The sequence below is a fragment of the Heptranchias perlo genome, chromosome 29 (assembly GCF_035084215.1).
Source record: "Heptranchias perlo isolate sHepPer1 chromosome 29, sHepPer1.hap1, whole genome shotgun sequence".
In the NCBI taxonomy this organism is placed as follows: domain Eukaryota; kingdom Metazoa; phylum Chordata; class Chondrichthyes; order Hexanchiformes; family Hexanchidae; genus Heptranchias; species Heptranchias perlo.
In genome coordinates, this window is record NC_090353.1 from 1,747,862 (window position 1) to 1,892,040 (window position 144,179).

A 144,179-nucleotide genomic window follows, 5' to 3' on the forward strand; every position below is an offset into this window, starting at 1 on the left:
CCAACAAAACCACGAAAAGTTCTTGTATTTGAAGATAAAATCTTTTTGCTTTGAAGAAGAAAGATCGAGCTGACTGAAATAAGTTAATCAGATGAAAACCAACAAAAATTGACAAGAACGACGAAAAGTTCTTGTATTTCAAGATAAAATCTTAAGCTAAGAAAAAACTTCTCGCTCGCTGAAATCAGTTGATTGGATGAAAACCAACAAAAATTGACAAGGACCACGGAAAGTTCTTGTATTTTAAGATAAAATCTTGCGCTATTAAAGAAAAAACTTCGAGCACGCAGAAATATGTTCATTTGCTGAAAACCAAGATAAAATCTGACGCTATCAAAGAAAAAACTTCTCACTCGCTGAAATATGTTCATTTGCTGAAAATCAACAAAACCACGAAATGTTCTTGTATTTGAAGATAAAATCTTTTTGCTTTGAAGAAGAAAGATCTCGCTGACTGAAATAAGTTCATCAGATGAAAACCAACAAAAATTGACAAGAACCACGAAAAGTTCTTGTATTTTAAGATAAAATCTGACGCTATCAAAGAAAAAACTTCCAGCTCGCTGAAATATGTTCATTTGCTGAAAACCAACAAAACCACGAAAAGTTCTTGTATTTGAAGATAAAATCTTTTTGCTTTGAAGAAGACAGATCGAGCTCACTGAAATAAGTTCATTATATGAAAACCAACAAAAATTGACAAGAACCACGAAAAGTTCTTGTATTTTAAGATAAAATCTTGCGCGATTGAAGAAAAAACTTCGAGCACGCTGAAATATGTTCATTTGCTGAAAACCAAGATAAAATCTGACGCTATCAAAGAAAAAACTTCTCACTCGCTGAAATATGTTCATTTGCTGAAAATCAACAAAACCACGAAATGTTCTTGTCTTTGAAGATAAAATCTTTTTGCATTGAAGAAGAAAGATCAAGCTGACTGAAATAAGTTCATTAGATGAAAACCAACAAAAATTGACAAGAACCACGAAAAGTTCTTGTATTTTAAGATAAAATTTTACGCGATTAAAGAAAAAACTTCTCACTCACTGAAATATGTTCATTTCCTGAAAAACAACAAAACCACGAAAAGTTCTTGTATTTGAAGATAAAATCTTTTTGCTTTGAAGAAGAAAGATCTCGCTGACTGTAATAAGTTCATTCGATGAAAACCAACAAAAATGACAAGAACCACGAAAAGTTCTTGTATTTTAAGATAAAATTTTATGCGATTAAAGAAAAAACTTCTCACTCGCAGAAATATGTTCATTTCCTGAAAACCAACAAAACCACGAAAAGTTCTTGTAATTGAAGATAAAATCTTTTTGCTTTGAAGAAAAAAGATCTCGCTGACTGAAATAAGTTCATTGCATGAAAACCAACAAAAATTGACAAGAAGCACGAAATGTTCTTGTATTTTAAGATAAAATCTGACGCTATTAAAGAAAAAACTTCCAGCTCGCTGAAATATGTTCATTTGCTGAAAACCAACAAGACCACGAAAAGTTCTTGTATTTGAAGATAAAATCTTTTTGCTTTGAAGACGAAAGATCTCGCTGACTGAAGTCAGTTCATCAGATATAAACCAACAAAAATTGACAAGAACCACGAAAAGTTCTTGTATTTTAAGATAAAATCTGACGCTATAAAAGAAAATAACTTCTTGCTCGCTGAAATATGTTCATTTGCTGAAAACCAAGAAAATCACGAAAAGTTCTTGCATTTGAAGATGAAATCTTTTGGCATTAAAGAAGAAAGATCTTGCAGACTGAAATAAGTTCATTCGATGAAAATCAACAAAAATTGAGAAGAACGACGAAAAGTTCTTGTATTTTAAGATAAAATCTGATGCTATTAAAGAAAAAACTTCCAGCTCGCTGAAATATGTTCATTTGCTGAAAACCAACAAGACCACGAAAAGTTCTTGTATTTGAAGATAAAATCTTTTTGCTTTGAAGAAGAAAGATCGAGCTGACTGAAATAAGTGAATCAGATGAAAACCAACAAAAATTGACAAGAACGACGAAAAGTTCTTGTCTTTCAAGATAAAATCTTGCGCTATTAAAGAAAAAACTTCGAGCACGCTGAAATATGTTCATTTGCTGAAAAACAACAAAACCACGAAAAGTTCTTGTATTTGAAGATAAAATCTTTTTGCTTTGAAGAAGAAAGATCGAGCTGACTGAAATAAGTTAATCAGATGAAAACCAACAAAAATTGACAAGAACGACGAAAAGTTCTTGTATTTCAAGATAAAATCTTAAGCTAAGAAAAAACTTCTCGCTCGCTGAAATCAGTTGATTGGATGAAAACCAACAAAAATTGACAAGGACCACGGAAAGTTCTTGTATTTTAAGATAAAATCTTGCGCTATTAAAGAAAAAACTTCGAGCACGCAGAAATATGTTCATTTGCTGAAAACCAAGATAAAATCTGACGCTATCAAAGAAAAAACTTCTCACTCGCTGAAATATGTTCATTTGCTGAAAATCAACAAAACAACGAAATGTTCTTGTATTTGAAGATAAAATCTTTTTGCTTTGAAGAAGAAAGATCTCGCTGACTGAAATAAGTTGATCAGATGAAAACCAACAAAAATTGACAAGAACCACGAAAAGTTCTTGTATTTTAAGATAAAATCTGACGCTATCAAAGAAAAAACTTCCAGCTCGCTGAAATATGTTCATTTGCTGAAAACCAACAAAACCACGAAAAGTTCTTGTATTTGAAGATAAAATCTTTTTGCTTTGAAGAAGAAAGATCGAGCTGACTGAAATAAGTTCATTGGATGAAAACCAACAAAAATTGACAAGAACCACGAAAAGTTCTTGTATTTTAAGATAAAATCTGACGCTATTAAAGAAAAAACTTCCAGCTCGCTGAAATATGTTCATTTGCTGAAAACCAACAAGACCACGAAAAGTTCTTGTATTTGAAGATAAAATCTTTTTGCTTTGAAGAAGAAAGATCAAGTTGACTGAAATAAGTTCATTCGATGAAAACCAACAAAAATTGACAAGAACCACGAAAAGTTCTTATATTTTAAGATAAAATCTGACGCTATTAAAGAAAAAACTTCGAGCTCGCTGAAATATGTTCATTTGCTGAAAACCAACAAAACCACGAAAAGTTCTTGGATTGGAAGATAAAATCATTTCGCATTAAAGAAGAAAGATCGAGCTGACTGAAATAAGTTCATTGGATGAAAACCAACAAAAATTGACAAGAGCCACGAAAAGTTCATGTATTTTAAGATAAAATCTGACGCTATCAAAGAAAAAACTTCTCACTCGCTGAAATATGTTCATTTGCTGAAAATCAACAAAACCACGAAAAGTTCTTGTATTTGAAGACAAAATCTTTTTGCTTTGAAGAAGAAAGATCGAGCTGACTGAAATAAGTTCATTGGATTAAAACCAACAAAAATTGACAAGAACCACGAAAAGTTCTTGTATTTTAAGATAAAATTTTGCGCTGTCAAAGAAAAAATCTTCGAGCACGCTGAAATATGTTCATTTGCTGAAAACCAACAAAACCATGAAAAGTTCTTGTATTTGCAGATAAAATCTTTTTGCTTTGAAGAATAAAGATCTAGCTGACTGAAATAAGTTCATTCGATGAAAACCAACAAAAATTGACAAGAACCACGAAATGTTTTTGTATTTTAAGATAAAATCTGACGCTATTAAAGAAAAAACTTCTCGCTCGCTGAAATATGTTCATTTGCTGAAAACCAACAAAACCACGAAAAGTTCTTGTATTTGAAGATAAAATCTTTTTGCTTTGAAGAAGAAAGATCTCGCTGACTGAAATAAGTTCATTAGTTGAAAACCAACAAAAATTGACAAGAACCACGAAAAGTTCTTATATTTTAAGATAAAATCTGACGCTATTAAAGAAAAAACTTCCAGCTCGCTGAAATATGTTCATTTGCTGAAAACCAACAAGACCACGAAAAGTTCTTGTATTTGAAGATAAAATCTTTTTGCTTTGAAGAAGAAAGATCAAGTTGACTGAAATAAGTTCATTCGATGAAAACCAACAAAAATTGACAAGAACCACGAAAAGTTCTTATATTTTAAGATAAAATCTGACGCTATTAAAGAAAAAACTTCGAGCTCGCTGAAATATGTTCAATTGCTGAAAACCAACAAAACCACGAAAAGTTCTTGTATTGGAAGATAAAATCTTTTTGCATCAAAGAAGAAAGATCGAGCTGACTGAAATAAGTTCACCAGATGAAAACCAACAAAAATTAACAAGAACCACGAAAAGTTTTTGTATTTTAAGATAAAATCTGACGCTATTAACGAAAAAACTTCCAGCTCGCTGAAATATGTTCATTTGCTGAAAAGCAACAAAACCACGAAAAGTTCTTGTATTTGAAGATAAAATCTTTTTGCATCAAAGAAGAAAGATCCAGCTGACTGAAATAAGTTAATTGGATGAAAACCAACAAAAATTGGCAAGAACCACGAAAACTTCTTGTACTTCAAGATAAAATCTTGTGCTGTAAAAGAAAAAACTTCTCGCACGCTGAAATATGTTCATTTGCTGAAAACCAACAAAACCACGAAAAGTTCTTGTATTTGAAGATAAAATCTTTTTGCTTTGAAGAAGAAAGATCTAGCTGACTGAAATAAGTTCATCAGATGAAAACCAACAAAAATTAACAAGAACCACGAAAAGTTTTTGTATTTTAAGATAAAATCTGACGCTATTAACGAAAAAACTTCCAGCTCGCTGAAAGATGTTCATTTGCTGAAAACCAACAAAACCACGAAAAGTTCTTGTCTTGGAAGACAAAATCTTTTTGCATTAAAGAAGAAAGATCGAGCTGACTGAAATAAGTTCATCAGATGAAAACCAACAAAAATCAACAAGAACCACGAAAAGTTTTTGCATTTTAAGATAAAATCTGACGCTATTAACGAAAAAACTTCTCGCTCGCTGAAATATGTTCAATTGCTGAAAAGCAACAAAACCACCAAAAGTTCTTGTATTTGAAGATAAAATCTTTTTGCATCAAAGAAGAAAGATGGAGCTGACTGAAATAAGTTCATTTGATGAAAACCAACAAAAATTGAGAAGAACCACGAAAAGTTCTTGTTTTTTAAGATAAAATCTGACGCTATTAAAGAAAAAACTTCGAGCTCGCTGAAATATGTTCATTTGCTGAAAACCAACAAAACCACGAAAAGTTCTTTTATTTGTAGAAAAAATCTTTTTGCATTGAAGAAGGAAAGATCGAGCTGACTGAAATATGTTCATCAGATGAAAACCAACAAAAATTGACAAGAACCACGAAAACTTCTTGTATTTCAAGATAAAATCTTGCGCTGTAAAAGAAAAAACTTCTCGCACGCTGAAATATGTTCATTTGCTGAAAACCAACAAAACCACGAAAAGTTCTTATATTTGAAGATAAAATCTTTTTGCTTTGAAGAAGAAAGCTCGAGCTGACTGAAATAAGTTCATTAGATCAAAACCAACAAAAATTGACAAGAACCACGAAAAGTTCTTGTATTTTAAGATTAAATCTTACGCTATTAAAGAAAAATCTTCTCGCTCGCTGAAATATGTTCATTTGCTGAAAATCAACAAAACCACGAAAAGTTCTTGTATTTGAAGATAAAATCTTTTTGCTTTGAAGAAGAAAGATCCAGCTGACTGAAATAAGTTCATTGGATGAAAAGTAGGAAAAATTGACAAGAACCACGAAAAGTTCTTATATTTTGAGATAAAATCCGACGCTATTAAAGAAAAAACTTCCAGCTCGCTGAAATATGTTCATTTGCTGAAAACCAACAAAACCACGAAAAGTTTATGTATTTAAAGATAAAATCTTTTTGCTTTTAAGAAGAAAGATCTCGCTGACTGAAATAAGTTCATTGGATGAAAACCAACAAAAATTGACAAGAACCACGTAAAGTTCTTGTATTTTAAGATAAAATCTTACGCTATTAAAGAAAAATCTTCTCGCTCGCTGAAACATGTTCATTTGCTGAAAACCAACAAAACCACGAAAAGTTCTTGAATTTGAAGACAAAATCTTTTTGCTTTGAAGAAGAAAGATCTAGCTGAATGAAATAAGTTCATCAGATGAAAACCAACAAAAATTGACAAGAACCACGTAAAGTTCTTGTATTTTAAGATAAAATCTTACGCTATTAATGAAAAAACTTCTCGCACGCTGAAATATGTTCATTTGCTGAAAACCAACAAGACCACCAAAAGTTGTTGTATTTGAAGATAAAATCTTTTTGCATCAAAGAAGAAAGATCCAGCTGACTGAAATAAGTTAATTGGATGAAAACCAACAAAAATTGGCAAGAACCACGAAAAGTTCTTGTATTTTAAGATAAAATCTGACGTGACGAAAGAAAAATCTTCGACCTCGCTGAAATATGTTCATTTGCTGAAAACCAACAAAACCACGAATAGTTCTTGTATTTGAAGATAAAATCTTTTTGCTTTGAAGAAGAAAGATGGAGCTGACTGAAATAAGTTCATTTGATGAAAACCAACAAAAATTGACAAGAACCACGAAAAGTTCTTGTTTTTTAAGATAAAATCTGATGCTATTAAGGAAAAAACTTTGAGATCGCTGAAATATGTTCATTTGCTGAAAACCAACAAAACCACGAAAAGTTCTTGTATTTGTAGAAAAAATCTTTTTGCATTGAAGAAGAAGGATCGAGCTGACTGAAATAAGTTCATCAGATGAAAACCAACAAAAATTGACAAGAACCACGAAAACTTCTTGTATTTCAAGATAAAATCTTGCTCTGTGAAAGAAAAAACTTCTCGCACGCTGAAATATGTTCATTTGCTGAAAACCAACAAAACCACGAAAAGTTCTTGTATTTTAAGATAAAATCTTTTTGCTTTGTAGAAGAAAGCTCGAGCTGACTGAAATAAGTTCATTGGATCAAAACCAACAAAAATTGACAAGAACCACGAAAAGTTCTTATATTTTAAGATAAAATCTTACGCTATTCAAGAAAAATCTTCTCACTCACTGAAATATGTTCATTTGCTGAAAATCAACAAAACCACGAAAAGTTCTTGTATTTGAAGATAAAATCTTTTTGCTTTGAAGAAGAAAGATCCAGCTGACTGAAATAAGTTCATTGGATGAAAAGTAGGAAAAATTGACAAGAACCACGAATAGTTCTTGTATTTTGAGATAAAACCTGAAGCTATTGAAGAAAAAACTTCCAGCTCGCTGAAATATGTTCATTTGCTGAAAACCAACAAAACCACGAAAAGTTCTTGTATTTGAAGATAAAATCTTTTTGCTTTGAAGAAGAAAGATCTAGCTGACTGAAGTAAGTTCATCGGATGAAAACCAACAAAAGTTGACAAGAACCACGAAAAGTTCTTGTATTTTAAGATAAAATCTGACGCTATTGAAGAAAAAACTTCCAGCTCGCTGAAATATGTTCATTTGCTGAAAATCAACAAAACCACGAAAAGTTCTTGTATTTGAAGATAAAATCTTTTTGCTTTGAAGAAGAAAGCTCGAGCTGACTGAAATAAGTTCATTGGATGAAAACAAGGAAAAATTGACAAGAACCACGAAAAGTTCTTGTATTTTAAGATAAAATCTGACGCTATTAATGAAGAAACTTCCAGCTCGCTGAAATATGTTCATTTGCTGAAAACCAACAAAACCACGAAAACTTCTTGTATTTGAAGATAAAATCTGACGCTATTAAAGAAAAATCTTCTCGCTCGCTGAAATATGTTCATTTGCTGAAAATCAACAAAACCACGAAAAGTTCTTGTATTTGAAGATAAAATCTTTTTGCTTTGAAGAAGAAAGATCCAGCTGACTGAAATAAGTTCATTGGATGAAAAGTAGGAAAAATTGACAAGAACCACGAAAAGTTCTTGTATTTTGAGATAAAACCTGACGCAATTAAAGAAAAACCTTCCAGCTCGCTGAAATATGTTCATTTGCTGAAAACCAACAAAACCACGAAAAGTTCTTGTATTTGAAGATAAAATCTTTTTGCTTTGAAGAAGAACGATCTAGCTGACTGAAGTAAGTTCATTGGATGAAAACCAACAAAAATTGACAAGAACCATGAAAAGTTCTTGTATTTTAAGATAAAATCTGACGCTATTGAAGAAAAAACTTCCAGCTCGCTGAAATATGTTCATTTGCTGAAAATCAACAAAACCACGAAAAGTTCTTGTATTTGAAGATAAAATCTTTTTGCTTTGAAGAAGAAAGCTCGAGCTGACTGAAATAAGTTCATTGGATGAAAACAAGGAAAAATTGACAAGAACCACGAAAAGTTCTTGTATTTTAAGATAAAATCTGACGCTATTAAAGAAGAAACTTCCAGCTCGCTGAAATATGTTCATTTGCTGAAAACCAACAAAACCACGAAAACTTCTTGTATTTGAAGATAAAATCTGACGCTATTAAAGAAAAATCTTCTCGCTCGCTGAAATATGTTCATTTGCTGAAAATCAACAAAACCACGAAAAGTTCTTGTATTTGAAGATAAAATCTTTTTGCTTTGAAGAAGAACGATCCAGCTGACTGAAATAAGTTCATTGGATGAAAAGTAGGAAAAATTGACAAGAACCACGAAAAGTTCTTGTATTTTGAGATAAAACCTGACGCAATTAAAGAAAAACCTTCCAGCTCGCTGAAATATGTTCATTTGCTGAAAACCAACAAAACCACGAAAAGTTCTTGTATTTGAAGATAAAATCATTTTGCTTTGAAGAAGAACGATCTAGCTGACTGAAGTAAGTTCATTGGATGAAAACCAACAAAAATTGACAAGAACCATGAAAAGTTCTTGTATTTTAAGATAAAATCTGACGCTATTGAAGAAAAAACTTCCAGCTCGCTGAAATATGTTCATTTGCTGAAAATCAACAAAACCACGAAAAGTTCTTGTATTTGAAGATAAAATGTTTTTGCTTTGAAGAAGAAAGCTCGAGCTGACTGAAATAAGTTCATTGGATGAAAACAAGGAAAAATTGACAAGAACCACGAAAAGTTCTTGTATTTTAAGATAAAATCTGACGCTATTAAAGAAAAAACTTCCAGCTCGCTGAAATATGTTCATTTGCTGAAAATCAACAAAACCACGAAAAGTTCTTGTATTTGAAGATAAAATGTTTTTGCTTTGAAGAAGAAAGCTCGAGCTGACTGAAATAAGTTCATTGGATGAAAACAAGGAAAAATTGACAAGAACCACGAAAAGTTCTTGTATTTTAAGATAAAATCTGACGCTATTAAAGAAGAAACTTCCAGCTCGCTGAAATATGTTCATTTGCTGAAAATCAACAAAACCACGAAAAGTTCTTGTATTTGAAGATAAAATCTTTTTGCTTTTAAGAAGAAAGATCTCGCTGACTGAAATAAGTTCATTGGATGAAAACCAACAAAAATTGACAAGAACCACGTAAAGTTCTTGTATTTTAAGATAAAATCTTACGCTATTAAAGAAAAATCTTCTCGCTCGCTGAAATATGTTCATTTGCTGAAAATCAAGAAAATCACGAAAAGTTCTTGCATTTGAAGATGAAATCTTTTGGCATTAAAGAAGAAAGATCTTGCAGACTGAAATAAGTTCATTGGATGAAAATCAACAAAAATTGAGAAGAACGACGAAAAGTTCTTGTATTTTAAGATAAAATCTGACGCTATTAAAGAAAAAACTTCTCGCTCGCTGAAACATGTTCATTTGCTGAAAACCAACAAAACCACGAAAAGTTCTTGAATTTGAAGACAAAATCTTTTTGCTTTGAAGAAGAAAGATCTAGCTGAATGAAATAAGTTCATCAGATGAAAACCAACAAAAATTGACAAGAACCACGTAAAGTTCTTGTATTTTAAGATAAAATCTTACGCTATTAATGAAAAAACTTCTCGCACGCTGAAATATGTTCATTTGCTGAAAACCAACAAGACCACCAAAAGTTGTTGTATTTGAAGATAAAATCTTTTTGCATCAAAGAAGAAAGATCCAGCTGACTGAAATAAGTTAATTGGATGAAAACCAACAAAAATTGGCAAGAACCACGAAAAGTTCTTGTATTTTAAGATAAAATCTGACGTGACGAAAGAAAAATCTTCGACCTCGCTGAAATATGTTCATTTGCTGAAAACCAACAAAACCACGAATAGTTCTTGTATTTGAAGATAAAATCTTTTTGCTTTGAAGAAGAAAGATGGAGCTGACTGAAATAAGTTCATTTGATGAAAACCAACAAAAATTGACAAGAACCACGAAAAGTTCTTGTTTTTTAAGATAAAATCTGATGCTATTAAGGAAAAAACTTTGAGCTCGCTGAAATATGTTCATTTGCTGAAAACCAACAAAACCACGAAAAGTTCTTGTATTTGTAGAAAAAATCTTTTTGCATTGAAGAAGAAAGATCGAGCTGACTGAAATAAGTTCATCAGATGAAAACCAACAAAAATTGACAAGAACCACGAAAACTTCTTGTATTTCAAGATAAAATCTTGCTCTGTTAAAGAAAAAACTTCTCGCACGCTGAAATATGTTCATTTGCTGAAAACCAACAAAACCACGAAAAGTTCTTGTATTTTAAGATAAAATCTTTTTGCTTTGTAGAAGAAAGCTCGAGCTGACTGAAATAAGTTCATTGGATCAAAACCAACAAAAATTGACAAGAACCACGAAAAGTTCTTATATTTTAAGATAAAATCTTACGCTATTCAAGAAAAATCTTCTCGCTCGCTGAAATATGTTCATTTGCTGAAAATCAACAAAACCACGAAAAGTTCTTGTATTTGAAGATAAAATCTTTTTGCTTTGAAGAAGAAAGATCCAGCTGACTGAAATAAGTTCATTGGATGAAAAGTAGGAAAAATTGACAAGAACCACGAATAGTTCTTGTATTTTGAGATAAAACCTGAAGCTATTGAAGAAAAAACTTCCAGCTCGCTGAAATATGTTCATTTGCTGAAAACCAACAAAACCACGAAAAGTTCTTGTATTTGAAGATAAAATCTTTTTGCTTTGAAGAAGAAAGATCTAGCTGACTGAAGTAAGTTCATTGGATGAAAACCAACAAAAGTTGACAAGAACCACGAAAAGTTCTTGTATTTTAAGATAAAATCTGACGCTATTGAAGAAAAAACTTCCAGCTCGCTGAAATATGTTCATTTGCTGAAAATCAACAAAACCACGAAAAGTTCTTGTATTTGAAGATAAAATCTTTTTGCTTTGAAGAAGAAAGCTCGAGCTGACTGAAATAAGTTCATTGGATGAAAACAAGGAAAAATTGACAAGAACCACGAAAAGTTCTTGTATTTTAAGATAAAATCTGACGCTATTAAAGAAGAAACTTCCAGCTCGCTGAAATATGTTCATTTGCTGAAAACCAACAAAACCACGAAAACTTCTTGTATTTGAAGATAAAATCTGACGCTATTAAAGAAAAATCTTCTCGCTCGCTGAAATATGTTCATTTGCTGAAAATCAACAAAACCACGAAAAGTTCTTGTATTTGAAGATAAAATCTTTTTGCTTTGAAGAAGAAAGATCCAGCTGACTGAAATAAGTTCATTGGATGAAAAGTAGGAAAAATTGACAAGAACCACGAAAAGTTCTTGTATTTTGAGATAAAACCTGACGCAATTAAAGAAAAACCTTCCAGCTCGCTGAAATATGTTCATTTGCTGAAAACCAACAAAACCACGAAAAGTTCTTGTATTTGAAGATAAAATCTTTTTGCTTTGAAGAAGAACGATCTAGCTGACTGAAGTAAGTTCATTGGATGAAAACCAACAAAAATTGACAAGAACCATGAAAAGTTCTTGTATTTTAAGATAAAATCTGACGCTATTGAAGAAAAAACTTCCAGCTCGCTGAAATATGTTCATTTGCTGAAAATCAACAAAACCACGAAAAGTTCTTGTATTTGAAGATAAAATCTTTTTGCTTTGAAGAAGAAAGCTCGAGCTGACTGAAATAAGTTCATTGGATGAAAACAAGGAAAAATTGACAAGAACCACGAAAAGTTCTTGTATTTTAAGATAAAATCTGACGCTATTAAAGAAGAAACTTCCAGCTCGCTGAAATATGTTCATTTGCTGAAAACCAACAAAACCACGAAAACTTCTTGTATTTGAAGATAAAATCTGACGCTATTAAAGAAAAATCTTCTCGCTCGCTGAAATATGTTCATTTGCTGAAAATCAACAAAACCACGAAAAGTTCTTGTATTTGAAGATAAAATCTTTTTGCTTTGAAGAAGAAAGATCCAGCTGACTGAAATAAGTTCATTGGATGAAAAGTAGGAAAAATTGACAAGAACCACGAAAAGTTCTTGTATTTTGAGATAAAACCTGACGCAATTAAAGAAAAACCTTCCAGCTCGCTGAAATATGTTCATTTGCTGAAAACCAACAAAACCACGAAAAGTTCTTGTATTTGAAGATAAAATCTTTTTGCTTTGAAGAAGAACGATCTAGCTGACTGAAGTAAGTTCATTGGATGAAAACCAACAAAAATTGACAAGAACCATGAAAAGTTCTTGTATTTTAAGATAAAATCTGACGCTATTGAAGAAAAAACTTTCAGCTCGCTGAAATATGTTCATTTGCTGAAAATCAACAAAACCACGAAAAGTTCTTGTATTTGAAGATAAAATGTTTTTGCTTTGAAGAAGAAAGCTCGAGCTGACTGAAATAAGTTCATTGGATGAAAACAAGGAAAAATTGACAAGAACCACGAAAAGTTCTTGTATTTTAAGATAAAATCTGACGCTATTAAAGAAGAAACTTCCAGCTCGCTGAAATATGTTCATTTGCTGAAAACCAACAAAACCACGAAAAGTTCTTGTATTTGAAGATAAAATCTTTTTGCTTTGAAGAAGAAAGATCCAGCTGACTGAAATAAGTTCATTGGATGAAAAGTAGGAAAAATTGACAAGAACCACGAAAAGTTCTTGTATTTTGAGATAAAACCTGACGCAATTAAAGAAAAACCTTCCAGCTCGCTGAAATATGTTCATTTGCTGAAAACCAACAAAACCACGAAAAGTTCTTGTATTTGAAGATAAAATCTTTTTGCTTTGAAGAAGAACGATCTAGCTGACTGAAGTAAGTTCATTGGATGAAAACCAACAAAAATTGACAAGAACCATGAAAAGTTCTTGTATTTTAAGATAAAATCTGACGCTATTGAAGAAAAAACTTCCAGCTCGCTGAAATATGTTCATTTGCTGAAAATCAACAAAACCACGAAAAGTTCTTGTATTTGAAGATAAAATCTTTTTGCTTTGAAGAAGAAAGCTCGAGCTGACTGAAATAAGTTCATTGGATGAAAACAAGGAAAAATTGACAAGAACCACGAAAAGTTCTTGTATTTTAAGATAAAATCTGACGCTATTAAAGAAGAAACTTCCAGCTCGCTGAAATATGTTCATTTGCTGAAAACCAACAAAACCACGAAAACTTCTTGTATTTGAAGATAAAATCTGACGCTATTAAAGAAAAATCTTCTCGCTCGCTGAAATATGTTCATTTGCTGAAAATCAACAAAACCACGAAAAGTTCTTGTATTTGAAGATAAAATCTTTTTGCTTTGAAGAAGAAAGATCCAGCTGACTGAAATAAGTTCATTGGATGAAAAGTAGGAAAAATTGACAAGAACCACGAAAAGTTCTTGTATTTTGAGATAAAACCTGACGCAATTAAAGAAAAACCTTCCAGCTCGCTGAAATATGTTCATTTGCTGAAAACCAACAAAACCACGAAAAGTTCTTGTATTTGAAGATAAAATCTTTTTGCTTTGAAGAAGAACGATCTAGCTGACTGAAGTAAGTTCATTGGATGAAAACCAACAAAAATTGACAAGAACCATGAAAAGTTCTTGTATTTTAAGATAAAATCTGACGCTATTGAAGAAAAAACTTCCAGCTCGCTGAAATATGTTCATTTGCTGAAAATCAACAAAACCACGAAAAGTTCTTGTATTTGAAGATAAAATGTTTTTGCTTTGAAGAAGAAAGCTCGAGCTGACTGAAATAAGTTCATTGGATGAAAACAAGGAAAAATTGACAAGAACCACGAAAAGTTCTTGTATTTTAAGATAAAATCTGACGCTATTAAAGAAGAAACTTCCAGCTCGCTGAAATATGTTCATTTGCTGAAAACCAACAAAACCACGAAAACTTCTTGTATTTGAAGATAAAATCTGACACTATTAAAGAAAAATCTTCCCGCTCGCTGAAATATGTTCATTTGCTGAAAATCAACAAAACCACGAAAAGTTCTTGTATTTGAAGATAAAATCTTTTTGCTTTGAAGACGAAAGATCTCGCTGACTGAAGTCAGTTCATTAGATGAAAACCAACAAAAATTGACAAGAACCACGAAAAGTTCTTGTATTTTAAGATAAAATCTGACGCTATAAATGAAATAACTTCTTGCTCGCTGAAATATGTTCATTTGCTGAAAACCAAGAAAATCACGAAAAGTTCTTGCATTTGAAGATGAAATCTTTTGGCATTAAAGAAGAAAGATCTTGCAGACTGAAATAAGTTCATTCGATGAAAATCAACAAAAATTGAGAAGAACGACGAAAAGTTCTTGTATTTTAAGATAAAATCTGACGCTATCAAAGAAAAAACTTCTCGCTCGCTGAAATATGTTCATTTGCTGAAAACCAACAAAACCACGAAAAGTTCTTGTATTTGAAGACAAAATCTTTTTGCTTTGAAGAAGAAAGATCCAGCTGACTGAAATAAGTTCATCAGATGAAAACCAACAAAAATTGACAAGAACCACGAAAAGTTCTTGTGTTTTAAGATGACATCTTCCGCCATTAAAGAAAAAACTTCCAGCTCGCTGAAATATGTTCATTTGCTGAAAACCAACAAAACCACGAAAAGTTCTTGTATTTGAAGATAAAATCTTTTTGCTTTGAAGAAGAAAGATCGAGCTGACTGAAATAAGTTCATTAGTTCAAACCAACAAAAATTGACAAGAACCACGAAAAGTTCATGTATTTTAAGATAAAATTTTACGCTATGAAAGAAAAAACTTCTCGCTCGCTGAAATATGTTCATTTGCTGAAAATCAAAACTGCGGGCAGAGAAAGAGAAACAATGGGGGGAGAGAGAGAGAAATACAAAGGGGCAGGGAGAGAAAGACTGGGCAGAGAGAGAGAGGGAGAGAAACACTGGGGGGGGAGAGAGAGAGAGGAACACTGGGGGGAGACAGAGAGAGAGAAACACTGCGGGGGGAGAGAGAGAGAGCAACACTGGGGGGAGAGAGACAGAGGGAAACACTCGGGGGAGAGAGACAGAGAGAAACACTGGGGGGAGCGAGACAGAGGGAAACACTGGGGGGAGAGAGAACTACTGGGGGAGAGCGAGAGAGAAATACTGGGGGAGAGAGAGAGAGAGAGAGAAACACTGGGGGGAGTGAGAGAGAGAAACAATGGGGGGTGTGAGAGAGAGAAACAATGGGGGGTGTGTGTGAGAGAGAGAGAAACACTGCGGTGAGAGAGAGAGAGAGAAACCCTGGGGGTAGAGAGAGAGAGAGAGAGAGAGAGAAAAACACTGGGGGAAGAGAGAGAGAGAAACACTGGGGAGAGAGAGAGAGAGATAGAAACACTGGGAAGAGAGAGAGAGATAGAAACACTGGGGAGAGAGAGAGAGAGAAACGCTTGGGGGAGAGAGAGAGAAACACTGGGGAGAGAGAGAGAGAGAGAAACACTTGGGGGAGAGAGAGAGAAACACTGGGGGGAGAGAGAGAGAAACACTGGGGGGAGAGAGAGAGAAACACTGGGGGGAGAGAGAGAGAAACACTGGGGGGAGAGAGAGAGAAACACTGAGGGAGAGAGAGATTGAGAGAGAAACACTGTGGCGGGGGGGGGGGGGGTAGAGAGAAAGAGAGAGAAACAATGGGGAGAGAGAGAGAGAGAAACACTTGGGGGAGAGAGAGAGAAACACTGGGGGGAGAGAGAGAGAGAAACACTGGGGGGAGAGAGAGAGAAACGCTGGGGGGAGAGAGAGAGAAACACTGAGGGAGAGAGATATTGAGAGAGAAACACTGTGGGGGGGGGGGGGGTAGAGAGAAAGAGAGAGAAACACTGGGGGGAGAGAGAGAGAGAGAGAGAGAGAAACACTGGGGGGAGAGAGAGAGAATCACTGGGGGGAGAGAGAGAGAAACACTGGCGAGAGAGAGAGAGAGAGACAGTGGGGGGAGAGAGAGAGATACACTGGGGGGAGAGAGATAAACACTGGGGGGAGAGGGCGAGAAACACTGGGGTGTGAGAGAGAGAAACACTGGGGTGAGGGAGGGAGAAACACTGGGGGATCGAGAGAGAAACACTGGGGGGAGAGAGAGAAACACTGGGGGAGAGAGAGAGAAACACTGGGGGAGAGAGGGTGAGGGAGAAACACAGGGGGGAGAGTAAGAGAGAAACACTGGGGGGGGGGTGGAGAGAGAGAAACACTGGGGGGGGGAGAGAGAGAAACACTTGGGGGACAGAGCGAGAATAAAACTGGGGGGAGAGAGATGGAGAGAAACACTGGGGAGAGAGAGAGAGAAAAACTGGGGGAGAGAGAGAGAAACACTGGGGGAGAGAGAGAGAGAAACACTGGCGGAGAGAGAGAGAAACACTAGGGGAGAGAGACAGAAAAACTGGGGGAGAGAGAGAAACAGTGGGGGGGGGGGGGGAGAGAGAAACAGTGGTGGGGGGTGGGAGAGAGAGAAACACTGGGGGAGAGGGAGACAGAGAAAAACTGGGGGAGGGAGAGAGAGAAACACTGGGGGAGAGGGAGAGAAACAGTGGGGGAGAGAGAGAGAAACACTGGGGGGAGAGAGAGAGAAACACCGGGGGGAGAGAGAGAGAAGAACTGGGGGTGGGAGAGAGAGAAATACTGGGGGGTGAGAGAGAGAAACACTGGGGGGAGAGAGAGAGAAACACCGGAAGGAGAGAGAGAGAAACACCGGGGGGAGAGAGAGAGAAACACCGGGGGGAGAGAGAGAGAAGAACTGGGGGGAGGGAGAGAGAGAAACAGTGGGGGGGAGAGAGAGAAATACTTGGGGGTGAGAGAGAAAAACCCCGGGGGGAGCCAGCGAGAGAAACACCGGGGGGAGCGAGCGAGAGAAACACCGGGGGGAGAGAGCGAGAGAAACACCGGGGGGAGAGAGCGAGAGAAACACCGGGGGGAGAGAGAGAGAAACACCGGGGGGAGAGAGAGAGAAACACTGGGGGGAGAGAGAGAGAGAGAAACACTGGGGGGAGAGAGAGAGAGAAAAACTGGGGGGAGAGAGAGAGAGAAACACTGGGGAGAGAGAGAGAGAAACACTGGGGAGAGAGAGAGAGAAACACTGGGGAGAGAGAGAGAGAGAGAGAGAAACACTGGGGAGAGAGAGAGAGAGAGAGAGAAACATTGGGGAGAGAGAGAGAGAGAGAGAGATACACTGGGGAGAGAGAGAGAGAGAGAGAGATACACTGGGGAGAGAGAGAGAGAGAGAGAGAGATACACTGGGGAGAGAGAGAGAGATACACTGGGGAGAGAGAGAGAGAGAGATACACTGGGGAGAGAGAGGGAGAGAGACACTGGGGAGAGAGAGATAAACACTGGCGGGGGCGGGGGGCAGAGAGAGAAGCAGTGTCCCCTTTCGAATCATTGAATCATGGAAGATTGCAACATGGAAACAGGCCCTTCGGCCCAACATGTCCATGTCGCCCAGTTTATACCACGAAGCTGGTCCCAATTGCGTGCGCTTGGCCCATATCCCTCCATACCCATCTTACCCATGTAACTGTCCAAATGCTTTTTAAAAGACAAAATTGTACCCGCCTCTGCTGCTGCCTCTGGCAGCTCGTTCCAGACACTCACCACTCTTTGAGTGAAAAAATTGCCCCTCTGGACCCTTTTGTGTCTCTCCCCTCTCACCTTAAATCTATGCCCCCTCGTTTTCAACTCCCCGACCTTTGGGAAAAGATTTTGACGATCTACCTTCTCTGTGCCCCTCATTATTTTATGGACTTCTATGAGATCACCCCTTAACCTCCGACTCTCCAGGGAAAAAAGTCTCAGTCTGTCCACCCTCTCCCTTTTAGTCAAACCATCAAGTCGCGGTAGCATCCGAGTAAATCTTTTCTGCACTCTTTCTCGTTTAATAATATCCTTTCTGTAATAGGGTGACCAGAACTGTACACAGTATTCCAAGTGTGGCCTCACCAATGCCCTGTCCAACTTCAACAAGACATCCCAACTTCTGCATTCAATGTTCTGACCAATGAAACCAAGCATGCTGAATGCCTTCTTCAGCACCCTATCCACCTGTGACTCCACTTTCAAGGAGCTATGAACCTGTACTCCTCGATCTCTTTGTTCTATAACTCTTCCCAACGCCCTACCATTAACGGAGTAGGTCCTGGCCCGATTCGATCTACCAAAATGCATCACCTCACATTTATCTAAATTAAACTCCATCTGCCATTCATCGGCCCACTGGCCCAATTTATCAAGATCCCGTTGCAATCCTAGATAACCTTCTTTACTGTCCACAATGCCACCAATCTTGGTGTCATCTGAAAACTTACTAACCATGCCTCCTAAATTCTCATCCAAATCATTAATATAAATAACAAATAACAGCGGACCCAGCACCGATCCCTGAGGCACACCGCTGGACACAGGCCTCCAGTTTGAAAAACAACCCTCTACAACCACCCTCTGTCTTCTGTCGTCAAGCCAATTTTGTATCCAATTGGCTACCTCACCTTGGATCCCATGAGATTTAACCTTATGTGACAACCTACCATGCGGTACCTTGTCAAAAGCTTTGCTGAAGTCCATGTAGACCACGTCTGCTGCACAGCCCTCATCTATCTTCTTGGTTCCCCCTTCAAAAAACTCAATCAAATTCGTGAGACATGATTTTCCTCTCACAAAACCATGCTGACTGTTCCTAATTAGTCCCTGCCTCTCCAAATGCCTGTTGATCCTGTCCCTCAGAATACCCCCTAACAACTTACCCACTACAGATGTCAGGCTCACCGTTCTGTCGTTCCCAGGCTTTTCCCTGCCGCCCTTCTGAAACAAAGGCACAACATTTGCTGCCCCCCAATCTTCAGGCACCTCACCTGCAGCGGTGGATGATTCAAATATCTCTGCTGGGGGACATCAACAAGTTCCATCCCACCATCAAGCTCACCATGGACTACTCCTCAGAATCAGTTTCTTTCTTGGACACACGAATCTCCATCAAAGACGGGCACCTCAGCACCTCACTCTACCGCAAGCCCACGGACAACCTCACGATGCTCCACTTTTCCAGCTTCCACCCTAACCACGTCAAAGAGGCCATCCCCTATGGACAGGCCCTGCGAATACACAGGGTCTGCTCAGACGAGGAGGAACGTGATGGACACCTGCAGACGCTGAAAGACGCCCTAGTAAGAACGGGATATGATGCTCGACTCATCGATCGACAGTTTCGACGGGCCACAGCGAAAAATCGCGTAGACCTCCTCATTAGGCTAACACGGGACGCAACCAACACGGGACGCAACCTTCGTCGTCCAGTGCTTCCCCGGAGCGGAGAAACTACGCCATGTTCTGCGCAGCCTTCAACATGTCATCAATGATCATCCCCACACCTCCACTACTCGCCTTTAAACAGCCACCCAACCTCAAACAAACCATCGTTCACAGCAAATTACCCAGCTTTCAGGAGAACAGCGTCCACGACACCACACAACCCTGCCACGGTAACCTCTGCAAGACATGCCAGATCATCGACACAGATACCACCATCACACGAGAGGACACCACCCACCAGGTGCATGGTTCATACTCCTGTGACTCGGCCAACGTTGTATACCTCATACGTTGCAGGAAAGGATGCCCCAGAGCATCGTACATTGGCGAGACCATGCAGACGCTGCGACAACGGATGAACGGACACCGCGCAACAATCGCCAAACAGGAGGGTTCTCTCCCTGTCGGGGAACACTTCAGCAGTCATGGACATTCAGCCACCGACCTTCGGGTAAGCGTTCTCCAAGGTGGCCTTCGAGACACACGACAACGCAAAATCGTCGAGCAGAAATTGATCGCCAAGTTCCGCACCCATGAGGACGGCCTCAACCGGGATCTTGGGTTCATGTCACACTACACGTAACCTCACCAGCGAACAAATGTTATCTGTGTTTAATATAACGTGTCATTGACCATCTTCCTTCTCTCTTTTTTTTGTTGGGGGTTTGAATATTCGGTGGCCTTTTAGATGACACCTCTCTGTCTGCTCACTGTGATTGCCTTGGCAACGGGCAGTAATCACCAGGCATTGTTCTGTGATCTTCAAATGCGAAGGATTCGAAAATTTCATTTCCACACCATTCACCTGAGGAAGGAGGAAGCCTCCGAAAGCTTGTGAATTTAAAATAAATTTGTTGGATGATAACTTGGTGTTGTAAAATTGTTTACAATTGTCAACCCCAGTCCATCACCGGCATCTCCACATCATGACTGAACATCAGAACATGGATCATACAGCAGGTCCCAGTACATCACAGAATGAACATCAGAAGAGGGATCATACGGCAGGTCCCAGTACATCACAGAATGAACATCAGAACAGGGATCATACAGCAGGTCCCAGTGCATCGCAGAGTGAACATCAGAACAGGGATAATACAGCAGGTCCCAGTACATCACAGACTGAACATCAAAACAGAGATCACAGACCAGCTCCCAGCACATCACAGACTGACCATCAGAACAGAAATCATACAGCAGGTCCCAGTACATCACAGAGTGAACATCAGAATAGAGATCATAGAATCATAGAAGTTTACAACATGGAAACAGGCCCTTCGGCCCAACATGTCCATGTCGCCCAGTTTATACCACGAAGCTGGTCCCAATTTCCTGCACTTGGCCCAGATCCCTCTATACCCATCTTACCCATGCTACTGTCCAAATGCTTTTTGAAATACAAAATTGTACCCGCCTCTACTACTGCCTCTGGCAGCTCGTTCCAGACACTCACCACCCTTTGAGTGAAAAAATTGCCCCTCTGGACCCTTTTGTATCTCTCCCCTCTCACCTTAAATTTATGCCCCCTCGTTATAGACACCCCTACCTTTGGGAAAAGATTTTGACTATCTACCTTATCTATGCCCCTCATTATTTTATAGACTTCTATAAGATCCCCCCTAAACCTCCTGCTTTCCAGGGAAAAAAGTCTCAGTCTTTCCAACCTTTCCCTAGAACTCAGACCATCAAGTCCCGGTAGCATCCTAGTAAATCTTTTCTGCACTCTTTCTAGTTTAATAATATCCTTTCTATAATAGGGTGACCAGAACTGTACACAATATTCCAAGTGTGGCCTTACTAATGTCTTGTTCAACTTCAACAAGACATCCCAACTCCTGTATTCCATGTTCTGACCAATGAAACCAAGCATGCTGAATGCCTTCTTCACTACCCTATCCACCTGTGACTCCACTTTCAAGGAGCTATGAACCTGTACTCCTCGATCTCTTTGTTCTATAACTCTCCCCAACGCCCTACCATTAACGGAGTAGGTCCTGGCCCGATTCGATCTACCAAAATGCATCACCTCACATTTATCTAAATTAAACTCCATCTGCCATTCATCGGCCCACTGGCCCAATTTATCAAGATCCCGTTGCAATCCTAGATAACCTTCTTCACTGTCCACAATGCCACCAATCATGGTGTCATCTGCAAACTTACCAACCATGCCTCCTAAATTGTCATCCAAATCATTAATATAAATAACAAATAACAGCGGACCCAGCACCGATCCCTGAGGCACACCGCTGGTCACAGGCATCCAGTTTGAAAAACAACCCTCTACCTTGTGTCGTCAAGCCAATTTTGAATCCAAATTGGCTACCTCACCTTGGATCCCGTGAGATTTAACCTTATGTAACAACCTACCATGCGGTACCTTGTCAAAGGCTTTGCTAAAGTCCATGTAGACCACGTCTACTGCACAGCCCTCATCTATCTTCTTGGTTTCCCCTTCAAAAAACTCAATCAAATTCGTGAGACATGATTTTCCTCTCACAAAACCATGCTGACTGTTCCTAATCAGTCCCTGCCTCTCCAAATGCCTGTTGATCCTGTCTCTCAGAATACCCTCCAACAACTTACCCACTACAGATGTCAGGCTCACCGGTCTGTAGTTCCCATGCTTTTCCCCGCCGCCCTTCTTAAACAAAGGCACAACATTTGCTACCCTCCAATCTTCAGGCACCTCACCTGTCGCTGTTGATGATTCAAATATCTCTGCTAGGGGACCCGCAATTTCCTCCCTCACCTCCCATCACGTCCTGGGATACATTTCATCAGGTCCCGGAGATTTATCTACCTTGATGCGTGTTAAGACCTCCAGCATCTCCCTCTCTGTTATATGTACACTCCTCAAGACATCACTATTTATTTCCCCAAGTTCCCTAACATCCATGCCTTTCTCAACCGTAAATACCGATGCGAAATATTCATTTAGGATCTCACCCATCTCTACTGGTTCCGCACATAGATGACCTTGTTGATCCTGAAGTGGCCCTACTCTCTCCCTAGTTACTCTTTTGCCCTTTATGTATTTGCAGAAGTTCTTTGGATTCTCCTTTGCCTTATCTGCCAAAGCAATTTCATGTCCCCTTTTTGCCTTCCTGATTTCTCTCTTAACTCCACTCCGGCAATCTCTATACTCTTCAAGGGATCCACTTGATCCCAGCTGCCATTGCATGTCATATGCCTCCTTCTTCTTTTTGACCAGGGCCTCAATCTCCCGAGTCATCCAAGGTTCCCTACTTCTACCAGCCTTGCCCTTCACTTTATAAGGAATGTGCTTACCCTGAACCCTGGTTAACACACTCTCCCTTACTGCCTTTTGTTTCTGTCACCACTTAACTTCCCACTGACTTCCTGCATCGGTTCCCATCCCCCTGCCACATTCGTTCAAATCATACAGCTGGTCCCAGAAGATCACAGACTGACCATCAGAACAGGGATCAGACAGCAGGTCCCAGGATATCACAGACTGACCATCGGAAAAGGGATCATACAGCAGGTCCCAGTACATCACACACTGACCATCAGAACAGGGATCATACAGCAGGTCCCAGTACATCACACACTGACCATCAGAACAGGGATCATACAGCAGGTCCCAGTACATCACACACTGAACATCAGAACAGGGATCATACAGCAGGTCCCAGTACATCACAGACTGAACATCAGAACAGGGATCATACAGCAGGTCCCAGTACATCACACACTGAACATCAGAAGAGGGATCATACAGCAGGTCCCAGTACATCACAGAGTGAACATCAGAACAGAGATCATACAGCAGGTCCCAGTACATCACAGAGTGACCATCAGAACAGAGATCATACAGCAGGTCCCAGTACATCACAGAGTGACCATCAGAACAGAGATCATACAGCAGGTCCCAGATCATCACAGACTGACCATCAGAACAGGGACAATTCAGCAGGTCCCAGTACATCACAGACTGACCATCAGAACAGGGACAATTCAGCAGGTCCCAGTACATCACAGACTGACCATCAGAACAGGGAATATTTTGCAGGTCCCAGTACATCACATAATGAACATCAGAAAAGGGATCATACAGCAGGTCCCAGGACATCACACACTGAACATCACAACAGGGATCATACAGCAGGTCCCAGCACATCACAGACTGCACTTCATAACAGAGATCATACAGCAGGTTCCAGTACATGACAGACTGACCATTAGAACAGGGATCATACAGCAGGTCCCAGTGCATCACAGACTGCACTTCAGAACAGAGATCATACAGCAGGTCCCAGTGCATCACAGACTGACCATCAGAACAGAGATTATACAGCAGGTAATAGCACATCACAGACTGACCATCAGAACAGAGATCATACAGCAGGTCCCAGCACATCACAGACTGACCATCAGAACAGGGATCACACAGCAGGTCCCAGTACATCACAGACTGACCATAAGAACAGGGATCACACAGCAGGTCCCAGTACATCACAGACTGAACATCGGAACAGAGGTCAGACAGCAGGTCCCAGTGCATCACAGAGTGAACATCAGAACAGGGATCATACAGCAGGTCCCAACGCATCACAGACTGATCATCAGAACAGGGATCATACAGCAGGTCCCAGTACATCCGAGACTGACCATCAGAACAGGGATCATACAGCAGGTCCCAGTACATCCGAGACTGACCATCAGAACAGGGATCATACAGCAGATCCCAGTACATCACAGACTTGTCAGATTCTCAAAATTCACAGATCCCCCAAAACTCAGAGAAAAACCCCAAAGAAAAGGACTTTGGACTCTTTTCTAACCATTTCAGTGTGATGAAATATTGGGCCTAACAGAGGTGATCCAAGGTCAAAAAACAAGATTTGATATTTTAAAAAGGCATGTTTGGGCTTGTGAAGGAAAAGGCTGCAACAGGAATTGGGATCAAGCTCTGTAATAGACGGTTGGAGTATTGGAGTTCATCAAACTGTCTGGGGAACTGTGTGACCTCACTCAGCCCCTATCAGACATTTACATTCAGACAACAGACCCACGGAAGAGCAGTCCCCACCCAAATGACAGGACCCAGCCAAAACATGCATCAAACAAATCCAATCAGCCCACTCCATAGAAATCTCAGGCCCAGTCAGGAAACTCAAAACCTGAGCACAATGACTACAATCAAACAAGAGCTCAACAACTGATGAAACCATCCCGAAACCACTTCACACATTCATAAACAAGATACTCTTAACCAGCCCGCCAAAATCTTACAATAAACCAGGTCAGATTTGGCGCGCAGATAAGGAGGCTTCAATTCGTAGAATTGAAGGCTGATTTTCTGAAGAAGTTCAGTTTCAGCCAGGAGTTCGACAGCTCGGGAGACAACAGTTCAACAAGGCGAGGGGGCAACAGGAAGAAGTTCAACAGAGAAGGTCAGCAGCTCGAGAAGCAGGTCGACACACAAGAAGAAACCAGAGCAACAGCCCCAGTGACCATCGGACACCTCGTGGCAACAAGGGCCTTACGAAACAACCAACCGAATATTACCACCGACCAACCGGGTAATATTGGGCCACTGCGACCAAAGAAAACCAACTCGGGAGAAAACCGAAGATCCGCAAAGTTTCCACTCGACGATCTATTCCTGACTTACCCCTGGGGAAGTTTCCTACTCAAAAGACTCTAAATCCTATCCCTTTCCAAAGAAAAGTGGGTCCTCACCCGATAGATCCAAGACGCACCCGACCGCATCAGCGGACTCGCCAAGACTGACCAACTACAGTCCTCCACTGTGTCCAGGGTACGGCAGACACCAACCAACACATACAGCGAACCCTGAAATCGCAAACCAGCTCAACTGTCAAGGGTTCGTTTGGTGACATGGAAACGGCCATGGCTTCTTTAGTAAGTCAAAGACGGGACAGTGAGCAGTGCCCGCATTGCTCGCTGGACCCTGCTTCTCTCCCAGATGGACCTAAAGGTGAAAGGTCTCTGCGAGCCGAAGCTCACAGCCAACATGATTTATCCAGGGACTGCCCACCGGTGTTCCATTGAAGGGGTATGGGAAGTCAACATAGGTCTTCAGGCCGGGATACACCCCTCAGACCGCGAAATCTATGTGGACGGTTCGAGCACAGTATCTGCTGGGGAGCGACTTCCCGGGTGTGGAGTTTATGACCCAGTGGCGGACATTGCCCTGGCAATTAAACTCCCCAGCACAATGAGCGGCCAGCAGGCTGAACTGTCCGCGATAGTGTACGTGGTCACACACCCCGAGAAATTCCCTACCCCGTACACGATTTGCTCGGACAGTATGTACACATGCAATTCGTGTACGGAATACCTGGCCATCTGGCCCCGTCGCGGATATACCTCCGCTGACGGGAGACCCCCGGCAATTCAGCCTCTGCTGGAGAAAATCATGGCGGCCGTAGGGGAGGAAGGGAAGGTCGACATCCATAAGGTCAAAGCCCATTCAAAGACAGAGCCCAAGTGGGAGAGCAACCGAAAGGCAGACGAGCTGGCCAAACAGGGGGCCAGGGAAGGGGGATTCTGGGATCCGTACCGAGCAGGTTCGGGAGCTGCAATCCGGGACAAGGGAGGCACACAGGGGGTCGATTTGGCCTCGGACTTAAAGAAGGCCCAAGCCCAGGATACCGTCCTCAAGAACATCCTGAATGCGCTTTCAAAAGGGGAAAAGGTAGAGGGCCCGTACGGCACAGCAGCCATCACCGTTACGGAAGGCATGCTGTTCAGGGGGGAGCAGTGGGTGGAGCCTCAGCAGCACAGGAGGGAATTCCTCCAACTGGCCCATGAGGGTCCAGGAGCGGGGCATCCCGGACCTGAGACCACCTGGCAACAGGTGGAACAGACAGGATGGTGGCCAGGACTCAGGGAAGATGGCCGCAAGTTTTGTGCCGGCTGTCTGGTGTGTGCTGCTAACAACCCAGACCCCCAGAAAAGGAAGGTATCTGTGGGACACATCATGAGGGTAGAGGGACCATGGCAGTCTATCCAGGTCGATTATATCGGGCCCCTATCCACCGCCCAGGGAGGCTACAAGTACTGCCTAGTCCTGGTGGATGTGTTCTCAAAGTGGGTAGAAGCCTTCCCATGCCGAACAGCCACAGCATTGGGGCCGGTTCGGATCCTGGTCAGGGAAGTGTTCTCACGATGGGGACTACCAGGTGGAGTCTGACCAAGGGAGTCACTTTACCGGGCAGGTCATGCAAGAGACCCTCAGGGTACTCGGCATTGAAGGGAAATGGCACGTCGCCCACAACCAGCAGTCATCGGGTCCTGTGGAGCGTTTAAACCGTCTCATGAAAGAAAGGCTGCGGAAGGAGACGGGAGACTCACCCAAGAAGTGGGATGAAGTCTTACCGTTGGTCCTAATGGGGATCCGAGCCAGCCAGTCAAAAGGCACGGGGTATTCCCCACACGAGCTCATGATGCGGACCCCACCCATGTGTTAGCCCCGGTGCTCACGGAGGGTCAGCTCAGGGAGGTGAACCAGGACAGCTTCGTCAGGAATCTGTTTGAACACCTTAAACAGGTTCACTGGCAGGCTGCTAGCAACATGGGAAAACAGCATCGGAGTAACCGACTGCTGCTCGAACCCCTCAAGCACCACCAGTGGGAGAGAGGGGCTCAGGTCATGGTTCAGAATTTTGCCCGGGTGGGGAGTTTTGAACCACTGTACATGGGGCCCTACAACATTGTCGACAAGGCAAGTCCCATGGTCTCTGCCATAAAGATGCCTCGCTGCACGAAATGGTTCCACATTAACCAGTGTAAACTGTACACACCCGAGAAAGGGCAACGGCCAGCAAGGGTGAACCGTCCTAAAGATAGAGATCCTCAGCCAGCAGCTGTGGCAGACTCACAGACTGCACCGGTGGGGGCAGTGGCTTGTGTCACTGGAGGGCCCATCCCACCAATTGTTTGGGACTCGGACGCACCCCCGGCAGCCGGAGGCCGAAGAAGGTCTCCTCGCACACCACAGCCAAAACTACCGTGCTCACCTCAGTTTCAATGGTTCAGCCCCGGAAGGGCCGCAACCCGTAAAAGAATGCCCAAGGTCAGGGATCATTGCAGGAAAAGGGGTCCCCAGCCTGAGGCCTCAGACTGCGAGGAACCCATAGGACAGGACAGGGACTCAGCAGCCAGACCAAAGGGGGTGGTAGTGTGCTGTAGCACAGGAAGGGACACTCCCCAGATCATCTGGAATTCAGGGAAACCCCCAGTTGTTTTAAGAAGGATTGTCCGGGCCCGGCGGGACAGGCCACCTTACGCCCAGGTGTACAGGCTGCCCAGAAGCCGCCCAAGACGGAGGCCAAACAGGAATTAGCCTGGCCGTCCGGAGACGGGCGGGGGATGTACATAGTTTTCTGATGAATGTTAAGTTTTTTTACAGTTTTGGTAGTTTCAGGTTGATTATTATTTAATTATTTTACAATAAGTAAGTTTAAATTTCGAGACTCGATCACCTGTCAAGCCAGAGAACCTTCTCGGGACATGGCTATCTGTTCTGTGTGTCCCTCCAGAGAGGAAATCAGCATGAGGAGGGTTCTGCTCCTGCTCGCCCTGGTAGGGGTGAGCATCGGTGACCGAGGGGACGTGGAGGACTCCCACATTTATGGGTGCTCGGGAGAGAGAGCGCCAATCGTTCCCGCTGGGGATGGTGAACCGGGTGTGGAGGAGCTCGCTATTTACTTCCATGAGGGAAGGTGGCCAGGGTGGCTGGGGTCTAACTCTACACAATACTCCAGCCAGACTGGGTTCACCTACGGGGAGGCCTCCATCCCGTGCCCGAGGGTACAGGTCGTTGCTCCAAGGGTCAGTGTCACTGAGGGGAAACGTGTGTGTCTTACATGCAAGGGACGGATTGTCCTGAATAGGTGGTGGTGGCTCAGGAAGCTGAGCAGGGAAATAGGGGACCGTACAGCCGACTGGGAACGACTGTGGAACGACACCGACCGGACGATCACAGGGAACCGAAGAAAAGTGAGTGTGTGTTGCGATAAGCGGTGGGAGTCGGAACAGGGAATCTATATCTGCATGTGGGGATCAGAGAGAGCCTGCCCCACAGGCATATCCATCATCTTCTCCAGACAATGGCAAGATACCGGGAAGGGGATGGGGTGGGATTCCAGCCTGCATGCGTGCGCGCTCCCACACTCCCCGATCCCAGTCAACGCCACCAAACTAGTCGCACGCACCCGAATGCCTCTGCCCACGACCCCGAAATCACGGACAGTAATAGAGAGGTGTCCTAACACCACCAAGGGACCAGGAAATGGGTTAGTGCTAGTGCCAACCGAAAAGGTACTACACCAGGGGCTACACTACGCAGTAGCTTCAGTTCTCCTAAACCTTACCGAAGTCCACTTACCTGAATGGTGCCCTAAGGAGACAGCACAGCTATACCAGGCCCGACTAAAAGAAATGTTTCGGAAATTCCACAAATTCAACTTTGCCAACATTGACAAAGCAGAGCTGGACACATTACACACTGAGCACACTCTGGGCGCAGGGAGACAAAGAAGGGGAACCTGGAACGATATTTTCACAACCTACAATACAGGATCCTCGGTAATAAATAGCCTGGACGATACAGAACTGCAAACACAAATAAATGGTCTAAAAACCCATCTACGAAAGATCCTAACGGATCAGTGGTCGGCTCAGAGCTACACGAGGACCAAGCTATGATGGTCCATTTAAAGGAGTCATGATGTGGAGATGCCGGTGATGGACTGGGGTGGACAAATGTAAGGAATCTTACAACACCAGGTTATAGTCCAACAATTTTATTTTAAAATCACAAGCTTTTGGAGATTATCCCCTTCGTCAGATTAAATAAGGTTAAATCTCACGGGATCCAAGGTGAGGTAGCCAATTGGATACAACATTGGATTGACGACAGAAGACAGAGGGTGGGTGTAGAGGGTTGTTTTTCAAACTGGAGGCCTGTGACCAGCGGTGTGCCTCAGGGATCGGTGCTGGGTCCGCTGTTATTTGTTATTTATATTAATGATTTGGATGAGAATTTAGGAGGCATGGTTAGTAAGTTTGCAGATGACACCAAGATTGGTGGCATTGTGGACAGTGAAGAAGGTTATCTAGGATTGCAACGGGATCTTGATAAATTGGGCCAGTGGGCCGATGAATGGCAGATGGAGTTTAATTTAGATGAATGTGAGGTGATGCATTTTGGGAGATCGAATCGGGCCAGGACCTTCTCCGTTAATGGTAGGACGTTGGGGAGAGTTATAGAACAAAGAGATCTAGGAGTACAGGTTCATAGCTCCTTGAAAGTGGAGTCACAGGTGGATAGGGTGGTGAAGAAGGCATTCAGCATGCTTGGTTTCATTGGTCAGAACATTGAATACAGGAGTTGGGATGTCTTGTTGAAGTTGTACAAGACATTAGTAAGGCCATACTTGGAATACTGTGTACAGTTCTGGTCACCCTATTATAGAAAGGATATTATTAAACTAGAAAGAGTGCAGAAAAGATTTACTTGGATGCTACCGGGACTTGATGGTTTGACTTATAGGGAGAGGGTGGACAGACTGAGACTTTTTTCCCTGGAGAGTAGGAGGTTTCGGGGTGATCTTTTAGAAGTCCATAAAATAATGAGGGGCATAGATTTAAGGTGAGAGGGGAGAGATACAAAAGGGTCCAGAGGGGCAATTTTTTCACTCAAAGGGTGGTGAGTGTCTGGAACGAGCTGCCAGAGGCAGTAGTGGAGGCGGGTACAATTTTCTCTTTTAAAAAGCATTTGGACAGTGACATGGGTAAGATGGGTATAGAGGGATATGGGCCAAGTGCAGGCAACTGGGACGAGCTTAGTGGTATAAACTGGGCGACATGGACATAGAATCATCGAAGTTACAACATGGAAACAGGCCCATCGGCCCAACATGTCCATGACAAAGGCTTTGCTGAAGTCCATGTTGACCACGTCTGCTGCACAGACCTCATCTATCATGTTGGGCCAAAGGGCCTGTTTCCGTGTTGTAAACTTCTGTGACTCTTTGATCAGCTCAGATTTGTTCAAGTGCTCAGTCATTTTATCTTTGTTTGTTTCTCTCATTGACATTAGTTTTTATTGATTTCATTATTACTCACTTCTCTCAGATTCCCCGCTCTCTGTTCCCGGAAAACTCGAGATTTTCACCTCCACCATCACAACTGGAACATCCACTGAGGGAACTTCTGGGGAGATCACATGACCAGGCACTGGGGAGACCACATGACCAGGCACTGGGGAGACCACATGACCAGGCACTGGGGAGAGCACATGACCAGGCACTGGGGAGACAGAGAGAAAGAGAGAGAGAGAGACCCAGACCCTTTAAAGAGCCTCCCACAAACTTTCTGAAAGAACTGAACCAACACCTGTCCCACTCGAATCGTTCCCCTGTGTGATAGACAGAGTCCGGACTGAGATGGGTTCACCAACTATACACCAGTCCCACTCGAATCGTTCCCCTGTGTGAGAGACATCCACCCGGTGATGGATCACGTAGTCGAATAGCACAGAGAATACTCAAACTCGGTGTTTGAATTGAATTGGAATGTTAGTTTTATTATACCATCGACACGAAGAAAACAATGATGCAACGGTCCTACACAGTACATTGAGTCACACACACCCACAACAGGACTTTATCCTGCTAAACTAAGAGGTTGGTGGGGACCCTGGAGACACCGATCACACACACACACGTCCGGTCGAGGCTCACCAATCCTTTGGACTTGCACGTCTGGCTGACTGGTTCTCTCACGTTGGGTTCATTGCTGGGACAGGTGGGGCAGGTGGAGGAGGAGGTGGGGCAGGTGGAGGTGGAGGAGGAGGAGGTGGGGCCCCAAAATCACCCGCACCCTCACATTCTCGCTCCCCCTCTCTACTCCTTCACTACTCCCCCTCACGCTCCCCCTCTCTCGGGGAAACCCCGGGGGGGGGGGGGGGGTAGCGCGCGAGGGGGAATCCCCGTGGTGGGGGGAGGCAGCGCGCGAGGGGGAAACACCGGCGGGGGGGAGCGCGCGAGGGGCAAACGCCGGGGGGGGGGAGCGCGCGAGGGGCAAACCCCGGGGGGGGAGCGCGCGAGGGGCAAACCCCGGGGGGGGTGGAGCGCGCGAGGGGCAAACCCCGGGGGGGGAGCGCGCGAGGGGCAAACCCCAGGTGGGGGGGGAGCGAGCGAGGGGGAATCCCCGGGGGGGGAGCGCGCGAGGGGGAATCCCCGGGGGGGGGGGGAGGCGAGCGCGCGAGGGGGAAACACCGGGGGGGGGGGGGAGCGCGCGAGGGGGAAATCCCGGGGGGGGAGCGCGCGAGGGGGAAACCCGGGGGGGGGGAGCGCGCGAGGGGGAAACCCCGGGGGGGGAGCGCGCGAGGGGGAAACCCGGGGGGGGGGAGCGCGCGAGGGGGAAACCCGGGGGGAGAGGGAGAGAAGCAGTGCTCCCCCTTCTCAAAAGGAGAATCACTGAAAGGAAACACTGTTTCCTTTAGATTCATTGAATCATAGAAGTTTTCAACATGGAAACAGGCCCTTCGGCCCAACATGTCCATGTAGCCCAGTTTATACCACTAAGCTAGTCCGAATTGCCTGCACTTGGCCCATATCCCTCTATACCCATCTTACCCATGTAACTGTCCAAATGCTTTTTAAAAGACAAAATTGTACCCGCCTCTACTACTGCCTCTGGCAGCTCGTTCCAGACACTCACCACCCTTTGAGTGAAAAAATTGCCCCTCTGGACCCTTTTTTATCTCTCCCATCTCACCTTAAATCTATGCCCCCTCGTTATAGACTCCCCTACCTTTGGGAAAAGATTTTGACTCACTACCTTATCTATGCCCCTCATTATTTTATAGACTTCTATAAGATCACCCCGAAACCTCCGACTCTCCAGGGAAAAAAGTCGCAGTCTATCTAACCTCTCCCTATAAGTCAAACCATCAAGTCCCGGTAACATCCGAGTAAATCTTTTCTGCACTCTTTCTAGTTTAATAATATCCTTTCTGTAATAGGGTGACCAGAACTGGACAGAGTTTTCCAAGTGTGGCCGAACTAATGTCTTGTTCAACTTCAACAAGACATCCCAACTCCTGTATTCGGTGTTCTGACCAATGAAACCAAGCATGCCGAATGCCTTCTTCACCACCCTATCCACCTGTGACTCCACTTTCAAGGAGCTGTGAACCTGTACTCCTAGATCTCTTTGTTCTATAACTCTCCCCAACGCCCTACCATTAACGGAGTCTGTCCTGGCCCGATTCGATCTACCAAAATGCATCACCTCACATTTATCTAAATTAAACTCCATCTGCCATTCATTGGCCCACTGGCCCAATTTATCAAGATCCCGTTGCAATCCTAGATAACCTTCTTCACTGTCCACAATGCCACCAATCTTGGTGTCATCTGCAAACTTACTAACCATGCCTCCTAAATTCTCATCCAAATCATTAATATAAATAACAAATAACAGCGGACCCAGCACCGATCCCTGAGGCACACCGCTGGTCACAGGCCTCCAGTTTGAAAAACAACCCTCTACAACCACCCTCTGTCTTCTGTCGTCAATCCAATGTTGTATCCAATTGGCTACCTCACCTTGGATCCCGTGAGATTTAACCTTATGTAACAACCTACCATGCGGTACCTTGTCAAAGGCTTTGCTGAAGTCCATGTAGACCACGTCTACTGGACAGCCCTCATCTATCTTCTTGGTTTCCCCTTCAAAAAACTCAATCACGGGATAATCTGATCCTGATCGGTTCCTGTGGCCGCTGCTGTCTGTGTGTTTGAAAGGCCGAGGGCGGGACCTCCTTCGGGGTCACGGCTCTCCGGGCCGGGACCCTCCGAGTATCCGCCTCTGCCTCCGCCTCCGCCCCGGGAGCAGGGAGAGGGGAGAGGGGAGAGGGCGGGTCTACCGCGCAGCGCCGTCTGCGCAGTTCGCACGGTCACTGATGTTGAGAGTCCAGACCGCGGGTCAATCCCGTTCACCAGGTGTCTCCCACTCCCCTTTAATACATTGTATCACAATTATTATTCCACTTGTTTCATCTTTGAAGAGAAGTCTCAACAGGAACTTCCACTGAACATTAATTGACCGCAAGTTAAGGCAACAGGTGAATATCCACGAGAAGGCACGGAAAAGATAAGTCAAAAGGTCTCGCTAATTTTGTTTTATTTATTTTTTTTATTTTTTGAAAAGATAAGTCAAAAGGTTTTTTTTTCTTTTTTCTTTCTTTTTTCCTAAATTAGGCCCCCCTTTTATAAGAAGGGGGGGGTGTGGGGTGTGCTTAACAACTAAAAACCAAACAAACCAAAACCAAGTGTTCAAATTAAAATTTTATTATCCTCGTTCAGGATGCACTCCAGCCCCTGTGGTGCCCACTGGTCACGGAAAGCCTCGAGCGCACCGGCAGACACCGCGTGCTCCATCTCCAGGGCCACCCGGGCGCGGAGCATTCCGCGAAAGAGAGGCAGACAGGCCGAGCGCCCGCCCCCACGGACCGCGAGCATCCCGGACCTGTGGATGGCCACCTTGGACAGGCCCAGGAGCAGGCCCACGAGGACGTCCACCGACCTGCCCGTGCCCCTCCTCACCGGACGGCCAAAGATCAGGAGCGTGGGACTGAAGTGCAGCCAGAACTTGAGGAGCAGCCCCTCCAAATAATGGAACAGGGGCTGCAGTCTCGCACACCCAGTGTACAAATGAAAAACGGACTCCTCCAGGCCGCAGAAAATGCAAGCGGCCTGGGTGTCCGTAAAATGGCGTAGCCGCCTGTTGCACGGGACTGCTCCGTGCAACACCCTCCACCCCAGATCCCCAAAGTAACACGGGAGGACCCCCGTATAGAGAGCCTCCCACTGGGGACCCCCGTCTCCGCCGGACGGCAGGATGGCACGCCAGGGCGTGTCCGGGCGAGAGACGAGGGCGAGGAAGTGGATGGTGTGCAGGAGCAGCCCGTACAGGAAATCCCTCCGTGCGGTGTGAAACGGCACGGAGGGAATTTCCGAGAGACGGCTCAAGTTGTGAGGCGCGGCCCTCCGAGGGAGGTTCCGGGGTTTGGCGCCGAGGAGGAATTCCGTCCGAACGGGGGTCAGGTCGGACGGGATGGCTCCGCACGCCTGAGCCGCCTCCACACCCCGAGTGGAGTCAGGGCCGAGCGCCGATTTCAACGCCTGGATGGCGGCGGCCGCGTCCCCGGCACGCCACGAGGACATGCGAGCGGCGAGCGCCCACGGCTCGAGCCAACCCGACCCTCCGCCATCCAGGACGTCCCTGACTCTGGTTACCCGACCGGCCACAGCCCTCCGCTCCGTCAGCCACGAGCGGCTGAAGCCGACATCGCGGAGGAACGGATTCCCGAGCAGCGGCTCCTGCAGGACGGCCGCTACCCCCGACGGGCGAGAGCTCCGGCTGGAGGCGACCATGGTCCAGACCCTGAGCAGATCCTGGTACAAGACAGGCAGCTCCTGCAAAGACGTGCGGCCGCCCAGCAGCGAGACGAACAGGAGCTGCGTGTCGTAGTTCAGGCCGTGCAGCTGGCGGAAAAAATACGTCGCCAGCGCACGCCATCTAAGAGGACGCTCCGCGTACAGGTATCGCTGCAGCATCCGAAGGCGGAAAGTTGCCACCTGGGTGCGGACGCACACCAGCCCCTGACCGCCCTCCCTAAGCGGGAGACTCAGGACCGCGGCAGCGACCCAGTGCATCCCTTTGGCCCAGAAGAAGTCGACGAACTTCCTCTGAATCTTGGCGACAAAATCAGGGGGGGGGGTCAAAGGAACCAACCGGTACCACAACATGGCGGCCACCAGCTGGTTTATGACCAGCACTCGACCCCTGTAGGATAACACTCGGAGTAGTCCTGTCCAGCGCGCCAGGCGAGCGGTGACTTTGGCCTCCAGCTCTACCCAGTTCGCCGGCCAGGCTTCCTCGGCAGGGCCGAGGTAGACTCCCAGGTACCGGAGGTGCGTGGTACTCCAGGCGAAAGCCCTGAGCTCCTCCGGCATGGAGTCCACCCGCCACTGACCCACCAGGAGTCCGGAACATTTCTCCCAGTTGATTCTTGCGGAGGACGCGGCAGAGTAGACCTCTTGGCACTCGCGCATTCTCCGCAAGTCAAGGGGATCGGTGACCATGAGGAGCACGTCGTCGGGGTAAGCCGAAAGGACGACCTCCACGCCCGGCTCGAGCAGAGCCAGTCCCGACAGCCTCTTTCGCAAGAGGCGCAGGAAAGGCTCTACGCAGATGGTATATAATTGGGCGGACATGGGGCACCCCTGACGCACTCCTCTCCCGAAGCGAAGGGGCGCCGTCAAGGATCCGTTAACCTTAATCAGAAACTCCGCGGCAGCGTACAGAAGTCGGATCCGGGCGACGAAATGCGACCCGAACCCGAAAGCGCGCAGAGTCCCGAATAGATACTCGTGATCCACCCTGTCGAACGCCTTCTCCTGATCTAAGGAAAGGAAGGCGACCGACAGACCAGCCCTCTGGGAGTGGTGGATCAGGTCCCGGACCAGATGGATGTTATCGTGGATCGTCCGGCCCGGGACCGTGTAGGACTGGTCGGGGTGGATCATGTGGTCCAGCACGGTGCCGAGGCGAGCAGACATCGCCCTGGCGAAGACCTTATAATCCGTGCTGAGGAGGGAGACTGGGCGCCAAATTTTTAAGGTTGCGGAGATCCCCCTTCTTAGGCAGCAGGACCACGACCGCCCTGCGCCACGAAAGGGGCATCTCCCCGGTCGCCAGACATTCCCCCAGGACCCGCGCGTAGTCGCCCCCCAGGACGTCCCAGAAGGCCCTGAGGAACTCCACGGTCAGCCCGTCCAGCCCCGGGGATTTGCCCCTCGAGAGCTGGTGGAGGGCGCCGGTCAGCTCCGCCAAACTGAGCGGAGCGTCCAGACGCTCAGCGTCCTCCGGGCCGACCTTCGGCAGGTCCTCCCACAAAACTCTGCGCGCCTCCTCGCTGGACGGATCCGGAGAGAACAGAGCCTCGTAGTAAGATCGAGCACGGGCCCTGACTCCCTCCGGGTCCGAGACGAGGGACCCGTCGTCGGCCAACAGCGTAAGGAGCTGCTTACGAGCCCCCCGCCACTTTTCCAGCGAGTAGAAGAAGGGAGAGCCGCGGTCCAGGTCCCGCAGGAGCTGGAGCCGCGACCTCACGTACGCTCCTCGGGACCCGACAAGGTGCAGGTCCCTCAGAGCGTCCTTCTTCTCTTCGTACACCTGCCGCAGGGCCGGATCCTCGGCGGCCTGACCGAGACGGGACTCCAGGCCAAGCACCTCCTGCTCCAACCGCCTGACCTCGGACTCCCGCATCTTAGTCGACCCCCTCGCATACTCTTGACAGAAGAGGCGGACGTGAGCCTTGCCCACGTCCCACCATAGCCTCAAGGAGGAGAAGCCTCCCCGCTTCCCTCTCCAGTCGCTCCAGAACAGACGGAACGAGTCCCGGAACCGCGCGTCCTCCAGCAGCCGGTTGTTAAAGTGCCAGTACGCGGACCCCGACCGGGCACGGAGCAGAGCGAGCTCCATCCATACCAGGTGGTGGTCCGTGCACGACACCGGCCGGATGGAGGCCGACGGGACGCAGGAGGCGTACGCCCGCGAAACGTACAGGCGGTCGATTCTGGTGCACCCTCCTACAGCCCTCACAAAGGTGAACTGGCTGGAGTCGGGATGGAGATTCCGCCAGACGTCCACCAAGTCGAAGGACCCGACCAGGTCCCTCAACTTCTCCGTCGCCGTTCGGCAACGCACGGGACCGGAACGGTCCCTCGCCTCGAGGGTGCGGTTAAAATCCCCCCCGAGGATAATGCACTCGCCGGCGTCGACGGAGTTTAGGTAAGTGGACACTTCCTCAAAGAAGATCACTTGCTCGGCTCCGGACCAGGGGGCGTACACGTTCACCAGGTGAAGCGGCACGTCCCCGTGGCGAAGGGCTACGTGGAGCAAGCGGCCCGGCACCGGCTCCTTGACCCCCAAGATCTCCGGCTGAAAAGTCGGGGCCAACAAGATGGCCACCCCGCTCGAAACGCCGCTGAGGTGACTCAAGTAGACCCCCCCTCCCCATTCCAGGATCCACATGGCCTCGTCTCCCGGAACGGTGTGGGTTTCCTGCAGAAAGCACACCGCATACTTCCCGTCCCGAAGGACCGAGAACTTGTCAAATCTACGGCGGGCGTCTCTGCCGCCGTTGATGTTGAGGCTGGCTATGGTTATCTCCATGGCAAGAGCACAGCGCAACCTACCTAAAAACTAATGCGCGGAGGGAGCGGGGCCGCTAGTCGACCTCCTCTCCCCCCAAGAGCCCGGTGAGGAGGGATCTGAGCCGACGCAGCCCGACCCCGCCGCCGTCCCCTTCCGCAGCCACGGACGCGACGGCGGCCAGGACCGAGCGGATTAACTGCGCCGGCTCCGACCAACGGTCGAGGGCCAGCCGGACGCCATCGCGACGACGGCTCCAACCGGACGCAAAATCCCGGAGTTCCTCAACGGGGATGAGGGGAGACTCGGTGCAGGGCACGAGGGCGTCCACCACCTCACTGGCGGCGAACTCTAAATCCTCCCCAGTGCCCACCACCGAGTCCCCGACCTCCTCCGGGCCATCATCGCCCGCGGCCGACCCACTCCCCGCACAGGGTGCGGAGAACGGGACGGCCGCGCCGGCCGGCCCCACCTGTGTCACGATCCCACCCCCAGGATCGTCGGCAGAGGATTCCTCCCCGGGCTCTACCGGGGGGTCCGGGTCGGAGGGCGGCTCCGGGCGAGGACCCTCCCGAGCCTCCGAGCGGTGGTAAACGGGCACCCGGATATAATGGGAAACCGGGGAAACCGGGGAGAACATATATTCCAGCTCTCCAACCTCCCCCGGCTCCGCGCCCAGAGACTGGGAGAAGGGGGTCTCCCCACCCACACCGCCACCGACCGACCCGGCCCGTGACATTTTCGTGTTAAAACCCGCCACCAGGTCGAGCAGGTCCTGGGAGAGGTCGAGCCGAGGGCAGACGAATCCGGCCTTTTCGGCCTCGCCCGCTCCGGCACCCAGGACCCCCGACCCGGTGAACGGGAAGCTCGCGTCGGCGCACGAATCCGCGGCCCCCCCTTTCGGCAGGGTCTCTCCATCCCCCCCGGGAGGCACGGGCACGATCTCCTCCCCCCGAGAGGTGGATGACCCCCGCTGGCGGTGGGAAATGGAGGGTGGAGTTGCAGGATCCGCCGCCGGCGCCGACGCCGATTCCCTTTTCGCGGGGGGCCGTCCCTTGGCAGGGTTCCCCTCCGCTTCCAGGGAGCGGCGCCTTTTCTGTTTTCCGGAGGGTGGCGGAGGGAGGGCGAGCCCCATGTCTGCTGGGGCCCCCCCCTCCGCTCCCTCCTGAATACCCGCCAGCCCTGGCTCTGCCGCGACCGCGAGTTGTCGTTTGGCCGCGGTCACGACCACGGCCTCGGGCTGGCTGGAAGGATTTCCAACCTGGGGACCAGCCTCCCGATGTCTACTCTTCTTCCGCGCCTTCTTCGGGCGAGGGTTCCCTCCCTCTCCCCCGGCGGAGGCCTCGTCGGCACCCTCCGCCCACGCAGTGGACTCTCCCGACGCGGGGCGGGTTTGGGGGGAGGAGCGGTGGCGGCGCCAGCCTCGGCCGCCGGAGCTGCTTTGGCGGCCTGGGAGGCGGGGCAGTTCTTCCTCAGGTGCCCCACCTCCTTGCAGGCATGGCACCGCCCACCCTCTGCCGTCCAGAAGACACGGTAGGCGGTCCCCTCGTGGAGGGCGTTAAAGCCCCCCTCCGTAACCTCCTCCCGCGCCAGCTTGATAAACGCCTGGCGACGGAAGGAGTAGACATGACGGAGGCTGGTCTCCCCGAGGCCGAGCGACAGCGGCGTTAACCCCGACCTCACCTCCCCCAGTTGACGCAGGTGAGGGAGGAGGAGCTCATCCGGCAGGAAGGGCGGGACGTTTGACAGCACCACCCGCTGCGCGGTGGCCTCCAGCGGGTCCACTGGCAGGAAAGTCCCGCCCACCGTGAGCCCCTTGCTAAGGGCCAGGGACACCGCCCGCTCGGACCTCAGGAAGACTACAGCCTTCCCGTACACTTTCGAGGCCGCGACGATGGCCGAGGGGCCGACAACCTCGGCCATGGCCTTCACGCAGGCCTCAATCGTCATGCCGGGGTGGGCATAGGCTTTGACCCCGTGCTTCCTCGTCACGAGGCGGAATGGCGCCGGGCCAGCAGGAGTAGCACGAGCAGCGGGAGCAGCAGCCGCAGTAACGCCCGCATACGTCCTGCTGGGTCCCGGCACTGGCGAAGATGGTGTTGCCATTCTCTTGTACGCCACGCCCACCCCAAATCTTAGGTCTTCCAGGTATTTTCCTTTTTTTTTTGTTGGACCAAAAGCCCAAGGAAACCTCCTCTCCCCAAAATGGTACTGATCTATTGGGAGAGGGGCTCTTTTTCTGGGGCGTTTTTTCTTTTTGTTTTTAAATGCGGAAACCACAAGAGAGAGAGGGAGGGATGTTCCTTAAAGAGGAAGGAGGGAGTCTGCAGGGGCGGGCCGCTGCAGAAATGTCTCTGGAGGGAAGGAACGTACACGTACACGGGTGGCCGATAACGTGGAGTCTTCCGGTGGGCAGGGGGAGGAGATGTCTTCTCCCAGACAGCCGGAGCTGACTAGGCTCAGTCCTCCACAGATGGCAAAAGTAAGGAACTTCACCCAGGCAGCTCCAGCTGTCCCGGGCCAGACACTTGGGGGCGGAATCCCCTGGTCGAAAAAGATCTTCTTACCTCCCCCTACCTTCAGTCGGCCACCCCGATCGCCGCCGACCTCCTCTTCCTGCTGTTTAAGGCTGACAGCAGCAGCACACCCCTCGCAGCTGCTTGATATTTTTTTTTCGCCTCCTTCCCTCTTTCTCCCTCCTTCCCTCTCGATGGCTCTCCTCTCCTCTGTGCTCTGCACCTGCTTGCAGCACTTCCGCAGGGCCACACTCGATTGGCCGGCAAGTGGCTCGCCAATACCGACCGGCCCCAGCACTCTACTCACAGGCCTCTCTCCGTGGGAGACGTGTGGATGTTGTCAGAGTCCGTGAGCCACGGACTCTGCTTCAGGCTGATTGGGACAGACAATTACTGCCAGTTAACAGCCCGCAGTTCGCACCGTCACTGATGTTGAGAGTCCAGACCGCGGGTCAATCCCGTTCACCAGGTGTCTCCCACTCCCCTTTAATACATTGTATCACAATTATTATTCCACTTGTTTCATCTTTGAAGAGAAGTCTCAACAGGAACTTCCACTGAACATTAATTGACCGCAAGTTAAGGCAACAGGTGAATATCCACGAGAAGGCACGGAAAAGATAATCAAAAGGTCTCGCGAATCCATTGAATTGAAACCGATTAAATTGCAGACCAGCTGCAGCAGAACACACAGCTGGAGACTTGTGTCATCAGATCGAATATTTAAATCTATCGCTGACCATTTAAATCTTAATCTAGAACCAGCCTGAATAATACCTCCACATAAACGCTTTGAACGCTTTCCCCTGTCAGAGAACTAATAGCTGCTCTCTCATTTTATATTTTGACACAAACTTTTGGACTATATTTTGGAACATTAAAATTGCTTGAGTGAAAGGGGTTAATTCAATCTGCTTGTTTTTTTTTTTTTTTTTTTTTTTTTTTTTTCTTCTTTTTTTTTCTTTTTTTTTAAAGATATTGAGTTTTTTTCTGAAAGACATCTTTTTTTTTTTTTTTTTTTTTTTGAAAGACATCTTTTTCTTTTTTTCTTTTTTTCTTTTTTTCTTTTTTTTTTCTTTTTTTTTTTTATTTCGCCTTTTTTCCTAATTTGGCCCCCCTTTTATAAGAAGGGGGGTGTGGGGTGTGCTTAACAACTAAAAACCAAACAAACCAAAACCAAGAGTTCAAATCAAAATTTTATTATCCTCGCTCAGGATGCACTCCAGCCCCTGCGGTGCCCACCGGTCGCGGAAAGCCTCGAGCGTACCGGCAGACACCGCGTGCTCCATCTCCAGGGCCACCCGGGCGCGGAGCAACCCGCGAAAGAGAGGCAGACAGGCCGAGCGCCCACCCCCGCGGACCGCGAGCATCCTGGACCTGTGGATAGCCACCTTGGACAGGCCCAGGAGCAGGCCCACGAGGACGTCCACCGACCTGCCCGCCCCCCTCCTCACCGGGCGGCCAAAGATCAGGAGCGTGGGACTGAAGTGCAGCCAGAACTTGAGGAGCAGCCCCTCCAAATAATGGAACAGGGGCTGCAGTCTCGCACACCCAGTGTACAAATGAAAAACGGACTCCTCCAGGCCGCAGAAAATGCAAGCGGCCTGGGTGTCCGTAAAATGGCGTAAACGCCTGTTGCACGGGACTGCTCCGTGCAACACCCTCCACCCCAGATCGCCAAAGTAACACGGGAGGACCCCCGTATAGAGAGCCTCCCACTGGGGACCCCCGTCTCCGCCGGACGGCAGGATGGCACGCCAGGGCGTGTCCGGGCGAGAGACGAGGGCGAGGAAGTGGATGGTGTGCAGGAGCAGCCCGTACAGGAAATCCCTCCGCGCGGTGTGAAACGGCACGGAGGGAATTTCCGAGAGACGGCTCAAGTTGTGAGGCGCGGCCCTCCGAGGGAGGTTCCGGGGTTTGGCGCCGAGGAGGAATTCCGTCCGAACGGGGGTCAGGTCGGACGGGATGGCTCCGCACGCCTGAGCCGCCTCCACACCCCGAGTGGAGTCAGGGCCGAGCGCCGATTTCAACGCCTGGATGGCGGCGGCCGCGTCCCCGGCACGCCACGAGGACATGCGAGCGGCGAGCGCCCACGGCTCGAGCCAACCCGACCCTCCGCCATCCAGGACGTCCCTGACTCTGGTTACCCGACCGGCCACAGCCCTCCGCTCCGTCAGCCACGAGTGGCTGAAGCCGACATCGCGGAGGAACGGATTCCCGAGCAGCGGCTCCTGCAGGACGGCCGCTACCCCCGACGGGCGAGAGCTCCGGCTGGAGGCGACCATGGTCCAGACCCTGAGCAGATCCTGGTACAAGACAGGCAGCTCCTGCAAAGACGTGCGGCCGCCCAACAGCGAGACGAACAGGAGCTGCGTGTCGTAGTTCAGGCCGTGCAGCTGGCGGAAAAAATACGTCGCCAGCGCACGCCATCTAAGAGGACGCTCCGCGTACAGGTATCGCTGCAGCATCCGAAGGCGGAAAGTTGCCACCTGGGTGCGGACGCACACCAGCCCCTGACCGCCCTCCCTAAGCGGGAGACTCAGGACCGCGGCAGCGACCCAGTGCATCCCTTTGGCCCAGAAGAAGTCGACGAACTTCCTCTGAATCTTGGCGACAAAATCAGGGGGGGGGGTCAAAGGAACCAACCGGTACCACAACATGGCGGCCACCAGCTGGTTTATGACCAGCACTCGACCCCTGTAGGATAACACTCGGAGCAGTCCTGTCCAGCGCGCCAGGCGAGCGGTGACTTTGGCCTCCAGCTCTACCCAGTTCGCCGGCCAGGCTTCCTCGGCAGGGCCGAGGTAGACTCCCAGGTACCGGAGGTGCGTGGTACTCCAGGCGAAAGCCCTGAGCTCCTCCGGCATGGAGTCCACCCGCCACTGACCCACCAGGAGTCCGGAACATTTCTCCCAGTTGATTCTTGCGGAGGACGCGGCAGAGTAGACCTCTTGGCACTCGCGCATTCTCCTCAAGTCAAGGGGATCGGTGACCATGAGGAGCACGTCGTCGGCGTAAGCCGAAAGGACGACCTCCACGCCCGGCTCGAGCAGAGCCAGTCCCGACAGCCTCTTTCGCAAGAGGTGCAGGAAAGGCTCTACACAGATGGTATATAATTGGCCGGACATGGGGCACCCCTGACGCACTCCTCTCCCGAAGCGAAGGGGCGCCGTCAAGGATCCGTTAACCTTAATCAGACACTCCGCGGCGGCGTACAGAAGTCGGATCCGGGCGACGAAATGCGACCCGAACCCGAAAGCGCGCAGAGTCCCGAATAGATACTCGTGATCCACCCTGTCGAACGCTTTCTCCTGATCCAAGGAAAGGAAGGCGACCGACAGACCAGCCCTCTGGGAGTGGTGGATCAGGTCCCGGACCAGGTGGATGTTATCGTGGATCGTCCGGCCCGGGACCGTGTAGGACTGGTCGGGGTGGATCATGTGGTCCAGCACGGTGCCGAGGCGAGCAGACATCGCCCTGGCGAAGACCTTATAATCCGTGCTGAGGAGGGAGACCGGGCGCCAGTTTTTAAGGTTGCGGAGATCCCCCTTCTTAGGCAGCAGGACCACGACCGCCCTGCGCCACGAAAGGGGCATCTCCCCGGTCGCCAGACATTCCCCCAGGACCCGCGCGTAGTCGCCCCCCAGGACGTCCCAGAAGGCCCTGAGGAACTCCACGGTCAGCCCGTCCAGCCCCGGGGATTTGCCCCTAGAGAGCTGGTGGAGGGCGCCGGTCAGCTCCGCCAAACTGAGCGGAGCGTCCAGACGCTCAGCGTCCTCCGGGCCGACCTTCGGCAGGTCCTCCCACAAAACTCTGCGCGCCTCCTCGCTGGACGGATCCGGAGAGAACAGAGCCTCGTAGTAAGATCGAGCACGGGCCCTGACTCCCTCCGGGTCCGAGACGAGGGACCCGTCGTCGGCCAACAGCGTAAGGAGCTGCTTACGAGCCCCCCGCCACTTTTCCAGCGAGTAGAAGAAGGGAGAGCCGCGGTCCAGGTCCCGCAGGAGCTGGAGCCGCGACCTCACGTACGCTCCTCGGGACCCGACAAGGTGCAGGTCCCTCAGAGCGTCCTTCTTCTCTTCGTACACCTGCCGTAGGGCCGGATCCTCGGCGGCCTGACCGAGACGGGACTCCAGGCCAAGCACCTCCTGCTCCAACCGCTTGACCTCGGACTCCCGCCTCTTAGTCGACCCCCTCGCATACTCTTGACAGAAGAGGCGGACGTGAGCCTTGCCCACGTCCCACCATAGCCTCAAGGAGGAGAAGCCTCCCCGCTTCCCTCTCCAGTCGCTCCAGAACAGACGGAACGAGTCCCGGAACCGCGCGTCCTCCAGCAGCCGGTTGTTAAAGTGCCAGTACGCGGACCCCGACCGGGCACGGAGCAGAGCGAGCTCCATCCATACCAGGTGGTGGTCCGTGCACGACACCGGCCGGATGGAGGCCGACGGGACGCAGGAGGCGTACGCCCGCGAAACGTACAGGCGGTCGATTCTGGTGCACCCTCCTACAGCCCTCACAAAGGTGAACTGGCTGGAGTCGGGATGGAGATTCCGCCAGACGTCCACCAAGTCGAAGGACCCGACCAGGTCCCTCAACTTCTCCGTCGCCGTTCGGCAACGCACGGGACCGGAACGGTCCCTCGCCTCGAGGGTGCGGTTAAAATCCCCCCCGAGGATAATGCACTCGCCGGCGTCGACGGAGTTTAGGTAAGTGGACACTTCCTCAAAGAAGCTCACTTGCTCGGCTCCGGACCAGGGGGCGTACACGTTCACCAGGTGAAGCGGCACGTCCCCGTGGCGAAGCGTTACGTGGAGCAAGCGGCCCGGCACCGGCTCCTTGACCCCCAAGATCTCCGGCTGAAAAGTCGGGGCCAACAAGATGGCCACCCCGCTCGAAACGCCGCTGAGGTGACTCAAGTAGACCCCCCCTCCCCATTCCAGGATCCACGTGGCCTCGTCTCCCGGAACGGTGTGGGTTTCCTGCAGAAAGCACACCGCATACTTCCCGTCCCGAAGGACCGAGAACTTGTCAAATCTACGGCGGGCGTCTCTGCCGCCGTTGACGTTGAGGCTGGCTATGGTTATCTCCATGGCAAGAGCACAGCGCAACCTACCTAAAAACTAATGCGCGGAGGGAGCGGGGCCGCTAGTCGACCTCCTCTCCCCCCAAGAGCCCGGTGAGGAGGGATCTGAGCCGGCGCAGACCGACCCCGCCGCCGTCCTCCTCCGCGGCCACGGACACGACGGCGGCCCGGACCGAGCGGATCAGATGCGCCGGCTCCGACCAACGGTCGAGGGCCCGCCGGGCGCCATTGCCATGATGGGTCCAACCGGACAAAAAATCCCGGAGTTCCTCAACGGGGATGAGGGGAGACTCGGTGTCGGGCACGAGGGTGTCCGCCGCCTCACTGGCGGCGAACTCTAAATCCTCCCCAGTGCCCACCACCGAGTCCCCGACCTCCTCCGGGCCATCGTCGCCCGCGGCCGACCCACTCCCCGCACAGGGTGCGGAGAACGGGACAGCCGCGCCGGCCGGCCCCACCTCTGTCACGATCCCACCCCCAGGATCGTCGGCAGAGGATTCCTCCCCGGGCTCTACCGGGGGGTCCGGGTCGGAGGGCGGCTCCGGGCGAGGACCCTCCCCAGCCTCCGAGCGGTGGTAAACGGGCACCCGGATATAATGGGAAACCGGGGAAACCGGGGAGAACATATATTCCAGCTCTCCAACCTCCCCCGGCTCCGCGCCCAGAGACTGGGAGAAGGGGGTCTCCCCACCCACACCGCCACCGACCGACCCGGCCCGTGACATTTTCGTGTTAAAACCCGCCACCAGGTCGAGCAGGTCCTGGGAGAGGTCGAGCCGAGGGCAGACGAATCCGGCCTCTTCGGCCTCGCCCGCTCCGGCACCCAGGACCCCCGACCCGGTGAACGGGAAGCTCGCGTCGGCGCACGAATCCGCGGCCCCCCCTTTCGGCAGGGTCTCTCCATCCCCCCCGGGAGGCACGGGCACGATCTCCTCCCCCCGAGAGGTGGATGACCCCCGCTGGCGGTGGGAAATGGAGGGTGGAGTCGCAGGATCCGCCGCCGGCGCCGACTCCGATTCCCTTTTCGCGGGGGGCCGTCCCTTGGCAGGGTTCCCCTCCGCTTCCAGGGAGCGGCGCCTTTTCTGTTTTCCGGAGGGTGGCGGAGGGAGGGCGAGCCCCATGTCTGCTGGGGCCCCCCCCTCCGCTCCCTCCTGAATACCCGCCAGCCCTGGCTCTGCCGCGACCGCGAGTTGTCGTTTGGCCGCGGTCGCGACCACGGCCTCGGGCTGGCTGGAAGGATTTCCAACCTGGGGACCAGCCTCCCGATGTCTACTCTTCTTCCGCGCCTTCTTCGGGCGAGGGTTCCCTCCCTCTCCCCCGGCGGAGGCCTCGTCGGCACCCTCCGCCCACGCAGTGGACTCTCCCGACGCGGGGGCGGGTTTGGGGGGAGGAGCGGTGGCGGCGCCAGCCTCGGCCGCCGGAGCTGCTTTGGCGGCCTGGGAGGCGGGGCAGTTCTTCCTCAGGTGCCCCACCTCCTTGCAGGCATGGCACCGCCCACCCTCTGCCGTCCAGAAGACACGGTAGGCGGTCCCCTCGTGGAGGGCGTTAAAGCCCCCCTCCGTAACCTCCTCCCGCGCCAGCTTGATAAACGCCTGGCGACGGAAGGAGTAGACATGACGGAGGCTGGTCTCCCTGAGGCCGAGCGACAGCGGCGTTACCCCCGACCTCACCTCCCCCAGTTGACGCAGGTGAGGGAGGAGGAGCTCATCCGGCAGGAAGGGCGGGACGTTTGACAGCACCACCCGCTGCGCGGTGGCCTCCAGCGGGTCCACCGGCAGGAAAGTCCCGCCCACCGTGAGCCCCTTGCTAAGGGCCAGGGACACCGCCCGCTCGGACCTCAGGAAGACTACAGCCTTCCCGTACACTTTCGAGGCCGCGACGATGGCCGAGGGGCCGACAACCTCGGCCATGGCCTTCACGCAGGCCTCAATCGTCATGCCGGGGTGGGCATAGGCTTTGACCCCGTGCTTCCTCGTCACGAGGCGGAATGGCGCCGGGCCAGCAGGAGTAGCACGAGCAGCGGGAGCAGCAGCCGCAGTAACGCCCGCATACGTCCTGCTGGGTCCCGGCACTGGCGATGATGGTGTTGCCATTCTCTTGTACGCCACGCCCACCCCAAATCTTAGGTCTTCCAGGTATTTTCCCTTTTTTTTTGTTGGACCAAAAGCCCAAGGAAACCTCCTCTCCCCAAAATGGTACTGATCTATTGGGAGAGGGGCTCTTTTTCTGGGGCGTTTTTTCTTTTTGTTTTTAAATGCGGAAACCACAAGAGAGAGAGGGAGGGATGTTCCTTAAAGAGGAAGGAGGGAGTCTGCAGGGAGGGGCCGCTGCAGAAATGTCTCTGGAGGGAAGGAACGTACACGGGTGGCCGATAACGTGGAGTCTTCCGGTGGGCAGGGGGAGGAGATGTCTTCTCCCAGACAGCCGGAGCTGACTAGGCTCAGTCCTCCACAGATGACAAAAGTAAGGAACTTCACCCAGGCAGCTCCAGCTGACCCGGGCCAGACACTTGGGGGTGGAATCCCCTGTTGGAAAAGGATCTTCTTACCTCCCCCTACCTTCAGTCGGCCACCCCGATCGCCGCCGACCTCCTCTTCCTGCTGTTTAAGGCTGACAGCAGCAGCACACCCCTCGCAGCTGCTTGATATTTTTTTTCCGCCTCCTTCCCTCTTTCTCCCTCCTTCCCTCTCGATGGCTCTCCTCTCCTCTGTGCTCTGCACCTGCTTGCAGCACTTCCGCAGGGCCACACTCGATTGGCTGGCAAGTGGCTCGCCAATACCGACCGGCCCCAGCACTCTACTCACAGGCCTCTCTCCGTGGGAGACGTGTGGATGTTGTCAGAGTCCGTGGGCCACGGACTCTGCTTCAGGCTGATTGGGACAGACAATTACTGCCAGTTAACAGCCCGCAGTTCGCACCGTCACTGATGTTGAGAGTCCAGACCGCGGGTCAATCCCGTTCACCAGGTGTCTCCCACTCCCCTTTAATACATTGTATCACAATTATTATTCCACTTGTTTCATCTTTGAAGAGAAGTCTCAACAGGAACTTCCACTGAACATTAATTGACCGCAAGTTAAGGCAACAGGTGAATATCCACGAGAAGGCACGGAAAAGATAATCAAAAGGTCTCGCGAATCCATTGAATTGAAACCGATTAAATTGCAGACCAGCTGCAGCAGAACACACAGCTGGAGACTTGTGTCATCAGATCGAATATTTAAATCTATCGCTGACCATTTAAATCTTAATCTAGAACCAGCCTGAATAATACCTCCACATAAACGCTTTGAACGCTTTCCCCTGTCAGAGAACTAATAGCTGCTCTCTCATTTTATATTTTGACACAAACTTTTGGACTATATTTTGGAACATTAAAATTGCTTGAGTGAAAGGGGTTAATTCAATCTGCTTGTTCAGTGACTGTGATTAATGAGGCTTGTTATGTTTGCTAATCATCTGACTGGAGAATTTCCCTCTGATAAATAAGCGCTCCTAACAAGCTGTTACCTCCCACTGTCAGAACACTGTCTCCAGCACTTCCAGGGACTATCGACTCTCACAGAAAGTGAACTGATACACGGGAATGTCCCACTCACCTATCGGAGATTGGAGGCACTTTATCCAAAAGATTCCCTCCTCTCTCTTGGCTCCTGTTGGTGTTCCTAGTAAGTGACAAGAACCACCTGTTAATGCTGAAATCTATGGTTAGTTACCTTACTGTTGTTGGTATTTAAGTCTCTGTTTCCAGTTATTAATTAGATTCTATGTCTGACTGCTCTTTCCCTGATGTGCGTTTTCCAATGGCCGTTCATTCATTGGTCTCGGTTCAATGACTCAAACCTTCCCAATTTTCACTGTGTTTCGTGTGGTTTCATAGAATCTAGATTCAATTGTGTGGCAACAGAAACGACTTTATTACAGAACACAGACTGGGACCCACACGGGTTACACTGCTCCTGTTTAACTCCTGGACTCAGCTCCCCTCCCCCCGGTCCAGACTGGGACCCACACGAGTTCAACTACTTCTACACAAGAACATAAGAAATAGGAGCAGGAGTAGCCCATACGGCCCCTCGAGCCTGCTCCACCATTCAATCAGATCATGGCCGATCTTCAACCTCAATTCCTCTTTCTAGCCCAATCCCCATATCCTTTGATTCTGCTAAAATGAAAATTTCTATCGATCTCAGCCTTGAGTATACTGAACGACTGACCATCCACCGCCCCCTGCGGTGGAGAATTCCGTAGATTCACAACTCAGTGAAGAAATTCTTTCTTAACTCAGTCGTAGATGGCTAACCCCTTATCCTGAGACTATGCCCCCTAGTTTTAGACTCTCCAACGAGGGGAAACAGAATCTGAGCACCTACCCCGTCAAGCCCTCTCAGAATCTTATGTTTCAATGTGATCACCTCTCATTCTTCTTAACTCCAGAGAGATCTATTTGGTTAGAGTTTAAAAAAAAACACTCAAGGTGCCATTACACCAGATTCATAGAATCATAGAAAGGTTACAGCATTGAAGGAGGCCATTCGGCCCATCGAGCCTGTGCCAGCTCTATGCAAGAGCAATCCAGCTAGTCCCACTCCCACACTCTATTCCCGTAGCACTGCAATTTTTTTCTTTCAAGTACCTATCCAGTTCCCTTTTGAAGGCCATGATTGAATCTGCCTCCCTTGGGCATTGCATTCCAAATCCTAACCACTTGCTGTGTTTTTTAAAAACGTTTTTCCTCATGTCACCTTTGGTTCTTTTGCCAAAAACAAATATATGTCCTCTGGTTCTTGATCCTTCCACTTTTTTTTACACCTATCAAATCTCCTCTCAACCTTCTCCGTTCCAACGAGAAAAACCCCAGCTTCTCCAGTCCATCCATGTAACTAAAGTCCCTCACCCCTGGAATCATTCTAGTAAATCTCCTCTGCACCCTCTCCAAGGCATTCACATCTTTCCTAAAGTGCGGTGCCCAGAACTGGACACAATACTCCAGTTGTGGTCGAATCAATCTTTTATAAAGGTTCATCATGACTTCCTTGCACTACTGGGTATATTCTATAGGCCATCAACTAGTGGGGAAGATATAAAGGAGCAAATTTGCAGGGAGATTGGAGGGGTGCAAGAACTATAGAGTAGTGATAATGGGGGACTTCAACTATCCTAATATAGAATGGGATAGTAGTTGTGTAAAGGGCAGAGAGGGGGAGGAATTTCTGAAGTGTGTTCAAGAGAACTTTCTTGATCAGTCTGTTTCCAGCACAAGGAGGAGGGAGGCATTGCTGGATCTGGTTCTTGGGAATGAGGTGGAGTAAGTGTCAGTGGGGGAACATTTAGGGAACAGTGATCATAGTATCATAAGGTTTAGATTAATTATGGAAAAGGACGAGGAACAATCTAGAGTAAAAATAGTTAATTGGAGGACGGCTAATTTCAGTGGGTTGAGAACAGATCTGGCCCGGGTAAATTGGAATCATAGATTGGCAGGTGGAACTGTAATCGAACAATGGGCGGCCTTTAAAGAGGAGATGGTTCGGGTATAGTCTAGGTACATTCCCACGAGGGCGAAAGGTAGGGCAAATAAAGCCAGAGCTCCCTGGATAACGAAATAGAGAGAGAGTAAGATGAAGCAGAAAAAAGGGGGCGTATGACAGATGTCAGGTTCTTAATACAAGTGAGAACCGGGCTGAATATAGAAAGTTCACTGGGGATGTGAAAAAGAAAATAAGAGGGGCAAAGAGAGAGTATGAGAATGGACTGGCGGCCAACATAAAAGGGAATCCAAAAGTCTTCTCTCGGCATGTAAACAGAGGAGGGGTGGGGCTGATTAGGTACTAAAAATGAGATCTACTCATGGAGGCAGTGGGCATAGCTGAGGTACCAAATGAGTACTTTGCATCTGTCTTTACCAAGGAAGAAGATGCTGCCAAAGTCACAGTAGAAGTGGAGGTATAGAATCATCGAAATTTATGGCACAGGTGGAGGCCATTTGGCCCATTGTGTCCGTGCCGGTCGATAAAGAGCTACCCAGCCTCATCCCACTTTCCCGCACTTGGTCCATCGTCCTGTAGGTTACAGCACTTCAGGTGCACATCCAAGTATTTTTTAAATGAGTTGAGGGCTTCTGCCTCTCAGGCAGTGAATTCCAGACCCCCACCACCCTCTGGGTGAAAAATTTCTCCCAAGCTCCCCTCTAATCCTTCCACCAATTACTTTAAATCAGTGGCCCCTGGTCACCGCCACCGCCCCCCCCACCCCATGCTGAGGGAAATATGTGCTTCCGATCCACTCTATCTCGGCCTCTCGTCATTTTATACACCTCAATTAAATATCCCCTTAGCCTCTTTTTTCCAATGAAAACAACCCCAGCCTATCGAATCTTCCTCATCGCTAAAATTCTCCAGCCCTGGCAACATCCTCATAAATCTCCTCTGTACCCTCTCTCGTGCAATCACATCCTTCCTGTAATGTGGTGACCAGAACTGTACACAGTACAGAAGCTGTGGCCTAACCAGTGTTTTATGCAGTTCTAGCATAACCTCCCTGCTCTTATATTCTATGCCTTGGCTAATAAAGGAAAGTATCCCGTATGCCTTTTTTAACCACCTTATCAACCTGTCCTGCTACCTTCAGGGATCTGTGGACATGAACTCCAAGCTCCGGTTGTTCCTCTACACCTCTCAGTATCCTCCCATTTATTGTGTATTCTCTTGCTTTGTTTGCCCTCCCCAAATGCATTACCTCACACTTCTCCGGATTGAATTCCATTTGCCACTTTTCTGCCCAACTGACCAGTCCATTGATATCTTCCTGCAGTCTACAGCTTTCCTCCTCACTATCAACCACACGGCCAATTTTTGTATCATCTACAACTTTCTTGATCAAGCCCCCACATTCAAGTCCAAATCATTGACGTATACCACAAAAAGCAAGGGACCTAGTACTGAGCCCTGTGGAACCCCATTGAAACAGCCTTCTGGTCACAAAAACACCCATCAACCATAACCCTTTGCTTCCTGCCAATTTTGGATCCAACTAGCCACCTTCCCTTGGATCCCATGGGCTTTTACTTTTTTGGCCAATGTGCCATGTGGGTCCTTGTCAAAAGCCTTGCTAAAATCCACGTAGACTACATCAAATGCATTACCCTCATCGATCCTCCTTGTTACTTCCTCAAAAAAGGAAGTAGTTGAGATGCAGAATGGGTGAAAATTCATCAAGAAGAGGTGCTGGCTGTACTGAAAGTAGATAAGTCACCCAGTCCAGATGGGATGCACCCTCGGTTGCTGAGGGAAGCAAGGGTGAAAATTGCGGAGGTCCCAGCCATTATCTTTCAAACATCCTTAGATGTTGTGCCAGAGGACTGGAGAATGCAAATGTTACGCCCTTCAAAAAAGCGTGTAAGGATAAACCCAACAACTACAGGCCGATCAGTTTCACCTCAGTGTGGGGTGAGAACTTTTAGATACAATAATCCAGGACAGAATTAATCGTCACTTCGACAAGTGTGGATTCATTGAAGAAAGCCAGCACGGATTTGTTGAAGACGAATCGTGTTAAACAAACCTGATAATTTTTTAATGAGGTAACAGGGTTGATGACGGCAATGCAGCTGATGTTGTGTATATGGAGTTTCAAAATTAGTTTGATAAAGTGCCAAATGAAGATAAATTAAACTATTGAATTATTTGTACAATAAATTAGCAGTTGATTTATTTATATAATAAATTAAACACGTGAATTATTTATGTAATCTGTTAAACTATTGAATTTTTAATGTAATGTTTGAAACAATTGAATTATTTGTATAATAAATTACAGTTGAATTATTTATATAATAAATGTAACCTTTGAATTATTTATATGATAAATTAAACACTTGATTATTTACATAATAAATTAATCAATTGAATGATATAATAAATTAAACACCTTTATTTAATAAATTAATTCTTTGAATTATTCATATAATTAAGTAAATTTGAATTATTTTTGTAATAAATTAAACAATTCATTTAAAAATAATCACTTGAATTATTTATATAATAAATTGAACAATTCATTATAAATTAAACTATTGAATTATTTATATAATCAATTAACCTATTGAATTATTTATATAATTTATTAAACTTTGAATTATTTTTATAATAAATTAAACAATTCATTTTATTTTAAAATGAATTGTTTAATTTATTATATAAATAATTCAAGTGATTACTTTAATCACTTGAATTATTTATATAATAACTTAAAGAATTCATTATCAATTAATCTATTGAATTATTTATACAATAAATTAAATTCTGAATTATTTTTATAATAAATTAAACAATTCATTTAAAAATAATCACTTGAATTATTTATATAATAAATTAAACAATTCATTATAAATTAAACGATTGAATTATTCATATAATCAATTAATCTAATGCACCATTTATATAATAAATTAAACTACAGAATTATTTATAAAATAAATTGAACTATTGAATTATTTATATAATAAATTAAACTGTGAATTATTTTTGGAATAAATTAATCAATTTATTTTAAAATAATCACTTGAATTATTTATAAAATAAATTAAACAATTCATTATAAATTAAACGATTGAATTATTTATATAATACATTAAACTATGAATTATTTTTACAATAAATTAAACAATTATTTATAAATTGAACTATTGAATTATTTACATAATAAAATAAACTTTGAATTAATTTTACAATAAATTAAACAATTCATTTTAGAATAATCACTTGAATTATTTATATAATAAATTAAACAATTCATTATCAATTAAACGATTGAATTATTTATAAAAGAAATTAAACAATGCATTATAAATTTAACTACTGAATTATTTATATAATTAATTAAACAATTCATTATAAATTAAACTATTGAATTATTTAAACAATAAACTAAACTATTGATTTAATTATATAATAAATTATACTTTGAATTATTTATATAATAAATTAAACAATTCATTATCAATTAAACTATTGAATTATTTATAAAATAAATTAAACAATGCATTATAAATTAAACTATTGAATTATTTATATAATAAATTAAGCTATTGCACCATTTATATAATAAATTAAACTTTGAATTATTTTTATAATAAATTAAACAATTCATGATAAATTAAACCATGAATGATTTATATAACACATTAACCTATTGAATTATTTATATATTAAATTATACTATTGAATTAATTATATAACAAATTAAACTTTGAATTATTTATATAATAAATTAAACTATTGCGCCATTTATATAATAAATTAAACTTTGAATTATTTTTATAAAAATTGAACAATTCATTTCAAAATAATGACATGAATTCTTTATAAAATAGATTAAACAATTCATTATAAATTAAAATATTGAATTATTTATATAATAAATTGAACAATTCATTATAAATTAAGCTATTGGATTATTTATATAATAAATTAAACTATTGAATTATTTATAAAACAAATTGAACTTTGAATTATTTTTAGAATAAATTAATCAATTCATTTTAAAATAATCACTTGAATTATTTATAAAATAAATTAAACAATTCATTATAAATTAATCTATTGAATTATTTATATAATAACTTAAACAATTCATTATAAATTAAATTATTGAATTATTTACATAATAAATTAAACTAATGAATTATTTATAAAATAAATTAAACAATTCATGATAAATTAAACTATTGAATTATTTAAACAATAAATTAAACTATTGATTTAATTATATAATAAATTATACTTTGAATTATTTATATAATAAATTAAACAATTCATTTAAAAATAATCACTTGAATTATTTATATAATAAATAAACAATTCATTTTGCAATCATCACTTGAATTATTTATAAAATACATTAAACAATTCATTATAAATTGAACTGCTGAATTATTTATATAATCAATTGAACTATTGAATTATTTTATAATAAATTGAACAATTCATTATAAATTAAACTATAGAATGATTTATATAATACATTAAACTATTGAATTACTTATAATTAATTAAACTATTGAATTATTTATGAAATAAATTAAACAATTCATTATAAATTAAACTACTGAATTATTCATACAATAAATTGAACGACTGAATTATTTATATATTAAATTAAACTTTAAATTATATTTGTAATAAATTAAACAATTCATTTTAAAATAATCACATGAATTATTTATAAAATAAATTTAAAAATTCATTATAAATTAAAATATTCAATTATTTGTAATATAAATTAAACAATACATTATAACTTAAACTATGAATTATTGATACAATAAATTGAACATTGAATTATTTGTAGAATAAATTAATCAATTCATTTAAAAATAATCACTTTTGAATTATTTATAAAATAAATTATACATTTCATTATAAATTCAACGATTGAATTATTTATATAATAAATTAAACTATGTATTATTTTAATAATTTGAACAATCAATTTTAAAATAATCACATGAATTATTTATAAAATAAATTAGACAATTCATTATTAATTAAACGATTGAATTATTTATATAATGAATTAAGCAATTCATTATAAATTGAACTATTGAATTATTTATATAATTAATTATAATTGAATTATTTTTATAATAAATTAAATAATTCATTATAAATTAAACTATTGAATTATTTATATAATAAATAGAACTATTGAATTATTTTCATAATAAATTGAACAATGAATTATTTACATAATAAATTAAACTTTGAAATATTTTTATAATAAATTAAACAATTCATTTTACAATAAACACATGAATTATTTATAAAATAAATTAAACAATTCATTATCAATTAAATTATTGAATTATTTATAAAATAAATTAAGCTATTGCACCATTTATATAATAAATTAAACTTTGAATTATTTTTATAATAAATTAAACAATTCATGATAAATTAAACCATGAATGATTTATATAACACATTAAACTATTGAATTATTTATATATTAAATTATACTATTGAATTAATTATATAACAAATTAAACTTTGAATTATTTATATAATAAATTAAACTATTGCTCCATTTATATAATAAATTAAACTTTGAATTATTTTTATAAAAATTGAACAATTCATTTCAAAATAATGACTTGAATTCTTTATAAAATAGATTAAACAATTCATTATAAATTAAAATATTGAATTATTTATATAATAAATTGAACAATTCATTATAAATTAAACTATTGAATTATTTATAAAGCAAATTGAACTTTGAATTATTTTTAGAATAAATTAATCAATTCATTTTAAAATAATCACTTGAATTATTTATAAAATAAATTAAACAATTCATTATAAATTAAACTATAGAATTATTTATATAATAAATTAAACTAATGAATTATTTATAAAATAAATTAAACAATTCATTATAAATTAAACTTCTGAATTATTTATATAATAAATTGAACTATTGAATAAATTATATAATAAATTAAACTTTGAATTATTTTTGTTATAAATTAAACCATTCATTCAAAAATAATCACTTGAATTATTTATATAATAAGTTAAACAATTCATTATGATTTAAACTATTGAATTATATATATAATAAATTAAACTTTGAATTATTTTTATAATACTTTAAAGAATTGCATTATTTATATAATAAATTAAACAATTCATTTTAAAATAATGACTTGAATTATTTATATATAAATTAAACAATTCATTACAAATTAAATTATTGAATTATTTATATAATAAATTAAACTTTGAATTATTTTTATAATAAATTAAACAGTCCATTTTCAAATAAATACATGAATTATTTGTATAATAAATTAAACAATTCATCATAAATTAAAATATTGAATTATTTAGATAATAAATTAAACTTTGAATTATTTATATAATAAATTAAACAATTCATTATAAATTAAACTAATGAATTATTTATGTGATAAATTAAACAATTCATTATAAATTGAACGATTGAATTATTTATATAATAAATTAAACTTTGAATTATTTTTATAACAAATTAAACAATTCATTTTAAAAGAAACACTTGAATTATTTATATGACAAATTAAGCAATTCATTATAAATAGAACTATTGAATTATTTATGTAATAAATAGAACTATTGAATTATTTATATAATAAATTAAACAATTCATTTTAAAATAAACACATGAATTATTTATAAAATAAATTTAAAAATTCATTATAAATTAAAATATTCAATTATTTGTAATATAAATTAAACAATACATTATAAATTAAACTACTGAATTATTGATATGATAAATTGAACATTGAATTATTTGTAGAATAAATTAATCAATTCATTTTAAAATAATCACTTGAATTATTTATAAAATAAATTAAACATTTCATTATAAATTCAACTATTGAATTATTTACATAATAAATTAAACTTTGAAATATTTTTGTAATAAATTGAACAATTCATTTTACAATAAACACATGAATTATTTATAAAATAAATTAAACAATTCATTATCAATTAAACTATTGAATTATTTATAAAATAAATTAAACAATGCATAATAAATTAAACTACTGAATTATTTATACAATAAATTGATCTATTGATTTATTTATATATTAAATTAAACTTTGAATTATATTTGTAATAAATTAAACAAATCATTTAAAAATAATCATTTGAATTATTTATAAAATAAATTAAACAATTCATTATAAATTAAACTATTGAATTATTTATATAATAAATTAAGCTATTGCACCATTTATATAATAAATTAAACTTTGAATTATTTTTACAATAAATTAAACAATTCATTTGAAAATAAACACATGAATTAATTTTAAAAATAAATAAAACAATCATTATAAATTTAAAAATTGAATTATTTATATAATAAATTAAACTATTCATTATAAATTAAACTTTGAATTATTTTTAGAATAAATTCATCCATTCATTTTAAAATAATCACTTCAATTATTTATAAAATAAATTAAACAATTCATTATAAATTAAACTGTTGAATTATTTATACAATAAATTAAACTATTGAATTATTTATATCACAAATGAAACTTTGAATTATTTCATAATAAATTAAACAATTCATTTTTGAATAATCATTGAATTATTTATATAATAAATGAAACTATTGAATTATTTATATAATAAATCAAACAATTCATTATAAATTAAACTATTGAATTATTTATATAATCAAATAAACTATTGAATTATTTATATAATTAATTAAATTTGCATTATTTTTACATCTAATTAAACAATTCATTGTAAATTAAACTATTGAATCATTTATATGATAAATTAAGCTATTGCACCATTTAAATAATAAATTAAACTTTGAATTATTTTTATAATAAATTAAACAATTCATTTTAAAATAAACACATGAATTAATTTTAAAAATAAATAAAACAATTCATTATAAATTTTAAAAATTGAATTATTTATATAATAAATTAAACTTTGAATTATTATTTTTAATAAATTAAACAATTCATTTCAAAATAATAATTGAATTATTTATATCATAAATGAAACTATTGAATTATTTATATAACAAATTAAACTCTCTATTTTTAAAATAAATTATTTTTAAATGAATTTTTAAATTTATTTTAAAAATAATTGATAGTTTAATTTGTTACATAAATAATTCAATAATTATAATTGAATTATTTTTATAATAAATTCATCAATTCATTTTAAAATAATCACTTGAATTATTTATAAAATAAATTAAACAATTCATTATAAATTAAACTATTGAATTATTTATATCATAAATTAAACTATTGCATTATTTATATAATAAATCAAACAATTCATTATAAATTAAACTGTTGAATTATTTATACAATAAATGAAACTATTGAATTATTTATATAATTAATTAAATTTGTATTATTTTTATGTATAATTAAACAATTCATTGTAAATTGAACTATTGAATTATTTATATGATAAATTAAATTTGAATTATTTTAATAATAAATTAAACAATTCATTATAAATTAAACTAGTGAATTATTTATGTAATAAATTGACCTATTGAATTATTTATTTAATTAATTAAACTGTGAATTATTTTTATAATGAATTAAACAATTCATTTTAAAATAAACACATGAATTAATTTAAAAAATAAATTAAGCAATTCATTATAAATTAAACCATTGAAATATTTATACAATAAATTATACGTTGAATTATTTTTATAATAAATTAAACAATTCATTTTATTTTAAAATGAATTGTTTAATTTATTATATAAATAATTCAAGTGATTACTTTAATCACTTGAATTATTTATATAATAACTTAAAGAATTCATTATCAATTAATCTATTGAATTATTTATACAATAAATTAAATTCTGAATTATTTTTATAATAAATTAAACAATTCATTTAAAAATAATCACTTGAATTATTTATATAATAAATTAAACAATTCATTATAAATTAAACGATTGAATTATTCATATAATCAATTAATCTAATGCACCATTTATATAATAAATTAAACTACAGAATTATTTATAAAATAAATTGAACTATTGAATTATTTATATAATAAATTAAACTGTGAATTATTTTTGGAATAAATTAATCAATTTATTTTAAAATAATCACTTGAATTATTTATAAAATAAATTAAACAATTCATTATAAATTAAACGATTGAATTATTTATATAATACATTAAACTATGAATTATTTTTACAATAAATTAAACAATTATTTATAAATTGAACTATTGAATTATTTACATAATAAAATAAACTTTGAATTAATTTTACAATAAATTAAACAATTCATTTTAGAATAATCACTTGAATTATTTATATAATAAATTAAACAATTCATTATCAATTAAACGATTGAATTATTTATAAAAGAAATTAAACAATGCATTATAAATTTAACTACTGAATTATTTATATAATTAATTAAACAATTCATTATAAATTAAACTATTGAATTATTTAAACAATAAACTAAACTATTGATTTAATTATATAATAAATTATACTTTGAATTATTTATATAATAAATTAAACAATTCATTATCAATTAAACTATTGAATTATTTATAAAATAAATTAAACAATGCATTATAAATTAAACTATTGAATTATTTATATAATAAATTAAGCTATTGCACCATTTATATAATAAATTAAACTTTGAATTATTTTTATAAAAAATTAAACAATTCATGATAAATTAAACCATGAATGATTTATATAACACATTAACCTATTGAATTATTTATATATTAAATTATACTATTGAATTAATTATATAACAAATTAAACTTTGAATTATTTATATAATAAATTAAACTATTGCGCCATTTATATAATAAATTAAAGTTTGAATTATTTTTATAAAAATTGAACAATTCATTTCAAAATAATGACATGAATTCTTTATAAAATAGATTAAACAATTCATTATAAATTAAAATATTGAATTATTTATATAATAAATTGAACAATTCATTATAAATTAAGCTATTGGATTATTTATATAATAAATTAAACTATTGAATTATTTATAAAACAAATTGAACTTTGAATTATTTTTAGAATAAATTAATCAATTCATTTTAAAATAATCACTTGAATTATTTATAAAATAAATTAAACAATTCATTATAAATTAATCTATTGAATTATTTATATAATAACTTAAACAATTCATTATAAATTAAATTATTGAATTATTTACATAATAAATTAAACTAATGAATTATTTATAAAATAAATTAAACAATTCATGATAAATTAAACTATTGAATTATTTAAACAATAAATTAAACTATTGATTTAATTATATAATAAATTATACTTTGAATTATTTATATAATAAATTAAACAATTCATTTAAAAATAATCACTTGAATTATTTATATAATAAATAAACAATTCATTTTGCAATCATCACTTGAATTATTTATAAAATACATTAAACAATTCATTATAAATTGAACTGCTGAATTATTTATATAATCAATTGAACTATTGAATTATTTTATAATAAATTGAACAATTCATTATAAATTAAACTATAGAATGATTTATATAATACATTAAACTATTGAATTACTTATAATTAATTAAACTATTGAATTATTTATGAAATAAATTAAACAATTCATTATAAATTAAACTACTGAATTATTCATACAATAAATTGAACGACTGAATTATTTATATATTAAATTAAACTTTAAATTATATTTGTAATAAATTAAACAATTCATTTTAAAATAATCACATGAATTATTTATAAAATAAATTTAAAAATTCATTATAAATTAAAATATTCAATTATTTGTAATATAAATTAAACAATACATTATAACTTAAACTATGAATTATTGATACAATAAATTGAACATTGAATTATTTGTAGAATAAATTAATCAATTCATTTAAAAATAATCACTTTTGAATTATTTATAAAATAAATTATACATTTCATTATAAATTCAACGATTGAATTATTTATATAATAAATTAAACTATGTATTATTTTAATAATTTGAACAATCAATTTTAAAATAATCACATGAATTATTTATAAAATAAATTAGACAATTCATTATTAATTAAACGATTGAATTATTTATATAATGAATTAAGCAATTCATTATAAATTGAACTATTGAATTATTTATATAATTAATTATAATTGAATTATTTTTATAATAAATTAAATAATTCATTATAAATTAAACTATTGAATTATTTATATAATAAATAGAACTATTGAATTATTTTCATAATAAATTGAACAATGAATTATTTACATAATAAATTAAACTTTGAAATATTTTTATAATAAATTAAACAATTCATTTTACAATAAACACATGAATTATTTATAAAATAAATTAAACAATTCATTATCAATTAAATTATTGAATTATTTATAAAATAAATTAAACTATTGCTCCATTTATATAATAAATTAAACTTTGAATTATTTTTATAAAAATTGAACAATTCATTTCAAAATAATGACTTGAATTCTTTATAAAATAGATTAAACAATTCATTATAAATTAAAATATTGAATTATTTATATAATAAATTGAACAATTCATTATAAATTAAACTATTGAATTATTTATAAAGCAAATTGAACTTTGAATTATTTTTAGAATAAATTAATCAATTCATTTTAAAATAATCACTTGAATTATTTATAAAATAAATTAAACAATTCATTATAAATTAAACTATAGAATTATTTATATAATAAATTAAACTAATGAATTATTTATAAAATAAATTAAACAATTCATTATAAATTAAACTTCTGAATTATTTATATAATAAATTGAACTATTGAATAAATTATATAATAAATTAAACTTTGAATTATTTTTGTTATAAATTAAACCATTCATTCAAAAATAATCACTTGAATTATTTATATAATAAGTTAAACAATTCATTATGATTTAAACTATTGAATTATATATATAATAAATTAAACTTTGAATTATTTTTATAATACTTTAAAGAATTGCATTATTTATATAATAAATTAAACAATTCATTTTAAAATAATGACTTGAATTATTTATATATAAATTAAACAATTCATTACAAATTAAATTATTGAATTATTTATATAATAAATTAAACTTTGAATTATTTTTATAATAAATTAAACAGTCCATTTTCAAATAAATACATGAATTATTTGTATAATAAATTAAACAATTCATCATAAATTAAAATATTGAATTATTTAGATAATAAATTAAACTTTGAATTATTTATATAATAAATTAAACAATTCATTATAAATTAAACTAATGAATTATTTATGTGATAAATTAAACAATTCATTATAAATTGAACGATTGAATTATTTATATAATAAATTAAACTTTGAATTATTTTTATAACAAATTAAACAATTCATTTTAAAAGAAACACTTGAATTATTTATATGACAAATTAAGCAATTCATTATAAATAGAACTATTGAATTATTTATGTAATAAATAGAACTATTGAATTATTTATATAATAAATTAAACAATTCATTTTAAAATAAACACATGAATTATTTATAAAATAAATTTAAAAATTCATTATAAATTAAAATATTCAATTATTTGTAATATAAATTAAACAATACATTATAAATTAAACTACTGAATTATTGATATGATAAATTGAACATTGAATTATTTGTAGAATAAATTAATCAATTCATTTTAAAATAATCACTTGAATTATTTATAAAATAAATTAAACATTTCATTATAAATTCAACTATTGAATTATTTACATAATAAATTAAACTTTGAAATATTTTTGTAATAAATTGAACAATTCATTTTACAATAAACACATGAATTATTTATAAAATAAATTAAACAATTCATTATCAATTAAACTATTGAATTATTTATAAAATAAATTAAACAATGCATAATAAATTAAACTACTGAATTATTTATACAATAAATTGATCTATTGATTTATTTATATATTAAATTAAACTTTGAATTATATTTGTAATAAATTAAACAAATCATTTAAAAATAATCATTTGAATTATTTATAAAATAAATTAAACAATTCATTATAAATTAAACTATTGAATTATTTATATAATAAATTAAGCTATTGCACCATTTATATAATAAATTAAACTTTGAATTATTTTTACAATAAATTAAACAATTCATTTGAAAATAAACACATGAATTAATTTTAAAAATAAATAAAACAATCATTATAAATTTAAAAATTGAATTATTTATATAATAAATTAAACTATTCATTATAAATTAAACTTTGAATTATTTTTAGAATAAATTCATCCATTCATTTTAAAATAATCACTTCAATTATTTATAAAATAAATTAAACAATTCATTATAAATTAAACTGTTGAATTATTTATACAATAAATTAAACTATTGAATTATTTATATCACAAATGAAACTTTGAATTATTTCATAATAAATTAAACAATTCATTTTTGAATAATCATTGAATTATTTATATAATAAATGAAACTATTGAATTATTTATATAATAAATCAAACAATTCATTATAAATTAAACTATTGAATTATTTATATAATCAAATAAACTATTGAATTATTTATATAATTAATTAAATTTGCATTATTTTTACATCTAATTAAACAATTCATTGTAAATTAAACTATTGAATCATTTATATGATAAATTAAGCTATTGCACCATTTAAATAATAAATTAAACTTTGAATTATTTTTATAATAAATTAAACAATTCATTTTAAAATAAACACATGAATTAATTTAAAAAATAAATAAAACAATTCATTATAAATTTAAAAAATTGAATTATTTATATAATAAATTAAACTTTGAATTATTATTTTTAATAAATTAAACAATTCATTTCAAAATAATAATTGAATTATTTATATCATAAATGAAACTATTGAATTATTTATATAACAAATTAAACTCTCTATTTTTAAAATAAATTATTTTTAAATGAATTTTTAAATTTATTTTAAAAATAATTGATAGTTTAATTTGTTACATAAATAATTCAATAATTATAATTGAATTATTTTTATAATAAATTCATCAATTCATTTTAAAATAATCACTTGAATTATTTATAAAATAAATTAAACAATTCATTATAAATTAAACTATTGAATTATTTATATCATAAATTAAACTATTGCATTATTTATATAATAAATCAAACAATTCATTATAAATTAAACTGTTGAATTATTTATACAATAAATGAAACTATTGAATTATTTATATAATTAATTAAATTTGTATTATTTTTATGTATAATTAAACAATTCATTGTAAATTGAACTATTGAATTATTTATATGATAAATTAAATTTGAATTATTTTAATAATAAATTAAACAATTCATTATAAATTAAACTAGTGAATTATTTATGTAATAAATTGACCTATTGAATTATTTATTTAATTAATTAAACTGTGAATTATTTTTATAATGAATTAAACAATTCATTTTAAAATAAACACATGAATTAATTTAAAAAATAAATTAAGCAATTCATTATAAATTAAACCATTGAAATATTTATACAATAAATTATACGTTGAATTATTTTTATAATAAATTAAACAATTCATTTTATTTTAAAATGAATTGTTTAATTTATTATATAAATAATTCAAGTGATTACTTTAATCACTTGAATTATTTATATAATAACTTAAAGAATTCATTATCAATTAATCTATTGAATTATTTATACAATAAATTAAATTCTGAATTATTTTTATAATAAATTAAACAATTCATTTAAAAATAATCACTTGAATTATTTATATAATAAATTAAACAATTCATTATAAATTAAACGATTGAATTATTCATATAATCAATTAATCTAATGCACCATTTATATAATAAATTAAACTACAGAATTATTTATAAAATAAATTGAACTATTGAATTATTTATATAATAAATTAAACTGTGAATTATTTTTGGAATAAATTAATCAATTTATTTTAAAATAATCACTTGAATTATTTATAAAATAAATTAAACAATTCATTATAAATTAAACGATTGAATTATTTATATAATACATTAAACTATGAATTATTTTTACAATAAATTAAACAATTATTTATAAATTGAACTATTGAATTATTTACATAATAAAATAAACTTTGAATTAATTTTACAATAAATTAAACAATTCATTTTAGAATAATCACTTGAATTATTTATATAATAAATTAAACAATTCATTATCAATTAAACGATTGAATTATTTATAAAAGAAATTAAACAATGCATTATAAATTTAACTACTGAATTATTTATATAATTAATTAAACAATTCATTATAAATTAAACTATTGAATTATTTAAACAATAAACTAAACTATTGATTTAATTATATAATAAATTATACTTTGAATTATTTATATAATAAATTAAACAATTCATTATCAATTAAACTATTGAATTATTTATATAATAAATTAAGCTATTGCACCATTTATATAATAAATTAAACTTTGAATTATTTTTATAAAAAATTAAACAATTCATGATAAATTAAACCATGAATGATTTATATAACACATTAACCTATTGAATTATTTATATATTAAATTATACTATTGAATTAATTATATAACAAATTAAACTTTGAATTATTTATATAATAAATTAAACTATTGCGCCATTTATATAATAAATTAAAGTTTGAATTATTTTTATAAAAATTGAACAATTCATTTCAAAATAATGACATGAATTCTTTATAAAATAGATTAAACAATTCATTATAAATTAAAATATTGAATTATTTATGTAATAAATTGAACAATTCATTATAAATTAAGCTATTGGATTATTTATATAATAAATTAAACTATTGAATTATTTATAAAACAAATTGAACTTTGAATTATTTTTAGAATAAATTAATCAATTCATTTTAAAATAATCACTTGAATTATTTATAAAATAAATTAAACAATTCATTATAAATTAATCTATTGAATTATTTATATAATAACTTAAACAATTCATTATAAATTAAATTATTGAATTATTTACATAATAAATTAAACTAATGAATTATTTATAAAATAAATTAAACAATTCATGATAAATTAAACTATTGAATTATTTAAACAATAAATTAAACTATTGATTTAATTATATAATAAATTATACTTTGAATTATTTATATAATAAATTAAACAATTCATTTAAAAATAATCACTTGAATTATTTATATAATAAATAAACAATTCATTTTGCAATCATCACTTGAATTATTTATAAAATACATTAAACAATTCATTATAAATTGAACTGCTGAATTATTTATATAATCAATTGAACTATTGAATTATTTTATAATAAATTGAACAATTCATTATAAATTAAACTATAGAATGATTTATATAATACATTAAACTATTGAATTACTTATAATTAATTAAACTATTGAATTATTTATGAAATAAATTAAACAATTCATTATAAATTAAACTACTGAATTATTCATACAATAAATTGAACGACTGAATTATTTATATATTAAATTAAACTTTAAATTATATTTGTAATAAATTAAACAATTCATTTTAAAATAATCACATGAATTATTTATAAAATAAATTTAAAAATTCATTATAAATTAAAATATTCAATTATTTGTAATATAAATTAAACAATAAATTATAACTTAAACTATGAATTATTGATACAATAAATTGAACATTGAATTATTTGTAGAATAAATTAATCAATTCATTTAAAAATAATCACTTTTGAATTATTTATAAAATAAATTATACATTTCATTATAAATTCAACGATTGAATTATTTATATAATAAATTAAACTATGTATTATTTTAATAATTTGAACAATCAATTTTAAAATAATCACATGAATTATTTATAAAATAAATTAGACAATTCATTATTAATGAAACGATTGAATTATTTATATAATGAATTAAGCAATTCATTATAAATTGAACTATTGAATTATTTATATAATTAATTATAATTGAATTATTTTTATAATAAATTAAATAATTCATTATAAATTAAACTATTGAATTATTTATATAATAAATAGAACTATTGAATTATTTTCATAATAAATTGAACAATGAATTATTTACATAATAAATTAAACTTTGAAATATTTTTATAATAAATTAAACAATTCATTTTACAATAAACACATGAATTATTTATAAAATAAATTAAACAATTCATTATCAATTAAATTATTGAATTATTTATAAAATAAATTAAACTATTGCTCCATTTATATAATAAATTAAACTTTGAATTATTTTTATAAAAATTGAACAATTCATTTCAAAATAATGACTTGAATTCTTTATAAAATAGATTAAACAATTCATTATAAATTAAAATATTGAATTATTTATATAATAAATTGAACAATTCATTATAAATTAAACTATTGAATTATTTATAAAGCAAATTGAACTTTGAATTATTTTTAGAATAAATTAATCAATTCATTTTAAAATAATCACTTGAATTATTTATAAAATAAATTAAACAATTCATTATAAATTAAACTATAGAATTATTTATATAATAAATTAAACTAATGAATTATTTATAAAATAAATTAAACAATTCATTATAAATTAAACTTCTGAATTATTTATATAATAAATTGAACTATTGAATAAATTATATAATAAATTAAACTTTGAATTATTTTTGTTATAAATTAAACCATTCATTCAAAAATAATCACTTGAATTATTTATATAATAAGTTAAACAATTCATTATGATTTAAACTATTGAATTATATATATAATAAATTAAACTTTGAATTATTTTTATAATACTTTAAAGAATTGCATTATTTATATAATAAATTAAACAATTCATTTTAAAATAATGACTTGAATTATTTATATATAAATTAAACAATTCATTACAAATTAAATTATTGAATTATTTATATAATAAATTAAACTTTGAATTATTTTTATAATAAATTAAACAGTCCATTTTCAAATAAATACATGAATTATTTGTATAATAAATTAAACAATTCATCATAAATTAAAATATTGAATTATTTAGATAATAAATTAAACTTTGAATTATTTTTATAACAAATTAAACAATTCATTTTAAAAGAAACACTTGAATTATTTATATGACAAATTAAGCAATTCATTATAAATAGAACTATTGAATTATTTATGTAATAAATAGAACTATTGAATCATTTATATAATAAATTAAACAATAAATTTTAAAATAAACACATGAATTATTTATAAAATAAATTTAAAAATTCATTATAAATTAAAATATTCAATTATTTGTAATATAAATTAAACAATACATTATAAATTAAACTACTGAATTATTGATATGATAAATTGAACATTGAATTATTTATAAAATAAATTAAACATTTCATTATAAATTCAACTATTGAATTATTTACATAATAAATTAAACTTTGAAATATTTTTGTAATAAATTGAACAATTCTTTTTACAATAAACACATGAATTATTTATAAAATAAATTAAACAATTCATTATCAATTAAACTATTGAATTATTTATAAAATAAATTAAACAATGCATAATAAATTAAACTACTGAATTATTTATACAATAAATTGATCTATTGATTTATTTATATATTAAATTAAACTTTGAATTATATTTGTAATAAATTAAACAAATCATTTAAAAATAATCATTTGAATTATTTATAAAATAAATTAAACAATTCATTATAAATTAAACTATTGAATTATTTATATAATAAATTAAGCTATTGCACCATTTATATAATAAATTAAACTTTGAATTATTTTTACAATAAATTAAACAATTCATTTAAAAATAAACACATGAATTAATTTTAAAAATAAATAAAACAATCATTATAAATTTAAAAATTGAATTATTTATATAATAAATTAAACTATTCATTATAAATTAAACTTTGAATTATTTTTAGAATAAATTCATCCATTCATTTTAAAATAATCACTTCAATTATTTATAAAATAAATTAAACAATTCATTATAAATTAAACTGTTGAATTATTTATACAATAAATTAAACTATTGAATTATTTATATAACAAATGAAACTTTGAATTATTTCATAATAAATTAAACAATTCATTTTTAAATAATCATTGAATTATTTATATAATAAATGAAACAATTCATTATAAATTAAACTATTGAATTATTTATATAATCAAATAAACTATTGAATTATTTATATAATTAATTAAATTTGCATTATTTTTACATATAATTAAACAATTCATTGTAAATTAAACTATTGAATCATTTATATGATAAATTAAGCTATTGCACCATTTAAATAATAAATTAAACTTTGAATTATTTTTATAATAAATTAAACAATTCATTTTAAAATAAACACATGAATTAATTTAAAAAATAAATAAAACAATTCATTATAAATTTAAAAAATTGAATTATTTATATAATAAATTAAACTTTGAATTATTATTTTTAATAAATTAAACAATTCATTTCAAAATAATAATTGAATTATTTATATCATAAATGAAACTATTGAATTATTTATATAACAAATTAAACTCTCTATTTTTAAAATAAATTATTTTTAAATGAATTTTTAAATTTATTTTAAAAATAATTGATAGTTTAATTTGTTACATAAATAATTCAATAATTATAATTGAATTATTTTTATAATAAATTCATCAATTCATTTTAAAATAATCACTTGAATTATTTATAAAATAAATTAAACAATTCATTATAAATTAAACTATTGAATTATTTATATCATAAATTAAACTATTGCATTATTTATATAATAAATCAAACAATTCATTATAAATTAAACTGTTGAATTATTTATACAATAAATGAAACTATTGAATTATTTATATAATTAATTAAATTTGTATTATTTTTATGTATAATTAAACAATTCATTGTAAATTGAACTATTGAATTATTTATATGATAAATTAAATTTGAATTATTTTAATAATAAATTAAACAATTCATTATAAATTAAACTAGTGAATTATTTATGTAATAAATTGACCTATTGAATTATTTATTTAATTAATTAAACTTTGAATTATTTTTATAATGAATTAAACAATTCATTTTAAAATAAACACATGAATTAATTTTAAAAATAAATTAAGCAATTCATTATAAATTAAACCATTGAAATATTTATACAATAAATTATACGTTGAATTATTTTTATAATAAATTAAACAATTGATTTAAAAATAATCACTTGAATTATTTATGTAATAAATTATACAATTCATTATCAATTAAACTAATGAATTGTTTACATAATAAATTAAACAATTGCATTATTTATATAATAAATTAAACATTGAATTATTTTTATAATAAATTAAACAATTCATTTTAAAATGATCACATGAACTATTTAAAAATAAAATTAAAAATTCATTTTAAATTAAAATATTGAATTATATATATAATTGAACAATTCATTATAAATTAAACGATTGAATTATTTATATCATGAATTAAACTATTGAATTATTTATATAATAAATTAAACTTTGAATTATTTTTAATAAATTAAGCAATTCATTTAAAAATAATCACTTGAATTATTTACATAAATTAAACTACTGCACCATTTAGATAATAAATTAAACATTGAATTATTTCTAGAATAAATCAAACAATTCATTATAAATTAAACTACTGAATTATTTATAAAATAAATTAAACAATTCATTATAAATGAAACTATTGAATTATTTATATCATAAATTAAAGAATTCATTATAAATTGAACTATTGTATTATTTACATATCAAATTAAACTTTGGATTATATTTGTAATAAATTAAACAAATCATTAAAAAATAATCATTTGAACTATTGATATAATAAATTATACAATTCATTATAAATTAAACTATTGAATTATTTATATAATAAATTAAGCAATTGCATCATTTATATAATAAATTAAACTTTGAATTATTTTTATAATAAATTAAACAATTCATTATCAATTAAAGACATGAATTAATTTTTAAAATAAATAAAACAATTCATTATAAAGTAAACTACTGAATTATTTATATAATAAATTAAACTATTGATTTATTTATATAATAAATTAAACAATTCATTATAAATTAAACGACTGAATTATTTATATCAAAAATTGAACTATTGAATTATTTATATTAAATTAAACTTTGAATTATTTATGTAATAAATTGAACAATTCATTATAAATTAAAGGATTGAATTAATTAAATAATAAATTGAACAATTCATTATAAATTAAACGATTGAATTATTTATATCAAATTAAACTATTTAATTATTTTTATAACAAATTAAACAATTCATTATCAATGAAATGATTGAATTATTTATAAAATAAATTAAACAATTCATTATAAATTAAAATATTGAATTATTTATATAATAAATTGAACAATTCATTATAAATTGAACTATTGAATTATTTATATCATAAAGCAAACAATTCATTATGAATTAAATTATTGAATTATTTATATCATAAATTAAATTATTGAATTATTTATATCATAAATTAAATTATTGAATTATTTATATAATAAATTGAACTATTGCACCATTTATATAATAAATTAAAGTTTGAATTTTTTTTATAATAAATTAAACAATTCATTATAAATTAAACTACTGAATGATTTATATTATAAATTGAACTTTGAATCATTTTTAGAATAAATTAATCAATTCATTTTAAAATAATCACTTGAATTTTTCATATAATAAATGAAACAATTCATTATAAATTAAATTATTGAATTATTTATATAATAAATTGAACGAATGAATTATTTATATAATCAATTAAAATATTGAATTATTTATATAATTAAATATATTTGAATTATTTTTATAATAAATTAAAATTTTCATTATAAATTGAACGACTGAATTATTTATATAATAAATTGAACTATTGCACCAATTATATAATAAATTAAATTTTGATCTATTTTTATAATAAATTAAACAATTCATTTAGAAATAAGGACTTGAATTATTTTTATAATAAATTAAACAATTCATTTAAAATGAAACTGTTGAATTACTTATATACTAAATTGAACTATTGAATTATTTATATAATAAGTTAAACAATTCATTATTAATTAAACTATTGAATTATTTCATTAATAAATTAAACAATTCATTATAAATTAAACTATTAAATTATTTATATAATAAATTAAACTTTGAATTATTTATGTAATAAATTAAACTATTCATTGCAAATTATACTATTGAATTATTCATATAATAAATGAAACAATTCATTATAAATTAAACTGTTGAATTATTTATATAATGAATTAAATAAATTGCATTTATGCAATAAATTAAACTTTGAATTATTTTTACAATAAATTAAACTTTGAATTATTTTTATAATAAATTAAACTTTGAATTATTTTTATAATAAATTAAACTTTGAATTATTTTTATAATAAATTAAACAATTCATTTTAAAATAATCACTTGAATTATTGGTACAATAAATTAAACAATTCATTACAAATTAAATTATTGAATTATTTATAAAATAATTTAAACATTGTAATTATTTTTTATAATAAATAAAACAATTCATTCTAAAATAATTGCATGAATTATTTATAAAATAAATTTTAAAATTCATTATAAATTAAAATATTGAATTATTTACATCATAAATTAAATTATTGAATTATTTATATAATAAATTAAACTATTGCACCATTTATATAATAAATTAAAGTTTGAATTATTTTTATAATAAATTAAACAATTCATTTTAAAATAATGACTTGAATTATTTATATAAGAAATTAAACAATTCATTACAAATTAAATTATTGCATTATTTATATAATAATTTAAACTTTGAATTATTTTTTACAATAAATTAAACAATTCATTTCAATATTATTGCATGAATTATTTATAAAATAAATTTGAATATTCATTATAAATTAAAATATTGAATTATTTATATAATAAATTAAACTATTGCACCAATTAAATAATAAATTAAATTTTGAATTATTATTATAATTTAAGCAATTCATTTAATATTAAACTGTTGAATTACTTATATACTAAATTGAACTGTTGAATTATATATATACTAAATTAAACAAGTCATTTTAAAATACTCACTTGAGTTATTCATATAATAAATTAAGCAATTCATTATTAATTGATCGATTGAATTATTTATATAATAAATTAAACAATTCATTATAAATTAAACTATTGAATTATTTGTTAAAATTAAACAATTCATTATAAATTAAACTATTGAATTATTTATATAATAAATTAAAATTTGAATTATTTTTATAATAAATTAAACAATACATTTTTAAATAATTACTTGAATTATTCATATAATAAATTAAACAATTCATTATAATTTAAACTATTGAATTATTTATGTAATAAATTAAACAATTCATTAACAATTAAACTATTGAATTATTTACATAATAAATTAAACTATTGCACCAATTGTATAATAAATTAAATTTTGAATTATTTTTACAATAAATTAAACAATTCATTATAAATTAAATTATTGGATTATTTATATAATAAATTGAGACATTCATTTTAAATTAAATCGTTGAATTATTTATATAACATATTAAACTATTGAATTATTATATAATTAATTAAACTTTGAATTATTTTTATAATAAATTAAATAATCCATTTCAAAATAATCACTTGAATTATTTAGAAAATAAATTCAACAATTCATTATAAATTAAACTATTAAATTATTTATATAATAAATTAAACTTTGAATTATTTATGTAATAAATTAAACTTTGAATTATTTATGTAATAAATTAAACTATTCATTGCAAATTATACTATTGAATTATTTATATAATAAATGAAACAATTCATTATAAATTAAACTGTTGAATTATTTATATAATGAATTAAACAATTGCATTTATGCAATAAATTAAACTTTGAATTATTTTTATAATAAATTAAACAATTCATTTTAAAATAATGACTTGAATTATTTATATAAGAAATTAAACAATTCATTACAAATTAAATTATTGCATTATTTATATAATAATTTAAACTTTGAATTATTTTTTACAATAAATTAAACAATTCATTTCAATATTATTGCATGAATTATTTATAAAATAAATTTGAATATTCATTATAAATTAAAATATTGAATTATTTATATAATAAATTAAACTATTGCACCAATTAAATAATAAATTAAATTTTGAATTATTATAATTTAAGCAATTCATTTAATATTAAACTGTTGAATTACTTATATACTAAATTGAACTGTTGAATTATATATATACTAAATTAAACAAGTCATTTTAAAATACTCACTTGAGTTATTCATATAATAAATTAACCAATTCATTATTAATTGATCGATTGAATTATTTATATAATAAATTAAACAATTCATTATAAATTAAACTATTGAATTATTTGTTAAAATTAAACAATTCATTATAAATTAAACTATTGAATTATTAAAATAATAAATTAAAATTTGAATTATTTTTATAATAAATTAAACAATACACTTTTAAATAATTACTTGAATTATTCATATAATAAATTAAACAATTCATTCTAAAATAATTGCATGAATTATTTATAAAATAAATTTTAAAATTCATTATAAATTAAAATATTGAATTATTTACATCATAAATTAAATTATTGAATTATTTATATAATAAATTAAACTATTGCACCATTTATATAATAAATTAAAGTTTGAATTATTTTTATAATAAATTAAACAATTCATTTTAAAATAATGACTTGAATTATTTATATAAGAAATTAAACAATTCATTACAAATTAAATTATTGCATTATTTATATAATAATTTAAACTTTGAATTATTTTTTACAATAAATTAAACAATTCATTTCAATATTATTGCATGAATTATTTATAAAATAAATTTGAATATTCATTATAAATTAAAATATTGAATTATTTATATAATAAATTAAACTATTGCACCAATTAAATAATAAATTAAATTTTGAATTATTATTATAATTTAAGCAATTCATTTAATATTAAACTGTTGAATTACTTATATACTAAATTGAACTGTTGAATTATATATATACTAAATTAAACAAGTCATTTTAAAATACTCACTTGAGTTATTCATATAATAAATTAAGCAATTCATTATTAATTGATCGATTGAATTATTTATATAATAAATTAAACAATTCATTATAAATTAAACTATTGAATTATTTGTTAAAATTAAACAATTCATTATAAATTAAACTATTGAATTATTTATATAATAAATTAAAATTTGAATTATTTTTATAATAAATTAAACAATACATTTTTAAATAATTACTTGAATTATTCATATAATAAATTAAACAATTCATTATAATTTAAACTATTGAATTATTTATGTAATAAATTAAACAATTCATTAACAATTAAACTATTGAATTATTTACATAATAAATTAAACTATTGCACCAATTGTATAATAAATTAAATTTTGAATTATTTTTACAATAAATTAAACAATTCATTATAAATTAAATTATTGGATTATTTATATAATAAATTGAGACATTCATTTTAAATTAAATCGTTGAATTATTTATATAACATATTAAACTATTGAATTATTATATAATTAATTAAACTTTGAATTATTTTTATAATAAATTAAATAATCCATTTCAAAATAATCACTTGAATTATTTAGAAAATAAATTCAACAATTCATTATAAATTAAACTATTAAATTATTTATATAATAAATTAAACTTTGAATTATTTATGTAATAAATTAAACTTTGAATTATTTATGTAATAAATTAAACTATTCATTGCAAATTATACTATTGAATTATTTATATAATAAATGAAACAATTCATTATAAATTAAACTGTTGAATTATTTATATAATGAATTAAACAATTGCATTTATGCAATAAATTAAACTTTGAATTATTTTTATAATAAATTAAACAATTCATTTTAAAATAATGACTTGAATTATTTATATAAGAAATTAAACAATTCATTACAAATTAAATTATTGCATTATTTATATAATAATTTAAACTTTGAATTATTTTTTACAATAAATTAAACAATTCATTTCAATATTATTGCATGAATTATTTATAAAATAAATTTGAATATTCATTATAAATTAAAATATTGAATTATTTATATAATAAATTATACTATTGCACCAATTAAATAATAAATTAAATTTTGAATTATTATTATAATTTAAGCAATTCATTTAATATTAAACTGTTGAATTACTTATATACTAAATTGAACTGTTGAATTATATATATACTAAATTAAACAAGTCATTTTAAAATACTCACTTGAGTTATTCATATAATAAATTAAGCAATTCATTATTAATTGATCGATTGAATTATTTATATAATAAATTAAACAATTCATTATAAATTAAACTATTGAATTATTTGTTAAAATTAAACAATTCATTATAAATTAAACTATTGAATTATTAAAATAATAAATTAAAATTTGAATTATTTTTATAATAAATTAAACAATACACTTTTAAATAATTACTTGAATTATTCATATAATAAATTAAACAATTCATTATAATTTAAACTATTGAATTATTTATGTAATAAATTAAAAAATTCATTAACAATTAAACTTTTGAATTATTTTTATAATAATTCAAACAATTCATTATAAATTAAATTATTGAATTATTTATATAATAAATTTAGCAATTCATTATGAATTCAACTGTTGAATTATTTATACAATCAATTAAACCATTGATTTATTTATATAATAAATTAAACTTTGACTTATTTGTATAATAAATTAAACAATTCATTATAAATTATACTATTCAATAATTTATATAATAAATTAAATTTTGAATTATTTTTATAATAAATTAAACAATTCATTTTTAAATAATCACTTGAATTATTTATATAATAAATTAAACAATTCATTATTAATTAAACTATTGAATTATTTATATAATAAATTAAACTTTGAATTATTTTTATAATAAATTAAACAATTCATTTTTAAATAATCACTTGAATTATTTATATAATAAATTAAACAATTCATTATTAATTAAACTATTGAATTATTTATATAATAAATTAAACTTTGAATTATTTTTTTAATAAATTATACTTTGAATTATTTTAATAATAAATAAAACAATTGATTTTAAAATATTCACTTGAATTATTTATATAATAAATTAAACAATTCATTATAAATTAAACTATTGAATTATTTACATAATAAATTAAACTATTGCACCAATTGTATAATGAATTAAATTTTGAATTATTTTTACAATAAATTAAATAATTCATTATAAATTAAATTATTGGATTATTTATATAATAAATTGAGACATTCATTTTAAATTAAATCGTTGAATTATTTATATAACATATTAAACGATTGAATTATTATATAATTAATTAAACTTTGAATTATTTTTATAATAAATTAAATAATCCATTTCAAAATAATCACTTGAATTATTTAGAAAATAAATTAAACAATTCATTATAAATTAAACTATTGATTATTTATATAATAAATTAAACTTTGAATTATTTTTATAATAAATTAAATAATCCATTTCAAAATAATCACTTGAGTTATTTAGAAAATAAATTAAACAATTCATTATAAATTAAACTACTGAATGATTTTTTTAATAAATTGAACTATTGAATTATTGATATAACAAATTGAACAATTCATTATAAATTAAACGATTGAATTATTCATATCATAAATTAAACTATTGAATTATTTATATAATAAATTAAAGAATTCATTATAAATTAAATTATTGAATTATTTGAACAATAAATTAAACTATTGATTATTTATATAATAAATTAAACTTTGAATTATTTTTATAATAAATTAAACAATTCATTTTAATATAATCACTTGAATTATTTATATAATAAATTAAACAATTGATTATAAATTAAACTATTGAATTATTTATTAAAATTAAACAATTCATTATAAATTAAACTATTGAATTATTTATATAATAAATTAAAATTTGAATTATTTTTATAATAAATTAAACAATTCATTTTTAAATAATTACTTGAATTATTCATACAATAAATTAAACAATTCATTATAATTTAAACTATTGAATTATTTATGTAATAAATTAAACAATTCATTATAAATTAAACGATTGAATTATTCATATCATAAATTAAACTTTGAATTATTTTTATAATAAACTAAACAATTCATTTTAAAATAATCACTTGAATTATTTTTATAATAAATTAAACAATTCATTACAAATTAAACTATTAAATTATTTATATTATAAATTAATCTTTGAATTATTTTTATAATAAATTGAACAATTTATTTTAAAATAATCACTTGAATTATTTCTATAATAAATTAAACAATTATATTGTAAATTGAACTATTCAATTATTTAAATAATAAATTGAACTTTGAATGATTTTTAGAATAAATTGAACAATTTGTTTTAAAATAATCACTTGAATTATTTATAAAATAAATTAAACAATTCATTATAAATTAAACTATTGAATTATTTATATAATGAATTGAACTTTGAATTATTTATATAATAAATTAAACAATTCTTTTTAAAACAATCACTTTAATTATTTATATAATAAATCAAACTTTGAATTAATTTTAGAATAAATTATACTTTGAATGAATTTTATTAAAAATTACACAATTCATTTTAAAATAATCACTTGAATCATTTAGATAATAAATGAAACAATTGCATTATTTATATAATAAATTAAAGTTTGAATTATTTTTACAATAAATTTAACAATTCATTATGAATTAAATTATTGAATTATTTATATAATAAATTAAACTATTGAATTATTTATATCATAAATTAAACTTTGAATTATTTTTATAATATATCATACAATTCATTATAAATTAAATTATTGAAGTATTTATATAATAAATTGAACAATTCATTGCAAGTTAAATTATTGAACTATTTATATATTAAATTATACTTTTAATTATTTTTTATAATAAATTAAACAATTCATTTTGAAATCATCACATGAATTACTTATAAAATAAATTTAAAAATTCATTATAAATTAAAAAATTGAATTATTTATATCATAATTGATCTTTGAATTATTTTTAGAATAAATTAATCAATTCATTTTAAAATAATCACTTGAATTATTTATAAAATAAATTAAACAATTCATTATAAATTAATCTATTGAATTATTGAAATAATTAATTAATCTTTGAATTATTTTTATAATAAATTATACTTTGAATTATTTTTATTAAAAGTTACACAATTCATTTCAAAATAATAGCTTGAATCATTTAGATAATAAATGAAACAATTGCATTATTTATATAATAAATTAAACTTTGAATTATTTTTATAATCAATTGAACAATTTATTTCAAAATAATGACTTGAATTATTTATATAATAAATTGAACAATTCATTGCAAATTAAATTATTGAACTAATTATATAATAAATTAAAGTTTGAATTATTTTTTATAATAAATTAAACAATTCATTTTGAAATTATCACATGAATTATTTGTAAAATAAATTTAAAAAATCATTATAAATTAAAATATTGAATTATTCATATCATAAATTGATCTTTGAATTATTTATAAAATAAATTAAACAATTCATTATAAATTAAACTATTGAATTACTTATATAATAAATTAAACAATTCATTCAAAATTAAATTATTGAATTAATTATATGATAAATTAAAGTTTGAATTATTTTTATAATAATTTAATCAATTCATTATAAATTAAACTTTTGAATTATTTATATAATAAATGAAACAATTCATTATGAATTAAAGTATTGAATTATTTATATAATAAATTAAGCAATTCATTATAAATTGAACTATTGAATTATTTATATAATCAATTAAACTATTGAATCATTTATATAATTAATTATATTTGAATTATTTTTATTATAAATAGAACTTTGAATTATTTTTTAGAGGTAAATTAATCAATTCAATTTAAAATAATCACTTGAATTATTTATAAAATAAATCCAACAATTCATTATAAATTAAACTGTTGAATTATTTATATAATTAATTAATTTTTGAATTATTTTTATAATAAATTAACTTTGAATTATTTTTACAATAATTTAAACAATTCATTTAAAAATATTCACTTGAATTATTTATATAATAAATGAAACAATTCATTATGAATTAAATTATTGAATTATTTATACAATAAATTAAGCAATTCATTATAAATTGAACTATTGAATTAATTATATAAGAAATTAAACTTTGAATTATTTTTATAACAAATTAAACAATTAATTATAATTTAAACTATTGAATTATTTTTCTTAAAATAGAACTATTGAATTATTTATATAATATATTAAACAATTCATTATAAATTAAACTATTGAATTATTTATATAATAAATTAAACTGTTGAATTATTTTTTTAATCAATTGAACAATTTATTTCATAAATAATGACTTGCATTATTTATATAATAAATTGAACAATTCATTGCAAATTAAATTATTGAACTATTTATATCATAAATTAAAGTTTGAATTATTTTTTATAATAAATTAAACAATTCATTTTGAAATTATCACATGAATTATTTATAAAAATAAATTTTAAAAATCATTATAAATTAAAATATTGAATTATTCATATCATAAATTGATCTTTGAATTATTTTTAGAATAAATTAATCAATTTATTTTAAAATAATCACTTGAATTATTTATATAATAAATTAAACAATTCATTATAAATTAAACTTTTGAATTATTTATATAATAAATTGAACAATTCATTATAAATTAAACTTTTGAATTATTTATATAATAAATTAAACAATTCAGTATAAATTGAACTATTGCATTATTTATATTAGCAATTAAACTATTGAATTATTGATATAATTAATTTTTTTTGAATTATTTTTATAATAAATTTAAAAATTCATTATAAATTAAACTATTGAATTATTTTTCTAATAAATTAAACTGTGAATTATTTATATAATAATTTTAAGTTTGAATTATTTTTATTATAAATTAAACAAATCATTTTAAAATAATTACTTGAATTATTTATAAAATATATTAAAAAATTCATTATGAATAAAACCATTGAATTACTTATATAATAAATTAAACAATTCATTTAAAAATAATCACATGAATTATTAATATAATAAATTGAACAATTCATTATAAATTAAACTATTGAATTATTTATATAATAAATTAAACTTTGAAACATTTTTATAATAAATTAAACAATTCATTTTAAAATAAACACATGGATTAATTATAAAATAAATAAAACCATTCATTATAAATTAAAATATTGAATTATATATACAATAAATTAATCAAGTCATTATAAATTAAACTACTGAAATATTGACATAAAAAATTGAACAATTGCATCATTTATATAATAAATTAAACTTTGAATTATTGATATAACAAATTAAACAATTCATTATAAATTAAACAATTCATTAAAAATTAAATTATTGAATTATTTATATAATAAATTAAACTTGAATTATTTATATTATAAATTAAACTTTGAATTATTTTTATAATAAATTAAACAATTCATTTTAAAATAATCACTTGAATTATTTATGAAATAAATTAAACAATTCATTATAAATTAAAATATTGAATTATTTACATAATTAATTAATTTTGAATTATTTCATAAAAAATTAAACAATTCATCATAAATTAAACTATTGTATTATTTGTGTAATAAATTGAACTATTGAATTATTTATATAATAAATTAAACTTTGAATGATTTTTGTAATAAATTAATCAATTTATTTTAAAATAATCTCGAATTATTTATAAAATAAATTAAACAATTCATTATAAATTAAACTATTGAATTGTTTATATAATAAATTAAACTATTGAATTATTTATCTAATAAATTAAATGATTAAATTATTTATATGATGAATTAAACTTTGAATTATTTTTATAATAAATTAAACAATTTATTTCAAAATAATGACTTGAATTACTTATATTATAAATTAATTTTTGAATTATTTTTGTAATAAATTAAACATTTCATTATAAATTGAACTATTGTATTATTTATATAATAAATTGAACAATTCATTTTAAAATACTCACTTGAATTATTTATGAAATAAATTAAACAATTCATTACTAATTAAATTATTGAATTATTTATATAATAAATTAAGCAATTCATTATAAATTTAACTGTTGAATAATCAATTAAACTATTGAATTAGTTATGTAATTAATAATATTTGAATTATTTTTATCATAAATTAAACAATTCATTACAAATAAAACTACTGAATAATTTACACAATAAATTGAACGATTGAATTAATTATATAATAAATTAAACTATTGAATTATTTATATAATAAATTGAACTATTAAATTATTTATATACTGAATTAAACTTCGAATTATTTTTATAATAAATTAAACAATTTATTTCAAAATAATGGCTTGAATTATTTATATTAAATTAATTTTTGAATTATTTATGAAATAAATTAAACAATTCATTATAAATTAAACTATTGAATTATTTACATAATTAAATGTGAATTATTTTATAAAAAATTAAACAATTCATTATAAATTAAACTATTGAATTATTTATAGAATAAATTAAAATATTGAATTATTTGGATAATAAATTAAACTTTGAATTGCTTTTATATAAAATTAAACAAATAATTTTAAAATAATCACCTGAATTATTTACATAATTTTAAAAATTCATGATAAATTAAACTGTTGAATTATTTATACAACAAATTAAACTATTGAATTATTTATATAATAAAATAAACTTTGAATTATATTTTAAAATAAAAAAAAAATCATTTTAATATAATCACTTGAATTATTTATATAATAAGTGAAACAATTCATTATAAACTAAACTATTGAATGAATTATTGAATAAATTAAACTATTGAATTATTTATATAATGAAATAAACTTTGAATTATGTTTATAATAAATTAAACAAATCATTTAAAAATAATCACCAGAAATATTTTTATAATAAATTAAACAATTCATTATAAATTAAACTATTGAATTATTTATATAATAAATTAACCTATAGAATTATTTATATAACGAATTAAACTATTGAATTATTTATGCAATAAAAAAAACTTGGAATTGTATTTATAATAAATTAAACAATTCATTTTAAAATAGTGACTTGAATTATTTTTATAATAAATTAAACAATTCATTATCAATTAAACTATTGAATTATTCATATAACAAATTAAACTATTGAATTATTTAAATATAAAATAAACTTTGAATTATATTTATAATAAATTAAACAATTAATTTTAAAATAATCACTTGAATTATTTATGCAATAAATTTCACAATTCAATATAAATTAAACTATTGAATTATTTATAGAATAATTTAAAATTTGAATTATTTTTATAATAAATTAATCAATTTATTTTAAAATAATCACTCAAATTATTTATATAATAAATTAAATAATTCATTGTAAATTAAACTATTGAATTATTTATATAATAAATTAAACAATTCATCATAAATTAAACTATTGAATTATTCACATAATAAATTAAACCATGAATTATTTTTATAATAAATTAAACCATTCATTTAAAAAATAATGACTTGAATTATTTTTTTAATAAATTAAACAATTCATTATAAATTAAATTATTGAATTATTTAACTAATAAAATAAACTTTGAATTAATTTTATAATAAATTAAACACTTCATTTTAAAATAATCACTTGAATTATTTATGTAATAAATTAAACAATTCATTATAAATTAAACCATTGAATTATTTATATAATAAAATAAACTTTGAATTATTTTTATAACAAATTAAACAATTCATTTTAAAATACTCACTTGAATGATTTATCTAATAAATTAAACAATTCATTATAAATTAAACCATTGAATTATTTATATAATAAATTAAACTATAGAATTGTTCACAAAATAAAATAAACTTTGAATCATTTTTATATCAAATTAAACAATTCATTTTAAAATAATCACTTGAATAATTGAAATAATAAATTAAACACTTCATTATAAATTAAACTATTGAATTATTTATAAAATAAAATAAACTTTGAATTAATTTTATAATAAATTAAACACTTCATTTTAAAATAATCACTTGAATTATTTATAGAATAAATTAAACTGTTGAATTATTTATATGATAAAATAAACTTTGAATTATATTTATAATAAATTAAACAATTCATTTTAAAATAATAACTTGAATTATTCATATAATAAATTAAACAATTGATTATAAATAAAACTATTGAATTATTTATATAATAAATTAAACAATTCATTAAAAAATAATCACGAATTATTTATATAATAAATTAAACTGTTGAATTATTTATATGATAAAATAAACTTTGAATTATATTTATAATAAATTAAACAATTCATTTTAACATAATCACTTGAATTATTTATATATTAAATTAAACAATATATTATAAATTAAACTATTGAATTATTTGTATAATAAATTAAACTTTGAATCATTTTTATAATAAATTAAACAATTCATTGCAAATTAAGTTATTGAACTATTTAGATAATAAAATAAACTTTGAATTATTTTTATAACAAATTAAACAATTCATTTTAAAATACTCACTTGAATGATTTATCGAATAAATTAAACAATTCATTAAAAATTAAATTATTGAATTATTTATATAATAAATTAAACTTGAATTATTTATATTATAAATTAAACTTTGAATTATTTTTATAATAAATTAAACAATTCATTTTAAAATAATCACTTGAATTATTTATGAAATAAATTAAACAATTCATTATAAATTAAAATATTGAATTATTTACATAATTAATTAATTTTGAATTATTTCATAAAAAATTAAACAATTCATCATAAATTAAACTATTGTATTATTTGTGTAATAAATTGAACTATTGAATTATTTATATAATAAATTAAACTTTGAATGATTTTTGTAATAAATTAATCAATTTATTTTAAAATAATCTCGAATTATTTATAAAATAAATTAAACAATTCATTATAAATTAAACTATTGAATTGTTTATATAATAAATTAAACTATTGAATTATTTATCTAATAAATTAAATGATTAAATTATTTATATGATGAATTAAACTTTGAATTATTTTTATAATAAATTAAACAATTTATTTCAAAATAATGACTTGAATTACTTATATTATAAATTAATTTTTGAATTATTTTTGTAATAAATTAAACATTTCATTATAAATTGAACTATTGTATTATTTATATAATAAATTGAACAATTCATTTTAAAATACTCACTTGAATTATTTATGAAATAAATTAAACAATTCATTACTAATTAAATTATTGAATTATTTATATAATAAATTAAGCAATTCATTATAAATTTAACTGTTGAATAATCAATTAAACTATTGAATTAGTTATGTAATTAATAATATTTGAATTATTTTTATCATAAATTAAACAATTCATTACAAATAAAACTACTGAATAATTTACACAATAAATTGAACGATTGAATTAATTATATAATAAATTAAACTATTGAATTATTTATATAATAAATTGAACTATTAAATTATTTATATACTGAATTAAACTTCGAATTATTTTTATAATAAATTAAACAATTTATTTCAAAATAATGGCTTGAATTATTTATATTAAATTAATTTTTGAATTATTTATGAAATAAATTAAACAATTCATTATAAATTAAACTATTGAATTATTTACATAATTAAATGTGAATTATTTTATAAAAAATTAAACAATTCATTATAAATTAAACTATTGAATTATTTATAGAATAAATTAAAATATTGAATTATTTGGATAATAAATTAAACTTTGAATTGCTTTTATATAAAATTAAACAAATAATTTTAAAATAATCACCTGAATTATTTACATAATTTTAAAAATTCATGATAAATTAAACTGTTGAATTATTTATACAACAAATTAAACTATTGAATTATTTATATAATAAAATAAACTTTGAATTATATTTTAAAATAAAAAAAAAATCATTTTAATATAATCACTTGAATTATTTATATAATAAGTGAAACAATTCATTATAAACTAAACTATTGAATGAATTATTGAATAAATTAAACTATTGAATTATTTATATAATGAAATAAACTTTGAATTATGTTTATAATAAATTAAACAAATCATTTAAAAATAATCACCAGAAATATTTTTATAATAAATTAAACAATTCATTATAAATTAAACTATTGAATTATTTATATAATAAATTAACCTATAGAATTATTTATATAACGAATTAAACTATTGAATTATTTATGCAATAAAAAAAACTTGGAATTGTATTTATAATAAATTAAACAATTCATTTTAAAATAGTGACTTGAATTATTTTTATAATAAATTAAACAATTCATTATCAATTAAACTATTGAATTATTCATATAACAAATTAAACTATTGAATTATTTAAATATAAAATAAACTTTGAATTATATTTATAATAAATTAAACAATTAATTTTAAAATAATCACTTGAATTATTTATGCAATAAATTTCACAATTCAATATAAATTAAACTATTGAATTATTTATAGAATAATTTAAAATTTGAATTATTTTTATAATAAATTAATCAATTTATTTTAAAATAATCACTCAAATTATTTATATAATAAATTAAATAATTCATTGTAAATTAAACTATTGAATTATTTATATAATAAATTAAACAATTCATCATAAATTAAACTATTGAATTATTCACATAATAAATTAAACCATGAATTATTTTTATAATAAATTAAACCATTCATTTAAAAAATAATGACTTGAATTATTTTTTTAATAAATTAAACAATTCATTATAAATTAAATTATTGAATTATTTAACTAATAAAATAAACTTTGAATTAATTTTATAATAAATTAAACACTTCATTTTAAAATAATCACTTGAATTATTTATGTAATAAATTAAACAATTCATTATAAATTAAACCATTGAATTATTTATATAATAAAATAAACTTTGAATTATTTTTATAACAAATTAAACAATTCATTTTAAAATACTCACTTGAATGATTTATCTAATAAATTAAACAATTCATTATAAATTAAACCATTGAATTATTTATATAATAAATTAAACTATAGAATTGTTCACAAAATAAAATAAACTTTGAATCATTTTTATATCAAATTAAACAATTCATTTTAAAATAATCACTTGAATAATTGAAATAATAAATTAAACACTTCATTATAAATTAAACTATTGAATTATTTATAAAATAAAATAAACTTTGAATTAATTTTATAATAAATTAAACACTTCATTTTAAAATAATCACTTGAATTATTTATAGAATAAATTAAACTGTTGAATTATTTATATGATAAAATAAACTTTGAATTATATTTATAATAAATTAAACAATTCATTTTAAAATAATAACTTGAATTATTCATATAATAAATTAAACAATTGATTATAAATAAAACTATTGAATTATTTATATAATAAATTAAACAATTCATTAAAAAATAATCACGAATTATTTATATAATAAATTAAACTGTTGAATTATTTATATGATAAAATAAACTTTGAATTATATTTATAATAAATTAAACAATTCATTTTAACATAATCACTTGAATTATTTATATATTAAATTAAACAATATATTATAAATTAAACTATTGAATTATTTGTATAATAAATTAAACTTTGAATCATTTTTATAATAAATTAAACAATTCATTGCAAATTAAGTTATTGAACTATTTAGATAATAAAATAAACTTTGAATTATTTTTATAACAAATTAAACAATTCATTTTAAAATACTCACTTGAATGATTTATCGAATAAATTAAACAATTCATTAAAAATTAAATTATTGAATTATTTATATAATAAATTAAACTTGAATTATTTATATTATAAATTAAACTTTGAATTATTTTTATAATAAATTAAACAATTCATTTTAAAATAATCACTTGAATTATTTATGAAATAAATTAAACAATTCATTATAAATTAAAATATTGAATTATTTACATAATTAATTAATTTTGAATTATTTCATAAAAAATTAAACAATTCATCATAAATTAAACTATTGTATTATTTGTGTAATAAATTGAACTATTGAATTATTTATATAATAAATTAAACTTTGAATGATTTTTGTAATAAATTAATCAATTTATTTTAAAATAATCTCGAATTATTTATAAAATAAATTAAACAATTCATTATAAATTAAACTATTGAATTGTTTATATAATAAATTAAACTATTGAATTATTTATCTAATAAATTAAATGATTAAATTATTTATATGATGAATTAAACTTTGAATTATTTTTATAATAAATTAAACAATTTATTTCAAAATAATGACTTGAATTACTTATATTATAAATTAATTTTTGAATTATTTTTGTAATAAATTAAACATTTCATTATAAATTGAACTATTGTATTATTTATATAATAAATTGAACAATTCATTTTAAAATACTCACTTGAATTATTTATGAAATAAATTAAACAATTCATTACTAATTAAATTATTGAATTATTTATATAATAAATTAAGCAATTCATTATAAATTTAACTGTTGAATAATCAATTAAACTATTGAATTAGTTATGTAATTAATAATATTTGAATTATTTTTATCATAAATTAAACAATTCATTACAAATAAAACTACTGAATAATTTACACAATAAATTGAACGATTGAATTAATTATATAATAAATTAAACTATTGAATTATTTATATAATAAATTGAACTATTAAATTATTTATATACTGAATTAAACTTCGAATTATTTTTATAATAAATTAAACAATTTATTTCAAAATAATGGCTTGAATTATTTATATTAAATTAATTTTTGAATTATTTATGAAATAAATTAAACAATTCATTATAAATTAAACTATTGAATTATTTACATAATTAAATGTGAATTATTTTATAAAAAATTAAACAATTCATTATAAATTAAACTATTGAATTATTTATAGAATAAATTAAAATATTGAATTATTTGGATAATAAATTAAACTTTGAATTGCTTTTATATAAAATTAAACAAATAATTTTAAAATAATCACCTGAATTATTTACATAATTTTAAAAATTCATGATAAATTAAACTGTTGAATTATTTATACAACAAATTAAACTATTGAATTATTTATATAATAAAATAAACTTTGAATTATATTTTAAAATAAAAAAAAAATCATTTTAATATAATCACTTGAATTATTTATATAATAAGTGAAACAATTCATTATAAACTAAACTATTGAATGAATTATTGAATAAATTAAACTATTGAATTATTTATATAATGAAATAAACTTTGAATTATGTTTATAATAAATTAAACAAATCATTTAAAAATAATCACCAGAAATATTTTTATAATAAATTAAACAATTCATTATAAATTAAACTATTGAATTATTTATATAATAAATTAACCTATAGAATTATTTATATAACGAATTAAACTATTGAATTATTTATGCAATAAAAAAAACTTGGAATTGTATTTATAATAAATTAAACAATTCATTTTAAAATAGTGACTTGAATTATTTTTATAATAAATTAAACAATTCATTATCAATTAAACTATTGAATTATTCATATAACAAATTAAACTATTGAATTATTTAAATATAAAATAAACTTTGAATTATATTTATAATAAATTAAACAATTAATTTTAAAATAATCACTTGAATTATTTATGCAATAAATTTCACAATTCAATATAAATTAAACTATTGAATTATTTATAGAATAATTTAAAATTTGAATTATTTTTATAATAAATTAATCAATTTATTTTAAAATAATCACTCAAATTATTTATATAATAAATTAAATAATTCATTGTAAATTAAACTATTGAATTATTTATATAATAAATTAAACAATTCATCATAAATTAAACTATTGAATTATTCACATAATAAATTAAACCATGAATTATTTTTATAATAAATTAAACCATTCATTTAAAAAATAATGACTTGAATTATTTTTTTAATAAATTAAACAATTCATTATAAATTAAATTATTGAATTATTTAACTAATAAAATAAACTTTGAATTAATTTTATAATAAATTAAACACTTCATTTTAAAATAATCACTTGAATTATTTATGTAATAAATTAAACAATTCATTATAAATTAAACCATTGAATTATTTATATAATAAAATAAACTTTGAATTATTTTTATAACAAATTAAACAATTCATTTTAAAATACTCACTTGAATGATTTATCTAATAAATTAAACAATTCATTATAAATTAAACCATTGAATTATTTATATAATAAATTAAACTATAGAATTGTTCACAAAATAAAATAAACTTTGAATCATTTTTATATCAAATTAAACAATTCATTTTAAAATAATCACTTGAATAATTGAAATAATAAATTAAACACTTCATTATAAATTAAACTATTGAATTATTTATAAAATAAAATAAACTTTGAATTAATTTTATAATAAATTAAACACTTCATTTTAAAATAATCACTTGAATTATTTATAGAATAAATTAAACTGTTGAATTATTTATATGATAAAATAAACTTTGAATTATATTTATAATAAATTAAACAATTCATTTTAAAATAATAACTTGAATTATTCATATAATAAATTAAACAATTGATTATAAATAAAACTATTGAATTATTTATATAATAAATTAAACAATTCATTAAAAAATAATCACGAATTATTTATATAATAAATTAAACTGTTGAATTATTTATATGATAAAATAAACTTTGAATTATATTTATAATAAATTAAACAATTCATTTTAACATAATCACTTGAATTATTTATATATTAAATTAAACAATATATTATAAATTAAACTATTGAATTATTTGTATAATAAATTAAACTTTGAATCATTTTTATAATAAATTAAACAATTCATTGCAAATTAAGTTATTGAACTATTTAGATAATAAAATAAACTTTGAATTATTTTTATAACAAATTAAACAATTCATTTTAAAATACTCACTTGAATGATTTATCGAATAAATTAAACAATTCATTAAAAATTAAATTATTGAATTATTTATATAATAAATTAAACTTGAATTATTTATATTATAAATTAAACTTTGAATTATTTTTATAATAAATTAAACAATTCATTTTAAAATAATCACTTGAATTATTTATGAAATAAATTAAACAATTCATTATAAATTAAAATATTGAATTATTTACATAATTAATTAATTTTGAATTATTTCATAAAAAATTAAACAATTCATCATAAATTAAACTATTGTATTATTTGTGTAATAAATTGAACTATTGAATTATTTATATAATAAATTAAACTTTGAATGATTTTTGTAATAAATTAATCAATTTATTTTAAAATAATCTCGAATTATTTATAAAATAAATTAAACAATTCATTATAAATTAAACTATTGAATTGTTTATATAATAAATTAAACTATTGAATTATTTATCTAATAAATTAAATGATTAAATTATTTATATGATGAATTAAACTTTGAATTATTTTTATAATAAATTAAACAATTTATTTCAAAATAATGACTTGAATTACTTATATTATAAATTAATTTTTGAATTATTTTTGTAATAAATTAAACATTTCATTATAAATTGAACTATTGTATTATTTATATAATAAATTGAACAATTCATTTTAAAATACTCACTTGAATTATTTATGAAATAAATTAAACTATTGAATTAGTTATGTAATTAATAATATTTGAATTATTTTTATCATAAATTAAACAATTCATTACAAATAAAACTACTGAATAATTTACACAATAAATTGAACGATTGAATTAATTATATAATAAATTAAACTATTGAATTATTTATATAATAAATTGAACTATTAAATTATTTATATACTGAATTAAACTTCGAATTATTTTTATAATAAATTAAACAATTTATTTCAAAATAATGGCTTGAATTATTTATATTAAATTAATTTTTGAATTATTTATGAAATAAATTAAACAATTCATTATAAATTAAACTATTGAATTATTTACATAATTAAATGTGAATTATTTTATAAAAAATTAAACAATTCATTATAAATTAAACTATTGAATTATTTATAGAATAAATTAAAATATTGAATTATTTGGATAATAAATTAAACTTTGAATTGCTTTTATATAAAATTAAACAAATAATTTTAAAATAATCACCTGAATTATTTACATAATTTTAAAAATTCATGATAAATTAAACTGTTGAATTATTTATACAACAAATTAAACTATTGAATTATTTATATAATAAAATAAACTTTGAATTATATTTTAAAATAAAAAAAAAATCATTTTAATATAATCACTTGAATTATTTATATAATAAGTGAAACAATTCATTATAAACTAAACTATTGAATGAATTATTGAATAAATTAAACTATTGAATTATTTATATAATGAAATAAACTTTGAATTATGTTTATAATAAATTAAACAAATCATTTAAAAATAATCACCAGAAATATTTTTATAATAAATTAAACAATTCATTATAAATTAAACTATTGAATTATTTATATAATAAATTAACCTATAGAATTATTTATATAACGAATTAAACTATTGAATTATTTATGCAATAAAAAAAACTTGGAATTGTATTTATAATAAATTAAACAATTCATTTTAAAATAGTGACTTGAATTATTTTTATAATAAATTAAACAATTCATTATCAATTAAACTATTGAATTATTCATATAACAAATTAAACTATTGAATTATTTAAATATAAAATAAACTTTGAATTATATTTATAATAAATTAAACAATTAATTTTAAAATAATCACTTGAATTATTTATGCAATAAATTTCACAATTCAATATAAATTAAACTATTGAATTATTTATAGAATAATTTAAAATTTGAATTATTTTTATAATAAATTAATCAATTTATTTTAAAATAATCACTCAAATTATTTATATAATAAATTAAATAATTCATTGTAAATTAAACTATTGAATTATTTATATAATAAATTAAACAATTCATCATAAATTAAACTATTGAATTATTCACATAATAAATTAAACCATGAATTATTTTTATAATAAATTAAACCATTCATTTAAAAAATAATGACTTGAATTATTTTTTTAATAAATTAAACAATTCATTATAAATTAAATTATTGAATTATTTAACTAATAAAATAAACTTTGAATTAATTTTATAATAAATTAAACACTTCATTTTAAAATAATCACTTGAATTATTTATGTAATAAATTAAACAATTCATTATAAATTAAACCATTGAATTATTTATATAATAAAATAAACTTTGAATTATTTTTATAACAAATTAAACAATTCATTTTAAAATACTCACTTGAATGATTTATCTAATAAATTAAACAATTCATTATAAATTAAACCATTGAATTATTTATATAATAAATTAAACTATAGAATTGTTCACAAAATAAAATAAACTTTGAATCATTTTTATATCAAATTAAACAATTCATTTTAAAATAATCACTTGAATAATTGAAATAATAAATTAAACACTTCATTATAAATTAAACTATTGAATTATTTATAAAATAAAATAAACTTTGAATTAATTTTATAATAAATTAAACACTTCATTTTAAAATAATCACTTGAATTATTTATATAATAAATTAAACTGTTGAATTATTTATATGATAAAATAAACTTTGAATTATATTTATAATAAATTAAACAATTCATTTTAACATAATCACTTGAATTATTTATATATTAAATTAAACAATATATTATAAATTAAACTATTGAATTATTTGTATAATAAATTAAACTTTGAATCATTTTTATAATAAATTAAACAATTCATTGCAAATTAAGTTATTGAACTATTTAGATAATAAAATAAACTTTGAATTATTTTTATAACAAATTAAACAATTCATTTTAAAATACTCACTTGAATGATTTATCGAATAAATTAAACAATTCATTATAAATTAAACTATTGAATTATTTATATAATAAATTAAACTATAGAATTGTTTACATAATAAAATAAACTTTGAATCATTTTTATAATAAATTAAACAATTCATTTTAAAATAATAACTTGAATTATTCATATAATGAATTAAACAATTCATTATAAATAAAACTATTGAATTATTTATATAATAAATTAAACAATTCATTAAAAAATAATCACTTGAATTATTTATATAATAAATTAAACTGTTGAATTATTTATATGATAAAAGAAAATTTGAATTATATTTATAATAAATTAAACAATTCATTTTAACATAATCACTTGAATTATTTATATATTAAATTAAACAATATATTATAAATTAAACTATTGAATTATTTATACAATAAATTAAACTATTTAATTGTTTACATAATAAAATAAACTTTGAATCATTTTTATAATAAATTAAACAATTCATTTTAAAATAATAACTTGAATTATTCATATAATAAATTAAACAATTGTTTATAAATAAAACTATTGAATTATTTATATAATAAATTAAACAATTCATTAAAAAATAATCACTTGAATTATTTATATAATAAATTAAACTGTTGAATTATTTATATGATAAAATAAACTTTGAATTATATTTATAATAAATTAAACAATTCATTTTAACATAATCACTTGAATTATTTATATATTAAATTAAACAATATATTATAAATTAAACTATTGAATTATTTGTATAATAAATTAAACTTTGAATCATTTTTATAATAAATTAAACAATTCATTGCAAATTAAGTTATTGAACTATTTAGATAATAAAATAAACTTTGAATTATTTTTATAACAAATTAAACAATTCATTTTAAAATACTCACTTGAATGATTTATCGAATAAATTAAACAATTCATTATAAATTAAACTATTGAATTATTTATATAATAAATTAAACTATAGAATTGTTTACATAATAAAATAAACTTTGAATCATTTTTATAATAAATTAAACAATTCATTTTAAAATAATAACTTGAATTATTCATATAATAAATTAAACAATTCATTATAAATAAAACTATTGAATTATTTATATAATAAATTAAACAATTCATTAAAAAATAATCACTTGAATTATTTATATAATAAATTAAACTGTTGAATTATTTATATGATAAAAGAAAATTTGAATTATATTTATAATAAATTAAACAATTCATTTTAACATAATCACTTGAATTATTTATATATTAAATTAAACAATATATTATCAATTAACCTATTGAATTATTTATATAATAAATTAAACTATTGAATTATTTGTATAATAAATTAAACAATTCATTATAAATAAAACTATTGAATTATTTATATAATAAATTAAACAATTCATTAAAACATAATAACTTGAATTATTTATATAATAAATTAAACTGTTGAATTATTTATATGATAAAATAAACTTTGAATTATTTGTATAATAAATTAAACTTTGAATCATTTTTATAATAAATTAAACAATTCATTGCAAATTAAGTTATTGAACTATTTAGACAATAAAATAAACTTTGAATTATTTTTATAACAAATTAAACAATTCATTTTAAAATACTCACTTGAATGATTTATCGAATAAATTAAACAATTCATTATAAATTAAACTATTGAATTATTTATATAATAAATTAAACTATAGAATTGTTTACATAATAAAATAAACTTTGAATCATTTTTATAATAAATTAAACAATTCATTTTAAAATAATAACTTGAATTATTCATATAATAAATTAAACAATTCATTATAAATAAAACTATTGAATTATTTATATAATAAATTAAACAATTCATTAAGAAATAATCACGAATTATTTATATAATAAATTAAACTGTTGAATTATTTATATTATAAATTAAACTATTGAATTATTTGTATAATAAATTAAACAATTCATTAAAAAATAATCACTTGAATTATTTATATAATAAATTAAACTATAGAATTGTTTACAAAATAAAATAAACTTTGAATCATTTTTATAACAAATTAAACAATTCATTTGAAAATAATCACTTGAATAATTGAAATAATAAATTAAACACTTCATTATAAATTAAACTATTGAATTATTTATAAAATAAAATAAACTTTGAATTAATTCTATAATAAATTAAACACTTCATTTTAAAATAATCACTTGATTATTTATTTAATAAATTAAACAATTCATTATAAATTAAACGATTGAACTATTTATATCATAAATTAAACCTTGAAATATTTTTATAATTAATTAAACAATTCATTTTAAAATAATCACTTGAATTATTCATATAATAAATTAAACAATTCATTATAAATAAAACTATTGAATTATTTATATAATAAATTAAACAATTCATTAAAAAATAATCACTTGAATTATTTATATAATAAATTAAACTGTTGAATTATTTACATGATAAAATAAACTTTGAATTATATTTATAATAAATTAAACAAATCATTTCAACATAATCACTTGAATTATTTATATATTAAATTAAACAATATATTATAAATTAAACTATTGAATTATTTATATAATAAATTAAACTATTGCATTATTTGTATAATAAATTAAACTTTGAATCATTTTTATAATAAATTAAACAATTCATTGCAAATTAAATTATTGAACTATTTAGATAATAAAATAAACTTTGAATTATTTTTATAACAAATTAAACAATTCATTTTAAAATACTCACTTGAATGATTTATCAAATAAATTAAACAATTCATTATAAATTAAACTATTGAATTATTTATATAATAAATTAAACTATAGAATTGTTTACATAATAAAATAAACTTTGAATCATTTTTATAATAAATTAAACAATTCATTTAAAAATAATAATTTGAATTATTCATATAATAAATTAAACAATTCATTATAAATAAAACTATTGAATTATTTTTATAATAAATTAAACAATTCATTAAAAAATAATCACTTGAATTATTTATATAATAAATTAAACAATTCATTTTAAAATAGTCACTTGAATTATTATATATTAAATTGAACAATTCATTATAAATTAAACTATTGAATTATTTATATAATAAATTAAACTATTGAATTATTTATATGATAAAATAAACTTTGAATTAATTTTATAATAAATTAAACTTTGAATTGCTTTTATATAAAATTAAACAAATCATTTTGAAATAATCACTTGAATTATGTAATTAATAAATTAAACAATTCATTATCAATTAAACTGTTGAATTATTTATATAATAAATGAAACTATTGCATTGTTTATATAATAATTTAAACTTTGAATTATTTTTATAATTAATTAAACAATTCATTTTAAAATAATCACTTGAATTATTTATTTAATAAATTAAACAATTCATTATAAATTAAAATATTGAATTATTTATATAATAAATTAAACCTTGAAATATTTTTATAATAAATTAAACAATTCATTTAAAAATAATCACTTGTATTCTTTATATAATAAATTAATCTATTGAGGTATTTATATGATACAATAAACTTTGAATTCTATGTAGAATAAATTAAACAATTCATTTTAATATAATCACTTGAATTATTTATATATTAAGTTGAACAATATATTTTAAATTAAATTATTGAAGTATTTATATAACCAATTAAACTATTGCATTATTTATATAATAAAATAAACTTTGAATTAATTCTATAATAAATTAAACACTTCATTTTAAAATAATCACTTGATTATTTATTTAATAAATTAAACAATTCATTATAAATTAAACGATTGAACTATTTATATCATAAATTAAACCTTGAAATATTTTTATAATTAATTAAACAATTCATTTTAAAATAATCACTTGAATTATTCATATAATAAATTAAACAATTCATTATAAATAAAACTATTGAATTATTTATATAATAAATTAAACAATTCATTAAAAAATAATCACTTGAATTATTTATATAATAAATTAAACTGTTGAATTATTTACATGATAAAATAAACTTTGAATTATATTTATAATAAATTAAACAAATCATTTCAACATAATCACTTGAATTATTTATATATTAAATTAAACAATATATTATAAATTAAACTATTGAATTATTTATATAATAAATTAAACTATTGCATTATTTGTATAATAAATTAAACTTTGAATCATTTTTATAATAAATTAAACAATTCATTGCAAATTAAATTATTGAACTATTTAGATAATAAAATAAACTTTGAATTATTTTTATAACAAATTAAACAATTCATTTTAAAATACTCACTTGAATGATTTATCAAATAAATTAAACAATTCATTATAAATTAAACTATTGAATTATTTATATAATAAATTAAACTATAGAATTGTTTACATAATAAAATAAACTTTGAATCATTTTTATAATAAATTAAACAATTCATTTAAAAATAATAATTTGAATTATTCATATAATAAATTAAACAATTCATTATAAATAAAACTATTGAATTATTTTTATAATAAATTAAACAATTCATTAAAAAATAATCACTTGAATTATTTATATAATAAATTAAACAATTCATTTTAAAATAGTCACTTGAATTATTATATATTAAATTGAACAATTCATTATAAATTAAACTATTGAATTATTTATATAATAAATTAAACTATTGAATTATTTATATGATAAAATAAACTTTGAATTAATTTTATAATAAATTAAACTTTGAATTGCTTTTATATAAAATTAAACAAATCATTTTGAAATAATCACTTGAATTATGTAATTAATAAATTAAACAATTCATTATCAATTAAACTGTTGAATTATTTATATAATAAATGAAACTATTGCATTGTTTATATAATAATTTAAACTTTGAATTATTTTTATAATTAATTAAACAATTCATTTTAAAATAATCACTTGAATTATTTATTTAATAAATTAAACAATTCATTATAAATTAAAATATTGAATTATTTATATAATAAATTAAACCTTGAAATATTTTTATAATAAATTAAACAATTCATTTAAAAATAATCACTTGTATTCTTTATATAATAAATTAATCTATTGAGGTATTTATATGATACAATAAACTTTGAATTCTATGTAGAATAAATTAAACAATTCATTTTAATATAATCACTTGAATTATTTATATATTAAGTTGAACAATATATTTTAAATTAAATTATTGAAGTATTTATATAACCAATTAAACTATTGCATTATTTATATAATAAAATAAACTTTGAATTATATTGATAATAAATTAACAATTCATTTTAAAAGAATCACTTGAATTATTTATGTAATAAATTAAACAATTCATTATAAATTAAACTGTTGAATTATTTATGTAATAAATTAAACTATAGAATTATTTATATAACAAATTAAACTATTGAATTATTTATATAATAAATTAAACTTTGAATTATATTGATAATAAATTAACAATTCATTTTAAAATAATTACTTGAATTATTTATATAACAAATTTAACTATAGAATTATTTATATAATAAAATAAACTTTGAATTATTTTTTATCTAAAATTAAACAATAAATTTTAAAATAATCACCAGAATTATTCATATAATAAATTCAACAATTCATTATAAATTAAACGATTGAATCATTTAGACAATAACATAAACTTTGAATTATTTATATAATAAATTAAACTTTGAATTGTTTTTATATAAAATTAAACAAATCATTTTAAAATAATCACTTGAATTATTTATGTAATAAATTTAACAATTCAATATAAATTAAACTATTGAATTATTCATAGAATAATTTAAAATTTGAATTATTTAACTAATAAAATAAACTTTGAATTAATTTTATAATAAATTAAACACTTCATTTTAAAATAATCACTTGAATTATTTATGTAATAAATTAAACAATTCATTATAAATTAAACCATTGAATTATTTATATAATAAAATAAACTTTGAATTATTTTTATAACAAATTAAACAATTCATTTTAAAATACTCACTTGAATGATGTATCTAATAAATTAAACAATTCATTATAAATTAAACCATTGAATTATTTATATAATAAATTAAACTATAGAATTGTTCACAAAATAAAATAAACTTTGAATCATTTTTATATCAAATTAAACAATTCATTTTAAAATAATCACTTGAATAATTGAAATAATAAATTAAACACTTCATTATAAATTAAACTATTGAATTATTTATAAAATAAAATAAACTTTGAATTAATTTTATAATAAATTAAACACTTCATTTTAAAATAATCACTTGAATTATTTATAGAATAAATTAAACTGTTGAATTATTTATATGATAAAATAAACTTTGAATTATATTTATAATAAATTAAACAATTCATTTTAAAATAATAACTTGAATTATTCATATAATAAATTAAACAATTGATTATAAATAAAACTATTGAATTATTTATATAATAAATTAAACAATTCATTAAAAAATAATCACGAATTATTTATATAATAAATTAAACTGTTGAATTATTTATATGATAAAATAAACTTTGAATTATATTTATAATAAATTAAACAATTCATTTTAACATAATCACTTGAATTATTTATATATTAAATTAAACAATATATTATAAATTAAACTATTGAATTATTTGTATAATAAATTAAACTTTGAATCATTTTTATAATAAATTAAACAATTCATTGCAAATTAAGTTATTGAACTATTTAGATAATAAAATAAACTTTGAATTATTTTTATTACAAATTAAACAATTCATTTTAAAATACTCACTTGAATGATTTATCGAATAAATTAAACAATTCATTATAAATTAAACTATTGAATTATTTATATAATAAATTAAACTATAGAATTGTTTACATAATAAAATAAACTTTGAATCATTTTTATAATAAATTAAACAATTCATTTTAAAATAATAACTTGAATTATTCATATAATAAATTAAACAATTCATTATAAATAAAACTATTGAATTATTTATATAATAAATTAAACAATTCATTAAAAAATAATCACTTGAATTATTTATATAATAAATTAAACTGTTGAATTATTTATATGATAAAAGAAAATTTGAATTATATTTATAATAAATTAAACAATTCATTTTAACATAATCACTTGAATTATTTATATATTAAATTAAACAATATATTATAAATTAAACTATTGAATTATTTATACAATAAATTAAACTATAGAATTGTTTACATAATAAAATAAACTTTGAATCATTTTTATAATAAATTAAACAATTCATTTTAAAATAATAACTTGAATTATTCATATAATAAATTAAACAATTGTTTATAAATAAAACTATTGAATTATTTATATAATAAATTAAACAATTCATTAAAAAATAATCACTTGAATTATTTATATAATAAATTAAACTGTTGAATTATTTATATGATAAAATAAACTTTGAATTATATTTATAATAAATTAAACAATTCATTTTAACATAATCACTTGAATTATTTATATATTAAATTAAACAATATATTATAAATTAAACTATTGAATTATTTGTATAATAAATTAAACTTTGAATCATTTTTATAATAAATTAAACAATTCATTGCAAATTAAGTTATTGAACTATTTAGATAATAAAATAAACTTTGAATTATTTTTATAACAAATTAAACAATTCATTTTAAAATACTCACTTGAATGATTTATCGAATAAATTAAACAATTCATTATAAATAAAACTATTGAATTATTTATATAATAAATTAAACAATTCATTAAAACATAATAACTTGAATTATTTATATAATAAATTAAACTGTTGAATTATTTATATGATAAAATAAACTTTGAATTATTTGTATAATAAATTAAACTTTGAATCATTTTTATAATAAATTAAACAATTCATTGCAAATTAAGTTATTGAACTATTTAGACAATAAAATAAACTTTGAATTATTTTTATAACAAATTAAACAATTCATTTTAAAATACTCACTTGAATGATTTATCGAATAAATTAAACAATTCATTATAAATTAAACTATTGAATTATTTATATAATAAATTAAACTATAGAATTGTTTACATAATAAAATAAACTTTGAATCATTTTTATAATAAATTAAACAATTCATTTTAAAATAATAACTTGAATTATTCATATAATAAATTAAACAATTCATTATAAATAAAACTATTGAATTATTTATATAATAAATTAAACAATTCATTAAGAAATAATCACGAATTATTTATATAATAAATTAAACTGTTGAATTATTTATATTATAAATTAAACTATTGAATTATTTGTATAATAAATTAAACAATTCATTAAAAAATAATCACTTGAATTATTTATATAATAAATTAAACTATAGAATTGTTTACAAAATAAAATAAACTTTGAATCATTTTTATAACAAATTAAACAATTCATTTGAAAATAATCACTTGAATAATTGAAATAATAAATTAAACACTTCATTATAAATTAAACTATTGAATTATTTATAAAATAAAATAAACTTTGAATTAATTCTATAATAAATTAAACACTTCATTTTAAAATAATCACTTGATTATTTATTTAATAAATTAAACAATTCATTTTAACATAATCACTTGAATTATTTATATATTAAATTAAACAATATATTATAAATTAAACTATTGAATTATTTGTATAATAAATTAAACTTTGAATCATTTTTATAATAAATTAAACAATTCATTGCAAATTAAGTTATTGAACTATTTAGATAATAAAATAAACTTTGAATTATTTTTATAACAAATTAAACAATTCATTTTAAAATACTCACTTGAATGATTTATCGAATAAATTAAACAATTCATTATAAATAAAACTATTGAATTATTTATATAATAAATTAAACAATTCATTAAAACATAATAACTTGAATTATTTATATAATAAATTAAACTGTTGAATTATTTATATGATAAAATAAACTTTGAATTATTTGTATAATAAATTAAACTTTGAATCATTTTTATAATAAATTAAACAATTCATTGCAAATTAAGTTATTGAACTATTTAGACAATAAAATAAACTTTGAATTATTTTTATAACAAATTAAACAATTCATTTTAAAATACTCACTTGAATGATTTATCGAATAAATTAAACAATTCATTATAAATTAAACTATTGAATTATTTATATAATAAATTAAACTATAGAATTGTTTACATAATAAAATAAACTTTGAATCATTTTTATAATAAATTAAACAATTCATTTTAAAATAATAACTTGAATTATTCATATAATAAATTAAACAATTCATTATAAATAAAACTATTGAATTATTTATATAATAAATTAAACAATTCATTAAGAAATAATCACGAATTATTTATATAATAAATTAAACTGTTGAATTATTTATATTATAAATTAAACTATTGAATTATTTGTATAATAAATTAAACAATTCATTAAAAAATAATCACTTGAATTATTTATATAATAAATTAAACTATAGAATTGTTTACAAAATAAAATAAACTTTGAATCATTTTTATAACAAATTAAACAATTCATTTGAAAATAATCACTTGAATAATTGAAATAATAAATTAAACACTTCATTATAAATTAAACTATTGAATTATTTATAAAATAAAATAAACTTTGAATTAATTCTATAATAAATTAAACACTTCATTTTAAAATAATCACTTGATTATTTATTTAATAAATTAAACAATTCATTATAAATTAAACGATTGAACTATTTATATCATAAATTAAACCTTGAAATATTTTTATAATTAATTAAACAATTCATTTTAAAATAATCACTTGAATTATTCATATAATAAATTAAACAATTCATTATAAATAAAACTATTGAATTATTTATATAATAAATTAAACAATTCATTAAAAAATAATCACTTGAATTATTTATATAATAAATTAAACTGTTGAATTATTTACATGATAAAATAAACTTTGAATTATATTTATAATAAATTAAACAAATCATTTCAACATAATCACTTGAATTATTTATATATTAAATTAAACAATATATTATAAATTAAACTATTGAATTATTTATATAATAAATTAAACTATTGCATTATTTGTATAATAAATTAAACTTTGAATCATTTTTATAATAAATTAAACAATTCATTGCAAATTAAATTATTGAACTATTTAGATAATAAAATAAACTTTGAATTATTTTTATAACAAATTAAACAATTCATTTTAAAATACTCACTTGAATGATTTATCAAATAAATTAAACAATTCATTATAAATTAAACTATTGAATTATTTATATAATAAATTAAACTATAGAATTGTTTACATAATAAAATAAACTTTGAATCATTTTTATAATAAATTAAACAATTCATTTAAAAATAATAACTTGAATTATTCATATAATAAATTAAACAATTCATTATAAATAAAACTATTGAATTATTTTTATAATAAATTAAACAATTCATTAAAAAATAATCACTTGAATTATTTATATAATAAATTAAACAATTCATTTTAAAATAGTCACTTGAATTATTATATATTAAATTGAACAATTCATTATAAATTAAACTATTGAATTATTTATATAATAAATTAAACTATTGAATTATTTATATGATAAAATAAACTTTGAATTAATTTTATAATAAATTAAACTTTGAATTGCTTTTATATAAAATTAAACAAATCATTTTGAAATAATCACTTGAATTATGTAATTAATAAATTAAACAATTCATTATCAATTAAACTGTTGAATTATTTATATAATAAATGAAACTATTGCATTGTTTATATAATAATTTAAACTTTGAATTATTTTTATAATTAATTAAACAATTCATTTTAAAATAATCACTTGAATTATTTATTTAATAAATTAAACAATTCATTATAAATTAAAATATTGAATTATTTATATAATAAATTAAACCTTGAAATATTTTTATAATAAATTAAACAATTCATTTAAAAATAATCACTTGTATTCTTTATATAATAAATTAATCTATTGAGGTATTTATATGATACAATAAACTTTGAATTCTATGTAGAATAAATTAAACAATTCATTTTAATATAATCACTTGAATTATTTATATATTAAGTTGAACAATATATTTTAAATTAAATTATTGAAGTATTTATATAACCAATTAAACTATTGCATTATTTATATAATAAAATAAACTTTGAATTATATTGATAATAAATTAACAATTCATTTTAAAAGAATCACTTGAATTATTTATGTAATAAATTAAACAATTCATTATAAATTAAACTGTTGAATTATTTATGTAATAAATTAAACTATAGAATTATTTATATAACAAATTAAACTATTGAATTATTTATATAATAAATTAAACTTTGAATTATATTGATAATAAATTAACAATTCATTTTAAAATAATTACTTGAATTATTTATATAATAAATTTAACTATAGAATTATTTATATAATAAAATAAACTTTGAATTATTTTTTATCTAAAATTAAACAATAAATTTTAAAATAATCACCAGAATTATTCATATAATAAATTCAACAATTCATTATAAATTAAACGATTGAATCATTTAGACAATAACATAAACTTTGAATTATTTATATAATAAATTAAACTTTGAATTGTTTTTATATAAAATTAAACAAATCATTTTAAAATAATCACTTGAATTATTTATGTAATAAATTTAACAATTCAATATAAATTAAACTATTGAATTATTCATAGAATAATTTAAAATTTGAATTATTTTTATAATAAAATAAACTTTGAATTATATTTATAATAAATTAAACAATTCATTTTAAAATAATCACTTGAATTATTTATATAATAAATTAAACTATTGAATTATTTATATGATAAAATAAACTTTGAATTAATTTTATAATAAATTAAACAATTCATTTTAAAATAATCACTTTAATTATTTATTTAATAAATTAAACAGTACATTATAAATTAAACTATTGAATTATTTATACAATAAATTAAACCTTGAAATATTTTTATAATAAATTAAACAATTCATTTAAAAAATAATCATTTCAATTATTTATATTATAAATTAAACAATTCATTATAAATTAAACTATTGAATTATTTATATTATAAATTAAACTTTGAATTATTGTTATAATTAATTGAACAATTCATTTTAAAAGAATCACTTGAATTATTTATGTAATAAATTAAACAATTCATTATAAATTAAACTGTTGAATTATTTATGTAATAAATTAAACTATAGAATTATTTATATAACAAATTAAACTATTGAATTATTTATATAATAAATTAAACTTTGAATTATATTGATAATAAATTAATTCATTTTAAAATAATTACTTGAATTATTTATACAATAAATTTAACTATAGAATTATTTATATAATAAAATAAACTTTGAATTATTTTTTATCTAAAATTAAACAAAACATTTTAAAATAATCACCAGAATTATTTATATAATAAATTAAACAATTCATTATAAATTAAACTATTGAATTATTTATATAACAAATTAAACTATTGAATCATTTAGACAATAAAATAAACTTTGAATTATATTTATAATAAATTAAACAATTCATTTTAAAGTAATCACTTGAATTATTTATATAATAAATTAAACTGTTGAATTATTTATATGATAAAATAAACTTTGAATTATATTTATAATAAATTAAACAATTCATTTTAACATAATCACTTGAATTATTTATATATTAAATTAAACAATATATTATAAATTAAACTATTGAATTATTTATACAATAAATTAAACTATAGAATTGTTTACATAATAAAATAAACTTTGAATCATTTTTATAATAAATTAAACAATTCATTTTAAAATAATAACTTGAATTATTCATATAATAAATTAAACAATTCATTATAAATAAAACTATTGAATTATTTATATAATAAATTAAACTGTTGAATTATTTATATGATAAAAGAAAATTTGAATTATATTTATAATAAATTAAACAATTCATTTTAACATAATCACTTGAATTATTTATATATTAAATTAAACAATATATTATAAATTAAACTATTGAATTATTTATACAATAAATTAAACTATAGAATTGTTTACATAATAAAATAAACTTTGAATCATTTTTATAATAAATTAAACAATTCATTTTAAAATAATAACTTGAATTATTCATATAATAAATTAAACAATTGTTTATAAATAAAACTATTGAATTATTTATATAATAAATTAAACAATTCATTAAAAAATAATCACTTGAATTATTTATATAATAAATTAAACTGTTGAATTATTTATATGATAAAATAAACTTTGAATTATATTTATAATAAATTAAACAATTCATTTTAACATAATCACTTGAATTATTTATATATTAAATTAAACAATATATTATAAATTAAACTATTGAATTATTTGTATAATAAATTAAACTTTGAATCATTTTTATAATAAATTAAACAATTCATTGCAAATTAAGTTATTGAACTATTTAGACAATAAAATAAACTTTGAATTATTTTTATAACAAATTAAACAATTCATTTTAAAATACTCACTTGAATGATTTATCGAATAAATTAAACAATTCATTATAAATTAAACTATTGAATTATTTATATAATAAATTAAACTATAGAATTGTTTACATAATAAAATAAACTTTGAATCATTTTTATAATAAATTAAACAATTCATTTTAAAATAATAACTTGAATTATTCATATAATAAATTAAACAATTCATTATAAATAAAACTATTGAATTATTTATATAATAAATTAAACAATTCATTAAGAAATAATCACGAATTATTTATATAATAAATTAAACTGTTGAATTATTTATATTATAAATTAAACTATTGAATTATTTGTATAATAAATTAAACAATTCATTAAAAAATAATCACTTGAATTATTTATATAATAAATTAAACTATAGAATTGTTTACAAAATAAAATAAACTTTGAATCATTTTTATAACAAATTAAACAATTCATTTGAAAATAATCACTTGAATAATTGAAATAATAAATTAAACACTTCATTATAAATTAAACTATTGAATTATTTATAAAATAAAATAAACTTTGAATTAATTCTATAATAAATTAAACACTTCATTTTAAAATAATCACTTGATTATTTATTTAATAAATTAAACAATTCATTATAAATTAAACGATTGAACTATTTATATCATAAATTAAACCTTGAAATATTTTTATAATTAATTAAACAATTCATTTTAAAATAATCACTTGAATTATTCATATAATAAATTAAACAATTCATTATAAATAAAACTATTGAATTATTTATATAATAAATTAAACAATTCATTAAAAAATAATCACTTGAATTATTTATATAATAAATTAAACTGTTGAATTATTTACATGATAAAATAAACTTTGAATTATATTTATAATAAATTAAACAAATCATTTCAACATAATCACTTGAATTATTTATATATTAAATTAAACAATATATTATAAATTAAACTATTGAATTATTTATATGATAAAATAAACTTTGAATTAATTTTATAATAAATTAAACAATTCATTTTAAAATAATCACTTTAATTATTTATTTAATAAATTAAACAGTACATTATAAATTAAACTATTGAATTATTTATACAATAAATTAAACCTTGAAATATTTTTATAATAAATTAAACAATTCATTTAAAAAATAATCATTTCAATTATTTATATTATAAATTAAACAATTCATTATAAATTAAACTATTGAATTATTTATATTATAAATTAAACTTTGAATTATTGTTATAATTAATTGAACAATTCATTTTAAAAGAATCACTTGAATTATTTATGTAATAAATTAAACAATTCATTATAAATTAAACTGTTGAATTATTTATGTAATAAATTAAACTATAGAATTATTTATATAACAAATTAAACTATTGAATTATTTATATAATAAATTAAACTTTGAATTATATTGATAATAAATTAATTCATTTTAAAATAATTACTTGAATTATTTATACAATAAATTTAACTATAGAATTATTTATATAATAAAATAAACTTTGAATTATTTTTTATCTAAAATTAAACAAAACATTTTAAAATAATCACCAGAATTATTTATATAATAAATTAAACAATTCATTATAAATTAAACTATTGAATTATTTATATAACAAATTAAACTATTGAATCATTTAGACAATAAAATAAACTTTGAATTATATTTATAATAAATTAAACAATTCATTTTAAAGTAATCACTTGAATTATTTATATAATAAATTAAACTGTTGAATTATTTATATGATAAAATAAACTTTGAATTATATTTATAATAAATTAAACAATTCATTTTAACATAATCACTTGAATTATTTATATATTAAATTAAACAATATATTATAAATTAAACTATTGAATTATTTATACAATAAATTAAACTATAGAATTGTTTACATAATAAAATAAACTTTGAATCATTTTTATAATAAATTAAACAATTCATTTTAAAATAATAACTTGAATTATTCATATAATAAATTAAACAATTGTTTATAAATAAAACTATTGAATTATTTATATAATAAATTAAACAATTCATTAAAAAATAATCACTTGAATTATTTATATAATAAATTAAACTGTTGAATTATTTATATGATAAAATAAACTTTGAATTATATTTATAATAAATTAAACAATTCATTTTAACATAATCACTTGAATTATTTATATATTAAATTAAACAATATATTATAAATTAAACTATTGAATTATTTGTATAATAAATTAAACTTTGAATCATTTTTATAATAAATTAAACAATTCATTGCAAATTAAGTTATTGAACTATTTAGACAATAAAATAAACTTTGAATTATTTTTATAACAAATTAAACAATTCATTTTAAAATACTCACTTGAATGATTTATCGAATAAATTAAACAATTCATTATAAATTAAACTATTGAATTATTTATATAATAAATTAAACTATAGAATTGTTTACATAATAAAATAAACTTTGAATCATTTTTATAATAAATTAAACAATTCATTTTAAAATAATAACTTGAATTATTCATATAATAAATTAAACAATTCATTATAAATAAAACTATTGAATTATTTATATAATAAATTAAACTGTTGAATTATTTATATGATAAAAGAAAATTTGAATTATATTTATAATAAATTAAACAATTCATTTTAACATAATCACTTGAATTATTTATATATTAAATTAAACAATATATTATAAATTAAACTATTGAATTATTTATACAATAAATTAAACTATAGAATTGTTTACATAATAAAATAAACTTTGAATCATTTTTATAATAAATTAAACAATTCATTTTAAAATAATAACTTGAATTATTCATATAATATATTAAACAATTGATTATAAATAAAACTATTGAATTATTTATATAATAAATTAAACTGTTGAATTATTTATATGATAAAATAAACTTTGAATTATATTTATAATAAATTAAACAATTCATTTTAACATAATCACTTGAATTATTTATATATTAAATTAAACAATATATTATAAATTAAACTATTGAATTATTTGTATAATAAATTAAACTTTGAATCATTTTTATAATAAATTAAACAATTCATTGCAAATTAAGTTATTGAACTATTTAGACAATAAAATAAACTTTGAATTATTTTTATAACAAATTAAACAATTCATTTTAAAATACTCACTTGAATGATTTATCGAATAAATTAAACAATTCATTATAAATTAAACTATTGAATTATTTATATAATAAATTAAACTATAGAATTGTTTACATAATAAAATAAACTTTGAATCATTTTTATAATAAATTAAACAATTCATTTTAAAATAATAACTTGAATTATTCATATAATAAATTAAACAATTCATTATAAATAAAACTATTGAATTATTTATATAATAAATTAAACAATTCATTAAGAAATAATCACGAATTATTTATATAATAAATTAAACTGTTGAATTATTTATATTATAAATTAAACTATTGAATTATTTGTATAATAAATTAAACAATTCATTAAAAAATAATCACTTGAATTATTTATATAATAAATTAAACTATAGAATTGTTTACAAAATAAAATAAACTTTGAATCATTTTTATAACAAATTAAACAATTCATTTGAAAATAATCACTTGAATAATTGAAATAATAAATTAAACACTTCATTATAAATTAAACTATTGAATTATTTATAAAATAAAATAAACTTTGAATTAATTCTATAATAAATTAAACACTTCATTTTAAAATAATCACTTGATTATTTATTTAATAAATTAAACAATTCATTATAAATTAAACGATTGAACTATTTATATCATAAATTAAACCTTGAAATATTTTTATAATTAATTAAACAATTCATTTTAAAATAATCACTTGAATTATTCATATAATAAATTAAACAATTCATTATAAATAAAACTATTGAATTATTTATATAATAAATTAAACAATTCATTAAAAAATAATCACTTGAATTATTTATATAATAAATTAAACTGTTGAATTATTTACATGATAAAATAAACTTTGAATTATATTTATAATAAATTAAACAAATCATTTCAACATAATCACTTGAATTATTTATATATTAAATTAAACAATATATTATAAATTAAACTATTGAATTATTTATATAATAAATTAAACTATTGCATTATTTGTATAATAAATTAAACTTTGAATCATTTTTATAATAAATTAAACAATTCATTGCAAATTAAATTATTGAACGATTTAGATAATAAAATAAACTTTGAATTATTTTTATAACAAATTAAACAATTCATTTTAAAATACTCACTTGAATGATTTATCAAATAAATTAAACAATTCATTATAAATTAAACTATTGAATTATTTATACAATAAATTAAACTATAGAATTGTTTACATAATAAAATAAACTTTGAATCATTTTTATAATAAATTAAACAATTCATTTTAAAATAATAACTTGAATTATTCATATAATAAATTAAACAATTGATTATAAATAAAACTATTGAATTATTTATATAATAAATTAAACAATTCATTAAAAAATAATCACTTGAATTATTTATATAATAAATTAAACAATTCATTTTAAAATAGTCACTTGAATTATTATATATTAAATTGAACAATTCATTATAAATTAAACTATTGAATTATTTATATAATAAATTAATCTATTGAATTATTTATATGATAAAATAAACTTTGAATTAATTTTATAATAAATTGAACTTTGAATTGCTTTTATATAAAATTAAACAAATCATTTTGAAATAATCACTTGAATTATGTAATTAATAAATTAAACAATTCATTATAAATTAAACTGTTGAATTATTTATATAAGAAAATAAACTTTGAATTATATTTATAATAAATTAAAGAATTCATTTTAAAATAATCACTTGAATTATTTATATAATAAATTAAACAATTCATTATAAATTAAAATATTGAATTATTTATATAATAAATTAAACCTTGAAATATTTTTATAATAAATTAAACAATTCATTTAAAAATAATCACTTGTATTCTTTATATAATAAATTAATCTATTGAGGTATTTATATGATACAATAAACTTTGAATTCTATGTAGAATAAATTAAACAATTCATTTTAATATAATCACTTGAATTATTTATATATTAAGTTGAACAATATATTTTAAATTAAATTATTGAAGTATTTATATAACCAATTAAACTATTGCATTATTTATATAATAAAATAAACTTTGAATTATATTGATAATAAATTAACAATTCATTTTAAAAGAATCACTTGAATTATTTATGTAATAAATTAAACAATTCATTATAAATTAAACTGTTGAATTATTTATGTAATAAATTAAACTATAGAATTATTCATATAACAAATTAAACTATTGAATTATTTATATAATAAATTAAACTTTGAATTATATTGATAATAAATTAACAATTCATTTTAAAATAATTACTTGAATTATTTATATAATAAATTTAACTATAGAATTATTTATATAATAAAATAAACTTTGAATTATTTTTTATCTAAAATTAAACAATAAATTTTAAAATAATCACCAGAATTATTCATATAATAAATTCAACAATTCATTATAAATTAAACGATTGAATCATTTAGACAATAACATAAACTTTGAATTATTTATATAATAAATTAAACTTTGAATTGTTTTTATATAAAATTAAACAAATCATTTTAAAATAATCACTTGAATTATTTATGTAATAAATTTAACAATTCAATATAAATTAAACTATTGAATTATTTATAGAATAATTTAAAATTTGAATTATTTTTATAATAAAATAAACTTTGAATTATATTTATAATAAATCAAACAATTCATTTTAAAATAATCACTTGAATTATTTATATAATAAATTAAACTATTGAATTATTTATATGATAAAATAAACTTTGAATTAATTTTATAATAAATTAAACAATTCATTTTAAAATAATCACTTTAATTATTTATTTAATAAATTAAACAATTCATTATAAATTAAACTATTGAATTATTTATACTATAAATTAAACTTTGAATGATTGTTATAATTAATTGAACAATTCATTTTAAAAGAATCACTTGAATTATTTATGTAATAAATTAAACAATTCATTATAAATTAAACTGTTGAATTATTTATGTAATAAATTAAACTATAGAATTATTTATATAACAAATTAAACTATTGAATTATTTATATAATAAATTAAACTTTGAATTATATTGATAATAAATTAATTCATTTTAAAATAATTACTTGAATTATTTATACAATAAATTTAACTATAGAATTATTTATATAATAAAATAAACTTTGAATTATTTTTTATCTAAAATTAAACAAAACATTTTAAAATAATCACCAGAATTATTTATATAATAAATTTAACAATTCAATATAAATTAAACTATTGAATTATTCAGAGAATAAATTAAACTATTGAATTATTTGTATAATAAATTAAACTTTGAATTGTTTTTATATAAAATCAAACAAATCATTTTAAAATAAACACTTGAATTATTTATGTAATAAATTTAACAATTCAATATAAATTAAACTATTGAATTATTTATAGAATAATTCAAAATTTGAATTATTTTTAGAATAAAATAAACTTTGAATTATATTTATAATAAATTGAACAATTCATTTTAAAATAATCACTTGAATTATTTATGTAATAAATTAAACAATTCATTATAAATTAAAGTATTGAATTATTTATATAATAAATTAAACTATAGAATTGTTTACAAAATAAAATAAACTTTGAATCATTTTTATAACAAATTAAACAATTCATTTTAAAATACTCACTTGAATGATTTATCTAATAAATTAAACAATTCATTATAAATTAAACTATTGAACTATTTATATCATAAATTAAACCTTGAAATATTTTTATAATTAATTAAACAATTCATTTTAAAATAATCACTTGAATTATTTATAGAATACATTAAACTGTTGAATTATTTATATGATAAAATAAACTTTGAATTATATTTATAATAAATTAAACAATTCATTTTAACATAATCACTTGAATTATTTATATATTAAATTAAACAATATATTATAAATTAAACTATTGAATTATTTATACAATAAATTAAACTATAGAATTGTTTACATAATAAAATAAACTTTGAATCATTTTTATAATAAATTAAACAATTCATTTTAAAATAATAACTTGAATTATTCATATAATAAATTAAACAATTGTTTATAAATAAAACTATTGAATTATTTATATAATAAATTAAACAATTCATTAAAAAATAATCACTTGAATTATTTATATAATAAATTAAACTGTTGAATTATTTATATGATAAAATAAACTTTGAATTATATTTATAATAAATTAAACAATTCATTTTAACATAATCACTTGAATTATTTATATATTAAATTAAACAATATATTATAAATTAAACTATTGAATTATTTGTATAATAAATTAAACTTTGAATCATTTTTATAATAAATTAAACAATTCATTGCAAATTAAGTTATTGAACTATTTAGACAATAAAATAAACTTTGAATTATTTTTATAACAAATTAAACAATTCATTTTAAAATACTCACTTGAATGATTTATCGAATAAATTAAACAATTCATTATAAATAAAACTATTGAATTATTTATATAATAAATTAAACTGTTGAATTATTTATATGATAAAAGAAAATTTGAATTATATTTATAATAAATTAAACAATTCATTTTAACATAATCACTTGAATTATTTATATATTAAATTAAACAATATATTATAAATTAAACTATTGAATTATTTATACAATAAATTAAACTATAGAATTGTTTACATAATAAAATAAACTTTGAATCATTTTTATAATAAATTAAACAATTCATTTTAAAATAATAACTTGAATTATTCATATAATAAATTAAACAATTGTTTATAAATAAAACTATTGAATTATTTATATAATAAATTAAACAATTCATTAAAAAATAATCACTTGAATTATTTATATAATAAATTAAACTGTTGAATTATTTATATGATAAAATAAACTTTGAATTATATTTATAATAAATTAAACAATTCATTTTAACATAATCACTTGAATTATTTATATATTAAATTAAACAATATATTATAAATTAAACTATTGAATTATTTGTATAATAAATTAAACTTTGAATCATTTTTATAATAAATTAAACAATTCATTGCAAATTAAGTTATTGAACTATTTAGACAATAAAATAAACTTTGAATTATTTTTATAACAAATTAAACAATTCATTTTAAAATACTCACTTGAATGATTTATCGAATAAATTAAACAATTCATTATAAATAAAACTATTGAATTATTTATATAATAAATTAAACTGTTGAATTATTTATATGATAAAAGAAAATTTGAATTATATTTATAATAAATTAAACAATTCATTTTAACATAATCACTTGAATTATTTATATATTAAATTAAACAATATATTATAAATTAAACTATTGAATTATTTATACAATAAATTAAACTATAGAATTGTTTACATAATAAAATAAACTTTGAATCATTTTTATAATAAATTAAACAATTCATTTTAAAATAATAACTTGAATTATTCATATAATAAATTAAACAATTGTTTATAAATAAAACTATTGAATTATTTATATAATAAATTAAACAATTCATTAAAAAATAATCACTTGAATTATTTATATAATAAATTAAACTGTTGAATTATTTATATGATAAAATAAACTTTGAATTATATTTATAATAAATTAAACAATTCATTTTAACATAATCACTTGAATTATTTATATATTAAATTAAACAATATATTATAAATTAAACTATTGAATTATTTGTATAATAAATTAAACTTTGAATCATTTTTATAATAAATTAAACAATTCATTGCAAATTAAGTTATTGAACTATTTAGACAATAAAATAAACTTTGAATTATTTTTATAACAAATTAAACAATTCATTTTAAAATACTCACTTGAATGATTTATCGAATAAATTAAACAATTCATTATAAATTAAACTATTGAATTATTTATATAATAAATTAAACTATAGAATTGTTTACATAATAAAATAAACTTTGAATCATTTTTATAATAAATTAAACAATTCATTTTAAAATAATAACTTGAATTATTCATATAATAAATTAAACAATTCATTATAAATAAAACTATTGAATTATTTATATAATAAATTAAACAATTCATTAAGAAATAATCACGAATTATTTATATAATAAATTAAACTGTTGAATTATTTATATTATAAATTAAACTATTGAATTATTTGTATAATAAATTAAACAATTCATTAAAAAATAATCACTTGAATTATTTATATAATAAATTAAACTATAGAATTGTTTACAAAATAAAATAAACTTTGAATCATTTTTATAACAAATTAAACAATTCATTTGAAAATAATCACTTGAATAATTGAAATAATAAATTAAACACTTCATTATAAATTAAACTATTGAATTATTTATAAAATAAAATAAACTTTGAATTAATTCTATAATAAATTAAACACTTCATTTTAAAATAATCACTTGATTATTTATTTAATAAATTAAACAATTCATTATAAATTAAACGATTGAACTATTTATATCATAAATTAAACCTTGAAATATTTTTATAATTAATTAAACAATTCATTTTAAAATAATCACTTGAATTATTCATATAATAAATTAAACAATTCATTATAAATAAAACTATTGAATTATTTATATAATAAATTAAACAATTCATTAAAAAATAATCACTTGAATTATTTATATAATAAATTAAACTGTTGAATTATTTACATGATAAAATAAACTTTGAATTATATTTATAATAAATTAAACAAATCATTTCAACATAATCACTTGAATTATTTATATATTAAATTAAACAATATATTATAAATTAAACTATTGAATTATTTATATAATAAATTAAACTATTGCATTATTTGTATAATAAATTAAACTTTGAATCATTTTTATAATAAATTAAACAATTCATTGCAAATTAAATTATTGAACGATTTAGATAATAAAATAAACTTTGAATTATTTTTATAACAAATTAAACAATTCATTTTAAAATACTCACTTGAATGATTTATCAAATAAATTAAACAATTCATTATAAATTAAACTATTGAATTATTTATACAATAAATTAAACTATAGAATTGTTTACATAATAAAATAAACTTTGAATCATTTTTATAATAAATTAAACAATTCATTTTAAAATAATAACTTGAATTATTCATATAATAAATTAAACAATTGATTATAAATAAAACTATTGAATTATTTATATAATAAATTAAACAATTCATTAAAAAATAATCACTTGAATTATTTATATAATAAATTAAACAATTCATTTTAAAATAGTCACTTGAATTATTATATATTAAATTGAACAATTCATTATAAATTAAACTATTGAATTATTTATATAATAAATTAATCTATTGAATTATTTATATGATAAAATAAACTTTGAATTAATTTTATAATAAATTGAACTTTGAATTGCTTTTATATAAAATTAAACAAATCATTTTGAAATAATCACTTGAATTATGTAATTAATAAATTAAACAATTCATTATAAATTAAACTGTTGAATTATTTATATAAGAAAATAAACTTTGAATTATATTTATAATAAATTAAAGAATTCATTTTAAAATAATCACTTGAATTATTTATATAATAAATTAAACAATTCATTATAAATTAAAATATTGAATTATTTATATAATAAATTAAACCTTGAAATATTTTTATAATAAATTAAACAATTCATTTAAAAATAATCACTTGTATTCTTTATATAATAAATTAATCTATTGAGGTATTTATATGATACAATAAACTTTGAATTCTATGTAGAATAAATTAAACAATTCATTTTAATATAATCACTTGAATTATTTATATATTAAGTTGAACAATATATTTTAAATTAAATTATTGAAGTATTTATATAACCAATTAAACTATTGCATTATTTATATAATAAAATAAACTTTGAATTATATTGATAATAAATTAACAATTCATTTTAAAAGAATCACTTGAATTATTTATGTAATAAATTAAACAATTCATTATAAATTAAACTGTTGAATTATTTATGTAATAAATTAAACTATAGAATTATTTATATAACAAATTAAACTATTGAATTATTTATATAATAAATTAAACTTTGAATTATATTGATAATAAATTAACAATTCATTTTAAAATAATTACTTGAATTATTTATATAATAAATTTAACTATAGAATTATTTATATAATAAAATAAACTTTGAATTATTTTTTATCTAAAATTAAACAATAAATTTTAAAATAATCACCAGAATTATTCATATAATAAATTCAACAATTCATTATAAATTAAACGATTGAATCATTTAGACAATAACATAAACTTTGAATTATTTATATAATAAATTAAACTTTGAATTGTTTTTATATAAAATTAAACAAATCATTTTAAAATAATCACTTGAATTATTTATGTAATAAATTTAACAATTCAATATAAATTAAACTATTGAATTATTTATAGAATAATTTAAAATTTGAATTATTTTTATAATAAAATAAACTTTGAATTATATTTATAATAAATCAAACAATTCATTTTAAAATAATCACTTGAATTATTTATATAATAAATTAAACTATTGAATTATTTATATGATAAAATAAACTTTGAATTAATTTTATAATAAATTAAACAATTCATTTTAAAATAATCACTTTAATTATTTATTTAATAAATTAAACAATTCATTATAAATTAAACTATTGAATTATTTATACTATAAATTAAACTTTGAATGATTGTTATAATTAATTGAACAATTCATTTTAAAAGAATCACTTGAATTATTTATGTAATAAATTAAACAATTCATTATAAATTAAAGTATTGAATTATTTATATAATAAATTAAACTATAGAATTGTTTACAAAATAAAATAAACTTTGAATCATTTTTATAACAAATTAAACAATTCATTTTAAAATACTCACTTGAATGATTTATCTAATAAATTAAACAATTCATTATAAATTAAACTATTGAACTATTTATATCATAAATTAAACCTTGAAATATTTTTATAATTAATTAAACAATTCATTTTAAAATAATCACTTGAATTATTTATAGAATACATTAAACTGTTGAATTATTTATATGATAAAATAAACTTTGAATTATATTTATAATAAATTAAACAATTCATTTTAACATAATCACTTGAATTATTTATATATTAAATTAAACAATATATTATGAATTAAACTATTGAATTATTTATATAATAAATTAAACTATTGCATTATTTGTATAATAAATTAAACTTTGAATTATTTTTATAACAAATTCAACAATTCATTTTAAAATACTCACTTGAATGATTTATCGAATAAATTAAACAATTCATTATAAATTAAAGCATTGAATTATTTATATAATAAATTAAACTATAGAATTGTTTACATAATAAAATAAACTTTGAATCATTTTTATAATAAATTAAACAATTCATTTTAAAATAATAACTAGAATTATTCATATAATAAATTAAACAATTCATTATAAATGAAACTATTGAATTATTTATATAATAAATTAAACAATTCATTAAAAAATAATCACTTGAATTATTTATATAATAAATTAAACAATTCATTATAAATTAAACTATTGAATTATATTGATGATAAATTAAATAATTAGTTTTAAAATAATCATTTCAATTATTTATATAATAAATTAAACAATTCCATTATAAATTAAACTATTGAATTATTTATATTATAAATTAAACTTTGAATTATTTTTATAATAAATTAAACAATTCATTTTAAAATAGTCACTTGAATTATTATATATTAAATTAAACAATTCATTATAAATTAAACTATTCAATTATTTATATAATAAATTAAACTATTGAATTATTTGTATGATAAAATAAACTTTGAATTATTTTTATAATTAATTGAACAATTCATTTTAAAATAATCACTTGAATAATTGATATAATAAATTAAACAATTCATTATAAATTAAACTATTGAATTATTTATAAAATAAAATAAACTTTGAATTAATTTTATAATAAATTAAACAATTCATTTTAAAATAATCACTTGAATTATTTATTTAATAAATTAAACAGTTCATTATAAATTAAACTATTGAATTATTTATACAATAAATTAAATCTTGAAATATTTTTATAATAAATTAAACAATTCATTTTTAAAATAATCACTTGAATTATTATATAATAAATTAAACTATTGAATTATTAAAACAATAAATTAAACTATAGAATTATTTACATAATAAAATAAACTTTGAATTATTTTTATAATAAATTAATCAATTCATTTTAAAATAATCACTTGAATTATTTATACAATAAATTAAACAATTGATTATAAATTAAACTATTGAATTATTTATATAATAAAATAAACTTTGAATTATATTTTTAATAAATTAAAGAATTCATTTTAAAATAATCACTTGAATTATTTATATAATAAATTAAACAATTCATTATCAATTGAACTGTTGAATTATTTATATAATAAATTAAACTATTGCGATGTTTCTATAATAAATTAAACTTTGAATTATTTTTATAATAAATTAAACAATTCATTTTAAAATAGTCACTTGAATTATTCTATAATAAATTAAACAATTCATTATAATTTAAACTATTCAATTATTTATATAATAAATTAAACTATTGAATTATTTGTACAATAAATTAAACTTTGAATTGCTTTTATATAAAATTAAAGAAATCATTTTAAAATAATCACTTGAATTATGTAATTAATAAATTAAACAATTCATTATAAATTGAACTGTTGAATTATTTATATAAGAAAATAAACTTTGAATTATATTTATAATAAATGAAAGAATTAATTTTAAAATAATCACTTGAATTATTTATATAATAAATTAAACAATTCATTATCAATTAAACTGTTGAATTATTTATATAATAAATGAAACTATTGCATTGTTTATATAATAAATTAAATTTGAATTATTTTATAATTAATTAAACAATTCATTTTAAAATAATCACTTGAATTATTTATTTAATAAATTAAACAATTCATTATAAATTAAACTATTGAATTATTTATATAATAAATTAAACCTTGAAATTTTTATAATAAATTACACAATTCATTTAAAAAATAATCACTTGAATTATTTATATAATAAATTAAACCTTGAAATATTTTTATAATAAATTAAACAATTCATTTAAAAAATAATCACTTGAATTATTTATATAATAAATTAATCTATTGAGTTATTTATATGATAAAATAAACTTTGAATTCTATGTAGAATAAATTAAACAATTCATTTTAATATGATCACTTGAATTATTTATATATTAAGTTGAACAATATATTTTAAATTAAATTATTGAAGTATTTATATAACCAATTAAACTATTGCATTGTTTATAAAATAAATTAAACTTTGAATCATTTTTATAATAAATTAAACAATTCATTTTAAAATAAGAACTTGAATTATTCATATAATAAATTAAACAATTGATTATAAATAAAACTATTGAATTATTTATATAATAAATTAAACAATTCATTTTAAAATAATCACTTGAATTATTTATGTAATAAATTAAACAATTCATTATAAATTAAAGTATTGAATTATTTATATAATAAAATAAACTTTGAATTATTTTTATAACAAATTAAACAATTCATTGTAAAATACTCACTTGAATGATTATCTGATAAATTAAACAATTGATTATCAATTAAACTATTGAATTATTTATATAATAAATTAAACTATAGAATTGTTTACAAAATAAAATAAACTTTGAATCATTTTTATAACAAATTAAACAATTCATTTTAAAATACTCACTTGAATGATTTATCTAATAAATTAAACAATTCATTATAAATTAAACTATTGAACTATTTATATCATAAATTAAATCTTGAAATATTTTTATAATTAATTAAACAATTCATTTTAAAATAATCACTTGAATTATTTATAGAATAAATTAAACTGTTGAATTATTTATATGATAAAATAAACTTTGAATTATATTTATAATTAATTAAACAATTCATTTTAACATAATCACTTGAATTATTTATATATTAAATTAAACAATATATTATGAATTAAACTATTGAATTATTTATATAATAAATTAAACTATTGCTGTATTTGTATAATAAATTAAACTTTGAATTATTTTTATAACAAATTCAACAATTCATTTTAAAATACTCACTTGAATGATTTATCGAATAAATTAAACAATTCATTATAAATTAAAGCATTGAATTATTTATATAATAAATTAAACTATAGAATTGTTTACATAATAAAATAAACTTTGAATCATTTTTATAATAAATTAAACAATTCATTTTAAAATAATAACTTGAATTATTCATATAATAAATTAAACAATTCATTATAAATAAAACTATTGAATTGTTTATATAATAAATTAAACAATTCATTATCAATTGAACTGTTGAATTATTTATATAATAAATTAAACTATTGCGATGTTTCTATAATAAATTAAACTTTGAATTATTTTTATAATAAATTAAACAATTCATTTTAAAATAGTCACTTGAATTATTCTATAATAAATTAAACAATTCATTATAAATTGAACTATTCAATTATTTATATAATAAATTAAACTATTGAATTATTTGTACAATAAATTAAACTTTGAATTGCTTTTATATAAAATTAAAGAAATCATTTTAAAATAATCACTTGAATTATGTAATTAATAAATTAAACAATTCATTATAAATTAAACTGTTGAATTATTTATATAAGAAAATAAACTTTGAATTATATTTATAATAAATTAAACAATTCATTTAAAAAATAATCACTTGAATTATTTATATAATAAATTAATCTATTGAGTTATTTATATGATAAAATAAACTTTGAATTCTATGTAGAATAAATTAAACAATTCATCTTAATATAATCACTTGAATTATTTATATATTAAGTTGAACAATATATTTTAAATTAAATTATTGAATTATTTATATAACCAATTAAACTATTGCATTGTTTATAAAATAAATTAAACTTTGAATTATTTTTATAATAAATTAAACAATTCATTTTAAAATAGTCACTTGAATTATTATATATTAAATTAAACAATTCATTATAAATTAAACTATTCAATTATTTATATAATAAATTAAACTATTGAATTATTTATATGATAAAATAAACTTTGAATTATTTTTATAATTAATTGAACAATTCATTTTAAAATAATCACTTGAATAATTGATATAATAAATTAAACAATTCATTATAAATTAAACTATTGAATTATTTATAAAATAAAATAAACTTTGAATTAATTTTATAATAAATTAAACAATTCATTTTAAAATAATCATTTGAATTATTTATTTAATAAATTAAACAGTTCATTATAAATTAAACTGTTGAATTATTTATACAATAAATTAAAACTTGAAATATTTGTATAATAAATTAAACAATTCATTTTAAAAATAATCACTTGAATTATTTATATAATAAATTAAACTATTGAATTAATAAAATAATAAATTAAACTATAGAATTATTTACATAATAAAATAAACTTTGAATTATTTTTATAATAAATTAAACAATTCATTTTAAAATAATCACTTGAATTATTTATACAATAAATTAAACAATTGATTATAAATTAAACTATTGAATTATTTATATAATAAAATAAACTTTGAATTATATTTTTAATAAATTAAAGAATTCATTTTAAAATAATCACTTGAATTATTTATATAATAAATTAAACAATTCATTATCAATTGAACTGTTGAATTATTTATATAATAAATTAAACTATTGCGATGTTTCTATAATAAATTAAACTTTGAATTATTTTATAATAAATTAAACAATTCATTTTAAAATAGTCACTTGAATTATTCTATAATAAATTAAACAATTCATTATAAATTAAACTATTCAATTATTTATATAATAAATTAAACTATTGAATTATTTGTACAATAAATTAAACTTTGAATTGCTTTTATATAAAATTAAACAAATCATTTTAAAATAATCACTTGAATTATGTAATTAATAAATTAAACAATTCATTATAAATTAAACTGTTGAATTATTTATATGAGAAAATAAAATTTGAATTATATTTATAATAAATCAAAGAATTCATTTTAAAATAATCACTTGAATTATTTATATAATAAATTTAACAATTCAATATAAATTAAACTATTGAATTATTCAGAGAATAATTTAAACTTTTGAATTATTTGTGTAATTAATTAAACTTTGAATTATTTTTATAATAAATTAAACAATTCACTTTAAAATAATCACTTGAATTATTTATAAAATAAACTAAACAATTCATTATAAATTAAACGATTGAATTATTTATATGATAAAATAAACGTTGAATTATATTTACAATAAATTAAATAATTCATTTTAATATAATCACTTGAATTATTTATATATTAAGTTAAACAATATATTATAAATTAAACTATTGAATTTTTTGTATAATAAATTAAACTTTGAGTTGTTTTTATATAAAAGTAAACAAATCATTTTAAAATAATCACTTGAATTATTTAATTAATAAATTAAACAATTCATTATAAATTAAACTATTGAATTATTTATGTAATAAATTAAACTTTGAATTATTTTTATAATAAATTATACTTTCAATCATTTTTATTAAAAATTACACAATTCATTTTAAAATAATCACTTGAATCATTTAGATAATAAATGAAACAATTGCATTATTTATATAATAAATTAAAGTTTGAATTATTTTTATAATAAATTTAAAAATTCATTATGAATTAAATTATTGAACTATTTAGATAATAAAATAAACTTTGAATCATTTTTATAATAAATTAAACAATTCATTTTAAAATAATAACTTGAATTATTCATATAATAAATTAAACAATTCATCATAAATAAAACTATTGAATTATTTATATAATAAATTAAACAATTCATTAAAAAATAATCACTTGAATTATTTATATAATAAATTAAACCTTGAAATATTTTTATAATAAATTAAACAATTCATTTAAAAAATAATCACTTGAATTATTTATATAATAAATTAATCTATTGAGTTATTTATATGATAAAATAAACTTTGAATTCTATGTAGAATAAATTAAACAATTCATTTTAATATGATCACTTGAATTATTTATATATTAAGTTGAACAATATATTTTAAATTAAATTATTGAAGTATTTATATAACCAATTAAACTATTGCATTGTTTATAAAATAAATTAAACTTTGAATCATTTTTATAATAAATTAAACAATTCATTTTAAAATAAGAACTTGAATTATTCATATAATAAATTAAACAATTGATTATAAATAAAACTATTGAATTATTTATATAATAAATTAAACAATTCATTTTAAAATAATCACTTGAATTATTTATGTAATAAATTAAACAATTCATTATAAATTAAAGTATTGAATTATTTATATAATAAAATAAACTTTGAATTATTTTTATAACAAATTAAACAATTCATTGTAAAATACTCACTTGAATGATTATCTGATAAATTAAACAATTGATTATCAATTAAACTATTGAATTATTTATATAATAAATTAAACTATAGAATTGTTTACAAAATAAAATAAACTTTGAATCATTTTTATAACAAATTAAACAATTCATTTTAAAATACTCACTTGAATGATTTATCTAATAAATTAAACAATTCATTATAAATTAAACTATTGAACTATTTATATCATAAATTAAATCTTGAAATATTTTTATAATTAATTAAACAATTCATTTTAAAATAATCACTTGAATTATTTATAGAATAAATTAAACTGTTGAATTATTTATATGATAAAATAAACTTTGAATTATATTTATAATTAATTAAACAATTCATTTTAACATAATCACTTGAATTATTTATATATTAAATTAAACAATATATTATGAATTAAACTATTGAATTATTTATATAATAAATTAAACTATTGCTGTATTTGTATAATAAATTAAACTTTGAATTATTTTTATAACAAATTCAACAATTCATTTTAAAATACTCACTTGAATGATTTATCGAATAAATTAAACAATTCATTATAAATTAAAGCATTGAATTATTTATATAATAAATTAAACTATAGAATTGTTTACATAATAAAATAAACTTTGAATCATTTTTATAATAAATTAAACAATTCATTTTAAAATAATAACTTGAATTATTCATATAATAAATTAAACAATTCATTATAAATAAAACTATTGAATTGTTTATATAATAAATTAAACAATTCATTATCAATTGAACTGTTGAATTATTTATATAATAAATTAAACTATTGCGATGTTTCTATAATAAATTAAACTTTGAATTATTTTTATAATAAATTAAACAATTCATTTTAAAATAGTCACTTGAATTATTCTATAATAAATTAAACAATTCATTATAAATTGAACTATTCAATTATTTATATAATAAATTAAACTATTGAATTATTTGTACAATAAATTAAACTTTGAATTGCTTTTATATAAAATTAAAGAAATCATTTTAAAATAATCACTTGAATTATGTAATTAATAAATTAAACAATTCATTATAAATTAAACTGTTGAATTATTTATATAAGAAAATAAACTTTGAATTATATTTATAATAAATTAAACAATTCATTTAAAAAATAATCACTTGAATTATTTATATAATAAATTAATCTATTGAGTTATTTATATGATAAAATAAACTTTGAATTCTATGTAGAATAAATTAAACAATTCATCTTAATATAATCACTTGAATTATTTATATATTAAGTTGAACAATATATTTTAAATTAAATTATTGAATTATTTATATAACCAATTAAACTATTGCATTGTTTATAAAATAAATTAAACTTTGAATTATTTTTATAATAAATTAAACAATTCATTTTAAAATAGTCACTTGAATTATTATATATTAAATTAAACAATTCATTATAAATTAAACTATTCAATTATTTATATAATAAATTAAACTATTGAATTATTTATATGATAAAATAAACTTTGAATTATTTTTATAATTAATTGAACAATTCATTTTAAAATAATCACTTGAATAATTGATATAATAAATTAAACAATTCATTATAAATTAAACTATTGAATTATTTATAAAATAAAATAAACTTTGAATTAATTTTATAATAAATTAAACAATTCATTTTAAAATAATCATTTGAATTATTTATTTAATAAATTAAACAGTTCATTATAAATTAAACTGTTGAATTATTTATACAATAAATTAAAACTTGAAATATTTGTATAATAAATTAAACAATTCATTTTAAAAATAATCACTTGAATTATTTATATAATAAATTAAACTATTGAATTAATAAAATAATAAATTAAACTATAGAATTATTTACATAATAAAATAAACTTTGAATTATTTTTATAATAAATTAAACAATTCATTTTAAAATAATCACTTGAATTATTTATACAATAAATTAAACAATTGATTATAAATTAAACTATTGAATTATTTATATAATAAAATAAACTTTGAATTATATTTTTAATAAATTAAAGAATTCATTTTAAAATAATCACTTGAATTATTTATATAATAAATTAAACAATTCATTATCAATTGAACTGTTGAATTATTTATATAATAAATTAAACTATTGCGATGTTTCTATAATAAATTAAACTTTGAATTATTTTATAATAAATTAAACAATTCATTTTAAAATAGTCACTTGAATTATTCTATAATAAATTAAACAATTCATTATAAATTAAACTATTCAATTATTTATATAATAAATTAAACTATTGAATTATTTGTACAATAAATTAAACTTTGAATTGCTTTTATATAAAATTAAACAAATCATTTTAAAATAATCACTTGAATTATGTAATTAATAAATTAAACAATTCATTATAAATTAAACTGTTGAATTATTTATATGAGAAAATAAAATTTGAATTATATTTATAATAAATCAAAGAATTCATTTTAAAATAATCACTTGAATTATTTATATAATAAATTTAACAATTCAATATAAATTAAACTATTGAATTATTCAGAGAATAATTTAAACTTTTGAATTATTTGTGTAATTAATTAAACTTTGAATTATTTTTATAATAAATTAAACAATTCACTTTAAAATAATCACTTGAATTATTTATAAAATAAACTAAACAATTCATTATAAATTAAACGATTGAATTATTTATATGATAAAATAAACGTTGAATTATATTTACAATAAATTAAATAATTCATTTTAATATAATCACTTGAATTATTTATATATTAAGTTAAACAATATATTATAAATTAAACTATTGAATTTTTTGTATAATAAATTAAACTTTGAGTTGTTTTTATATAAAAGTAAACAAATCATTTTAAAATAATCACTTGAATTATTTAATTAATAAATTAAACAATTCATTATAAATTAAACTATTGAATTATTTATGTAATAAATTAAACTTTGAATTATTTTTATAATAAATTATACTTTCAATCATTTTTATTAAAAATTACACAATTCATTTTAAAATAATCACTTGAATCATTTAGATAATAAATGAAACAATTGCATTATTTATATAATAAATTAAAGTTTGAATTATTTTTATAATAAATTTAAAAATTCATTATGAATTAAATTATTGAACTATTTAGATAATAAAATAAACTTTGAATCATTTTTATAATAAATTAAACAATTCATTTTAAAATAATAACTTGAATTATTCATATAATAAATTAAACAATTCATCATAAATAAAACTATTGAATTATTTATATAATAAATTAAACAATTCATTAAAAAATAATCACTTGAATTATTTATATAATAAATTAAACAATTCATTATAAATTAAACTATTGAATTATTTATAAAATAAATTAAACTATTGAATTATTTATACAATAAAATAAACTTTGAATTATATTTATAATAAATTCAATAATTCATTTTAAAATAATCATTTCAATTATTTATATAATAAATTAAACAATTCATTATAAATTAAACTATTGAATTATTTATATTATAAATTAAACTTTGAATTATTTTTATAATAAATTAAACAATTCATTTTCAAGTAGTCACTTGAATTATTATATATTAAATTAAACAATTAATTATAAATTAAACTATTGAATTATTTATATAATAAATTAAACTGTTGAATTATTTATATGACAAAATAAACTTTGAATTAATTTTATAATAAATTAAACAATTCATTTTAAAAATAATCACTTGAATTATTTATATAATAAATTAAACTATTGAATTATTTACATAATAAAATAAACTTTGAATTATTTTTATATAAAATTAAACAAATCATTTTAAAATAATCACTTGAATTATTTATGTAATAAATTTAACAATTCAATATAAATTAAACTATTGAATTATTTATAGAATAATATACAATTTGAATTATTTTTATAATAAAATACACTTTGAATTATATTTATAATAAATTAAACAATTCATTTTAAAATAATCACTTGAATTATTTGTGATAAATTAAACAATTCATTATAAATTAAACTATTGAACTATTTATATCATGAATTAAACCTTGAAATATTTTTATAATAAATTAAACAATTCATTTTAAAATAATCACTTGAATTATTTATAGAATAAATTAAACTGTTGAATTATTTATATGATAAAATAAACTTTGAATAATATTTATAATAAATTAAACAATTCATTTTAACATAATCACTTGAATTATTTATATATTAAATTAAACAATATATTATAAATTAAACTATTGAATTATTCATATAATAAATTAAACTATTGAATTATTTATACAATAAAATAAACTTTGAATTATCTTTATAATAAATTAAATAATTCATTTTAAAATAATCATTTCAATTATTTATATATTAAATTAAACAATTCATTATAAATTAAACTATTGAATAATTTAGATAATAAATTAAACTATTGAATTATTTATATGATAAAATAAACTTTGAATTATTTTTATAATTAATTGAGAATTCATTTTAAAATAATCACTTGAATAATTTATATTATAAATTAAACAATTCATTATAAATTAAACTATTGAATTATTTATATAATAAATTAAACCATGAATTATTTTTATAATAAAATAAACAAATCATTTAAAAAATAATTACCTGAATTATTTTTTTAATAAATTAAACAATTCATTATAAATTAAACTATTGAATTATTTATGCAATAAAATAATCTTTGAATTATTTTTATAATAAATTAAACAATTCATTTTAAAATAATCACTTGAATTATTTATAGAATACATTAAACTGTTGAATTATTTATATGATAAAATAAGCTTTGAATTATATATATAATAAATTTAACAATTCATTTTAATATAATCACTTGAATTGTTTATATATTAAGTTAAACAATATATTATAAATTAAAATATTGAATTATTTATGTAATAAATTAAACTATTGAATTATTTGTATAATAAATTAAACTTTGAATTATTTTTATAATAAATTAAACAAATCATTTTAAAATAATCAATTGTATTATTTACATAATAAATTAGACAATTCATTATGAATAAAACTATTGAATTATTTATTGAATAAATTAAACGATTGAATAATTTATACAATAAATTAAACTATTGAATTATTGAAATGATAAAATAAACTTTGAATTATATTTATAATAAATTAAACAATTCATTTTAATATAATCACTTGAATTATTTACATATTAATTTAAACAATATATAATAAATTAAACTATTGCGTTGTTTCTGTAATAAATTAAACTTTGAATTATTTTTATAATAAATTAAACAATTCATTTTAAAATAATCACTTGAATTATTTATTAATAAATTAAACAATTCATTATAAATTAAACTATTGAATTATTTATCTAATAAATTAAACATTGAAATATTTTTATAATAAATTAAACAATTCATTTAAAAAATAATCACTTGAATTATTTATATAATAAATTAATCTATTGAATTATTTATATGATAAAATAAACTTTGAATTATATTTATAATAAATTAAACAATTCATTATAAATTAAACTATTGAATTATTTATATAATAAATTAAACAATAGAATTATTTACATAATAAAATAAACTTTGAATTATTTTTATAATAAATTAATCAATTCATTAAAAAAATTATCAATTGAATTATTTATGTAATAAATTAAACAATTCATGAAAATTAAACTGTTGAATTATTTATGTAATAAATTAAACTATAGAATTATTTATATAACAAATTAAACTATTGAATTATTTATATCATAAATTAAACTTTGAATTATATTTATAATAAATTAACAATTCATTTTAAAATAATTACTTGAATTATTTATATAATTAATTAAACTGTAGTCTTATTTATATAATAAAATAAACTTTGAATTATATTTTAGATAAAATTAAACAAATCATTTTAAAATAATCACCAGAATTATTTATATAATAAATTAAACAATTCATTTTAAAATTGTCACTTGAATTATTATATAATAAATTAAACAATTCATTATAAATTAAACTATTGAATTATTTATATAATAAATTAAACTATTGAATTATTTATATGAGACAATAAGCTTTGAATTATATATATAATAAATTTAACAATTCATTTTAATATAATCACTTGAATTGTTTATATATTAAGTTAAACAATATATTATAAATTAAAATATTGAATTATTTATATAATAAATTAAACAATTGAATTATTTGTATAATAAATTGAACTTTAATTTATTATAAAAATAATTCAAAGTTTAATTTATTATACAAATAATTCAAACAAATCATTTTAAAATAATCACTTGAATTATTTTTATAGTAAATTAAACAATTCATTATAAATTAAACTGTAGAATTATTTATATAACCAATTGAACTATTGCATTATTTATACAATAAAATAAACTTTGAATTATACATATAATAAATTAAACAATTCATTTTAAAATAATCACTTGTATTATTTACATAATAAATTAGACAATTCATTATGAATTAAACTATTGAATTATTTATTGAATAAATTAAACGATTGAATAATTTATACAATAAATTAAACTATTGAATTATTTATATCATAAAATAAACTTTGAATTATATATATAATAAATTAAACAATTCATTTTAAAATAATCACTTGTATTATTTACATAATAAATTAGACAATTCATTATAAATTAAACTATTGAATTATTTATTGAATAAATTAAACGATTGAATAACTTATACAATAAATTAAACTATTGAATTATTGAAATGATAAAATAAACGTTGAATTATATTTATAATAAATTGAACAATTCATTTTAATATAATCACTTGAATTATTTATATATTAATTTAAACAATATATTATAAATTAAACTATTGAATTATTTATATCATAAATTAAACTTTGAGTTGTTTTTATATAAAATTAAACAAATCATTTTAAAATAATCACTTGAATTATTTAATTAATAAATTAAACAATTCATTATAAATTAAACTTTTGAATTATTTATATAATAAAATAAACTTTGAATGTTATTTATAATAAATTAAAGAATTCATTTTAAAATAATCACTTGAATTATTTATATAATAAATTAAACAATTCATTATAAATTAAAATGTTGAATTATTTATATAATAACTTAAACTATTGCGTTGTTTCTGTAATAAATTTAAATTTGAATTATTTTTATAATAAATTAAACAATTCATTTTAAAAAATCACTTGAATTATTTATATAATAAATTAATCTATTGAATTATTTATATGATAAAATAAACTTTGAATTATATTTATAATAAATTAAACAATTCATTTAAAAATAATCACGAATTATTTATGTAATAAATTAAACAATTCATTATAAATTAAACTATTGAATTATTTATATAACAAATTAAACTATTGAATTATTTATATCATAAATTAAACTTTGAATTATATTTATAATAAATTAACAATTCATTTTAAAATAATTACTTGAATTATTTATATAATAAATTAAACTATAGTCTTATTTATATAATGAAATAAACTTTGAATTATTTTTTACATAAAATTAAACAAATTATTTTAAAATAATCACCAGAATTATTTATATAATTAGTTAAACAATTCATTATAAATTAAACTGTTGAATTATTTATATGACAAATTAAACTATTCAATCATTTATACAATAAAATAAACTTTGAATTATATTTATAATAAATTAAACAATTCATTTTAAAGTAATCACTTGAATTATTTTTATAATAAATTTAACAATTCAATATAAATTAAACTATTGAATTATTTGGAGAATAAATTAAACTATTGAATTATTTGTATAATTAATTAAACTATGAAATATTTTTATAATAAATTAAACAATTCACTTTCAAATAATCACTTGAATTATTTATAAAATAAATTAAACAATTCATTATAAATTAAACTATTGAATTATTTATATGATAAAATAAACTTTGAATTATATTTATAATAAATTAAACAATTCATTTTAAAATAATCACTTGAATTATTTATGCAATAAATTAAACAATTCATAATAAATTAAACTGTTGAATTATTTATATAATAAATTAAACTATTGCATTGTTTATATAATAAATTAAACTTTGAATTATTTTTATAATAAATTAAACAATTCATTTTAAAATAGTCACTTGAATTATTATGAAATAAATGAAACAATTCATTATAAATTAAACTATTCAATTATTTATATAATGAATTAAACTATTGAATTATTTGTATAATAAATTAAACTTTGAATTGTTTTTATATAAAATTAAACAAATCATTTTAAAATAATCACTTGAATTATTTAATTAATAAATTAAACAATTCATTATAAATTAAACTGTTGAATTATTTATATAAGAAAATAAACTTTGAATTATATTTATAATAAATTAAAGAATTCATTTTAAAATGATCACTTGAATTATTACATAATAAATGAAACAATTCATTATAAATTAAACTGTTGAATTATTTATGTAATAAATTAAACTGTTGCATTGTTTATACAATAAATTAAACTTTGAATTATTTTTATAATTAATTGAACAATTCATTTTAAAAGAATCAATAGAATTATTTATTTAATAAATGAAACAATTCATTATAAATTAAACTATTGTATTATTTATATAATAAATTAAACCTTGAAATATTTTTATAATAAATTAATCAATTTATTTTAAAATAATCACTTGAATTATTTTTATAATAAATTAAACAATTAAGTATAAATTAAACTGTTGAATTATTTATATAATAAATTAAACCATGAATTATTTTTATAATAAAATAAACAAATCATTTAAAAAATAATTACTTGAATTATTTTTTTAATAAATTATACAATTCATTATAAATTAAACTATTGAATGATTTATGTAATAAAATAATCTTTGAATTATTTCTATAATACATTAAACAATTCATTTTAAAATTGTCACTTGAATTATTATATAATAAATTAAACAATTCATTATAAATTAAACTATTGAATTATTTATACAATAAATTAAACTATTGCATTGTTTATATAATAAATTAAACTTTGAATTATTTTTAGAATAAATTAAACAATTCATTTTAAAATAGTCACTTGAATTATTATATAATAAATTAAACAATTCATTATGAATTAAACTATTGAATTATTTATACAATAAAATAAACTTTGAATTATTTTTACAATTAATTAAACAATTCATTTTGAAATAATCACTTGAATAATTTATATAATAAATTAAACAATTCAATATAAATTAAACTGTTGAATTATTTATATAATAAATTAAACCTTGAAATATTTTTATAATAAATGAAACAGTTCATTGAAAAAATAATCACTTGAATTATTTATATAATAAATTAAACTATTGAATTATTTATATGATAAAATAAACTTTGAATTATAGCTATAATAAATTAAAAAATTCATTTTAATATAATCACTTGAATTATTTACATATAAAGTTAAAAAATATATTATAATTTAAAATATTGAATTATTTATATAATAAATTAAACTATTGAATTATTTATATAATAAATTAATCAATTTATTTAAAAATAATCACTTGAATTATTTTTATAATAAATTAAACAATTGATTATAAATTAAACCATGAATTATTTTTATAATAAAAGAAACAAATCATTTAAAAAATAATTACTTGATTTATTTTTTTAATAAGTTAAACAATTCATTACAAATTAAACTATTGAATTATTTATGGAATAAAATAATCTTTGAATTATTTTTATAATAAATTAAACAATTCATTTTAAAATAATCACCAGAAATATTTTTATAATAAATTAAGCAATTCATTTTAAAATAATCACCAGAAATATTTTTATAATAAATTAAACAATTCATTTAAAAAAATTCACTTGAATTATTTATAAAATCAATTAAACAATTCATTATAAATTAAGCTATTGAATTATTGAAATGATGAAATAAACTTTGAATTATATTTATAATAAATTAAACAATTCATTTTAATATAATCACTTGAATTATTTATATAATAAATTAAACAATTCGTTATAAATTAAACTGTTGAGTTATTTATATAATAAATTAAACTATTGCGTTGTTTCTATAATAAATTAAACTTTGAATTATGTTTATAATAAATTAAACAATTCATTTTAAAATAATCACTTGAATTATTTATTTAATAAATTAAACAATTGATTATAAATTAAACTATTGAATTATTTATATAATAAATTAAACCTTGAAATATTTTTATAATAAATTAAACAATTCATTTAAAAAATAATCACTTGATTTATTTAATTAATAAATTAAACAATTCATTATAAATTAAACTGTTGAATTATTTATATAAGAAAATAAACTTTGAATTATATTTATAATAAATTAAAGAATTCATTTTAAAATGATCACTTGAATTATTACATAATAAATGAAACAATTCATTATAAATTAAACTGTTGAATTATTTATGTAATAAATTAAACTGTTGCATTGTTTATACAATAAATTAAACTTTGAATTATTTTTATAATTAATTGAACAATTCATTTTAAAAGAATCAATAGAATTATTTATTTAATAAATGAAACAATTCATTATAAATTAAACTATTGTATTATTTATATAATAAATTAAACCTTGAAATATTTTTATAATAAATTAATCAATTTATTTTAAAATAATCACTTGAATTATTTTTATAATAAATTAAACAATTAAGTATAAATTAAACTGTTGAATTATTTATATAATAAATTAAACCATGAATTATTTTTATAATAAAATAAACAAATCATTTAAAAAATAATTACTTGAATTATTTTTTTAATAAATTATACAATTCATTATAAATTAAACTATTGAATGATTTATGTAATAAAATAATCTTTGAATTATTTCTATAATACATTAAACAATTCATTTTAAAATTGTCACTTGAATTATTATATAATAAATTAAACAATTCATTATAAATTAAACTATTGAATTATTTATACAATAAATTAAACTATTGCATTGTTTATATAATAAATTAAACTTTGAATTATTTTTAGAATAAATTAAACAATTCATTTTAAAATAGTCACTTGAATTATTATATAATAAATTAAACAATTCATTATGAATTAAACTATTGAATTATTTATACAATAAAATAAACTTTGAATTATTTTTACAATTAATTAAACAATTCATTTTGAAATAATCACTTGAATAATTTATATAATAAATTAAACAATTCAATATAAATTAAACTGTTGAATTATTTATATAATAAATTAAACCTTGAAATATTTTTATAATAAATGAAACAGTTCATTGAAAAAATAATCACTTGAATTATTTATATAATAAATTAAACTATTGAATTATTTATATGATAAAATAAACTTTGAATTATAGCTATAATAAATTAAAAAATTCATTTTAATATAATCACTTGAATTATTTACATATAAAGTTAAAAAATATATTATAATTTAAAATATTGAATTATTTATATAATAAATTAAACTATTGAATTATTTATATAATAAATTAATCAATTTATTTAAAAATAATCACTTGAATTATTTTTATAATAAATTAAACAATTGATTATAAATTAAACCATGAATTATTTTTATAATAAAAGAAACAAATCATTTAAAAAATAATTACTTGATTTATTTTTTTAATAAGTTAAACAATTCATTACAAATTAAACTATTGAATTATTTATGGAATAAAATAATCTTTGAATTATTTTTATAATAAATTAAACAATTCATTTTAAAATAATCACCAGAAATATTTTTATAATAAATTAAGCAATTCATTTTAAAATAATCACCAGAAATATTTTTATAATAAATTAAACAATTCATTTAAAAAAATTCACTTGAATTATTTATAAAATCAATTAAACAATTCATTATAAATTAAGCTATTGAATTATTGAAATGATGAAATAAACTTTGAATTATATTTATAATAAATTAAACAATTCATTTTAATATAATCACTTGAATTATTTATATAATAAATTAAACAATTCGTTATAAATTAAACTGTTGAATTATTTATATAATAAATTAAACTATTGCGTTGTTTCTATAATAAATTAAACTTTGAATTATGTTTATAATAAATTAAACAATTCATTTTAAAATAATCACTTGAATTATTTATTTAATAAATTAAACAATTGATTATAAATTAAACTATTGAATTATTTATATAATAAATTAAACCTTGAAATATTTTTATAATAAATTAAACAATTCATTTAAAAAATAATCACTTGATTTATTTAATTAATAAATTAAACAATTCATTATAAATTAAACTGTTGAATTATTTATATAAGAAAATAAACTTTGAATTATATTTATAATAAATTAAAGAATTCATTTTAAAATGATCACTTGAATTATTTATATAATAAATTAAACAATTCATTTTAATATAATCACTTGTATTATTTATGTAATAAATTAAACAATTCATTATAAATTAAACTATTGAATTATTTATATAATAAATTAAACAATTCATTTTAAAATAATCACTTGAATTATTTATATAATAAATTAAACAATTCATTATAAATTAAACTGTTGAATTATTTATGTAATAAATTAAACTATAGAATTATTTATGTAACAAATTAAACTATTGAATGATTTATATGATAAATTAAACTTTGAATTATATTGATAATAAATTAACAATTCATTTTAAAGTAATTACTTGAATTATTTATATAATAAATTAAACTATAGAATTATTTATATAATAAAATAAACTTTGAATTATTTTTTCTATAAAATTAAACAAATCTTTTTCAAATAATCACCAGAATGATTTATATAATAAATTAAACAATTCATTATAAATTAAACTATTGAATTATTTGTACAATAAATTAAACTTTGAATTATTTTTATAATAAATTAAACAATTCATTTTAAAATAGTCACTTGAATTATTTATATAATAAATTAAACAATTCATTATGAATTAAACTATTGAATCATTTATATAACAAATTAAACTATTGAATTGTTTATACAATAAAATAAACTTTGAATTATATTTATTATAAAATAAACAATTCATTTTAAAATAATCACTTGAATTATTTATAAAATAAACTAAACAATTCATTATAAATTAAACGATTGAATTATTTATATGATAAAATAAACTTTGAATCATTTTTATAATAAATTAAACAATTCATTTTAAAATAATAACTTGAATTATTCATATAATAAATTAAACAATTCATTATAAATAAAACTATTGAATTATTTATGTAATAAATTGAGCAATTCATTATAAATTGAACAATTGAATTATTTACAGAATTAACTTTATTTGAATTATTTTTATAATAAATTAAACAATTCATTATAAATTAAATTATTGAATTATTTATATAATAAATTAAACTATTGAATTATTTTAATAATAAATGACACAATTCATTTTCAAATAATCACTTGAATTATTTACAAAATAAATTAAACAATTCATCATAAATTATAATATTGACTTATTTATATAATAAATTAAACAATTCATTATAAATTAAACTATTGAATTATTCATATAATAAATTAAACAATTCATTATAAATTAAATTATTGAATTATTTATATAATAAATTAAACTGTTGAATTATTTATACAATAAATTAAACTTTCAATTACTTTTATAATAAATTAAACAATTCATTTTAAAATAATCACTTGAATTATTCATATAATACATTAAACAATTCATTATAAATTAAACTATTGAATTATTTTTATAATAAATTAAACTTGAATTATTTATACAAAAAATTAAACTTTGAATTATTTTTATAATAAATTAAACAATTCATTTCAAAATAATGACATGAATGATTAAAAAAATAAATTAAACAATTCATCATTAATTAAAATATTGAATTATTTATATAACAAATTAAACTTTGAATTATTTATATAATAAATTAAACAATTCATTATAAATTAAACTATTGAATTATTTATACAATAAATTCTACTTTGAATTATTTATATAATAAATTAAACTATTGAATTATTTTAATAATAAATTACACAATTCATTTCAAAATAATCACTTGAATTACTTATAAAATAAATTAAACAATTCATTATAAATTAAAATATTGAATTATTTTGATAATAAATTAAACTTGAATTATTTATATAATCAATTAAACTTTGAATTATTTTTATAAATAATTAAACAATTCATTTCTAATAATCACTTGAATTATTTATATGATAAATTAAACTATTGAATTACTTACATAATAAATTAAACAATTCATTATAAATTAAACTATTGAATTATTTATATAATCAATTAAACTATTGAATCACTTTTATAATTAATTAAATTTGAATTAATTTTGTGATAAATTGAACAATTCATTATAAATTCAACTAGTGAATCATTTATATAATAAGTTAAACTATTGCACCAATTATATAATAAATTAAACTTTGAATTATTTTTATAATAAATTAATCAATTTATTTTAAAATAATCATTCAAATTATTTATAAAATAAATTAAACAATTGATTATAAATTAAACTATTGATTAATTTATGTAATAAATTGAACAATTCATTATAAATTAAACGATTGAATTATTTATATAATAAATTAAGCAATTCATTATGAATTGAACTATTGAATTCTTTATATAATCAATTAAACCATTGAATTATTTTAAAAATTAATTCTATTTGAATTATTTTTATAATAAATTTAACATTTCATTATCAATTAAATTATTGAATTATTTATACAATAAATTAAACGATTGAATTATTTATATAATAAAATAAACTTTGAATTATACTTATAATAAATTAAGCAATTCATTTTAAAAATAATCACTTGAATTATTTATATAATAAATTAAACAATTCATTATAAATTAAACTATTGAATTATTTATTGAATAAATTAAACTATTGAATTATTTGCATTATGAATTAAACTTTGAATTATTTTTTATAAAATTAAACAATTCATTTTAAAATAATCACTTGAATAATTTATACAATAACTTAAACAATTCATTAAAAATTAAACTATTGAATTATTTATACAATAAATTAAACTATTGAATTATGTATGTAATAAATTAAACTTTGAAATATTTATAAAATAAATTAAACAATTCATTATAAATGAAACTGTTGAATTATTCATATAATAAAATAAACTATTGCATTGTTTATATAACAAATTAAACTATTGAATTATTTATATAACCAATTATACGATTGCATTATTTATATAATACAATACACTTTGAATTGTATTTATAATAAATTAACAAATTCATTTTAAAATAATCACTTGAATTATTTATTAAATAAATTACACAATTCATTTCAAATTAAACTATTGAATTATTGAGATAATAAATTAAATTATTGAATTATTTATAAAATAAATTAAACAATTCATTATAAATTAAAATACTGAATTATTTATACGATGAATTGAACTATTGAATTATTTATATAATAAATTATACAATTCATTTAAAAATAATCACTTGAATTATTTACAAAATAAATTGAACTGTGAATTATTTTTATCATAAGTTAAACAATTCATTATAAATTAAATTATTGAATTATTTATATAATATATTAAACTATTGAATGATTTATATAATCAATTAAACTTTGAATTACTTTTATAATAAATTGAACAATTCATTTCAAAATAATCACTTGAATTACTTGTAAAATAAAGTAAACAATTCATTATAAATTAAAATATTGAATTATTTTTATAATAAATTAAACTTGAATTATTTATACAAAAAATTAAACTTTGAATTATTTTTATAATAAATTAAACAATTAATTTCAAAATAATGACATGAATGATTAAAAAAATAAATTAAACAATTCATCATTAATTAAAATATTGAATTATTTATATCACAAATTAAACTTTGAATTATTTATATAATAAATTAAACAATTCATTATAAATTAAACTATTGAATTATTTATACAATAAATTATACTTTGAATTATTTATATAATAAATTAAACTTTGAATTATTTTAATAATAAATTACACAATTCATTTAAAAATATTCACTTGAATTATTTATATAATAAATTAAACAATTCATTATAAATTA